The sequence below is a fragment of the Gordionus sp. m RMFG-2023 genome, chromosome 3 (assembly GCF_954871325.1).
Source record: "Gordionus sp. m RMFG-2023 chromosome 3, tfGorSpeb1-WG-v2, whole genome shotgun sequence".
Lineage (NCBI taxonomy): Eukaryota > Metazoa > Nematomorpha > Gordioida > Chordodea > Parachordodidae > Gordionus > Gordionus sp. m RMFG-2023.
In genome coordinates, this window is record NC_088777.1 from 29,037,930 (window position 1) to 29,182,108 (window position 144,179).

At 26.4% G+C, this 144,179-nt stretch overlaps 4 protein-coding genes and 3 long non-coding RNA genes across 11 annotated transcripts in view; 4 read left to right on the plus strand and 3 right to left on the minus strand.

Moving 5' to 3' along the window:
* Nucleotides 1-5,833: 5,833 nt before the first annotated feature.
* LOC135926224 (uncharacterized protein CG5902-like) lies at nt 5,834-48,019 on the plus strand. The gene is made up of 6 exons (XM_065462015.1): nt 5,834-5,877; nt 5,922-6,267; nt 27,228-27,338; nt 35,000-35,114; nt 36,163-36,253; nt 47,098-48,019. The coding sequence occupies exons 2-6, from the start codon at nt 5,945-5,947 to the stop codon at nt 47,451-47,453; spliced, it is 996 nt and encodes a 331-aa protein (XP_065318087.1). The 5' UTR covers nt 5,834-5,877; nt 5,922-5,944; the 3' UTR covers nt 47,454-48,019.
* Nucleotides 42,485-84,493, minus strand: LOC135926223 (ERO1-like protein alpha). Of its 3 annotated transcripts, XR_010571809.1 has the most exons (16): nt 84,296-84,493; nt 84,116-84,238; nt 83,989-84,072; nt 83,872-83,949; nt 83,755-83,831; nt 83,639-83,712; nt 83,473-83,596; nt 83,361-83,413; nt 83,227-83,319; nt 74,407-74,558; nt 74,068-74,144; nt 73,743-73,812; nt 63,390-63,476; nt 60,787-60,908; nt 59,812-60,011; nt 50,920-51,054 (listed from the first exon to the last, which is right to left on the minus strand). XR_010571809.1 is itself a non-coding variant. In XM_065462014.1 (15 exons), exons 1-15 carry the CDS (start codon nt 84,437-84,439, stop codon nt 42,603-42,605), a joined length of 1,392 nt encoding a protein of 463 aa, XP_065318086.1. In that variant the 5' UTR covers nt 84,440-84,493; the 3' UTR covers nt 42,485-42,602. The 3 variants fall into 3 exon arrangements, 2 of the variants coding, with proteins under 2 accessions (XP_065318086.1, XP_065318085.1); XM_065462014.1 differs by lacking the exons at nt 50,920-51,054; nt 59,812-60,011 and adding an exon at nt 42,485-42,636; XM_065462013.1 differs by lacking the exon at nt 59,812-60,011 and having other exon boundaries at nt 49,834-51,054.
* Nucleotides 84,494-85,459: 966 nt separating this feature from the next.
* On the minus strand, nt 85,460-86,099 carry LOC135927633 (uncharacterized). Its single transcript, XR_010572130.1, has 3 exons — nt 86,014-86,099; nt 85,898-85,967; nt 85,460-85,517 (listed from the first exon to the last, which is right to left on the minus strand). It is a non-coding gene; the product is annotated as an uncharacterized LOC135927633 (long non-coding RNA).
* Nucleotides 86,100-94,143: 8,044 nt separating this feature from the next.
* LOC135926860 (uncharacterized) lies at nt 94,144-94,923 on the plus strand. The gene has a single exon (XM_065462794.1). It carries the CDS (start codon nt 94,144-94,146, stop codon nt 94,921-94,923), a length of 780 nt encoding a protein of 259 aa, XP_065318866.1.
* Nucleotides 94,924-95,679: 756 nt separating this feature from the next.
* Nucleotides 95,680-102,558, minus strand: LOC135927186 (uncharacterized). Of its 3 annotated transcripts, none has more exons than XR_010571981.1 (4): nt 102,509-102,558; nt 102,261-102,445; nt 96,226-96,303; nt 95,680-95,748 (listed from the first exon to the last, which is right to left on the minus strand). It is a non-coding gene; the product is annotated as an uncharacterized LOC135927186 (long non-coding RNA). The 3 variants fall into 3 exon arrangements; XR_010571980.1 differs by lacking the exon at nt 95,680-95,748 and adding an exon at nt 96,019-96,135; XR_010571982.1 differs by lacking the exon at nt 95,680-95,748 and adding an exon at nt 96,019-96,180.
* LOC135927268 (uncharacterized) lies at nt 97,115-97,863 on the plus strand. Its single transcript, XR_010572024.1, has 3 exons — nt 97,115-97,160; nt 97,203-97,318; nt 97,362-97,863. It is a non-coding gene; the product is annotated as an uncharacterized LOC135927268 (long non-coding RNA).
* A 15,634-nt stretch (nt 102,559-118,192) lies between the features above and the next one.
* Nucleotides 118,193-144,179, plus strand: part of LOC135926862 (chorion peroxidase-like) — a 26,115-nt gene continuing 128 nt past the window's right edge. The window contains exons 1-8 of the mRNA XM_065462795.1: nt 118,193-118,249; nt 120,601-120,775; nt 121,718-121,885; nt 126,776-126,946; nt 132,099-132,248; nt 141,859-141,960; nt 142,176-142,295; nt 143,803-143,900. Of these exons, the coding sequence (XP_065318867.1) occupies nt 118,193-118,249; nt 120,601-120,775; nt 121,718-121,885; nt 126,776-126,946; nt 132,099-132,248; nt 141,859-141,960; nt 142,176-142,295; nt 143,803-143,900 (1,041 nt within the window). The remainder of the gene's footprint in view (nt 118,250-120,600; nt 120,776-121,717; nt 121,886-126,775; nt 126,947-132,098; nt 132,249-141,858; nt 141,961-142,175; nt 142,296-143,802; nt 143,901-144,179) is intronic.

The window sequence follows — 144,179 nt, forward strand, 5'->3', positions numbered from 1 at the left end:
TTTTTTTTAGCATTGCATTTAATGGGCATGTCTGGATCTTAACATTTTATTTTTAACTTTGTACAATATTAAGAGAAAAATATCTACTAGATTACCAAATTTAGTTTTAAGATTTTTAAATTCTTTTTAACGGAATATTTTTAAATAAAAAATCTTTAAAAATTGGATATTTCAAGATCGTTGTTCAAATTTATTTAATCATTGAATCCTCAACTGCAAATAAGCGGTTGATTTCTCATGCCATTAAACTGCCTTCAAAAAATTATTCATATTCGAAAATCCTCTATCATTCCAAATATATTTTACCTTTGGTAATAATAGGCATAACCAACAATACATAAACCTTATCGATAGTGTTGCGTAATCGGCTAATTTTAGCCGACTACAAAACGGCTTAGCCGAGATTTTAGGTGGAAAAATCGGCTAAGTCTAATTAGGTAAAGAATAAAAATCGGCAGCCTAATTAGGCTAAGCCTAAAAATCGGCTAAACCTAATTAAGCTAAGCCTAAAAATCGGCTAAGCCTAAAAATCGGCTAAGCCTAAAAATTGGCTAAGCCTAAAAATGGGCTAAGCTTAAAAATTGGCTAAAATAAATTTGTCAAAATTCTGCATCGATGCTTAGCATTAATTATTATTTATTTTAGTAAAATAATTTATTTCATTTATATTTAATGTAAATATTTTATTATTATCAACAAATAAACATGATATGATTTAATATTTTTTATTTATATTATTATATTTTGATGAAAATAAATTTATTTATTTGATGTTTTTTTAATAAAAAAAATAATATGCTGCTATATTGCAAAAATGTAATATTCTTTTTAATATAATTTATTAGTGATTTTCACAATCTTTGTAAATACATCTTTTATTGAGGAATTATATTGTAAATTTTATTAGATAAATAAACAATCTTTTAGGTAAAATCTTTTATCATATTTTAAAATTATCTATTTATTATTAAATGAGGTGGATTTTATGAAACTTTTTTGATGTTATTTTATATGATCTTTTTATGGATAATATTTCAATGTGACAATTGTCATAATCGTTCTTTTATAAGTTTTTTGAATTTTTTTGAAGAAAGTATGTTAAATTAAGTATTAATAACATGTATAAATATAAATTTAGTGAAGATGTACCAATGAAAAGTGACAATTGTCATAATCGTTATTTTTAAAGTTTTTTGACGAAAATATGTTAAAATAAGTATTAAAAACATGTTTAAATAAAAATTTAGTGGATGTACCAATGAAAAGTGACAATTGTCATAATCGTTTATTTTAAAGTTTTTTGAATTTTTTTGACGAAAATATGTTAAAATAAGTATTAATAACATGTGTAAATATAAATTTAGTGAAGATGTATCAATGAAAAGTGACATTTGTCATAATCGTTATTTTTAAAGTTTTTTGAATTTTTTTGACGAAAATATGTTAAAATAAGTATTAATAACATGTGTAAATATAAATTTAGTGAAGATGTATCAATGAAAAGTGACATTTGTCATAATCGTTATTTTTAAAGTTTTTTGAATTTTTTTGAAGAAAATATGTTAAAATAAATATTAAAAACATGTTTAAATAAAAATTTAGTGAAGATGTACCATAGAAATGTTTGTCATAATCGTTTATTTTAAAGTTTTTTAAATTTATTTGACGAAAATATGTTAAAATAAGTATTAATAACATGTGTAAATATAAATTTAGTGAAGATGTACCGTAGAAAAGTGACAATTGTTATAATCGTTATTTTTAAAGTTTTTTGAATTTTATTGACAAATATATTTTAAAATAAGTATTGATTACATGTTTAAATAAAAATTTAGTGAAGATGTACTCTAGATAAGCGACAATTGTCAATCGTTATTTTTAAAGTTTTTTGATTTTTTTTGACGAAAATAGTTAACTTGCATCGATATTGATTTTAAAATAGTAAAAAAAGTTTACTCAAATTTTAAACAAGATTGTCTGGTGAAAATTGGCAAAAAAATAATAATTTCTAACTTAGGATTAGATATTATGATATAAATTTTGCATATTAATTTCTGACCCGATGAACGGATGTAATAAAATGCCAATTTGCTCCTGTTTTTGGGGAAGAATCTATTATTACCATATGTTTTTTCTATGGCATATACTCAGGCAATTTTAATTTTACAATCTATATTTTTACCCATTTACATCAAAGAAATTTTAAAAATAACGATTATGACAATTGTCACTTTTAATTGGTACATCTTCATTAAATTTTTATTTAAACATGTTATTATTACTCATTTTAACATATTTTCGTCAACAAAAATCAAAAAACTTTTAAAATAATGATTATGACAATTGCCGCTTATCTAGAGTACATCTTCACTAAATTTTTATTTAAACATGTTATCAATACTTATTTTAAAATATTTTCCTCAAAAAAATTCAAAAAACTTTAAGAATAACGATTATGACAATTGTCACTTTTCATTGGTACATCTTCACTAAATTTATATTTACACATGTTATCTGTTGAATATATGACTAATTTACATGTCATATTATATTTATATTTTTTTAAGATTTTTATTCAAAATACCTTTTAAAAATTGTCTTTTCTATTTTAATATGTTAAAGAGTTTAAAATTGTCTTATCTTATTTAACATACTAAAAACCTTATTTTTGTATCATTTTATTTTGTGAATAGTTACAAAAACTAATTACTGAAAATGTATATAAAGTGTAATATATTTTTGTAAAAAACAGAGATATATAAATTTTTCAATAAAAGTTTGTTTTACTCGTACCTTGTTTGCAATGCCTTCCATAAAATAATATTATCAATACTTATTTTAACATATTTTCTTCAAAAAAATTCAAAAAACTTATAAAATAACGATTATGACAATTGTCACTTTTCTATGGTACATCTTAACTAAATTTTTATTTAAACATGTTTTTAATACTTATTTTAACATATTTTCTTCAAAAAAAATCAAAAAACTTTAAAAATAACGATTATGACAAATGTCACTTTTCATTGGTATCTTCACTAAATTTATATTTACACATGTTATTAATACTTATAACATATTTTCTTCAAAAAAATTCAAAAAACTTTAAAAATAACTATTATGACAATTGTCACTTTTCATTGTCTTCACTAAATTTATATTTACACATGTTATTAATACTTATTTTAACATATTTTCGTCAAAAAAATTCAAAAAACTTTAAAAATAACGATTATGACAATGTCAATTTTCTATGGTACATCTTCACTAAATTTTATTTAAACATGTTATCAATACTTATTTTAACATATTTTCTTCAAAAAAATTCAAAAAACTTATAAAATAACGATTATGACAATTGTCACTTTTCTATGGTACATCTTCACTAAATTTTTATTTAAACATGTTTTTAATACTTATTTTAACATATTTTCTTCAATTAAATTCAAAAAACTTATAAAATAACGATTATGACAATTGTCACTTTTCATTGTCTTCACTAAATTTATATTTACACATGATATTAATACTTATTTTAACATATTTTCGTCAAAAAATTCAAAAAACTTTAAAAATAACGATTATGACAATGTCAATTTTCTATGGTACATCTTCACTAAATTTTTATTTAAACATCTTATTAATACTTATTTTAACATATTTTCTTCAAAAAAATTCAAAAAACTTATAAAATAACGATTATGTCCTTAAAAAGATCATATAAAATCATCAAAAAAGTTTCATAAAATCCACCTCATTTAATAAAAAATAGATAATTTAAAAAAAAATGATATAAAAATTATAAAAGATTTCACCTAAAAGATTGTTTATTTATCTAATAAAATTTACAATATAATTCCTCAATAAAAGATGTATTTACAAAGAAGATTGTGAAAATCACTAATAAATTATATTAAAAGGAATATTACATTTTTACAATATAGCAGCATATTATTTTTTTTATTAAAATAACATCAAATAAATAAATTTATTTTCATTTCAAAATATAATAATATAAATAAAAAATATTAAATCATATCATGTTTATTTGTTGATAATAATAAAATATTTACATTAAATATAAATAAAATAAATTATTTTACTAAAATAAATAAATAATAATTAATACTAAGCATCGATGCAGAATTTTGACTAATTTAATTTTAGCAGATTTATATAGGCTTAGTTAGACGATTTTTAGGCTTAGCCGATTTTTAGGCTTAACCTAATTAGGCTTAGCCGATTTTTAGGCTTAGCCTTATTAGGCTTAGGCGTAGTTTTTAGCCGATTACGCAACACTACTTATCGATAGAAAAAATACGAATGAAAGTTGATTTATTTTTTCAAGTTTTGTAAAATTGGTTTTGATCTTACTTTTTACATAATCAATTTCCTCACATCAAATTTCTCGTTCTAAATGATATTTTTAAAAGCAATTTCAATTAATTAGACTTTAAATTAATTAACTCTTCTAAAGTAGAAGAAATTTTTTATTATAAAAAAAGAAGAGATCAAAAAATAATATAAAAACCTTTTATTTATATTAAAAAAAAGCATTTTTTATTTACTTCCCTAGCGCATATTTTTTTTGAACGTTACCGTATGATTTTCTCTTTATTTATTGAAAAAATAAGCTATTTTATATTTGGCTCCCTAAATTTTATATTTTTTTAAAAAATTACACCAAAAATATATCGTATGAGCAATATTTTTCTATTCTTTATAAAAAATAAGCAATATTAAATTTTCTTCCATCTATATTTTTTTAACGTAGTAAATAATATTTATTTTTTTAACGCAGTAAAAATAATAGTAAATTTTTAACGTAGTAAATATAATAGTAAATTTTTTACATGGTAAAAAAATAGTAATTTAATGTAAAAATAATATATATTTTTTTAACGTTATGAAAATTATATTCTTTATTTTAAACTAAGTCAGATTAGTATTAAAATTTTTTTATATAGAGTAAAGATTATATTATTTTATATTTAAGAATTTTTAAGAAATATTTTAAGGGAAGCAATGCTTCCCTTGCTTCAATGTCTTTATCATTGAATCACCACCTGTTAATGTTAAAATATCCATATAAGTATTTTTTTTACCTGTTCACCAATAGAAAACTAATGGTAAACTAGCCTGATAGCAAATAGGGATTTTCATATTATATACATTCAAAGTGCTATTTTATTCAAAGTTAATATATTAATTTCTTCTACATTTTTGTTAAATAAAAATTATTTTTTTTGAATATTTTTTTTTACCTATTCAACAATAGAAAACTATGGTACTAGCCTGATAGAAAATAGGGACTTTCATATCATATACATTCAAAATGATAGTTTATTCAAAGTAAATATATTAATTTCTTCTAAATTTTTGTTAAATAATTTATTTTAGAATATTTTTTTTAATGATAAAATAATCACAATTATTACAATCTTATGTGGCATCATCTTATATAAAAAATTGTCAATTAAATACGTAAATTTATTTATATATTTTTTTATAAATTTATACTATAACATATTTTATTTGGAAAATAAAGCTTATTATATTTTGCTTTTAAAGTTTTAAACAGCATTTTGTTTTTAGATACTAAAAAATAAGATACAGCATCTTAAAACTTATTAAAATTTTTGCTAAGTATCTACTATCTTAGAATAAAAATTTTAAAAAGTATCTGCATCTGTATCTGGAGATTTTCCGAAAATACGTACAAACTTTGTGTGACAAAAGGAAAATTTTTCAATACAAGGCTAGTTAGTTTTTACCCCTAGTGGACCTATAAAAATAAAACAAAATTTCTTCACAAATGTATAGGCTAAATTAAATTATTGATAAAGATACTGATTGCCAATTTTTTATAATTGCCAAGTAACGATTAATTTTTAAGAAAAACAATTGTTAATATGATTTAGTTTGGAATAATTTATTAGTATAAATGAATCATAGCAGTAATAAATCTCATAATCATGTATGTCCCAGTTGTTGTGGCAATGATGGAATTATTAAAAAGCAGAAAATAAATAATTTTTCACCAGCGAATCAAAATAGCAATAATTTAACTATAAATGGCAATAATTGGATGAATGGTTATAGTGAAGGTTGCCCAAAAATTATGAACATGTCTAATCATCTCTCTATAATGCCTAATGGGCAAAATATTGTCCATATCAATATGTGCTTTTATTGTTTTGATGTTCTAAAAGCTCATCTAAATGGCAATGACATTCCTAAGTCTCCCAATTTACCACGTGATAACTAGTAAGTTCTTTGTCATAATATTCTTTGTATCAATATTTTTTTACATTTCAAAATATATAATCAAATTTAATTTATAATGCATTGATATATTTTTAAGTTTTCACTGAATTTTACATATACATTAACTAAATTTCAACTTTTGATGTGATATTGATTTAAGGATAAGACAATTATTTTTTATTTATTGATAATCACATCTTATTTAGAATAATAATTCTATTTATCTCTATAATATTATTTTCTTACTTAAAATCTGATAAATTAAATATCTGCACCACATTAGATAAAGTGATGTATGAAGCCTTAATTAAGATGATCTTGTACAGATATATTAATTTACCTTTAGAACTTTTAATATAGGTAACCTTTATTATAATTTCTTATTCCTCACACCATTGTATAACATATTTCAAATCACTTTTCCTTTTATTTACTAATTAAACTGCCTTCATACTTTTTTTCTATATTTATACTTTAAACTCATGTTCTTTATATTTTCAAAATAACAAGTTATTATTGTAAAAAATGAACATTAATTTATAATTTGATAATATTTTATCAATGATTTTTAAACTTAATATCTCATAAATAAATAAATCCTCATATCATTGTATAACATATTTCAAATCACTTTTCTGGACTTTTCCTTTTATTTATTAATTAGATTGTTATTATACTTTTTTTTTAATATTTACTTTTTACTTTAAACCCATATTCTTTATATTTTCAAAATAAGACAAGCTATTATTTGAAAAAATGAACCCTTAATTTCATAATTTGAATATTTCATCAATGATTTTTTAAACTCAATATCTCATAAAAATGAATGTCATAATTGATTATTTCATCAATGATTTTTTAAACTCAATATCTAATAAAATGTCATAATTGATGAAATATTTTCATATTAAGTGCAATCATCACACAATTTTAGATCAACAAATGTTAAAAATAACTGTCTGGGCTAGGCTTAAAAAAGAATAAAAATTCAGGCTGGATTGAAAATATATAAAATCCCAAGCTTAAAAATATGAGATAAAAAATAAAATATGAACTAAGCCTGAAAATTTAACCGATGCAATTCTCTGATTTATTTTTTTTAAATTAATGTTCCAATATTAGTAATGTTCTAATACTAAAATTACTTTTGAAAAGTTACAAGCTACATCTTAAATAATGAAACTAATTCCATGCTTTATATTTTCCAATACAATATAATTTATCACACTAATTAAGATAAATATTGTTAAAAGTTACTTATTACATTTATATAAGGTAACTACTTAAAGTATTAGTTATATTTAAAAACTAGGGTTGATTAATAAAAATCAATTATATTCATGATTAAAGATCTGCCTGGTCATTTTGGCTTGTTAAGAATTTTTAAACAAGTTGCTTTACCTGGCCTGTTAAATTTTTTTTTTTAAAACTACCTGGCACAATTATAGTTTTTAGAAAAATTTGCCCTGGTCATTTTTGTAAATTTTCTGGCCAACACATTTATAATGTCTATATCTAATTTTTTTTTCCAATATTAATTAATGCTCTTGATCTCCTCTATGGTTATTTCTATCTTTCTCCAACCATTTTATAAATCAATTATATTTGATATAAATGTGTATCTGTAATTTGGTCATATATCATAAATAATTTGTATAATTTTTTATAAATTTCCTATATTATTTTTATTCTAGTTATACACCATTAAAATCAAATAAATGAGCATTTATTTGGTATTAAAATTTTGATCTATTTTAATACCTGAGCTGGCCTATTAAAATTTACGAAAAATCAGATTTCAAGGCCCTACCTAATTTTTTATCTATAAATTACCCAGCCTGGTCCAATTTTTTGCCTAGCCCATCCATTATTAATTTTGTGCCTGATCAGTGAGCTGGGCTTTGCAAATCTTTTATCATGATTTAAATCACCCAGGTTTTTATAAAAAATAAGTAATTTAAATCAATATTTTAATGCAATTTTATTAAAATCAAATACTAAATTACGTGATTTATTTTAATATTCATTATTTAGATTTTTGACATAATATATAAAATGATTGTTAATTCTAATCTCAATATGGTGAGAAATCATTTATATTTTTTATTATTTAAACTAATATCAAATTGTAAAATTAAAAAATAACTCTCAAATCATAATAGATTATCAATCACGTAAGTATTATCTATCAGAGATCTGCAAAGCCTCTTGGCCTGTTAAGAATTTTTTCACAAGTTGCCTAACACGAATTTTTTTTATTGAGTCCAGTCTTGCAGATCTCTATCATCTATGTCCACTACTTTGATATTTGAATTTAATTTTTAAAAGAAACTATTTCCCCTACAATTTTTAAGTTTATTTGGAATGCATTTCAAAAGATAAAAATATACTCTTTCTAATGAAGTTGACGATCATATTTCTTGTTAGATTGGATGATAAACATGAATCTAGGAAAATAATTCCCTGGAAAAACACCCCAGGAAAATAATTCCCCGTTTTTTAAGATCCTATAAAATATTAAATTATTTTTAGAAAATTAACAAAATAGGAATATAAATCTCCAAATAAAATTGTTAGACAAAATTATGAATAAAAACTCGTGATTAATATTAAACCTAGCCAAATTTTTAAATTATTAATTAACCTAACCAATATAATGTAAAATGTTATGGCCTTATCCCAACAAAACAATATTTATAAAATAAGCCAATTGGATACCTAGTCTCTATGATATTAGCCAAATATTATTATAAGCTAAGGTAATGAAAATGACCCAGATTTTTATTTTGGCCCGTATTTATAAATTCATACCATTTTTTGACCCGGATCTGCACTACTTTTATTAAATCAAAATGTTTTTAAATTCAAATTTCCTTGAAGATTTAAGGAATAATTAAACGAAAAGTTAAATAAATCAAGTTCACCTTTACACATTTTCATCAACTTTTAGGTATTTACTGAAAATCAAATTTTTATTTCAAGAAAATATTTATTATAAAAAAATATTTATTTTTACTCAAATTATTATTCATCATGAAGTTTTTAGAAATATATTAAAATTTTAAATATCAGTTGGAGATAAGAGGCTTTTCACAATTGCCTTCATAAATAGATAACCAATTTTTCAATTGATATAATTTTGTTATGCTATATATGAAGTCTTTTTCTGATAATTATTAGAATAATATAAAATATATTGTGTTCTATGTAACAAATTTGATATTTATCATTAGTTGGCAAAAATAATAGCATGACTTTTACAAACTCTTGAATAGTGCCCTTTTTGTTTTTAATTAATGATGGGCTATTAAATGATATAATATATATATATATATATATATATAAATTCGGTGGCGAAATAGGAAATTTGCAATTCAACCTGGTCTCCTCTATTTGATAAAAATTTACTGAAGTTAATGCCTTATAAGAATTTAACTGGCTAATACAAAATCAATACAAAACTTGCTAAATTATATTTTTACTGATTAATTTAAATTAAATATTACTGCCATAAGTAATGATAAAACTGACCATTTTAGTCAAAAAACATCTATTCAGCACTGAGTATATATTTCAAATCTTACAATTATTGTTTTGCTTATGAATTTTTTTTTAAAATTTACTGAAAAGAAATAATTATATTTTATTAAAATGATATATGAAACAATTCTAGATCATGTTCTCTAATTAAAGAAAGAAAATTAGATAAGTCCCTTCTCTCTTCTAAAAAATCAATACATAAATTTTTCAAAATATTTTGTTTTGCACTATAGCTACCATTTTTTGGGGGAGTGTTGATCCCAATACTCCATTGGGCTATTTTGCTCATGTCGACGGCTATTTCCATCCTTATCTTTTCGATTAGTCCCCATATCTTAGGTTTTTGTGACCTAAGGTATGCTGAAATTGATTATTCTACCCTTCACATACATTATTTATTTGATTTTCCCCAGCAAATGTTTCAGGTGGAACAATGGCTCTACTTGCCTTTGTCCCATTTCTTAACCCATTCATATAATTTTTATCAAAATATTACAATAGTTCTCAGTTTTCATCCGATACAATTACTACATCCCTCTATTAACATCATGTACAGGTAAAAATGTTAATTCGTCGACATTGCTGCAAATGAACATAATGATGGATCATTACGATATATTGTTATTTTGATTCTTGAATCTTCCTATGGTAGATTGAGTTGGATGATAGAAACATCCTTGGATAATGATATCTCTAAATAGATTTTCATTGTAATATTTCAAAATAACTGGACATTTTTCAGCATTATACAATGTACATTTGTATCTTTTAAAATTTATCGTAGTTTTATGATAATTGTAGGAATAGCCTTCATGAAAAATTTTGTGCTTATTTAACGGAAGAATAAACATAAAAAATTAATTTATTATATCAAAAATATTTAAAATGGTAAAAGTAATAAAATAACAAAATGAAAATGATTTCATTTATACAAACAATAAACCACCCAAATATTTAAATTTATTCTTGAACATAACTTTCCTTTCAACGTTATAAATATGAATAATATCAAGGAGCAACGGGGATTATATATCGGAGTTGGAAATTTTTCAAATATAAGTTTATATTTTAAGATTATAGTCACCCTGTGTTTTCTACAATTTAACAAAATATCGACTAAAAATAATTTTCAATATTTTTGATAATGTAAATGAATTAAATATATTTAAAATTATAATATTTATAAAAGTATATTTTTTGGTAGCGTTTAATTATTTGAAAGATAGTTGTTGGATTAAGGTCTTCTACCATTTTTAAAATAAGCCCTTGTAATCAGTGATTTGGATCAATACTTTTTTGGAAATTTATAGTCAGATACAATTTTTAAAATCAATAGTATTAATCCATTTTGTTATATTTGTTAGGGATTCAGTAAGATATAAACGTACAGAACAGAATAGTGTTCTAATATTCATATTTAATGTTATATATCCTTTTAACCTTAGTAGCTTGTGTTGGAAATACACCCCCCCCCCTCTCCCTCCCTTCATGGTAAAATAATGTGGTAAAATTATTTGTTTTCTTAACATATATTGATATCTAGATGAAAAGTGGATTATGAAAATAACCTCCATACTAGGAAAAAATTTGCTTTCACATTTTTTTAAAAAAATTTTAAATTTGAAAACCTCTTCTATAATTTTCATCTATTTCTATAAAAATCTATTATGTTTTCTTTCTAAGATGTCACAAATCTATACTTTTTATGCTATCTACTAAATTATAAAGTATCAAAGCTACCAACCGATTTATCAATTCTCATATTTTAAGAGTGCCCTATTTAATCGCTTAGAATTAAAACAGAAATGTTTAAAAAAATCCTTAAACATAGAGAATAAATACTCAACGTTCAGAAAATGATTATTTGATGGTATCACTTCAATTCGGCGCGGAAAATTCGGCGCAGCGTCAATTCAGCGCGTCGACAATTCAACGCGTATCTAATACAGCTGCAATTTATTATAAATTTATTAGTATTAAAAAAAGGATGATTAAATAGAAGTCATTTTGAATATTAGTCCCATTAATTATTTCTTTACATTTTTTTTTACAAAAATCTCAATTTTATTTACTAAGATTTATTGGTGGACAAATTTATCACATTATATACATATTATTTTGGCTAAAATCTTAATCGACAGTTTTTAAAAATTGACCCAAATCGGTCGTTAAACATTTTAATTTGAATATAAAGAGAGGTCTACTTTTATCTGAGATTTTTATAATTCATCTAGTATCAAATTTTTATCTAGAATAATCTCCATATAAATATTTTTTATCCATTTAAATCACCTGTAGTATTTATTAAATAGGTTTTTAACCTTTTTAAAGTTGAAAAAGGCCTTTCATTAGTGCAGGTACTAATTGGTAATGTAGCTAAAATAGTTAATAATATTTTGATATTGTCAGGGAATCTAAAGTGTAATTACACATGGAAAGGGCCTGCAGAGCATTTTTTGTCTCAAAGGATACTCTATTCTGTCAAGATTTACGAAAATCGCACATTACAAAAACTTATCATACGAGCCTTCTAAATCATCATGTAAAACTCTGAGATTTTCCTAATATCCTAACGTGGTAACCAACAGTTTAGACTCGACCGGCAAAAGAAAATAAAATCTTTTTAAAATAAAATTATGACTAATAAATCTTTCCTTTAATTTAAATAAAATGTACCAATAAGAGGAATAAAAATGTTTATTTTATGAGAATCCTCAATCTTAGTTGCATCAATATTTGAGTATTTGGATTGTCTAGAAACTACTCTAGTTAAATTTCAATCCCAAACATATTATAGCAATCTCTTTTATTTTCTCTTATATTTCATGAAATTTTTCATCCACATTCTCTGATATTTGTTAATATTTTAACAATATCCTTTGCTCTATTCATAACCTCCCTTAAATCCAAATCAATTTTTTATAGCATTTTGCTAAAATCATATGTATAATTAAATAAAAAATAAACAACATTGAATGGATATAAAAAATTGTGGCTTAATAATAGCCTGCAAAAGATTCTCAGCATCTGTTGATTTTTTTTTCTTGCTTGATATATAAAAATCTAGTGCTGCAAATACAACATTATATAGTTCAATAAAGAGTTTCACGGACTCTTGTCTTTCAATGAATCTAGTCGGACAAAATCTTTTTAGTTTATTTTTTAAATTAATGTCATGATAAGCCACTTATATTTTTTTATCCATGATAATTGGAATGTCAAATTTCTCATATTTAATGACACTGAAAATTTATAATTTTATTTATAATTTTATTTTTAATTAGTATTTATAATTTTAATACCTATAATATAAATAAATATATAAAATTGCGCATTAATTCGTCGGGCCGATTTGGGCATATTTTTAAAAACGGTCGATTAAGATTTTAAATAAATAATATGTAACATTAGAGATAGAGGTCCAAACCTTTCCTTTTCTTTATTTGTTTCATTCTTCGATGCGCAAAATCTTTAGGGTTACATAATATTGGCTACTAATCAACATACCTTATAATATCGTAAATTGGTCCACCAAAGAAATCGGTATAAATATTAGTTGTTAATTTTTTTTTTGATATTTTTAAATTTTTTATTGATATCACACATTTAGTAAATAAAATTGAGATTTTTGTAAAAAAAATATAAAGAAATAATTATAAGGACTAACATTCAAAATGACTTATATTTAATCATCCTTTTTTTTATACTAATAAATTTATAATAAATTGCAGCTGTATTAGATACGCGCCGAATTGTCATTAAACCATTTTTGATAATTTAAAAAAAATTGGTATTTTTTTTTCCTGTGGATTTATTCTTCGTTATATTTAATTTAAAATCTTAAAAATGGGGAATTTGGAAAAATTTTCGATGGGAATTTTTTTCTGGGGAATCATCTACCAGGGGATATTTTTTCCTTTTTTTAATCGGGGAATAATTTTCCGCTTACCTAGAATTTCAACTAAACCTTAATCTATAGATTTAGGCGATGGAACTATCTGTGGTTCCTCATCTAACATATTTAGTGCTTTATAAATTTGTAAACCAATTCTCAAGCTACCGGCTTCACACTAAACATAAATAAAACGTAATTATGCTTTCAAAGCAACAAGCTACAAATTTTGGAAGGATACAAAATCATCTCTCCAGACAGTTTAGGTCTAATAGAGCCGTTAGCTATTTTAATGAAAATAAAAAGGGATTTTTGAAAATAATTATAAACATAATTTTTTAATATTTATTTTAGAGTCCTAGAAAATCAATTTTTTGGCCCGAGTCCATCTGAAGCCAGGTGATAAAAAAAATCTTTAGACCCAGTCCCGACGCGATCCGTTCCGAAATTATTATAAATGAATTAGTAAATAAAACTCAAAATATTCAGCATTCTGATAATTTAAAGAGAATAACGTTTATAGAGAAATATCCTTTAAATCAGGGATGTGAACCCTTCGATAAAAAAATAGGGTTCGGGTATAGGAATAAAATTTGAAAAGGACCCTGGTCGAGGGTTCGGGTCCGGGTTCAGGGAACATAAAAATAATGACTCAAAATAAGATTTTTTTCATTCATTTATTATTATACTTCAATATGTACATATTCATAATTTACAAATGAAAAATTTAAAAATGAAATAATTTATATTTTAATGATTCAATCGCACAATCATAATATCTTTTAAAATATCATCCCTGAGATTTCAACGTAAAGTAGACAATATATATTTCAAAGATGAAAATTCACGTTCTACCCTTACCTAAAATAGAAAGTTATCTTTATAAAATTATTGTACTTGCGTCGCCGGTACAGCCATGAAGATTCTAGACAAGATATATAATTCTGGATATGAAGAATTTTCAAGAATTTTAAAATATTTGTATCCTTATTTATTCTCTTAACTTCTGAGAACTTTACTATTATAGATGCAAAAGGCATTTTTTGATCCTCCTTTCTATCTGATGATAATTTGATTTTTTTTCTCTATCTAAAAGTAAAATTTCAAGATCATCAATGTTGCTATCATTATTATTATTATCACTACAACTAGGTATTGTCGTAGTCTCCAATATATTGTAAATAATGGAGTTTTGCGTATGCCATAAATCCTTAAGATGGTCTTTAGCCATTTGTTTTTGCTCAATACTCAATAAAACTTGATATCGAGGGTCTAAATATATAGTAACGTATACAACACTATTTTGCAAATATTGTTGCTCTCGAATTTTCATGTTTTCTAATATTTCATATAAAAAGGCTGTAAATTTTTCTAAATCTGATCGGCATCAAATCCATATGCCATAAAAATCAAATAAGCATAATTGTTCTGATTGTAATCTTAATATTGTTATTTTTAAAGGAACTAATACACTAGTAAGGCCCTTTATTTGGCACCAATCATCTTCCGACAAAATGACTTTACATGCTCCTATAATAAAATAATTACAGAAATATTTCAAACTTAATAATCGTTCTAGCATCATACAAATTGAGGACAAACGTGTTGTGCATTATCATTTAAATTAAAATATTATTACACAATTCACTTTAAAAATAATCAACGTTTTTCTACATAGCATAAAAAATACATAATAAAATATTATTGCCTACACTAATGATATCAATCTCTAAATAAAATGGAAGTTCAGGAAAAAAATTGAAAGAAAAACGGGAAAATAAAATAAATGATTCCACAAAAAACTTTAATAAAATTTAAAAAAAAATTATATATTTTTTAAAAAAATATTTTTATTTTTAAAATTTTTTATGACACCTAGAACCCTTGGACCCTTCACTTTTAAAAAGGGTTCGGGTTCAGTCAAAATACGAGGGTTCAGGAGGGTCCGGGTCCGTTCGGGTTCACATCCCTGCTTATATAAGTGACCTTCAGTCCGAATTATTTTTATAAAATGTCAGCCCGGGTTTTATATTTTTAGACCCGGGTATTATTTTTTTTAAAAAGAAATTTCGGCTCTGCCCTACTATAAAAAAAATTTTTTTACAGCCTGGATTTAAAGAAAATAATTTTGGGGGCTTTATAAGATATACCAATTCGGTATTTTACGTTAGTTTTTCAGTTAATATGATAATTTAATTTAGTATCTTAAAATTATCCAAATAAAGATTATTTTTCATTTAACACAAAAGAAAAGGAGTACTCTTTTCATTTTTTGCATAATGTGTTTTATTTTATAATGTTTGTATATTGAATTAAAAATAAAAATTATAATTAGTCTCTAAATCAATATATATCTTATTTACCATTACAGTAAAGTATAGACAAATTAAAATAATGTGGTTGCTATATAACTTTATTTTTAATAATTTATAAAATTTAGTAATCTGTATAAAAAATAACTTTTATTATTTGCATTTTTTTAATGTAACCTTGCCTAAAAATAATAATTATAAAGTAGTCTCCTAAATTTATAACTATTTTAATCACCTTTTTTAATGTAACCTTGCCTAAAAATAATAATTATAAAGTAGTCTCCTAAATTTATAACTATTTTAATCACCTAGTATAGTCGAGTATAGAAATAGTATTTTTTAAATATTTTACTTTTCTTTTATAAACTAGTTATTTTAACGAGAGATGGCTTTGAAATGGAAATATCAGAAATGAATGAATGTGATGTATTTATTATTCAATTTTAAATATATTATTATTATATATTATAATATCTGAGTTTCAAAATTTTCGGCTTGGTCCGGGTTTATAAAAAAATTTTCAATGTTGAAATTTTTTGGACCCTACCGCCCTGGAATATTTCAAAACATTTTATACGGCTCAACTATACCCGGACCGGGCTTGCAGATCTCTGATATAGGTTATAGATATTTCCAAAATATTGACGACATCTTTAATCAAATTTATCGCATTTTTCCCCAAAAATTATATTTATACAGCGGCGTAGATACGGGGAGGGGGGGGGGTTGAACCCCCCAGATCATTTTTTAAAATTATATGTTCAAAAGACTCAAAAGTGACTTATCAAATAAATACCATGAATATTTATATTTTTCTGGTGTTGATGTTTGTGGAAGGATATTATATTACTATTGAAATTATTCTGGATAGTATTATTATAAAGTAATTGAGAATAATCTACTAAATTATAATAACATATTATTGATGCATTTAAAAAATATATTTATCATATATTATCGAAGATATGGTTCCCCCAGAGAAAAAAAAATTTGGATCATACCTTCAAAAAATACTTTAATTCTAAAAATTTTGCTCATGGATGATACAAAGGTTTAGACATTATTCGTGAAATCTAGGCTTGAGCAATATTTTTTTGGCTAAAATATCGCGTTTAACAACACGAATTAAAATGATCAATAATTCTAGCACTTAAAAATAAATATAATTTTTAAGATAAACTCAACCGAAGGCCGGGCAAAATGGCAAAGGGGGGTCTGGGGGACAAAGCCCCAAGCTTTTAAATATATGGACCCCCTCTAAGGAAAATTCCTAGCTACGCCACTGTATTTATAGGATTTCAATAAATAAAATTTGACTTCTTTAAATTTTCTCTGGATTATTTCAATGCTGAAAATTTTTAACAAGTGAGAAACTTATTCAATTGTGTTTGCGCCCTCCTTTTTATTTAATAATTGAGACATTGAACCAATTCATAATTGACAAAATTTTTAGATAAATTTCAATATATTTCCAATTTTCTTGAGAGTATCTTTAGTTTTTCTGCCAACTGAAATCTCATTAAAGAATTTAGCATATAGACCATATGGAAATTTATTTTGATTTGAAAAATATTAAATTTATAAAGTAACGAAAACGAACCGCTCTGTTATATATTATATAAATGATAGAATTAGAATTTCGCTTGTAGATTAGATTTTTATAGGAATGAAATAATAGTGTCAAATTTAAATTTATTGGATAATATAAGAATAAAATTACTTACTCTGAGATTTTACCATAATTTAATTTAAGTGCTTTAAATCTGGATTATACTCAACAAGAAGCTTAAGGATTTTATTTACTTATATAATCTATTATGTTTTATTTTTATATAAGGTTTGAAACGAAATATCAAGAAACAAACTATTATGTCTTATAGTGCGCACAAATTGAACGTTTCAACGCAGCGTTTCAAAACGCAAATAAAAAAAATGTAAACATAAATTGAACCGTTAATTTTTATTTTTTTTAATATCAAACGTCTATATTTAAAACAAAAAAAAATGCTCTCCAATTTAAACGACGTTGAAACGTTCAATTTGTGCGCACTATTACACTATCACTTTGATAGCAATAAGATTGAAAAAAAATGTATTTAACCAAAAAACAATTAGTTAAGTAAACCAGGGTTGCCAGACCTCTAGCGTTTGACTTAATTTCCCATATTTTACTTTAGTTTACGCTAAAACACGCCGTCCATTGATTTACGCTTTCTTCCGATTTTTTACACTTTCTCCCAATTTTCCTAAAAAGAATTTTCCCGATTTTTAAATTTTTTTTAAAAATAAATTAAAAATAACCAGAAACTTATGCTATCATTTTTTAAATTTAATGATACCTATAAAAAGGCATCTTGTTTTTGTTTATTTTTTATCCATATTATGAGAAAGGAAAATATAAATATAAATTACAGTGTAAAGATAGTTTTACATCCCAAAGAATTTAAATCGCAATAAAATAACTGGAATTCCATTTATTCATGGGTCAGAGAAGACAAAAAATAAAGCCTTGATGCAATTTGTATAATATGCAATGCAAAATTTAATATAAGCCACGGAGGAGTCCATGATGTTAAACATTCAACAAGGCAAACTCATTCAATTTAAAAAATAAGGAACCATCATAATATCCAACCATACTTCAAAAACAATTATTTATGTGATGATAATACTGTAATGGCCCAAAGGACATTCATCTAATAAAACATTCGCTTAGTTATTTATCTACAGATTGCGCTACAAATTTATTGCCTATGCTCTTTCCTGATTCAAAAATTGCCAAAAGCATAAAATCTAGAAGAACAAAAGCTTCAAAAATAGTGTTAAATATCCTAGGTCCTTAAATTAAAAAACACATCTTAGAGGTTTTGAAGGAAAATCGTCCATTTTCTCTATTAACTGATTTATCAAATAATGGAAATGCTAAGACATTCCCAATAATGTTGCGCTATTTTAATAAAGAAAGAGGTGTTTCAAACTTCTAAAAAAAATTATCGGTTCGGAGAAATCGAAGGATATTGCGTCTTTGCTTATGCAGAGCCTTGAAAATTGTTACCTTTCACTATCAAATATAACATCTTTTTATGCCGATAACGCAAGTGTGAATTTCGGGAAAAGGCAAAGTGTAATGACGGAATTATTAGTTTTGAATGAAAATATTATCCCCATTGGTTGCCTGTGCCTTACAATTCACAATGTAGGAAGAAAAGGGCATGCTTCATTATCAATAGGCATAGAGATAATTTTTATGAATGCCGAATTTAGCATATCCTCAAACAGGGTATCTATTTTAAAAATATGGATTCTCAAGATATTGAATAGTCCGAAATTCTAAGAATTGCCAACAAGATGCCTATCATTATACCGGCTCTTGGAAGACTTAATAAAAATTATTTAGCTCTTAAATTTTATTTTTAATCCCCCCAAAATTCTAATTCATATTGAAATATATTGGCCGAGGCTTATTTAGGCCTGGTTTTAATATAGGGACGACCTTAACCCTTTCGGTCGCGGTAGTGCAAATATAAAACCACCTTTTAACCTTTATATCTTCTAAAGGAGTTGATCATATAAAATGAAACCACCACGAATATATATTAAAAGATATTCTTTTTCATATGTTTGTGGAGGAGTTATTTTTTAATTTTTTTTTTCGCGCCTTTATTTCAAAATACGTTTTTTACGGTGATTTTTCTTAAAATTCGAATTTTAATTATAAGTAAGTATATTTATCAAATATTCTTAAATATATATATTCCTCACTATTTTATCTATCTTTCTAATATTTATTTTTGCTCAAATAAATAATATTTATATTATTTTGATCTTTTTAATGTGGTATATTAAACTAACCACTGCCACTTAACAACAATATTTTTAATATTTATTTTTTAAATAATTGATAAATTTTGCCAACTCATTTCGCAATAATTTTAGCTTGTTATATATATGGATGATTATATGCACATTCCATCTGAAGGTTCTTCGTTAGACAACTCATCCACTGATTCCGAAGATGATTATGAATCGGATACACGTTAACAAATTGATAGTGAAGATTATGAATCGGATACACCTTATCAAATTGAAATTGATGACAATGACAATTCTGAACAAGATGCGTATGATCAATCTGCTACAAACCATAATAATCCTATCTGGTCCAAGAAATATTCTTCACAACCAGCATTAGAATTTGATAAAATATCAGGTCCAATATCATCTTTAAACGGACCCATTGTATCCATCAGATATATATAAGAAATTTATTAATGATTCTCTAATAAATACAATTACATTCAATACCAATTTATATGCCCAACAAAAAAATATTAAATATCAACCAACTATTCCTACAGAAATAAGAAAATTTTTATGTCTTCATATACTCTTTGGAATTAAAACTATGGTAAATTACAAAGATTATTGGAGTTCTAAACCAGAATTCCATGACAATTTTGTTTCATCCATAATGAAAGTAAAACGTTTTATTTGGCTTATGGCCCACATCCATATAAATGACAATATCTTAGAACCATCGAGAAATGATGAAAATTATGATAAATTATACTAAATAAGACCATTCATTGATAATATCCGTTCCTCTTGCTTGAAATATTTTCTTCCCTCGGAATATCAAGCAATTGACGAAGGAGTGATTAGGTTTAAAGGCCGTATAGGATTTAGGCAATACATGCCTAAGAAACCCACGAAACGCGGTTTCAAGGTAATGTGTAAATTTTGTCATTATTTATTTCGGCTAAACTATATTTTTAGGTTTGGATGAGATGCGATAATTCAGGTTATATGAATGATTTTAATATCTATGTTGGGAAAAATAAAGAGGTTGAAAGTAATCTTGGTTATAATGTTGTAACAAAGTTTTGTGAAGGACTTCAAAATCATAAAATATTTTTCGATAATTATTTTACGAGTTATACTCTAATGGCCGATTTAAAAAAGAAAGGTATATATGCTACCGGAACACAAAACAAAAATAAGAGATACTTGCTACCGGAACACAAAACAAAAATAAGAGATACTTGCCCATAAAGAATATGGAAACAAAATTAAAAAGAGGTGAGTTTGACTGGAGAAGTGACAAAAATAATATAAGTATAATTAAATGTCGAGATAATCGTGACGTATTTATAATGTCCAATTATATTGATCCGAGATCAGTAGATACTGTGAAGAGAAAAAATAAAAAAGGGGAAGTATTTGACGTAAAATGTATAATAATGATAAAGATGTATAATAAATATATGGGGTCTGTTGACCATTTCGACCATTTAAAGTCTTTATATGAAATTTCGCGGGCGAAAATGGTGGCTGCCAATATTCTTTTGGCTGATAGATGCGGCGATTATCAATTCATTCATAATATACAATATTCTTACAGATAATAAACTCTCATCGAAAGAATTCCGAAGACAAATAATTGCTAGCGAATTGGCATACTGTAAAAATGTTAATAGGGATGATAATATTCATAATGATAATAATTATATATCAATGCAAAGAAAAAATAATAAATTTTATATCCTTCCAGAAATTAGACTAAAAAACTCAGCTCATCAACCTCAGGCAGGAACCTCACGAAGGTGTACCTTCTGTAGTACAAAGTTAACTCCCAGAAGAACAAGGTGGTCGTGCAAATCATGCAACGTACCACTATGTCTAAATAAAAATAGAAACTGTTTCGAAAGTTTCCATAAGGTGTCAATGATATGAATTTAAAACCACCAGGGAGAGCCGCCATTTTGAATTTAAAAAACTTTTTTTGTGTGTTTTATATTATATTATACTAGAATCAATAAAAAAATTACTAAATATCGTGTTGCATCATACTAATTTTATGAGGGAACCTAAAGGGTTTAAGCAACGTGGTTATAAAAGTGCAATCCATAAATTCAATTGCAGTGGAGATGTTTTCATTAATAAATAAATTAGTTACATCTTAGCTCAAGTTATCATTATGGCTCAGTTGTAAGACAAAATATTGTAAAATGTAATGATCATGATGAAATCTCATTAATAAAAATTGAGTTAATGAATTCATTTAAACAATCATTTCGTATTTAGAAAAAAAATATGAATTTACAAATAATAAATGGGTTAATCTAAGTATTTTCGATAATAATATCAAATTCGAGGAAGTTGAATTAATAATAATAATTTTAATATAAAAGATATCTAATTAGATGAAATATTTCAGGAATTCGTTTTAAATACATTTATAGAACAAAATAATATATCGAATTTATCTTATGAAAACAAATGAGTTCTCTTTTAAAAGAACATTGCGGCAAATTTTGAAAAAATATGCATTATATTCTCGCTACCATATTTATAAACGTTGATTTAAAGCGCATATTTAGTTTAATGAAAAATTTCTGGTGGAAAGATCGTAATCGGTTATTCTTTTCAGATTTGGAAGCGGAATTAATGATCAAACATAGTTTACTTGTAAAGATTTTAAGGAATTTGTAACAAAAAATAAAAATTTAAATCTTCTGAAAATATGAACAAAAAATATGTATACTGATTTTTTAAATAATATTTATTCATTTTATATTAAAAAACTAATATACGATCTTCCTTTATTTTACTGTTGCGTATTAGATAAGAAAAATCGCCTGAAAAAAATTAATATTTTTATAAAATATTATTTTTTGAAATATTGTTAAATTTTCCCGCTTTTTATTTGAATGAATCTAGCAACCCTGGTAATAACCTTACTAGCTCACCTATTCTACTGGGTAAATCTTTGATTAAACATGCCATATCTTATCAATTTTTTTGAATCAAAATTCAAAATTATTCTATAAACCAAAAAATATATAATTTTTATTTATAATAAATACATATATTTAAGAATGTAAAATTAATATAGTATATATTTAATAATATTAAATTAAACATTTAAATTAATATTATGAGATAAGGCCCTTAGGTAATCCAACATGGACGTCTTGAATAGTAATCTTCCACAATTTTGTGCACCCTTTGGGCTCTCGCGTTGTTATTTTTTGTGAGCAGCGCCAATAATCCCAAAGAATATTTCTCAAATTTTTAGCAATTAGATTATCTTCGTCTTTGAGACCTAAAAATGAAACAAGATTTTTTTATAATATATGATTTCATACTCTATAAATTTTCATATAGTTGGATGATGAAAACTTTAGGTTCTACATTTTTAAAATAGGTTCGTGAATTAATAGCTTATATATGAGTTATATTTATTAATATATATTATGTATGCAAGAGTGTGTAACTAATTTGTAATAAATGACTGAATTGGTCAATTATATGCAGAATTTATGGAATATTTATACTTTACATAAGCAGTCTCAAATAACCATTCTTTTTGTATTTTGCGGGCCAGCCCTTAAAATGGTTCGCTTTTAAAAAATAGCGAAATTTTTAGGGATGATCCAATGTTTATTTTATAAAAGATTCCTCATCTTTAATTAGAATTTTTATTTATTTTCGCACTTATTTGCACTGCAAATAAAATAAACCTAATTTTTAGAGATGTACTGATATTTTTTATCTAATCGGGCCGATTATATCTACTATTGTCCGATATAATTAAATTTGCCGATACGATTCGATAAAATGGCTTATTAATTTGTAAAAAAATTTCTATTGTATTTATTACCAATACAGCGCATTACAGAAGAAATTAATGGAGAAAATGAGAATCACTTAAAAAGGAACTTGCTAATCATGATGAGCGGTATACAGGCGTTCAGACTATGAAGGATGCGATGTATAAAAATCACAATACATTTTTCTTATATTTATAATGGAAAAATTAACTTACTATCTAAAATTTTGCCCCACTTTAAAACAATATTCAATCAATAAAAATTACTTTTAGAATGCATTAACAGAAACTTTAGTGAGGTAATTAATTCAGTCAGTTTTTATAAAAAATTTAATTTATTTATATATTATTTAGTATAAAAAATCAAAATATGAACATGAAAGGAATTCCATCAATACCAGCAACCAATTCAACTTATTTAGTTTGGGGATCTTATGCTGATGATGTTAAAGTAAATGAAGAGTCTAATTTAATTAACAATACCATCAAAATTGCCCGCATTTTATTGAAAATGATCTCAAGAACCAATATTTAAAGAATATGATAATACCCCAGCAGATCCTTTAAAATATTTGGCTGTGAACTGCCATAAATATCCCACTCTTTCTAAACTTGCTCATCAATATCTAGCAACACCTGTCATAAATATATCATCAGAATCTGTTATTAGTAAAGCTGGTGATATTGGTCGCCTCTCGGACAAACTAGAAATTTTAGATCTTCGATATATTAATTAAATATTTATTTAAATTTTTTAAATATATTTGTTCCTGACCACATCTGGCCCATTGGTAAATCTTTTATTTGGGATTATATGTGTCTCATCCTTCCCCTACAAAAGCCTCAGCAATTTCATATTCGCGCCATTTGCAACTTCTTCCAAACCGACATTTTACTCCTATCACCTTTAGTTTAAAAAATTTAACTCACAAAATTAAATAACAAACACGAACCTAGGAAATTATTATTCCGGCAGACCATACAAATAAACATTTTTAAATTTAACTATTGTACCGTTTTAGGAACCCAATCATGTTTTTCTCTAAATTATTTTGGTTCAAAAATTATTTATTATTTCTTTATATATAGCGTTATATAATGCTTTTTAGTTTTATTTAATTATACTTTCATATATTAGAGACAAATTAATAAATAGTATATTGACGGAAAAAAAGTTACTATATAAATAAATGAATATAATGTTATTATTATTATATAAATAAATGATTTATTAATAAAAATATTTTCTTTACTTTTGCACATTTAAAAATTAAGTATGCATAAAGAGCACAATTAGATTATATCGGTTCGGTAATAGGCAGAATACATTTAATATAGGATCGAATCGGCCTCCAAAAAGTGGTATCGATACACTCCTACTAATTTTGCTGTGTATGTTAAAATTCACGGAGTTGAGGAGTTAATTGGTAGTGAATTCTAAAGAGAAAAGCGACATATTCTTGAACCCTTGATCGAATACTAGGAGACCTGGATCGGAAAAATGTTAACGAAGGAGAGGATGTGACTTTTTTTTTAGCATTTTCTTATAGAATTGATACAATTCTACGCTTTGCATGCTCTGAATACTAACAATGCAGTGGAAGGTTGGCATCTTAGTTTCTCTTCATATAAAATTATCATTATTCAACTCAGTAATAATTATCCAACTATTTGAAAATTTAGAATTGTGAATATGAAATTATATTATGTTATGTTATTAACTTTAAAAAAAACCTTGTTACATCTTTAGCTCTCAAAGATGAAGATAGTCTAAATTAAAGATCTGCAAAGTTAGGACCGAGTCCGGCCCGGCTCGAACGGGCTTCGGGCTGGGCTCGGGCTTAATTTTATATAAAATAACCGGATTTGGGCCGGGCCTTGTAAAAAAAATTCGGGTCGGACCTTAGAAATTTTTTTAAATATATCTAAATTTATCAATTTTATATTGAATATTTTATGTAAAATAAAAATATTTGATTTTATTTATTGAAACTAAACGACATATAACATATGTCTTTTATTTTAAGTAATTATAAATATTAATTTCTATATTTAAATAAATTCGGGCCTAACCAGGTCGGTAAATTTTTTTAAAAAAAGTTCGGGCCGGGCTTGAAAAATTAGGCCCCGATGCAGATCACTAGTCTAAATAGCTATAAATTGGAGTAATATTTGGGACTATTGGCTCCGCTCAAAAAACGAATGAGTTGAAGGGTCTGAAGGGTGTACAGGATTGTAGAATACTATTCAAGGCCCATGTTAGTTCACCTAAGGGCCTTTCATAATATTAATCTTAATGTATAATTTAATCTTATGCTATATTATTTTAATTCTTATTATATACAATGTTCATATGCAATTTTTATGAATACAAATTATATTTTTTTGATTTATGGAATAATTTTATTTGATTACAATTCTTTAAAATAAAATATGGCCTGTTTAATCAATAATTAACCATATAGAATGGGTAAGCTGGTAAGGCTATTAACTTAGTATTTTTTTATTTTTCTAAATTTTTTCATCTTATTGCTTTGTAAGAAAATGTTGTTCTTGGTTAAATTTTTCATAAAATATAATACATTACTAAACTTATATTTATAACGCATTATAGAATATATATTATTAAATTTTAGCTATAATAATATGATAGTAACTACAAAATTAGTTTATTTTAAAAATCAAAGAAAAATAAGGACGAGTAAGGCTAAGAAAGCTCTTTGGAAAGGAGACCGCCGTTGAGCTAATATAGTTAGCTTTGAAGTTATACTAGAAGATCGGCGACGAGCTTTGCAGTTGTGAGATCCTAAATCTTTGAAGTAATATAAGGCAAGTTTATCAAAGGAAGTTAAAGTAGCGGATATAATTGAAATGACAACATGATCTGAAATTTCCAGATATTTTGCGATTTTGAGCTGTTCTTTTTGTTCAAGTAAGTATTAGTTTGGTTGGATGGGGTTGATGGTTCTATGCAGGAATAGTTCCTGTTGGCCCTTTTTCCATGGGAGCAGGAAGGTTCCATCAAAGGGCTTTTCACCGGATCTAAAAATTCCTGATATTCGAGTATGCCGGGTTATGGCTGAGGATGCGGCCTTTACACGATCTCCAGTGCAAACTGTGCCTTCCTTTGCTGTCTGTAAGTTCTGAAACTAGAGTATGTGAGGGAAGGTTATCGTATAATTAAAGCGGATTTCAATATCTTGGGTATGCTCATTTTTGGTGAATTGTAGTTGAAGATTAGTAGAAGAAATACCTTCAAAATTGAGTGTCCGGATCCATTAATTAAAAAATGATGAGGGATCGGTCGTTTGGTAGAGTGCTTGATAAAAGAGATTCAACGCAGCGAGCTACAACTGTCTATCCCAATCGTTCTGTCTATTGGATAGATAGGATCAACGAAACACATCTTCCCTAACAAATAAAAAATCTCTAATTGAATAGATTATCTAGCATCTCTATAAATGTTTAAATATATATTAATCTTAATTAATCAAAAATATTATATTAAAACAAAATGCACAACATAGTATGCAATTTAATTCTGGTTATATTATCTTTAATTACCTAAAATAAATGATTTTCTATTTTACATAATTTTGAACAGCCCTATCTTTGTGACTTGGAAAATAGGACGCGATAAAAAGCTTAGAGGTTGTATGGGAACATTCACTGCCATCGATTTACATTATGGTCTCAGGGAATATTCCTACACTAGGTAATAAAAAACTTTATAATTTTCACGGGAGAGAGTGAGTGGGATGCTAGGCAAAATATATGTTGTATCAAATAAATTTACTAATAGGAGTTACAAATCCTATATTGCATTTTCCCCTTGCTTACATATGTGCATAGTGAAAATATGGTATACAGTGTTGTGATGATTTAATGAAACATATTGACAATTAAATTAAAACTCATCCATATAAAATTATTTTCTTTGCAAAAATAATTAAAATAACAAAAGGAGTAATAAAAGAATTTTCAATAATTCTTTGTCTATATTTTAATTATTTTTGCAAATAATTTTATATGGATGGGTTTTAATTTAATCGTCATTATGTTTCATTAAATCATCACAACACTATATTTAAATTTAAAACAAAAAAAAAGATAAACAAAGTTTTTTTTTAAAGATATAAGAAACTAAATAAGGCTAATAAGAAAACCCGAAATGCTAAATACGGTGTTTTGCGGATTTAATTCAAAACATTTCCATATTTTTTTATTCGTTTGTAAATAAAATTATTTAACTTGTAAAAATGGATAAGAATATATATTATGTTATTTTAACAATTTTTTGCAGTCAAATAATTTTATTTTCAAATAAATTATAAAATATGGAAAATTTTTCCATCAAATCTAGTCAACACTGCATATTTTAATTTTTTATAGTAAAAAATATGTTTATTAATTTTTGTTTTTCGTATTTTATAATTTAATCCACTTGAATCTTATTTTCCAATTAAAAATGCCAATATTTGCTCTTTATTATCTAATAATAGCAATAATTTTTTTTTTTTCTTTTTTTTTCTTTTTAGCTTTCACCTTTTCTGGTGGTAAGCTTCTTCAACATCTCTCTCCACTTTATGTTATTCGTACAATCTCTTTTATCTATTTTATACTTCTTTATATTGGCTCTAACTTTATGGCCCCATTGAAGTTTTGGCCTTCCTCTTTTACGTTTGCCCATCACTTCCAATCTTTCAACTTTATTTCCTATGTAGTTCATAGGCCTTCTCATTGTGTGCCCATACCACCTAAGTCTGTTTACCATTAACTTAGTCTTAATGGGCACTACCTTTAAACTATTTAGTATTCTTGTACTGCGCACCTTATCCTTTCTTGTTACCCCAGCAATCATCCTCAGCATTCTCATCTCCATAGTTTGTAGACTTCTCTCGTCTGATTCTTTGGTTGGCCATGTTTCCGAACTATATAGAATAGTTGGTTGTACTATGGAACTGTAAATTATTCCCTTTAATTTGTGTGGGATTCTTTTGTCAAATAGCACTCCAGATAAAGATCTCCACTTTAACCACCCTTGATTAATCTTATTCTTTATCTCTTTTTCTATTGTGCCGTTTGTTTGTATAGTGGAGCCCAAATATTTGCAGCTTTCAATTGCGGATATCTGCCAATCATTTATATCAATACTCTCCGTTTCATCTCCTCCTATCACCATATACTCCGTCTTTTCTCTATTTACTTTTAATCCGTGCGTTTCTAGGATATTTATCCAATTCACTAACCTTTCTTTCATTTCATCCTTGGATTCGGCAAGTATTACAATATCATCTGCAAATATCATATTCCACGGGACTGTTTGAGGTATAGACTGTGCTAATACATCTATTACTGTAATGAAGAGAAGTGGGCTGAGAGCCGACCCTTGATGAACTCCTTCGGCTATTGTGAAGCCTGCTGAAGTACCTGTTGTGCTACGGACCATTGTTGTATGTCCCATATACATATCCTCTATTATTCTTATATATTTTTCGGGAACTTTTTTGTGGCGTAGCGCCCACCAGATAAGTTTTCTTGGGATTCTATCGAAGGCCTTTTCTAGATCGAGAAAGACCATGTGTAGCTTTTTGTTCTTTTCCCTGTATTTTTCACTCATTTGCCTAATTGCATGGATAGCATCGGTTGTTGATCTTCCAGGCATAAAGCCAAACTGTGTCTCTCCTATTTCGATTATATCTCTTAATCTTTTTTCTATTATTTTTTCGTATAGTTTTAGACAGTGTGACATTAGTTTTATGCCCCTGTAATTTTGACAATTGTGTGGATCCCCTTTATTTTTGAAGATAGGAACTAGATAGCTCTGCCTCCATTTTTGGGGGACCTCTTCATTTCCAAGTATTTTATTGTACAGATTTGTGAGGAGATGTATTCCATCATCTCCTAGTGCTTTAAGGCTTTCTATTGGAATATCGTCTGGACCCCTAGCTTTGTTGTTTTTCATATGCTTGAGGCATGTGATTATTTCTTGTTCTGTTATAGGTTGTACAAGGTTTTGACAAGGGGAGTGTTCGTCGAGATGCAATATGTGGGAATTAAAGTTGAGAAGCTCCTGAAAATATTCTTTCCATCTATTCATTATTTCTTTTTCCTTTATTATCAATTTCCCATCTTTATTTTTGATTACTTTCGGAGCTCCGTTTATATCCCTAGAGTTCTTTTCTCGCTGTTTGGCTAATCTGTATATTTTATTTTGCCCTTCTTTGGTATGTAGATCTTCGTACATGTCATCGTATGCCATAGATTTTGCCCTAGCCACCGCCTTTGTAGCTAATCTCTTGGATTTTTTGTATCTTGACTTGTCATCTGCATTTTTGGATTTGTACCATATTTTATAAAGGGCTTTTTTCTCCTGTATAGTGGTTTGTACCTCTTGATTCCACCACCATAGTTCTTTGTGTGATTTGTTGCCTCCTCTTGTCAAGCCTAGCGTCGATTTTGCAGTGTCTATTAATCTGGATGAAAGGTCTGTCCATATTTTTTTCACTGACTTGTGAGCAATTTATTGTTTCAATGTTTGCATTGATTGCAAAGGCATCTGTCATTGTTTTTAATTTGCCCCATTTGATGCATGGTTCCAGTTTTATCTTATTTTGAGTGGATTTATTTGAGATTTGTAAATCCATGATTAGTAGCTTGTGTTGCGCGGCGATATCTTCTCCTGGGATGACTTTGCAGTCTATTACATCTTTTAATCTTCTGCGAGAGATAAGCATGTAATCTATCTGTGTTTTCCTAGTACCACTTTCATATGTTATTAAATGACTGTCTTTTTTCCTATAGTAGGTGTTGGTTAAGGCAAGGTCGAAGGCTTGCGCAAATTTCAGTACGTGCTCTCCTTCATCATTTCTTTCTCCGTATCCAAAACCACCATGATGCCTTTTGTAGCTATCTCTTGCTTTCCCAACATGCGCATTTAAGTCACCACCAATTATGACTAGGTCATCCTTAGGGATTTCCATTACAGCTTCATCAAGGATAGCTCTAAAGTCATCTTTCTCTTCTTCCTTGCAACCCGTTTGAGGAGCATATACTGATAGGATGTGTATTATTGATTAACCAATGCAGAGTTTTATCTTCATTAGTCTATCAGAGATCCTGTTGACTTCTACTACTGAAGAGGTTAGGTCTTGGCTGAGGATGATGCCGACACCGTTCCTATTGCTAACAAGTCCATTATAGTACAATTTATACCCATCTCCAATCATCAAAGTTTTCTGTCCTTTCCATTTTCATCTCTTGTATGCACGCTATATCAACTTTTCTCCTGTTCAACATTGATGCCAATTCTCTCGTCTTACCTTTAAGCGTCCCAATATTCAAACTTGCCAGTCTTGTCTTCTTTGCTTTGACCTTTACTTTATTTTTACAGGATGGAGGTCTACATCCTGCGCGTCGCATGGAGGGAACGCCCTAGCTTTCATATTCATATTTTCATTTGTGTCCTTCATTTTGTTTATTGGACAGGTATCCTTAGCACCCGGCTGTCCAGGCCTGTCGGTGACCGGGGTGTCATCTCTAAGCTCCGAAATTCATCATACCATATGTCTTTACACATCAGTCATCGAAGAAAAACTTGAAAGTTAGAAAACTTGAAAGTTAGAAAACTTGAAAGTTTTTATGGTTCTTACCAGGATTGAACCCGCGTCCTTGTTCATGCAATAATTATTTAAGTAAAAATCTTCAATCTTTATTAACAGTTTAAAAAAACTAAAAAAATTGGAACAAATGCTATCTTTTTCCAAGATAACAAATGAAAGTCAAAGATATATCAACGTACAAAGCCCACTACAACGGTCAGCAAATTTAAACGCGAAATATTTTTAGAAATTAATGGAAATTTAAAGTGACTCTATTCAGAAAAGGAAGTTAAAAAAAGGATTTTTCAAAAATTGAAATAATGGATTTATTAATGCCGATAATACTTTAATCATCAAGTTATAAAAATTTATCCCCCAATGCTCAAATAAATAAAAGAACAATAAAGAAATATATTAAAAATTTTGGTTGATTTAAAAAAAAAGAGCCAGATAAGAAGCAATATCAACAGACCAGTATAAGTGCCAAGGCGTTTACCAGATCAACATGTAAATTTATTCCAGCTTTGTCTAAGAAATATAATATTTTTTGGGAATATTTAGATTTTTTAAAACAATACACCTGAAGAATATTTATTCCTGGTTATAGGTTTGATCTTAAACTATTGTATTGGTTTAAATCAGTGTCGAACAGGCTTAACGCTTCAGTTCAATTTTGGTTTTTAATTTAAAAATTCAAAGCGGGTTAATTTCATTTCGGGAATTTTTAACAATATATCAGTACATTCAATATAGAAATTTTCGCACAAATCTTATCATCATCACTAAGTAATACCTGTAATATATAAGGATTATACTGTTTATATTTAAATAAATGGCAATTCTATAAAATAAATTTTTTTAATATAAATCCAAAATAAATAATTTACTAAGCTTTTAATTAACCTTGTATCTTGGGTCCAGGTATATGGCAGAGGAGAATTTCATTTTTTATAAACCTTTCTTTTCTGTTCTTAAGACAAGAATATAGTGATTGAGAAAAATGGTTTGAATTTTTTTCTAGTTCAACAGCATCTTAACCATTCTGCATAAAAATCTGTCAGTGTTAATTGTTCTGATTGGAATCGTTTTGTTGCGATTTTTAGTTTTTAAAATCTCAACAATCGTTATTATCTCTTTCCAATCTTCAGTCAATAAATAATCAGATTGATCTGAAAAGAAATCTTCGATATTGGGTTTTAGTGAAATCAGCCTTTCAAACATATCATGGGTTGAATGCCATCGGTGGCAATCTAACACAGGCTTAGGGAGTTTCATTTTGATAAATGGGATGTCTTTTATTGCATCTTGAAGTGCAAGCTGAAGTGTATGAGCTGCACAACTTGCACTATAAATCGGATAGGATAAAGTAGTTGATAAGAAAGTATTCTGTATATCATCGATATCATATTTATATATATTCACTTCCATATTTTCATCATTAGCTGATTCCCTCCTTATATCATAATCAATTTCAGGCTGCAAGAGCTTTATTTTTATAAAATCTACACCATTATCAGAAATAATTGTGTATATTTGTTCAATATTAATAAATTTTTGTAAAGTTCTCCTCTCTTTCAGCTCTACAATTCCAAGAGTTCTCAAAATTATAATAGACTCTTTCATTATTCTATTAATAGTTTAGGATAAATTTTCTTTGTTAATAACTAAATTGAACTCAGATAAAATGGATTTCTGATTATTTGAAATTCAGAATCTTCAATAATTGATAGAGGCCTACCTTTTACAGTAACAAGTTATATGATAGAACAAACATCAAATCATTAGATGTTAAATTTATATTTTTTTTTTGGAAAAAGGTTTCTATATTAATTTTGAGTTTTTTTGCAAATAACACTTCTTGATATATTTTTTTTCATTCAAATAATTTAGATATTCATTGTTGTGATTTCTTTCCAGATGTCTTTCTAAATTTGACAAATGATTATCAGACATTTTTATTATTTGCAATATGAGCATACGATTTATTTTCTATTGTATCAAGAGTAAAATGCTTTTCAAATATGATTTCATCTTTGATCTTAAATCTATACAATAAAATGATGAATAGAGGAATATTTATTAAACTTTAAATTTTTAAATAGCAATGATTTCATAGAATTAAAAAACAGATATATAAATATAATTTTATTTATAATATGCACCATATGGTAAAAATTAATCTGAACAAAATAAATGAATAGCATATAAAAATTATAAAATGATTTTAATAAGTTTGTAAAACTGCCCTACTCTTTGTTTAACAATTTTTAAGTTAGATTTTGAGAATTCTTTAAATTAACAATATCCAATATAATAATTTTTCCTTTAATAATCTTTCAGAATAAGTTATAAATTAAAAATAAATGGCGCAAATGAATTTAATTTTAAAATTTATTAACACTCCAATAGAATCTTTGATAATAAATTTAAAACATTTTATAAATGGCTTAAATGAATTAAGTTGTTTGAAATTTATTAACACTTCACTTAATTAGAAATTTGAAAATATTATAAAATCTCAACTAAATTATTAATATTTGTATTTACAATTATATAAATATGATTATAAACAATACACTGAACCCGGGTTCTCGAGTTAAATTCATTCGAAAATTTTTTAAACGGAATTCAGGTTCGGGGTTCAAATTTTTTTCCAAAACCCGGGTTTTTCTCCGGGTTCGGTTCGAATCCCTGTATATCGGTTCCCTTTTAAAATATTTTTAGAAGGGTTGGTTTGGAATTTTAAAATCGTTTTTCGGTTTCGCCTTTAGTTTATCCTTGTTTAAATAGTATTTTCCCTATATTTTATAGCTATTGGTTTATTTTATATTGGGATATAATGGTTTTACATACATCATAAAGAAGAATAAAAATCATTATTTTTATGATTATAAAAACTTTTGATTCTGTTTATAATATACTTCATCATTTTCATAAAGGATTTAAGTTGGATAATTGTCCTTGTTCGTTAAAAAAGTTTCCAATTCATATTTAAGTTTTAATTTTTCATATCTTTGACTCCTACTGCAATATCATGAATAATTAAGTGATATGAATGTATTTCTATATATATATATACTAAACATATACGAAAAAATCGAGTTATTAAATCTTTCTATTGTTTGTTCCCAACACAATTAATTACATGACACCCTTGCCAATTTACATCAAAAAAATTGTAAAAGTTTAAAACGACCAAAATTTTTTGTCCCTTTCGCATTTGGAAAAAATGATTTTTTCCGAGCCATTTTTTGGGCTCGCGCTCTAAGTTAAGTCAATATTTTTGGCTCGCGCTCCAAGGTTGAGCTGATTTTTTTTAGCTCGAGCATAGGCTGTTCCGATATTTCGACTTGCGCTCCACAGCTGAACCAATTTTTCCATTAATAGGCTAAGCCGTTTGAAGTCGGCTTGAAAAGAGTGATATTGCATAACTAGTTTCACATCCCGTCTATTCGCAAAATTAAAATTCCACTCCCGGCAAAATTTTATTAACATCTCATAATTTTTACTTAAAATTAGCTAATTCTCTAAAAATTCTTTGATTCTAATCACCCTTTCAATATGAATTGCATGTAATTTAAAAGCAAATATTAATATGGAAAAGACATAACCTATTCAAGTTTTTGCTATAGGGTTCATTGAATTTTTAATTAGGATCAATAATTATGATGTTAATTTTTGATTCCTTATTTCATATAACTTAGATAGATTTAAAAGAAAGAATGAATGAATGAAAGAAATAAAAATAAAATATTTTAAACGAATATTTTTAAAGTGCATTTAGAGATACGAGATTCAATCCCATAAGCAAAGACGAATTGAATAGGCTGCATTGTTCCGTGTCTCTCCTCACGCATTTCGAACCCGTCAATCATTTCCTCGATTGGGAGGTTTGTTTATAAAACATTTAAAAATATCTATATTATCACTTATGTTATATTACAGCCAAGCATTTTTTTAAAAGACTTAGCATAGCAAAACTATTCTATATTTGAATTTTCTTTAAAAATTTGATTCAATTTTCCTAACTAACCCATGTAGTACATAATATTGACTTTTTAGGAAAATTGTTGACGGGACATTATTCTATTAATTAGAAAAGTAAAACTAATTAAAAAAATTGTTGAGGGCTATTCGTATCGAAATAGATGGAATAGATTTTGTTTAAATATAATCTTTTATCAAAAAGAAAATTTAATAAACACTTCACTATAATATACAAGCTGCAAAGTACTAAATAAATATTGGGTAATTTGAATACGAATAATGATATTAGTGATCTGCATCGGGCCTAATTTATCAAGCCCGAGCCCGAAATTTATTTTTAAAAGTTTTGCCCGGACCGGCCCGAACCCGAAATTTTTTTAAAAATGTTTTTCCGGCCCGGCCAGAACCCGATTTTTTTTTGAAAAATATACCGGTCTGGCCCGAATTTATTTAAATTAGAAATTAATTTTTATAATTACTTAAAATAAACGATATATGTTATATTGCGTTTAGTTTATATTAAATAAAATCAAATATTTTTATTTTACATAAAAAATTCTACATAAAATTGATCAAATTAGATATATTTAAAAAAAATTTTAAGGCCCGACCCAACCCAGCTCGTTTTTTAAAGAATATTAGGCCCCGCTCGAAGCCCGTTCTGGCTAGGCCTACTTTTGCAGATCTCTAAATGATATAGCTGAATATTTCTATAATCATTTTTCTTACTTTTAACGTTTACTATTAGGGCTTTTCTAAAGTAATATACTGGTTTCGTTCCAAGTTCAACTTCTCAAAAAAAAACTGATTTAAAAACTTTCACGTGACTACTAAACCCATCTCATCCATACAAACATATCGTTATATAAACCCATTCTTTATAAGTCAGTAAGTCACTAAACTTTGCATATTTTGAATTCCTATTATGGAAAACATAATGTTTTATTATAGATCGGTATCCACGGTATAAGGATAGAATTTTACAATGAAAAGGGAAGCAAAAAGACAGCCACTTATTTATCCGAAGTTCCTTACGAACAAGGTCTATTTTTATATTTTAATTTTTCTTCTTTCGTTAATTTCTTGTTATGGTGCTATGTATCGTATTTTAAGAGATATCACCAGGGTTGTGCAGTATCGTGAATACTTATACTTTTTATATTTTGTATTTATTTGAATAATTTGAAGAGTATTTAGTATTTGGATTAAATACTATAAATTAAAAAGTATCTTATATTTATTAAGATTAGAGATAAATACTATTACATTATAAATTAAATTATAAATATGTAAAACACAATTTATTTATTATAATGTTAATTTTGTGATCTGAGTTAGAGAATATAATCAACTTAACTGGTTCATCCTATATCATTAAAATGAACAACGTTCATACTGAAAATGAAACTGAAGAAATAATTTTGAAGAAGATGATATAGAACTGAAAGAGGCTCCACATTTCTAAATGTCATTTAACTGTAATATACCGAAAGTCTTTAGAAATATCTTCCAATTATAATAAAAGCGCAATGAATTATATGAATAGTTTCATTTGTTTGCTCTATTATATTAATATTCTGTGTCTGATACTAAAAAATACTTTGCAAATCTTTTACGATATTTTTATTTATATAATTTTAAAAAAATGGTCAATAAAATATCCAGTTATTAATGGTACTATAAAAATATAAGTTAATATATTTGTATTTTATTACTATTTTTGAAATTTATTTGTTATATTTTAAAATAAATTTTGTATTTATATTTAAATATTTTTTTTCCCAAGATGTATTCGTATTTATATTCGAATACTTTTTAAGAAAATTTTCCCAACCATGGATATCATATATAATATTACCATAGGAAATGTATTTGATTAGATACCATAGGAAATGTATTTGATTAGAGTAATAATAAAATTATTAAAACATCAAATATATTCTAAAATAAACTTACTTTTAGTCGAATGTTAATCTAATTAATATTCATTCAAAATTCAAAGTATATGTTAATAATATTATTATTCTATTTTATAATTTATTTTAAGAATATTATGTCCATAGTACTTCTTCAGATGAGGATGATTTAACCCTTCCCTGGACCCAATTTTAAACATATTTTACACCAATAAAGAAAATTAAAGGTACAAAGTCTACACTTTGTAAATGTAAATTAGCAGTTCAAACTTAAAAAAGGGTATTATAAAATAAACATTAAAAGAAGTATTCTTTCATAATATTTTGAAAAGTTTAATCATGAAATTTAAATATATGCAATTAAATTATACTATAGTATTGGGCTGGGAACCAACATTAAAAACCCAAGATTAATAAAATATTGGTATTGGTTCAAAATATTATATTGGGTTTTTAAACAATATCTTCTATTTCTCGTTTTAGTATTGCTATTGGTTTAACTTCAAATTGTTAATAAATTTAAAGAATAAAATAGTGATTTAAAAAAAATTTGTTTAAATAAATATGTATTTTTAAATATATATATATATATATCAGAGACCTGCAGAGGTACTATTTGCACGGCCCGGCCCGGTTTTAAATTTTTTAGGCCCGGCCCTTATATTTAAAAAAAAATTTTTTACGGCTCGGCCCAGCCCGGATTTAAAAATTTAAGGCCCGGCCCGGATATTTTTTTAAAAAAATTTCAGGCCCGGCTCGGAATTTTTTAAAATTATATTCGACCTGGTATATACAAAAATTCACCTATGAGGTATTTTACCATATTTTTCAGCGAGTATTAACGCTTATTATTTAAAAAATACATGTAAAAAGCTAATATTTTGAGAATATTATATTGAATTTATAAAAATTATAAAACTGTTATTTATAAAAATGGATATTTTGAGTATATACTATATTTTATATTGCATTTATAAAAATAAAACTAATATTCATAAAAATGGTAATAATATTTGTCATATACTATATTTTATATTACATTTAAAAAAAATAAAACTAATATTTAATTTATAAAAATGGAAAATATTTTGAGAATATAATATATTGTATTTAAGTTACTATTTAATTTATAAAATAAAAATAAATCGCTATTTAAAAAAATGCATGTATAATAAATAGTATTTTGAAAATATAATCTAATTGCACAATATTAATATATTTTTTTTATAATATAAATTTTTAACAAAAGAAGATAATTATATTATATAATATTGTAAAGAAAAATGTTGGATTAAAAACTTTCATGACTCAAGGTAAATATAATAAATGCAATAAATATTTGACAGTTTGCAAAGTAAAAAACCAGCATGATTGACGAAACCCTATACTCAAGAAAGATATTAAAAATTCACAAATTATCATGAAGAAAGAGAAGCATATCTACCTTTTCAGGTTGAAGATTACTTCTTCTTTCTTCAAGAATTCTCCCAGTAGTGGAAAAACTCCGCTCACAGCTTGCACTTAAAGCAGGAATTGCCAATTTTGCTAAAATTGGAAATTCGCTTTGATGAGCCGCCCACCACTCTAACAAATTATCCACCTTAAATGTTTTATCTATTATTTATGTAATTATAATATTCATCATCGGGTATTGACATATTACCAGAATTACCATAGCCCCATTTGTCATAAAACGATTCAGTTTGTTTAACAACAGTCATAATTTGACTGGTCGATGGTATTTCATTTACTTCCTGAGCCTCTTGTAATTTAATATAATCTTTTATATAGTTTTCCGTCATTTTGCGATCTGTCCCTGACTACATACGTAATTGCTTGAATTTGGGACAGAGAAAAAGAGAAATAAAATGATACTTGTGTAAAACAAATTTTTCAATTAAAAAATGCTTTATATTAAGTAAAATCAATTTTATTTCTCCTTTTCGCTTTGAAAGGTATTACAAACTTTAAGAAGTGATATTCCTTTATTTGATTGTTTTGGTAAAATAAATTCTAAAAATTTAGATATGAATTATAAAAAAATATATTAATAATACTTGAATATTGGGGCTTATTTAAGATATTCCTTTATTTGATTGTTTTGGTAAAATATGTTGTAAAAATTTAGATATGAATTATAAAAAAATATATTAATACTTTGAATAAATTTGCAGGAAATTAATAATTAGATCGATCTGTGGGTTGTTAGGTAGTGTTAACTATCACCCAATATTATATTAATCATAACTATAATATAATATAATCTTATAACCATTAACTCATAATGTAAAAATTTTTATAAAAAATATTAAGGCCCGGCCCGGTTTTAACAATCTTAGGCCCGGCCCGTATATATTAAAAAAAAATTTTTAGGCCCGGCCCGGGTATATTTAAAAAATTTAAAAAACGGCTCGGCCCTGGCCGGGTTTAGGGCAGGGCCTGCAGGTCTCTGATATCTTTTGATCGCTAATTTTTATATTTATTTTTTAAGATTATTTTTTACGTATTTTTTTTCTGATATATCTTTTGATCGCTAATTTTTAATATTATTTTTAAATATTTTTTAAGATTATTTTTTACGTATTTTTTTCTGATATATCTTTTGATCGCTAATTTTTAATATTCTTTTTAAATATTTTTTAAGATTATTTTTTACGTATCTTTTTCTCTCTTTTGATCGCTAATTGAGTTTTTTTAAAGTAAATAGGTAAAAATATGTTTTGTAAACATGTTAAATTAATATTTCAGTTAAAGTGTACTATAGAAAAGTGACAATTGTCACAATCGATATTTTTGAGTTTTTTTAAAGTAAATAGGTAAAAATATGTTTTGTAAACATGTTAAATAAATATTTCAGTGAAAGTGTACTATGGAAAAGTGACAATTGTCATAATCGTTATTTTTGAACTTTTTTGAGTTTTTTTAAAGTAAATAGGTAAAATATGTTTTGTAAACATGCTAAATTAATATTTCAGTGAAAGTGTACTATAGAAAAGTGACAATTGTCACAATCGATATTTTTGAACATTTTTGAGTTTTTTTAAAGTAAATAGGTAAAAATATGTTTGGTAAACATGTTAAATAAATATTTCAGTGAAAGTGTACTATGGAAAAGTGACAATTGTCATAATCGTTATTTTTGAAATTTTTTGAGTTTTTTTAAAGTAAATAGGTAAAAATATATATTGTAAACAAGTTAAATTAAAATTTCAGTGAAGATGTACCATAGAAAAGTGACAATTGTCATAATCGTTATTTTTGAACTTTTCTGAATTTTTTTAAAATAAATAGCTAAAAATATATATTGTAAACAAGTTAAATTAAAATTTCAGTGAAGATGTACCATAGGAAAGTGACAATTGTCATAATCGTTATTTTTGAACTTTTCTGAATTTTTTTAAAATAAATAGCTAAAGATATATATTGTAAACAAGTTAAATTAAAATTTCAGTGAAGATGTAACATAGAAAAGTGTCAATTGTCATAATCGATATTTTTGAACTTTTTTGAGTTTTTTTAAAGTAAATAGGTAAAAATATGTTTTGTAAACATGTTAAATTAATATTTCAGCTAAAGTGTACTATAGAAAAGTGACAATTGTCATAATCGATATTTTTGAACTTTTTGAGTTTTTTTAAATTAAATAGGTAAAAATATATATTGTAAACAAGTTAAATTAAAATTTCAGTGAAGATGTACCATAGAAAAGTGACAATTGTCATAATCGTTATTTTTGAACTATTCTGAATTTTTTTAAAATAAATAGCTAAAAATATATATTGTAAACAAGTTAAATTAAAATTTCAGTGAAGATGTAACATAGATAAGTGACAATTGTCATAATCGTTATTTTTGAACTTTTTTTAAAATAAATAGCGAAAATTATAACTCTAGATATAAAAATTTCGGTTATATTTATTATGATTGTGTTAATGACTAAAATAATAAAATATTCTACTATTATAATTAAACTTTACTTTTCACAGCAATCAGAAAGTTTTTAGCATAATGTATAATAGCTCGCAGATGTATAATTAAGGCATTTTTTAAATTAATTTACTTTTTCTAAATATGTTTACTCGGAAATATTAAATTTTTCAAATAAATAAAAATATAAATATAATTGAACGAACGTTAAATTCTACCCCCCCCCCCCACCCCCGTTTATACGCTAGAAAATAAATTACTAATTCATTTTACTGCTAAATTTTTTGTCAAAATACATTTTTATGCCATATTCTTAACAGAAATCTGGTAGCAAGCCTTCCCTATAAGATCTTGCAAGATTTTATCTCTTGACAATATAAAAAACAACATTTTTATTATTTTTTATTTTCACAATATAAATATAAAACAATCATTTTTTATTTTCAACAATATAAATATAAAATAATCATATTTTATTTTCACAAAATAAATATAAAACAATTATTTATTTTGGCATGTATTATTTGTAGAATGACAATGAGAATTGCAAGACACATTAGACGCCTTGCATTTACATCTATTTGTCATGCAATTTTGTTTACATTGACAACGTTTATAAACTTGCCCAGATCAGTGTCTACATGACAGGATTTTCATTGGATGCAAACCCCCTTTAAAAACCTTTGCCTACCCTTGTAAAAAATTTACCCAGCTTCGGTGGCGGTGTCTATCTATTATTATTTTCATCTTTTTATATACTCTTTTCAGATAATTTATCTAGGATACTTTAAATTAATATATCTCTACTAACAACTATCGATATTTTGTGAATATAAAGAATTCATTTTTTAGATAATAAATTCAATTAAAACTTCCATTATTTACAATGAATTAATTATTATGGCATTATGAGCTTGCTGAAATATCTAAACCTTTTAAATAGCAGAAAGTTTTATTTGGAAAACAATGTGTATGATTGTTTGCAATATATAGATTTGGTCGATGAATTGTATTATAATAATTTTATAATAAAAGTATTAATTTTTACAGCAATAAATTTTGTCCTATTTCATCTCAAAATTTAATAGATAACCCGCAAAAAGTTTATCCTACCCACATTAACGCAGCCTACCCCCTTTCCCCTCAAAAAATAGGATGCAAACTGTTCCTACCCCTCCCGCTCATGTAGACGCTGACCCAGATCATATTGAAGATATGCCAACCATTGTTCTAAAGGTATAATGATTAGGTGGTACATCTCCAATGTTAATGAAATTATTTTTTGCTAGGTCAAATTGTGACCTAGCAAAATGACCTGATAAATATCCGCGACTAGTTCCTAATTTATAAAATCCTTCTGTGGATTTATCCGTAATTACTGCCAACAACATATTGTGATTCAGTCTCCCTTGATCGACAGATGGAATTGGCAATAATACGGAATCACCTATTTCTCCAGGTTTTAGTTTTTTATCCCTAGCCCTTTTCATTCTTTTAGCTTGTACAATTAGACCATCTTTCGAAATTTGCCTAATTTTGTTGATCGCATTAATATGTTCTTGAATAGTATCGTCTTCGGTAGCTATAAATAATATTTGAATAATTTTTAAAAAAAATATGATTATGTAAAAAATTAGATGGCGAAAATTGAAATGTGATGTATTATTCTAAAGAAATATATTTTTATCAAATAGAAGAAAAATTTTAAATATTCATCATATAAAATAATTTTTCATTATGATAAAAATATATACCAGGGTCTCTATAAGAATATGGCGTAAAAATGTTTTTAACATAAAATATTTTAGCATATAAACGGGGGGGGGGAGTAAAAATCCCCACCCATTTGGTAAATATTATTTAAAAATTATAAACTATTTACCCCTATGAAAAAACTAAAAATGTGTATATGATGTCATAAAAATAATAAGAAAATATTAAAAATAACGACCTTAAAATATTTGTGAGAAATTTTTAAAAAAGGAGTATAAACCTATTAAAATTTAAAATATAAACTGGCCAAAGGCCTTCAAAGAGGGAGTCTAACATTATTCTATTAAATTATGTAAAAAAATTACCCAAAGGTTTTCAACCTCTAGCAAAAATCTTAGATACACTTGTAGTGTTTTACATATAATCTTAGTTATTGTTTAAAATATTCCAATAAACTTGTAATTTTAGATAGTTCATTAAAGTGAACAAATATCTAAAATATATTTATTTATAGATTTTTAATAAATATGTCAAAGATATTATAGTTAGTTGATATACAAAATAACCTATATTTAGTAAACATATTTTGAAAAAGTAAATTAATTTAAAATTAATTATACATATGCGAGCTATTATTCATTATGTTAAAAACCTTTCTGATTGCTGTGAAGAGTAAAGTTTAATTATAATAGTGGAATTTTTTATTATTTTAGTCATTAATACAATCATAATAAATCTCACCGAAATTTTTATATCTAGAGTTTTTATAAAATTGGTGGGCTACTTCATATCTCTCCACTTTATTTTATTCATGTTATCTCATTATCTAATTTATACTTCTTCATATTGGCTCTAACTTTATGGCCCCATTGAAGTTTTGGTCTTTCTCTTTTACGTTTGCCCATCACTTCCAAACTCTCAACCTTATTTCCTATATAGTTCATAGACTTTCTCATTGTGTGCCCATACCACCTAAGTCTGTTTATCATTATCTTAGTCTTAATGGGCACTACTTTAAACTTTCTAGTATTCTTGTACTTCGCACCTTATCCTTTCTTGTTACCCCAGCAATCATCCTCAGCATTCTCATCTCCATAGTTTGTAGACTTCTCTCGTCTGATTCATTGGTTGGCCATGTTTCCGAAGTTAGTTGTACTATGGAACTGTAAATTTTTCCCTAAAGGAGCACACCAGATAAAGATCTCCACTTTAACCCCCCTTTATTAATTTTACTCTTTATCTCTTTCTCTATTGTGCCGTTTGTTTGTATAGTGGAGCCCAAATATTTGCAGCTTTCAATTGCCGATATCTGTCATTTATTCATATCTATGCTCTCTGTTTCATCTACTCTTATCACCATATACTACTTTTAGTTCGTGCTTTTCTAGGATAATTATCCAACTCTCTAATCTTTCTTTCATTTCATCCTTGGATTCGGCAAGTATCACAATATCATATTCCTTGGACTGTTTGAAGTATAAACCGTGATAATACATCTATTACTGTTATGAAGAGAAGTGGGCTGAGAGCTGACCCTTGATGAATTCCCTCGGCTATTGTAAACAGGGTTGCCAGGTCAAAATTTTCAAATGCGGGAGAAATTTGGTATTTTGCGGGAAGAATATAAAAATTGCTGGAGAAATATGAAAATTTGTTAATAAATTAATTAATCCGCTTATTATTTTTTATAATTAGTTTATATAAATACAAATTCGGTAACTATTTTTCAAAATAAAATAACATCTTGATTTATTAAAATATATTAATTTATAAAAAATAACCAACGATCCTTTTTAAATATAAAAGAATGTAAACAAGATAAAATTTTATAAAAAAACAAACGATTTTAATTTTACAATGTAAAAAATATATTTTATGCGAAGGTCCCGCAAAACATCCGCAATTGGAAATCTACCATGTGTGTATAACATTATAGGGATAGGCGCTTAATTATCACGTATCACGTTTAAATACATAATAAGATAATATTGTACTCATTTCAATGATAATTATTTTATTTATTATTGTTCAATCACATTATTATAATCAGTGCAGGAGAGTGAATCTATATCCATATATTCTCCAAAAATAAGAAATAATACAGATGCAACTACGGTTGCAGCAATTGTAATCACTTATCTTGTAGTACAACATTCACAGAGCTACTTATCATTACAATGTAGGTAGAATCTTTCCCCATAATATTTAACGACTCCAAGATAAATGAAAACTTTACCTGTAGAACAAAAATGAGCAAGGATAGCTTTTGGACGAATTAAAATTATATGGCTGGAATCCCGTTGTATTCTACAATTTACATAGGCTTCAATATCTCTTATATCAACACCTTTCTCCTATAATTTTTCAATACTTTGCATATTTTTTTAATAGTGTTAATTAGAGAACTGCACGGGCTGTCCGTAGCCCGACCCGATCCGGCCCGAGCCCGAGGCTCGGGTCGGGTTCGGTCATCAAAAAAAAATTTCTCGGGTTCGGGCTCGGGTCGGGTTGTAAAAGCTGTCCGACCCGAAAACCCGACCCGAAAATAAATATAATAATATTAATATCTTAAATAGTTAGTATAATTTATAATATTAATTATAAAATCATATTATTTAATATTTATCACATTTTAGGATTAAAATGTCAATCATATTAACATGTCATGTCATTATTAATTATTATTTTATAAACCTAACAACCGGATACCAAACTATTTTATTACTAAATTATGTTTCTCGTAAATTACAAGATAAGACATATTTTATGTAAGTTTTATTTATTATTTAACTAGCCTATACATTGTCTTTTTTAACATTTGTTTTAACCCTTCACTACAAAAGTAGAAAAAACTCCCTTAACTACAAAGGTGGGGTCTATTTTACCCCAAATTTTGATTAGATATATCTCAAAACATATTAAAAATTGAGATCTAAAATTTTGAGTATATATTTAAAAAATATTGGAGATAATAAATACAAAATCTTAGATTAATATTTACTTCCAAAAAAAAGTTAGACAAATTTTCCTAAAATTACTGAAATAAAATTTTCTTTTTCAGTACTTCCTTTAATTATTTTATTATCACTAAATAAAATTCAAATTTTATTAAATCAATGTTGAATAATGATAATTACATAAATTTTATAAAAATATCATATATCAAAAAAAATATTAATCATCAAATATGTAAAATTATTAAAAAATAATAATGTAAATATATATCTTAATATTGTTATTGAATATTTTTTTCTTAAGAAACTACAGAGGTGATAGATACGTTTTTGGACTTCTCTCTATGGGAGGCTGACAATGCGTATTCTGATGCTAGCGCCGAAGTTGACGAGCTAAAAAAATATCTAGATCCGAAATTATGTGTTGATGACGATAATATTTTAAAATGGTGGAAAACAAACCATTATGAGTTTCCAAATTTAAGTATTTTAGCTCTTAAATTCCTGGCTATCCCTGCTTCGTCGGCTAGCAGTGAAAGGGCGTTTTCAGCTGCTGGTAGGGCCTTTGAGGAGAGAAGGACTCGTTTAAAGCCAGATAAACTGGACGCCTCTTTATTTATATATCATAATTATTCACTTTGTGATAATTTTGATAATGATATTGATGAGGTCAATATATAATATAATATGTTCATTATATTTTTTATATATTTATTAACTTTTACATCATATCTATATTCGCATAAATGATGCTTATTATATAATCGTTATAATTTTTAAATTCGCTTGTATATTAATCGTTTTATAATATTTTTTACAAATTTTAAAAATGCAACTTAATATATATCTTGAATAGATTATGGTTGTCAAATAAACTTTTATTTAAGGTGGCTGAACTGAATAAAACACATAAATTTTTTTTTAGTTATTATAATATTAAAACTTAAATTGCAAAATTTTATTCGGGTCGGGCTCGGGTCGGGTTGGATTAAAAAATGTGTGCTCGGGTCGGGCTCGGACAAAAAAAATTTAAAATTCGGGCTCGGGTTGCGAAAAAATTACTTTGCAGTTCTCTAGTGTTAATACCACAATTCATAAAGATTTAAGTCAGCAAAAATAAATTATATACCATATTACATCACTACAAATTGTTTGATTTAATCAAGACATCTAACCTGAACCGAGTTCAAATCCGCCGGATTTTATTTACTAATTATTTTCACAAACCATAAACTTATTCAATACAGACGTGTGCTTGATTTCATTTGATAAAAAATTATTTTACAATGATAATTTATGTCTAAAAATAATAAATACCTTCCGATGATACAAAAAAACTAGAAATTTAGTATAATTAATGTCATATATATTTTTAGGTTGGGACAAACTTCAAACTATCGATTCCTTACTTAGAAAAGGTGGATACAAGTCTCCTATAACTAATGACTTTCGAGAAAGCATCAAATTAACTAGATACAAGAGTCAAAAAGCTTCGGCCAGTTACCAAGAATATACAAATCTGACTGCTATGAACTCCCTTGGTACGAACCACGTAAATAATTTGAATCACCGTTTCGTGCCTAACGTTCCCAACTCTCTTAATAATCATATGGCCCCCAATCACATATCTTCGCATCATCACAATCACATTAATTATAATAAAAATTGTCCTCATAATAATTTTATTCATAACACAAATTCGGCCAATTCCAATAGGTATAAAAGGTTGTGATAAACACTCAATAATTATATTTTTCAAAAAAACTTAATTTTCATAATCATCAAGTGAAAAATACCTGTATTCTAAAAAATAACTGTCCAAGAATGTTATATTTGTGTCGGCTTCGTATTAAGATTTGCTGGTTATTTTCTCATATTTTTCCTCTTGTTGTTTTTTTAACTACAAAAAATTTATTAAACAAATTTTAAAAAAAAATTCCATTTTTTTACCGAAAATTATTTTTTGTATATAAAATATATTATATATAATTGAATGAAATATACAAAGTTTTTTCAACGAAATCACGTTCTTTAAGGCATTTTAATTTATAAGTCTCCATTTTAAGTTCATTAGTTTCCTCTTCTTTTGTGACAATTTTAAATGTTAAGGAGACACTATTTAAATTAAATGGGGTAATTCAGTTAAAATTATATTTTTATTTTTTTTAAAATCAAATTATAGTTTCAAGTTATGAATGGATCTAATTTTATTTTCAAAATATTTTTAATCGCATATTGTAAAACAGATTATGAATGAATGAAATGCCTGAATTAATCATGTAAAAATCGCTTTTTTTGATAAATTGTTTTTTTAAAATTTCTTACTATCATTTTGTTTTGTACTGATGAATCATAAATAAGATTCATTTCGCGTTGCTTACCTTATATATAATATATATGACAAGTTTTGCCCTTTATAAACATTATTTTCTTATCGATATCTCTAATAAGAATTTTATGATGCTACTATTTATTAGGCTTATTTAAAAACGAGCCAAATGTAATTCCAATTGCAACGAATACAAATAGTAACTTATTTGTTTGTTCGCAAACGTGTAACTAGGAATTTTCTACAGAGGGGGGGGGGGTAAATTTTTGCTTTTGGAGCATTAAAAATTTATTAGAACCAATCATATTTGAAAATATGAACATATATAATACGGTTAAAAAATATTATAGCTATATAAACCGGTATGTAAATCACAATTAAATATTAAATTAAACAATTTATAATGATCTAAAAAGTTAGTCAAAATATCGTCATAAATGAAAATTTAATCATCTTTGCTCAAAAATTTTTATTACGTTTTATGTTGGGGATTAGATCTCGATGAGTAAAACTAGTCTATTCAATCAATTTTAAGATGCCATATATTTGATATAGGTTTTTATTCTCTGTAATGAGGAAAAAATCTTCTCATTGGCATAATATACAGTAATTTTAATATATTTGGAAAACTTATAAAATATATTTTAAGTATGCAATGCAAGCCACTGGAGGATTATCTACAAAAATTAATCTTTCATACCATTTAAATTCTGAAATTAATTGGCCTTCATGTACATTTTTATTATCTGAATAAAATCTAGCTAAATATTTTTTTAATATCAAAATGATATATCCTTAGATTAGAGCAAGTTATGAGATATGGTATTTGTAAATTGGATAGAGCCAATTGATGAATCATAAATCGTTCATTGATTTGAGTCAAAATTAAATCTTTACAATGATCCTTTGTTTGTCGGTAAGTCGAGCTTGTAAAATCTAAAATCACTATTTTGCTTTCACCTAAACAAACATATAAATCTCGATAAATTCCTAGTCAATATTATCTCTGGGCGCGCTCATAACTTCAGTCAAATCCATTTTTTTGAAAAATATTGCATAAAATTACCGTGTAATAAATAATATATTCCAATGAAAAAAATTGGCAGTTGTATTAAATCTAATGTATCAGCTTCATGGGTTTCCGGTGAATCTAATATTTCTCCAAGGTCATAAAAATAGGCGCTTTTAGATCTAAAAAATGTAACGCTTAATATCGAGGGTTCTATCCTGAAGTGCAAGTTTTTGCAGTTCCTTATTTTCTGTAGCACAAGAAGTCTCAGAAATAATTATATTCAGCAAATTCTGTCTAATTGGATATCTGAACATTTCATACACTCTAAAAATTTTCTAATCATAATTATTAATAGAGAGTAATTAAATAGTTTTTTGACTGAAAAAATGTAAAATAAACTTTAAATTTTCGCGAGATAAAAGGAAAGTAAGAAATAAATATTAAAATATTTGCTAATATTTAGAATAGAATATAACCTATTTGAAATAGTATACTTTGCAATTCACAATTAATGAAACCCTTTTATATTTTGATAAAAAAATATGATATGGGAGGGTCGGGGGATCTTCGCTGGCTACGCGCCTGTTAGTTCTGATACGAATTATTTAATAGAATATTTAAATAATTATTTTTTGGTAAAATTTAATAATTTTACATTTCTACTGATAACCTTTAATCTAGCAGGTGATATGGTTTTGTAACTAATTTATTGTTAAAAAATCGCATGAATTTATATTAAAGATCTGCTAAGTTAGGGCCTAATATTTTTGGAAAAAATTCGGGGATTAAATTTTTAAATATAATATCCAATTTTGTAAAATAAATTGATATATTTAAAATTTTTTTATAAGAAGCAAGGCGTTTTATTTTTAAAATAAATTAAATTTTTATATATTTAAATAAATTCGGCGAGCGGCAAATAATCTTCATTTCGGACTGGAACTGGGCCTTTCGTAATAAATAAATAAAAATTCATTTAAGATCGGGCCGGACCCTATGCAAATCACTAGTTGGCATTATAAAATAATATACATTTTAATTTTATTAATAATTACAAGTTCTTTATTAGATTAGTATAAATATTTTTGTTTAAAATTAGATGCGCGATAAAAAAAATTCTATTATTATTTTATTTAAAAAACAATTTATTCGAATGAAAACAAATAGTCAATTAAACTTAAAAATAATGCACTATATGATTCGTAAGAATATGTGAATTTTTGAAAATTTAATGAATTTTTTATATGCTGTAAAACGTTTTCCATAGGTCGGTGGGGTAAAAATAAAACATTAATTTTTAAGTATGTATAGATTTTTTGGCTAACATCACATATGTACATGATATACATATTTAAATACAAAAATTTATAAGTGGAAAGATATGGCATAGGAAAATAATAATAGTCGCGAACAGAATAATGATATTTAATAAATTAATTTTTTGTATAATTTGGTAGAATTAAATATTTTGATACCCGATGTAAATACAACCAAAAAAGGTCTGATAATGTATAAATAATTATGATTTTTTCGAAATATCTTTGTAAAATTTAACCATATAAAAGATAACATTTTAATTTAGAAAGAAATGAATATTATTTATAAGATGTGTTAAGTTAAAAGTATTTTAAAATCCAAGATTTCTATTCCATTTAAAAGTCGGATGAAGAATATAAGTAAAAAAGTATATTAATTTTTATAGTGGTTTTCTTCAAAATATTTTATAGATCGCCAAAATATATTAATTTATTTCTTAAATAAATATTTCAAATTATACTAATTCAATGGGGAAGAGAACTTATTTTTGTAACGAATAGGAAAAAATGAGCCTTTTATAATTCTTTCTGCATAAGGTTATTGGAGTTGGTAGTAGGGTTTAAGAAAGAGTGAATAGATGATTTCTTATTAACCAATTTGTATTTAGCACTTTGGATTTGACTTGTATTCAAATTCCTGTAAAACGTCGACAACTCCTGAATACTATTGGATAATCTAAAAAAAACATTACAGTATAAATTTTTAAGAAATACACATAATATAAAGATAATTAAAGTTTCAATTAAAACAATGAACTCTCAAAGCCCACCTATAAAATTATGCAAGGCTAGGCGGTAACATCAATAAAATATTCGAGAAACATTGATTTTATATGTTGGATTCAATAACATTGAATCTAGATCTGCATAATCCATTATTTTCGACCCGTGGCCTGAGATAAAAAATGTAGGTTTAAGCCAACCTGACTTTTCCAGTACTGACAATAACTGATTCCATAAAACCGGTGGCAACAGGCCACCTTTTTAAAAAATTTCTGACCATGGAGTGGTCTAATCCGGTTTCGATCAATTATACTAAATAGATATCATTTTTCATTTATTAAAATAATGAAAATTTAAACTATTTAATTATATTAAATGTTGAACCGATTTTTTATATTTTTTTGTTCTCGCCATTTTTTAAAACTAAATTATGAAACATAAAAATCACTAAAGACAGACAGTGGCGTAGTGAAGGGGGATTTAATTTTTTTTAAAATACGGTTTCAATTTAGAAATAAAATAAAATTTCTGCAAAAGTGAAAGCATCATCATTTTTTAGTGTTTTGGTGGACGAAACGTAGGATGGGTAACATAGAGTAATCATCCATAGCAATTGATATGGGATTAGGTGATTTCAAAATGGAGGAACTTTTTGTTCAATTTAGCCTTACATGACACTAAATCAGAGACGATAGCCAAAAATATTATAGCATCCCTTCAAGACCTACATTTAAATTTGAATCTAATGAGAGACTAAGGATATGGAGCTCCCTCGATTAGTGGTTATGTTAAAGGGGTGCCGTCAAGAATTATAGTTTACCAGCACAGCTATCTATGTTCACTGTAGAAAATTTTACGTAAAAATATTATAATTTAATTGGAATTTATTAAGTTAATAGAAATCTTTATATAATTCTAATCTATTTTTCAAAATTAAGAAACAATATAGTCGGTTTACATTTTCACACCACCAAAGAAGAGGGAGCTTTTTATACAAATATTTGATAACCTTGATTCAAATAATCAAAGCAACTAAAAAGATTTTGTCCAACTAGATTTATTGAAAGACAACAGTCAGTGAGACTTTTCATCGAATTGTATGAAGTTTGCAGCGGTCGAATCTTACATATCAGGCAAGGAAAAAGATTCCGGAGATGCTGAAAATCTTTTGTAAGCTATATTACGAAGCCACGATTTTTAATATCAATCAATGCTATTTTTTATAAAATTATACATTGATTTTAGCAAAATGCTATAAAAAATTGATTTGGATTTAAGGGAGGTTATGAATAGGGCAAAGGATATTGTTGAAATATTAACAAATATCATAATGTGAATGAAAAAATTCATTAAATATACGAGAAAATAAAGGACGGCTAATATGTTAGGGATTGAAATTTTTAAACCTAGTTTCTACAATTCAATCGCTTAAATATTGATGTATCTATGACTGAGGATTTTTTATAAAATTAATATTTTTATTCCCCTTATTGCAATTTTATTTCAATTAAAGGAAAGATTTATTAGTCATTATATTTTAAAAAGCTTTTATTTTCTTTTACCAGTTGAGTCTGAATTGTTGATTACACTTGAAACGCGAGAAGATATTATGAAAATCGAAGAGTTTTGCACTGATGATTTATCAGGATCGTATAAGTTACTTTGTGATGTCGAATTTTGGCATAAAAATCTTGCCAGAATGAGTAATATTTGAGATCAAAAAATGCTTTGCAGGCCCTTTCCATGGGTAATTGCACTAAAGATTCCCTGTCTCATATCAAAACATTGTTTTTTATTTTATACCTTACCGATTAGTACCTGCTTTAATGAAAGATCTTTTTAACTTTGAAAAGGTTAAAAATCTGAAAACCGTTTAAATGGATTAGCCAAATCTTAGAGAAAAATAGACCACTCTTTATAAATTTAAATCATAAAATTGCATTATGATTATAATATGTTCACAAAATTTTATATGCAAAACCTAATTATAATAAATTCTTAGTCATAATATATAAATATTTTTTATATATTATACTATTTTAATAAAAGTATTGCATTTACAATAAGAATTATTTATATTATATAATTGTTAAATTATATTTTTTTAAATACCGTTATTTGCAAAAAAAATTACTTATATTTTATTGTAATTATATTTTTTTAAAATACAGTTATTTACAATAAATTTTTAAATTTATATTGAACATTAAACATTGATAAATTTTCAGAATAATGCTTTCAGTCGCTTATTAATGATAATTTGGCCAAAATTTTGTTACTAATATTTTCTTCATTTATGCCGGCTACTATAGTGGTTAGACACTAATAAAACATAAAATATTGGCAAATTTTAGAATTAGTATTTGCATTTTCAGCCAACAACAAAGATGATATAAAGATAACTACTGAAAAATTAATACGACCAAATTTTTTTTAACAAACCCACCACCTCCATGGATAAATCCTGGCTACGCCACTGATAGACAATATCGTTTTATTAACAAATATAAAAGTGTTGAAATACAATTTCCATCTAAAAGATATATTTTCTTTCTCTTAAAAGAGGTAAAATGTTTGAGTATAAAGTTTTAAAGGATGAGGATTTTCAACTTGTGTATCGATTGTATACTGATTAACAGAGCAGAAAGTTATTTTTTACCAGAAGCACAACTTTCACTGGGCTTGTCACAATATTCATTTAGTAGGCATAGGATGAGGAAAAGTTTTAAAAATATAAGAATTAAAATCATACCCCAAAAGCTCATTTCAAAAGTATCATTCTTTATGGAATAAACAAAATAATTAAAAAATTTCCCAATAGATAAGATGGAATTCATATTATGAGTCCATGGTTCCTAAATAAAATATCAAGCGAAAAACTTGATATTGATAATTTATTTGATAATAGGACTTATACGCTATAATTCCCAGGAACGTAAATTTATAAAAGAATATAGCCAGATATTAATATAATCGTTATTTTTCGAAATGAATAAATTTTAGGTTATGCAGCATTTGGCAAAACCTTGAAGGTGGGTTCGCAACTCCAACTATATCTAGACTCACTTCAAAGTATATGATTTTGCAAATTTAGAGTTTCGCCAACCTGGTCTCTTATACGACATTGATAAAATGTTTATAATTTTTGAATAACTTTATTGCAGTTTTATCTGTTTATAATAATATAATTTCTGCTATTATCCATTCAAATTAAATTGGGAACAGGCGCGTACGCAGGAATTTGGTCTTGGGAGGTGGGGGGGGGGATAATAAAATATTTTAAGAAATATTATTGAAAATCAAGCATAAACTTATTAGGACTAATAACTATTTCTAATACACAATTTTTAATTAATGTGAATAAAAAAAAATATATGTAAAAATCACTTAAATGACTCAAAATAGAAATTTGAATTTTATAAGCCTTTAAAATTTATATATAAAGTATAAAAAATTTAAATGTTAGAAATATAAATTATTACACAAAAAGTTTCTTAGGAATAATTGTATTTTTGTATGTTATATGTTTACAATATAAAATCCAATCTTCGTTGTGATTGAGCTAATTTTCCAATTATCTCATCCTTGCTTGTCGCCAAATGCCTATGAATTAAAAGATCCAAATCATTCAATCTACTTTCAGAAGTTGTACTTCTTAGGTATGTTTTTCAGAGTTTATTTAAATATACCCGGGCCGGGCCCGTAATATTTTTAAAAAAACACCCGGGCTGGGCCTGATTTTTTTTAAAAAAATATCTGGGCGGGCTGTATATTTTAAAACAGCCTATATTTGAAATCGTTATTATTAGCTATAAAAATCAAAAATAAATATAATTTATTTTAAAAAAATCCGGGTCGGGCCTGAAAATTTTATTTTAAAAAAAACCGATCCGGGCTTGAAAATTTTTTTTAAAAAAAGCCGGGCCGGGCCTGAAAATCTTTTTAAAAAAACCCGGGTCGTGCCCTGCAAATGGTATCTCTGCAGGGCTCTATTATTCTTCTTAAAAAAAGAGAATGTTCTCTCATTAGTTTACTAATGGGAAGAGTTGATAATATATATAAACCCTTTTAATACATTGGGAATATAATCTAAAATGTGTTTGAAATAATGCAGAGCATAGCATTTTTTGGACTATATCAACCATAGTTAATCTTATAAACATAGTTATTCAGTTAATAAGGCATCATAAGATACTTTAACATCTTCATGATAAAAATCCAACAAATATATTTTTTTTCTATCACCATCTGAAAAAGGTTGGGAAGGCTTTTATGGAAGTAATATTTGCAGATTGGTAAGTGCTGCATTGAATTAAAAACCATTCATTTATTTGGGTTATAAATGTATCTGTATCTAAGATATACTCTTCTACTGATCCTATATTAATGTTTTAACTATGAGCTTGCCTTGCTGCAAGTCGAGGGAGACAAATATTAAACACATATAGCTCTGCTTTTGACTTAACAATAACATATAAAATATGAAATTTTTTATCAACATTAGCCCTAATTTCCTTGAATTATAATAAAATTCTCTAAGCTATTCTCATCTTCTTAATCAAGTCAATGTCATGTTTTTGAAAAGTAATACATAAAATAGTTGTATAATTAAATAACACATTCTAATGAGAAAAAAATTTGGAATAAGCATTGAACCAAATTTTCTTGCTTCTGAGGAAATATTTCTTTCAGGCCATTGTGATATTTCAGTAATAGCAAATAATCGGCTCTTCTAACTTCATAAAAGCTGTTACTGCTTGATGGCGGAGACTCTATCTCGTTGGATCTTTCTCCCTGTTGGGCAATTTCAGAATAATTATTATTTGACTAGAAATTTGAAAATGGTAGATAAATATTACGCCACTAAAAATTTGAAAATAATAAGTAAATATTATGCCGGAAAACTTGAAATCGAAATTAATTGATAAAATAACTTATGAATGTGATAATAAATGTAATAAATATATATTTAATATGAGATATAGGAATAAATATTAACAAATATAAATTAATATAAACAATAATTATTTGAAAAATATATCCGGCATTTGCATTTTTTGGCTTGGGAGAAGGGGGGGGGGGGTATTTGTCCCCCTGCCCCCCTCCCCCCGCTCCGTACGCGCCTGATTGGGAATGAATAAGGAGGATAAAAATAAAGAATTGAAAAGTAGGTAAATTAATATTATAAGAAAACAAATTCCAAAAATACGTACAATTACACAGAAAATATCGTTCAATGATATAGAAGATATGGATTCAATCAAATTGATAATATATTGGATAAATTTTTTTAAACAAACAATAAATATATTATTTAATTATAACGATTTAAAAAAATATTTTTATAAAATACAATGCCCATCTTCCCTCAAGTGCTCCTATTGAGCACTTGTTTAAACAGGTTTTAGGCGAGAGGCGTGGTTGCTTGCCATATTCAAATTTAGAAAACTACAACGCTTGTATATAACAATAATTTCACGTTTTCTCATGTAGGAGGTAAGTAGAGTCGACTGTGAAATGACTGTACCGTGTTCAAACATAAGTTTAATAACACATCAGTCCCCTTAGGATTAAACTGATAATATGTTGGAACACTTACAATAAATTTTTCAAAATAACAAATTCGAATATAATTTATTTATAAATTAATAGTGAATTCTATTTTTAATATGTGCATAATGCCAAAATTGGAAATCTATCTACAAATTGGAATTGATCTAGGCATTTTTACTTTAATATTTCATTTAGATAAAATATTATTGTTAGCTTTGATTAATAAAACTCAGTTTCCATCACTGAGAATTTCCGTTTAAACATATTTTTAGCCATATTAATAAATATTTCAACTGATGTGCTTAGATAATGTTATACTTTATGAATAATTAATTATATTAAAATAACCCTGAAATATAGTAATATCATGATACTCATTTTTAAAATTTATATCATTATTCACTTGGGGGTGTTGAAGAAATATAATAAATGATTGAAAAGGGATTATTGTAAAGCCGGCTATCAAAAATTTACTTAATGAAGTAATAACAAATATTAAAATTCTTCAAGAATAACAAATATAAAAGGTAACCTAAAATTTATAATTTGGAATAATATAATATTTTGTTAAAATTTAGAAGGAATGGGAAATTACCATATAAAACTACAAATACCGTTTGTGGGTAAAAATTATGAATTTGGTACGAAACAGCGAAAAATTGGGAATCTCGCTTATATTAACTTCAAATTTATTTTAAAATTTTTTAAAAGATACAAGCGAGATTCCCAATTTTTTGCTGTTTCGTTTTTCGTTATATTGTGCTCTTACCAAAATTATAATAATTTAGTTATACTTTATTATAATTTAATTCTTGAACATCTCAATAAAGGAAAACCTTTTGAAGAATAATTTAGCAATGGTTTCAAGGTTGCTTATGATAAATTCTTGAACATTATAATATGCAATAATAATCACAATACTTGATTCCAGGCTTAAAATAGAATATTTTAAATCAATATCTGTTCATTATAATATTGATATATCCAAACGAACGGATAAATTTAAAGAGATTTATAAAAGTTATACAGAAAGAAAGTTGTATTTTTAAAAGCTGGATAATGATAACTGTGAAATAAATAAGGATTTAATTCAACAAAACAATAGACCAGACATTGTTTTTAAATAATATTCAACAGTTTGAAATTGCTTTTTATCTGAGTGAGCCAGAAGCAAAAAGTGATATTAACCCATTAATGTGGTGGAAGCAATGCATGTCGGATTCCCATAATCTCGAAAATGGCTCTGGATTACCTTTCCATAAAAGGCATATCAATGCTTATGAAAAGCTCTTCTCAGTTGGTACTAATTTGCTGTCAAAAATCGAATGTCTTATAAAGAAGAAACAGTAAAAAAAACTTTTTAGCTTAAAAATTAAATTATATGCATTTAATTTCACTAATAACTTGATCATATCTTCTTAATCATAATTGATTTTCTGTATAAAATTAAATATGCAATAAAAAATTCTGTCAAAATATTTATGTAGGAATTATTTTATAATAACTTAGAAAAAAAGTTATTAGAATAATTCGAATCGAATACAAATTGTAAAATATATTATTCTAGATTTTTACTCACTCTAATCCCGTACTCTAAACTCTTTACCAAATATTATCCACTTTATAGATATTTTATTTTACCATATTCCATAATACAAGGTCTCAGACCTGTGAAAATTAGACGACCACTCTGGGCCGCCAAATGCCATATCTTATGCAAATTGCAATTTAACATTTTACATAAAGGTTATTTATTCAAAATTATCTATATTTTATTATAATATAATACATATATAATGTTGTAAACAAACGCGCTAAATTTAAAAGGTCCACGAGTAGGTTTTTTGAAACCCGGTGAACAAACAGCCTTGTATTTTAGACGAATTTTGGTGAACGTATTCATTCTTTTTTATGTTCATTCTAATTAAAAAAGTTAACACTTAAATTTTAGATAAAACTTATTTTTTAAAAATTTCAACTAATAGATCAACTGTTTCTTGCAAATATTTTACAGCAGGCAAATATACACAGCATATATTAAACTCGAATAGGTTTAAATAAGGTTTTCACAAAATGAAATAATAAAAAATAAACTTCTATCATATTTAAAGAATCGGTAGAAAAACTAGAATTGAGGAACCTTCAAGACAAATTGTATTCTAAAAAAATTTTCTTCCCCAATGAATTGGTGGACAATTTTGAGAGAATTGTTTATAAAAAAAAGGAATGTTTTAAATACTAAAATAAAATCCTTATTTATTAAATATAACATTGTAAATCCATCTTCAGCTCTTGTCAAACGAGTTTTTAACGTAGAAAATTCCGTTTTAACTAAGAATCTATATTCCTTATCAAGCGAAAATGTTGAAAAACGATCATTAAGAGAAATGTTTAATATATTAAAATTTACATTTTAAATCATATTTTATCATTGTTTTATATTTTTATACACTATTTTCTATATCGTATTCAAAATAAAAGTATGACAAAGTAAGGTATTATTTAGCATTTATTTATATTAAATTTTAAATGGATTTTTTTTAAAATATAATATTTATAAGTTTGAATAAACGAGTTTACGAATTTGAACGGGTTCTGTTTTTGTAAATGAACGTTAACACCTAAATGAATTTTTGGTAATGAATAACGAAGCAAATTAATTCCTTATTTAAAATGTAAAGCATTACAAATATTATCTATTTCAAATGGTTGTATTTACAACTTTTTTTTACATATTCTTTTATAAACTCGTATTTTGATAAGATAATTGTGCATTAATTTCAAAAGAGCTGATTGATTATATTTAAAATTAGATGATTATTTTTTGAATTTTTATGTTTTACTAGGAATAGAGAAAAAGAATATCATTGAAAATTATAGCGGCGATAATCTTAAACTTAAAATAAATGTTTGCTACTTGTAAATATATAAAATAAGTAAAATTTCAATAATTTTATTTTACAATCGTTTCATTTTCTTAAATTTTAAACAAATTCAAAATTAGTTATTTTATGATTAAAGCTTAAGTATATTTGGTGATGGTACTGCTAATGTATAACAAATTTCTAAATAACAACCTAATTTGATAAATACCGACCAAAATTTATTAAAATGTAATAAGACCTCCTTATTATTAAATATATATTAATGGAATCACGTGGTCGAGTCTGGTCTCCTATATATCACCCCCCCCCCACTCCAAGGATGGAACCACCAAGTTAGATATAGTAAAAAAACACGATCTTTGCTAGGATACGACCTCAGAACCATCGGATTGGCAAGTGAGGTTCTTGCCGACTAGGCCATAGACGTTTTCCAAAAATTACGATTTTTCAAAATAAATAAATTTGACAGTACCTATCCAAATGAAAATAAATAAAATATAAATTTAATAAAGGGCGCCGGATTCATTTTTGCCACGAGCCAATATAAGTATTGGCCCTTTTGAAATTCACAAAACATCCCCGCCTCCTATACTTTACCCATATTTTCATCTATCATAACCTCTAATTCTCTCCCTTTATCTTAATTTATCTCCTTATCAGATTAAAATTGGATTACCACAATATTTTTCATTGTACGCATCACCCTGATTATAACGACTTATTTTACTATAAGAACTCAACAAAATAATTTTTCTAAAAATATATATCTTAAACGTCATGACATGACTAATTATTATTGAGCTATAAACGATTTTTTGATCCAGAACATGTCATAATATACATTTTTGGCTAAAAAGGGAGCATTTTTAAAAAAATAATATCAAATATGTTAAGGGGAGATATTTTTTCAGGGTTTAACACTTTGTATAGGATGCTAGAACATCTATCTACAAACAACCTTGTTGAAATTTAAAGTTTAATAATGTTTAGTTAGCTATTTATATACTGAGATAGGAATTAAAACAGTCTTATCTACACTTTCTTGCAGTTTTCAAAAAGGTTATAATATATAATAAAATTCTAAAAAATAGATTTGTCAATGTATGAATATCTAATATTTTTTGCCTAAATATCTTATAGCTTAAGCTAGAGAGCATGGTAATTTTAAAAATCGTTCTCCTGAAAAATAGGCCCAAGTGAACATAAACCCTATAATAATCAGGTATCCATAGTAATAAATTAAAAACCTTCCAAAGGCATTGAGTAGAGCAACAATTTCGATTCTTTTCAATCTCATATTCTTCTTATGCTTGGGATTCGAAAATTTTGAATCGAATAATACCTTGAAAGCGGTACCTAGTCCTTGAGTCTATTACACAACAAAAAATATTTGTGTTATTTTTTTTAAAAATTTATGCGAAATATTAATATTTTTAAATATAGTTAGACCTGTGTGCCGAAGAAACTATCAGCGGCCGGTGCAATTTTCAAAAATCTAATCGACGGCCGCCGGCACACCGATTTTTAGCCGCCGTCAACAAAAGCAGCGTAAATCGGCGCAGTTATGAATTTTTATAACATAAATTATTTTAATTGCTTATAATAATTAAAAAAAATAAATATACATTATTCTACAGATATCGATCGACATATTTTTTAATCTTTATTTAATAGAAAACTCATTATAAATCCAAAATCGATTTCGTAATTTTATAATTATCATGTATAAAAATTATTTTATTTAAATTTTCGGGACATAATGATGATCTTTTTGAATTTAACGTCAATCCAGCGGTAGAAAAAACTCTTTCACTGACTGTGCCAGTCGCCGGTATACAAAAAATTATTTTGGCGAGCCTGGAAAGATTGGGAAGTTCACTCTTCTTTCCTCTCCAAAAATTTAGAACATCATATCTTGTGAATGTCGTTTTCCAAGAAGAATATGGCATTCTTGTTCTAAGTCACCTAACGTGGAATCATAATTTGTATTTTGTTGAATGTTTATTTGCCAATTTTGTCAAATAACTTGAATTTAAATTCCACTTGATCCTCAATAGCGATATTTACTACCTAAATATCATCGTTCTCTATAAATTTAAAATGTTTTATTATAAATTCTGAAGCTGAGCAATTTTGCTCTATTATATACTTTGACACAATTGTCAATTTTTAATCTTGGATCTAAAAGAGATGCCAATACCTAGATAATTTTTTAAATAAAAAATAAATTAAATAAATAAGTATACTTATATATTATAACTTGCTGATCACTAACCCAAAATCGTAACGCAAGTTTTTTTTAGCATATTTTCTTTGAGTGAAATGATTTCAGAACTATCACTATCATTTACTATGTGTTTCAATTTCACTTCTAAAAATTAACGCCAAGTTTAAAGTAAACCCTTTTTGTACTGAAAGAAATTTGACAGTTTCTTTAATTTTGAAAGATATGCTAATAGTTCTTCTACCAGACCACAGTTTGAGAAAGTGTTTCCCAATTCTTTTCAAAACATTATTAATTCAATTCTTATTTAATCCAATATACAGCTGATTAAAAATAATTCTTTTTCTTAAAATAGTCGGATCAATATTTTTTTATTTTCAAATAAATAAAATTGAAAACGTAAAACACGACAAAAAAATAAACGCGTTCACGTTCAAAGTTCGTCAAAATTAACAGGATTTTTCTTCAAGAACTTTTTGAAAGCGTTCGTTTACAACATTGGGAAAAACTTTTTTGTTTCTATCGTATTCTATTGTGTGGATATTGATAGAATTTCTCAAGAATACAATTTATAAGTACGTTCTGTAGCTATATTTTCTGTGCAATTGTGGGATATAAGAATGCTTTAGACATTTAATTCTTTTGTTAGCTAACTATCAAAACTCATCATATATGCCTATTATGATATGAATTCTTTGATTTCATTAAAAATCTAATTATTTCTATCTGCATATATGATATTATAAAATTTATGGTTATAAGCTTCTTGCAATTTTGTTTTAATTTGATTCAAATCCTAGGAAATATGGTATCATTTTTTGAATTCCAGAACTTATAACTTTATATCATCGAAAATTTTTGTTGGTCACATATGTGAAATTCATGAATAATGTAATTTATATAAAACTCAATGTTTTACATTTTGAAGCAGCCAGTCCCTTTAACGTGCCTCCAAGGTTATCAACATGCACCTTTTGGATCTAGCTGAAAAATGCTATTCTGCAACCATATCGATTTTTTTTTAGAAAAACACATATAAGTTAAAACTATGTTGGGAGGAAAAAATAAAATAAATATTTTTTAGAAAAAAATACAGCACCTTTAAATATATTATTGTTTATTTTATAAAATAATAAAAAAAAAATCTAAAAAAGTGTAGTCTTCCATTCTTTTTATAAATAAATATTAAAATACAAAAGTAAAAAAATACTAGTGAATTTTATCATTCAAATAAAATTCCCTTCTCAAGATTTTCAATTTTTTAAAATATCTCCTAAAGTATATTTATATATTAGTATATCAAGTAATTTAAAATTATAAAAATCAAGTTGGTAAAATTTTGGACTTTAAAAGGTAACTATCTCTTACATCGCTTTAAATTTGGATTTTAATAAAATTTTCTTCACATATAAAAATCGTACCAAGTTCCATTCGTTTTAAGAATGGTATAAAGAAACATTGATTGATTTCACATGAAATTACCTAAATGTAAATACCTTTTTTAACTTGGTAAAATTGAGTATCACAAAAGTAATTTCAAGGAACAAATAAATTGGATAGGATTTTTAGGGTGGTTTAGGTGAAATAATTGCTTATTTAAAGGAAAGATTATGATTTCCTATTTACTTGCAGTTTGCCCCAAAGACGACACTTGTCACAAGAAACGCAATCCATGATTCGTGATATATTGAGGAAATGAGATCTTATATCTTCCTATTTATATCAAATAATCATAGAGAAATAAAATTTATGCAGAATTAATTTCAATTATCCCCATTCACCGCTTCCTAGTTTAATTCTAAATAACTTAAATTAATAACATTATAAGTTTAATGTGTCAAAGTCGACAGGTATTAAAATGGTGGTAGTAAATCTAATTAATACAAATAGAATAAGCTAATTTGTGGTAGTGGATATTCTATAAAAAATTTCCAATACAAAAATTTTATTCAACCCCCACGAGCATTCGCGGGATTCATATAGACTCCAGAGTTTAAGAAAACGTTATTACTGAATAATAGAAGTGGGAACTAAAAAATAAATCATTTTGTCTAGACTATATTTTTTTAGTTTTTCATATGTTTACTTGTTACAAGTTATTTTAAGATTAATATAATAAAAAATATTTAGTAAAATTTGATAAGAAAATGACATTTTTCTTGTTTTATTATTGGTTTTCTTATTTTTATTTTAATATTGGCCTTTTTTTAAATGCATTTTTATATTATTATTTTTTTTTGCTTTTTCTTTGAAGAAAATCAATTTTGATCAGTCCAAATTTTTTAAAAATGCTATACTTTAATATAAATGGACATTTTAGACTAGAACTGTTTTATTGTGTTAGCAATTATAAAAATAAAAATTAATATTAATTTTACTTAAAGTTATTTTATGGAAAATACTATTTTTAATGAATTATTAATTTTTTTGATTAAGTTTCTGAAATTGTTATAAATGGATAAGTTTCATTATATATCATATAAAACAGATGAATTAAAAAATATAAATTTTACAAATATCATGACGAAAAATAAAGTAATGACTGAGATATAGCAGTTAACAGTTAAGTTATTGTTGTCAAATTGCTTTTGAGCCCATTTTAAAAAACGGCTAATTCTATATATTGTCCACAAAAAAAACTATGCAAGCCTGAAGATTTTGATCGTAGATGGTGCAAAAGTTTGGACATCTATTAGCGAAATCTAGAGGTTTATATTTTTTGGAAATATTAAGTTAGCCGTTTTTAAAAATCGACGTAAACCGAGCTGTTTAATAAAACAATACAGTTTAAAATATGCAGAGCCGTGGCTACGAGGAGCAGGCCCCATCAAAAATAATTTTTTCCCCCGAACCTGGCCCTCGAAAAAAATTTTGATTCCAAAATTTAAAAAAAATATATTAAATTTTAATTCACCATTAAAAATTAAATCTATATGAAAATACTTCTTTATAAAAATATTTATACAAATTAATAAACAAGTTGTGAAAACCTAAGAATAATAAAGAAAGAAAGAAAGACGAATTAAATATTAAATCATTGAATGTAATAAGCCAGGCATATGATGTGCAAACGTCATGTCTGGCCAAAATGAAGGAGTACAAACCCTGCTTCAAGAAAAATTAATAAACTTATATACATTGCTATACAACCATAAGTTGCATCTTGTGGTTCAAAATTGGTAAAATAATATTTTTATTAATTTTTTAATTTATTTAATGCATTGCATAACTTTTTTAGGCGTTTTAAAGTATCCTGTAAAATATACAGGCCATAGAGACTTTTAGATCATAGATGGACAGGTCATATAGAAACATCTCGTATCAATTATAAGAATTTTGAAGTTATTGGTGAAGTATTATTTTATTTTTCTAATAGAACACTTAACTCAGAGGACTCATGATTCAGTCGAAGCCTCTGATCTTTTATCATTAATATAAATTACAATTATATTGGCCATTTTAATTTATGAGGTATTAATAACAATAGATCCACTAAATAAGTATCTACAGTCTAAGTACTAATATAGTGGATGCTAAAAATTGTATTGATTTGAGATTAATATATTAAAAAATAAAAGACGTGATAATTCTTTTGATTTGATAAGAATTAAGGCTGAGAAACTAATATCAAAATTAATTCTCATCCCTCAAGAATAATCAAGGGTACGTAAAGCGCCTACAAATCTTCAAGATTTTTTAATCGATACCAAATTGCAATTTTATTGTGAAAAGGATTCCCAGATGGAGTTCTTTAAAATAGAATTATAAAATTATTGATTACCTTGTAGAACACAAGAAAAATTTTTATTTCATTAATAAATGATTTCTTTTAATCATCATAAAAAAAACTTTAAAAAATTAAATACAAATATGAACAATATTGAATTAAAAAAATATTTAAAAAAAACAATTAAAAAGAACTAAAAAGAAAAATATTAAAAAAGATACATATCACGAAGAGTGAAACTGGACCGGTAAAATCCTTCATTGGGGCCCCCAGAGATCTGCCTCACTTTTCCCCCATGGTCTTAATGAAATCGAGGCCCTCACTTCCGAACATGCCTAAGGTATTGGTAACGATTCACTGTGTTGGTAAGGCCAGCATATTTGCTTTTTTTGAAGGATTTCTGCCTTTTCGATGGCAGAAAATAGGAGGTTGGACTTTGATGCAAAATCGACACAAGTATAGTAGGGTAATTCCATACCAAATCGATAACTTTTCGGCCCGACCTTTACATAAAATTTTGTATGTTGAGAGAATATCATTTGAAAGCATCGAATCCAAGATTTTAGCTTCCTAGTACTCATAGTTCCAGAGATATCAATGGTCAAAAGTGCCAAAAATGACCTTTTTTCGAAAAATACGATTTTTTGAAATTGAGATAAGTTAAATAATAATGATCTTAAAAATATAAGTTATATGTCATTTTGTAACTTATTAAAGGCCTTTTATTAAATATTAAGGATTTTTTTGAAATAATATTGTTGCGGTTTTTATTTACGTTATAAATTTTAAACATAAAAATTCCAGTTTCGCTTTCCAAATTTTTTTGAATTTAATATATTCTTATTCTCTAACCTTATATCTATTCATAAAAAAAATTTAAACTTGGGACAGCCATGGGATTTTTAGTTTCCTTTAAAAAATAACGTATTTTGTTATAATTATTATTTTTTTTAAACTTTTTTCACTTTTAAACATAAATAATAAGATTTTCCAGCATTACTATCAAGAAAAAATATTATATAGATCGTTTGATAGGCTTACTTATTATTAGAGATCTGCAAAGTAGGGCCAGGCCCGGACGGGCTTAATTATATTTAAAATAATCGAGTTCGGGCCGGGCCTAATATTTTGAAAAAAAATTCGGGCCGGGTCGGGTCGGACCTTGGAAACTTCTTTAAATATATATAAATTTATCAATTTTATATTGAATTTTTTATGTAAAATAAAAATATTTGATTTTATTTATTGAAACTAAACGACATATATGTCTTTTATTTTGAGTAATTATAAAAATTAATTCCTATATAAATTCAGGCCGGGCCGGGTCGATAACTGTTTTTAAAAAATTTCGGGTTCGGGTCGGCAAAACTTTTTTTGAAAAAAATTTCGGGCCGGGCTTGAAAAATTAGGCCCGATGAAGATCACTACTTATTATTATTGCTATATTGATAACTTGTAAAAATTAGTTTTTATAATAAATGATTAAATTACGTAAAAAGATAGTTAAGATTCCGATATCTCATACAAATAAATATAATTATTAATTGTTGAAAGATAAAAGCTAGTTTCATATACCTGCCTTAATATTAATTAATTTTTATTTTACAAATATTTTGATATTAATTATTTTTCTTCTTAAAATTATTTATAATTTATAAATATAAATGCGTAAATCCTTTTAAAGAATCTAAACACTTTAATTATAAAAAGAACCTGCGTAAAGTCATGACGTGGATGACACAATATCCAAACATTGAGGCGGAACATTATATTTGTAATCAATGCCGTAAAAAGTTACACAAAAAAATATCGAAAATATAAATTCTGATAGTGAATATGTAAATAACAGCACAGCATCAACATCAATAGATAAAATCAATATAACTTTAAATGAAATAGGAATATCTCATATTAAGAAGAAAAAAAACTAACCAAAAAAATTATCCAAAAAAAAGGCAGCAAAAATAACAAAAGCGATTACAATTATAATAATTAACAATCCAGATTCGGATACGAAAGATAATAATGATATACTCAATAACATGAAATTACAATATCCCAATTTATCTAAAAATAAAAAATATCAATTGCTGACCATTCTGCCTCCTAATTGGAGCGCAAATAAAATAAAAACGACATTCAACATATCATATGGCATATAATTCCAAAATCATTTTAGAAGAAAAGGGGATTCTTTCAACTCCAAATCGAAAGCCTGCAAAATATCTCAATCAAAAAACAGTTGATATTGTTAAAAAAAAAAATTTGCAGTGATGAAGTTAGTAGGGTATTACCAGGAAAAAAAGATTGCATATCTATCATTGAAAAGGGGGAACGAGTGAACGCTCAAAAAAGGTTAGTTCTTAATAATTTGAAAGAATTATATAATCATTTTAAGGCGAGAATTTAAACTTAACAATTAGATTTTCGAAATTTGCTAGCTTAAGACCAAAAAATTGTATATTAGCAGGGGCTAGCGGAACACATAGTGTATGCTTTTGTAGCATATACCAGAATATTAAACTTATGATTTTAGGCTGTGAATTAGCAACATTGACTAAAAATGGTGAGGATATATTAACTTATAGAGATGTTATAGGCAGAATGATTTGCAATCCCCCGTTACCCACCTGTTATTTTGGTGACTGCAATGAATGTCAATATATCCACGTGAAGATCCTTTGATTGAGGATCTGATAATCGATGAGATTAGAGGATATGTAACATGTGCATATGAAAACGATTGGTGGTTAGGATTTGTACAAGAAGTGAATGTAATTAGAGATGAAGTAAAAATTAATTTTCTTCACCCTAAAAGACCAGCAAATTCTTTTGTTTATCCAGCTGCACAAAATATCCCAACGGCTACTGGGCGTACATATAATTTATCGCAAAACGAAATTTTCATGGCGTCAAAAAAAACTAAATTTAATTAATTTTCTTCACCCTAAAAGACCAGCAAATTCTTTTGTTTATCCAGCTGCACAAAATATCCCAACGGCTACTGGGCGTACATATAATTTATCGCAAAACGAAATTTTCATGGCGTCAAAAAAAACTAAATTTAATGAAAAACCGAAAATAGGTTATCTCTTTCATGAATTTTAATTTATCTATATTATATTTTTAAAATTTATATAATAATTTTTCGAAAATTAAAATTTTTTATAAAAAAAATGATTATAACACTAAATAATCTCATTTCGTGATATTAATGCTAGAAAATCTTATTATTTATGTTTAAAAGTGAAAAAAAATAAAAAAATAATTATAACAAAACACGTTATTTTATAAAGGAGCGCCATCTATTTTTGAAAAAAATATTTATTTTTTGATTTTTTAAATCGTAATAACTAAAAAACCCATGGCTGTCCCAAGTTTAAATTTTTTTTATGAATAGATATAAGGTTATAGAATAAGAAAATATTAAATTCAAAAAAATTTGGAAAGCGAAACACCTGGAATTTTTATGTATAAAATTTATAACGTAAATAAAAACCGCAACAATATTATTTTAAAAAAATCCTTAATATTTAATAAAAGGCCTTTAATAGAGTTAAAAAATGACATATAACTTATATTTTTAAAATCATTATTTTTTAACTTCTCTCAGTTTCAAAAAATCGTATTTTTCGAAAAAAGGTCATTTTTGACACTTTTGACCATTGATATCTCTGGAACTATGAGTACTAGGAAGCTAAAATTTTGGATTCGATGCTTTCAAATGATATTCTTTCAGCATACAAAATTTTATCGAAATTAAAAAAGTCGGGCCGAAAAGTTATCGATTTGGTATGGAATTACCCAGTACCTAGTCAGTGGGAGACCGTTAGTTCAGGGAATGAGGGATATATCATAGGAGTGTATGGCGTTTTCATTTGAAAGGCTTATTGGTTCAGTGTGAATGGGATATTAACTGTTTTGAGAGCATCTAGGAGAATGTTGTTGATGGATTTATGTCGGGGTTGTCATCCGCAGGAGAACTTGCAGTGTAAAGGGATGATGGGCTGGTCACAATCGATGCAAATGGAGGGTACTACATCATTATAACCATAGCGAAGGGCTATGGATATAAGTAGCTATTCACAAGTTATGAGGAGGCCAAGATTGGAACTGGGGATGGCTTCCAACCATTCATAGCCTGAGTTTGCATTTAGTATTATGTTATTGGGATATTCCCCAAAAGATCTGTTAGAAATGAGGTAATCAGCAATCAAAGGAGCATCCAGATCTTTGAATGCTGGATGCAGGACGACAGAGGGTGAACAGGCTGTTGATATCCCAAAAGGTAAGGGTCTGGTATAGGTGGTATATAAGAGTTACATTGATAATTTGAGCAGCAAGAAAAGGCTGAAAGAGAACGTTGTAGCGGGAATCGGATACCAATACTACCTAACTTGCTGGAAGGCTGGCCTGAAGCCAAGATGAGTCGAAAAATTTTATGTGCAATATATTTTCGAGGAAATCCTTGTTTGGATATCATGAGAAACTAGCAAAACACTGCATTTGAAGATCGGTGAGGATCTCAGAGCGAAGAGGATTTTTGGTATATTAAAGTAATTTTTGATTTAAAAAAAGAAATGATGAGAAGGGAGATAATTAAATAATGTGTTTAATTTAGACAACTTTTTAAGAGATTTGTTTAAAAAAGTTTCGATGGCCTTTTCCACCCCCTATAGGTGATCCAAGATGTGTCATCTCATCTCTGTTAATGACATGGTATGTGGTGCCTAAAGGAATGGATGTAGGATTTAGGAAGTAAATCTCACATTCAAGGAAATTGAGTTATAGTCCTGCAATATGTGAGAGATCCTCGATAATGGGTGGGATGGAAGGATTGCGGAAAGGTTGCCTGCAACAATGCCTTCATCGAGATACCAGGAATATAAGGTAAAGGTGGATTCGGATTAAATTTCCTGGATTATTTTGTGGATCCCAATGCAAAAGAGAGCAGGGACTAAGGGGTCTCCATCTGTTATTATTGTATTTTAGAAATGTAGGGCTTGAATAGCTGTGGAGAATATATGATGAGTATTCAGGATATTTGTTGCAAAACAAAGAAACGAAGTGTTGACGTTTTATTGTATTGAAGGCAATCAAGTTTTAAAGCAACGTCATCAGGAATACTATTTGCGATAGTTATATGGGGAAGATGAGCAGAAATTTCTGCACCGAACGCCAAGCCCTAAATGGGTGACGACAAGTATGAGTAAAGAGATTCCTTGATTCGTGAATCAATGATATTAGAAACCTCTATTCGGAAGAAAGACCCTACTGTGATTGGGCGAATACATCCGTCTAAGAGCTATTAGATATGCACCAAAAAGGATAGGAATGATGAGTGCTGGAAAAGGCCCATTGAGTATTATATTTAATAACCTGGTAAGATTCTGTAAAAAGCTTTACATGGAACGTTGGGTTTCTTAATATATTGTATGAATATAGAATGCCATCAAGATCTCCAGAAGAATCTTTTTTAAAAGATCTAACAGCCTTAAGTGCCTCGTCAATGTTAATTTCAGGAGTAATGATTGTTTTGGTTTGAATAAAAAATTCTGGGTCACATATGGGGTGTTTTTGTAACAAAGCTTCTGGGGTGGATTCCTTATTGAGAGCTAAGAAGTCTTCATATGTCAAGGTTATTTATTTTATTTCAAACTATTTTGGCCCTCGGGCAATAGGGAGTGAAGTAGATTGGTAAGTGTGGTGTGTGGAGGCTGGTATGATATCTGGATTGAAGAGGGATATTGAAGTTTTAATATATTTGCATAATAATATATTTCTATTATTAGGTATTTTAAGGGAATTGGTAAGTTTAGTAGATTTTTCCAATTTGAAAGGTTTTCCGAATTGTTTCCAGTTAAATGGATTAATTTGTTGAAGGATAGCGAAGGAATTACGTGGCCCCTGTGGAATATGAGATATAGTGGGATAATTGGATAGTGATAAAAATTCACTGGCCATGATTGTAGGTTAGGTATGTTGAGTTGGCAATGAGGAAGGAGGGTTTATTAGATTTAATAGACTGAATGGAGGAGAATCTATAGGTGTTATGCTTGGTAGCCCTGAACCTCAGCATCGAGAGGATGAATGTCGATGAATTTGAAACTTCCTGGCTTTGGTTATATTTGTGGATTTATCGCATATGAGGCAAATTTCATATATTAGAATCACCAAATAATTCCTTAACAATTTAATTATAAATATAACTATGCCTTGTTGTGCATACACTTCGACATGATATTATTTATTGGATATATTTATGTCTTTGGTGTCTTAAAAAATTTATTTGTGTCCATTAAAACCAAGGAAGGTGAAATTTAAAGACATTGTGGGCATCTTTTTGAAGGTTTAAGATTATAATTAATAATTTATAAAAGTTATATATCACTGGTTAGGTAATTACTATGATTCAAAATTTGATTTTCCATAATTGGTAACAAATCATTAAATAAAAATAAACACAAATATTTTGTTTGTAATAGTGGTTTATGATGAAAAGTAGATTAGAATTTTTTGATAATTCTGTTGAGAAATTAAATTTAAAAAATATTTCAAATGTCATTAAAATTTTAAGCTTAATTATAAATTAGAAGAGTTAGTAAATTTTATAACTTGAAGGACTGCATTTTGATAGGAAAAGCCAGGGAATGGTGGTATAACAAGAACGCCTTTTTTAAGTTGAAAAATAAAATTAAAAATTTCAAATGTCATTAAAATTTTAAGCTTAACTATAAATTAGAGAGTTAGTTAATTTTATAACATGAAGAAGTGCATTTTAGATAGGAAAAGCTAAGAAATGGTGGTACATTATAATAAGAACATCTGTTTTAGGGATACAAGATGATTATAATCTTCTATTATGTTTTAATATATCGTCCCCCTCTTGACCCTGATTTGTATCAGATAAAATGACCCCATTAGAATCATTATCAAGCTTATATGGAAACGTCACATCATGAAATGAAAATAGCAAAAGAATTATTAGCTGTAGAAGTTAAAGAAACATAATTTTGAAAATATCGTAAGTATTAGGTATAAAAAAAATATCATCTTGCATTTAAAGAATTGTATAAATGCTAATCAGCTGCCATCATCATGTATCAACGGCTTTTTGTGAGGCCTCATTCTTTACACTAAAGAGAGTTCTATCGAGTATTAGAGAATCGATGAAAGATCGACGTAAACAAAATTTAGTATAACTTAAAGAAAAATAATATAGAATTTAGATTTTAATTCATTTATGTTAAGATTTAAAAATAAAATAAGTCATTTACAAATTCAAAAATAACAAAAAATTTCTGACTGCCTAACTATTAGTTTTATTTCAAAAAAATATTGGCCTCCCTAAGTAGAGTTGGCCTCCCCCAGCTAAAAATTCCTGTCTACGGCCCTGAAAATATGTTGTCATATTGACCCCATGAATACTCGTATATATTTTTTTAACGAATATCAAATATTTTAAATTAATATTCAACAGATTTACAGGTTTCTGATTTCCAACCACGCACTTTTATTTTAATAAGGCTATTCGGTAGATCGACCTGTCAAGTACATTGACCAAAAGTATATTTGAATGGCTAAACTGTTATTTTTGTGTATACTCACGTTGAAAACTTCGATTTAGCCTACTTATGAAAAGTTAAATAAAGATTTTAACCAACACATAAGCCTCGAGATTTGGTCAAAAGAAGTCAAATTTCTGCCATCTATATGAAAAATCTTGATGCTGTAGTGTCTTTTTGCATAAAATCCTGAGGGTTTAGTTGAAGTAATAATCATAAAAAGAACCAAAATCGATTAAAAATTTTGACTACGGGAAAATTATCTATAACTTATCATTTAAAATAAAATATATAAATAAATTAAATGATAATAACTCCGTTATCCCGAAAAAAAGCCTAGCAAAGCAAATAAACATTATTTATAGAATAAATTCATCAAAATATAATATAATTATACATTCATTCATAAACATATTTCTTGTATAATTATATTATAATAGGCTATATTTGGCCGGCCAAATATCGGTCAATTGATCGAAATATATTTTATTGGCCAAATATTTAACCCTGATACATATTTACTTTTTAATAATAAGCTTCTATAAAATAATCAGAAGTAATTAATCTCGACGCTTACGGGGTTTAGAAGTGGTCACCTTTCAAAGTAAAAAATAGTTTACCGAGGAAATCTAGTATTTGCGTAGGGAATAAGAAAAATAATAATGGAGCATTATGAATATAGCTAACTTTTAATTGTAAACTCTCCGATTTGTTTCCCTGAAACATTGTGTGCTCATCGAAATGGCAAGGAAAGGCTCTTCATGAATTAATAATGTAAAATTAAATTGATAATTAATTACATAAGTTATGGCGCATCTTGATATTTAAAATATATCTTATATTAATACTAATAATATTAAACAATATTCGTAAAATATAATTTCACGATATCTTACTAACTAGTCTTAATTATAAATAACAGAAGCTTATTAAATTTAAAGGTAATTTGATTAAAATACTAAATAATTATATTCCATATATCATCAATTAGTTTATAATTCGTAAAAAAAACTTGATGGCACGCAATAACTTTTTCATAGTTTGATTAACCATGTCATCGTCGACTGCATTGCCCGTGAAATAATTTTCCTTATCAGTATATTCAAACAAATTATTCTTTTAAATGATATAATTTCAAAACGTTTATACAATGAATTTACGATTCATTCATTTAATAAAATTTTAATTAAAAAAAATGAAAAGGAAACAAGATTCTTTTTTTAAAAAATAAGTATATTATTTAAAAAATGCTCGTCAATAAGAATTGTTAGGAAAATTCAGGCTGCCCCTATTACTATTGCTAAAATTTAAAAAAAAATTCCTTAAAATCGATCGATTTAAAAATTCTTACGTGTTGCAAATTTTGAGCTATTTTAGCTAAAGCCCTCATCTCCAATAAGTAAGTGAAATATAAATTTCGTAATCGCCTGCTTCCTTCGCCACGCGTTAGATTCAAATCAAATCGCTTTGTAAATTCCATGGGATTATGTTCAAAACTACCGTCTTAAAATTATGTTAATTATAAATGATTATTGGTTTTAGCGTATGTTTTTTATTGCATTATAAGTATATATAATTTACTGTTTTTAGGAAAAAAATCTTTAAAAAGGGAATTTTTATAGCTTAATTTCTTTGATTAACTCAACTTTGAATATTTCCGATAATTGATCAATACTAAAAGAAAAGGCTTTATAAATTGCTAGACTCGTAGGTTAATGTTTTTAATTTTACTGCATCTGATTTTGAATTATTCTACTACATATTCATATTTTTTTAAAACATAATTCTTATGCATAACGCTTAAAATAGTGATTCCTTGAAAAACGTTAAATCGGGATTTATTCTATAACGTTTATATTTTAATGATCAATAATAACTAAAAGCTTAATAAAATTTTTTAGTTCATAGCGTATTTATTTATAATTAAGATATAAAAAATGGGAGCAATATGTAGGAATGGAAAAAAGTTACAAATCTTTTTGAAAATGTAACAAAGAGCTCTGTAACCTCTGCATTTGTTTAACTTTGAGTAACATTAACTTTTGCTTTGGTAACTTTATAAATTTTCGTCTTTTTCAAAGATATTAATAAACTTGTTTATATTTATAATGCTTTATTTTCGCGAAATTCTGATTTTTGTCCCAGTCAAGATTTGTTTTCCATTCAAACCCAGCAAAAATTTATAAAATTATGTCATTTTTAAATTTATATTTATAAAATCATACTATTTTACGACCACTCTGGCTCAGTTTTTAGGCCTTTTAGACTTGCAGTTCTTCTGATTTAAAAAATGAAATGAATAAAAAATTAAAATTTCGAAACATTGATGATGAAATTTGAATTTCATTGTTATTAATAAAACATACAAAGCTTGAAAACAGAAAGAGATGTAATAGAATACCTTCAAGGCATAATAAAAAGATAAAATGTCATTAGTAATTCCCGACACTAATTTATCCCGTAATACTGTATTATACATCTCTTTGAATTCACACGTCTATGCTTTTATCTTTAATTTATTTATATATTCTATAAGTTTTTCTCCTCTTTCTTGTTCCGTTTAAAAAAAATAATATCTCTCCAGCATAAAATTCGTTTTCTTCGCATAATAATTTTTTAATATAATTATATCATCATATGATATTTCCTCTAATGTCTTTGGCAAACACAACGTAAATAATTTAAACCTCAAGTCCAATATTTGCTAATAAAAATGACATTTTGTCTTCTATTTTGGCGATTTTAAAAATGAATTCCATCTTTGATAAATAAACTTTCATCTCACACTCCTTTATATTAAATTTCTCCATTTGAAACTGCGCCATGTCGTAATTATATAATATTTTATTTCAATAATATCTTTATCTGTTTTTTATGTCCATTTTAATAAAATACATTTATTTATTTATTTTTTAATACATTAATTTAATTGAATACAATATATCATTTTATCTTTTTATTACGCCAAAATTATTGGCACAAGAGAATGTTTGGTGGCCAAATATTAACGAAGATATCGAATTACACGGTAGAAATTGTGAATTATGTCAGACAAATAATCCTGGAAATAAAACAATTATAGGGAAATGGGCCTCCCCAAATAAACCATGTGGAAGAATTCATTTAGATTTTGTCGGACCCATTAACGGATATATATATATATATATCTAGTAATTAGTTTTAGTAAATGGCCTAAATACAAAAACTATCGACTAATAATTTTACTGAAGTAAGAAAATTATTGTTAAGACTTTTTGCTATTTTTGGTTACCCCAATATGATTGTTACGGATAATGGCCCCCCCTTTCAAAGTAGAGAATTCAGTTTATTTTGCAAACAATTATCAATTAGAAATGTATATAGTGCGCCGTACCACCCTAGAACCAACGGAGAAGCAGAGCGGCTAGTACAAACTTTTAAAAAAATTTTAAAAAAACATGATTATGATAAAATACAAGATTTTTTATTTAATTATCGAAATAAGCCACAAATAACCACTAAACAATCACCAAGTTCAATGATGCTTAAATTTCAACCCATAGGACCTTTACAATTAATAAAACCAATTTATCCACACACATCCATCATAACTCAGCTACCTGGTTTTTTAATATAAATGAGAAAATATATGCAAAAGATTTTAAGAAAGATATTTGGATACCAGGTATCATCGTTAAAAGAACAGGTCCAATGACGTTTTTAGCTGAGACCAGATTAGGGTTATGGAGAAAATATATTAATCAGTTAAAACATAGGTTCAATGATTCCGATATTAAAAATAGAGAGGAAGGAAGAGAAAGAGAACCGATACAAATAACACCTTGAATGAATGAAAGTGATCCTATACAAAACTCTATAGAAAAAGACATTGAGCCGATACAAGACTTGATGACAAAAGATATTGATCCGATACAAGACTCAATAACCAAAGATGCCATCATAAATGATAAGAGTGACATCGACATGACTGATCAAACCGTGTTAGAGAACGAAAGTACAAGTAGCCGTTATCCAATACGAATCAGAAAATAATTTATACCGTTCCAAATGGAGAGCCAAAAAAAAGAGGGAGAGGATAGATGTAATAGAATACCTTCAAGGCATAATAAAAAGATAAAATGATATATTGTATTCAATTAAATTAATGTATTAAAAAATAAATAAATAAATGTATTTTATATAAAAAGACATAAAAAACAGATATAGACATTATTGAAATAAAATAAAAGATTATATAATTACGACAAATTTGACCTCTGCAATATATTTTTTTTAGTATATCATGAATATGTAGCTAAACTTTCATCGCGAACCCATTATAACAATTTTTTCACCACAAATATATTGAGAAGGTCATTAATGTGAGAGCATTGCAGCAAAATAATGAATATATCACGAATGCATTAATTAATGGAAAAACATTAAATTTAATAATAATTTACCGGAATATCCCCTCATTCATAGTAAGCGTGAATTATACAAAATAGGCTAAATTTTGTATTCTCCACCGCGATTAACGCGTTCTTTCTTTGTGTAAGCGCGAAATGTTTTAAAATTCATTATTTGCTATTAAGTAGTAAGGCCGTGTCTTGGTTCGTTTTGTTTATAAACAGTTGTCTGCTTAGCTGTCTATATAACTTCCTCTAAAAGCTAGACCTTCGGTAATTTTATTCACGCCAGAAAATGGCGGCAGCGCAGCGTGCATAATTTTTAGAATGCCATATAATTATATTCATATATTAAATTTTTACTATTTAAATTTGAATATTAACATAAATTGTATTCTATTGGCATATAATAAAATAGTTTATATCATTTACAACACAAACATTAATACATATTAATTTTTTTGTGGACTTACCGTTTTAAACCACCTTAGTTAGTTTATTGCCAGCTCTAATTGAAGATTTTTTGAGTATCTGTAATGTATAAACTTAATATATAACTGATTTATTAAATTAATTATATAAAACTTATTTTGGAAGTTCAAATTTGTTTCATTTAAGCTCTAATTATTTAAATGCTTTTTCAATATCTTTTTAATGTATAAAATAAATATAAAATTTAATAGGGCGAAATTATGTTTTGAATCTGCTTAGATTTAATGCCATTTGACTCTATAAATAAAGAAATAACTGATTTTCTAAAGGTTTAAAATTTAAATAAAATGATTATTAAAAAATAAATTATCTAAAAAAATAAAAATATGATATTTGATTCCTTGTCAGAATTGCCTGAATAGAACAACCATTAGTCGGGGTGCACTAGATGATATTCCTCTATAAAGGTGCATTTAAAATCTGATTGATTCTGGATCAAAATCCTCTTACATCACTTTTGATATATGGACTGATCATTTCATAGAAATTATATCACGTTTAATCTTCGTCATTTAAATGAAAATTTTGACTTAAAAATATTTTACCCTTACAACTATTACAACTAGAAAGGTGACGAAAGAGCATACTGGTGAAGCCATATTATCTGAGATCGATAGTATAGAAAAGAAATTACATTTAAAAAAACAATATAATATAGATGGTAACTGATGCTGGAAAAGAAGAGTTAGATTAGAAAATTATGAGCATTATTTATGCTTAGGGCATGGACTTAATAATTTAGCTACTGTTGATGGCATAAAATATTTGCCAGAATTAATATTCTGATTAAAAAAAATTAGAGAAATCATTTCAGCCCTCAGATATCGAGTAGCTGATTTGGAATGTGAAATTGAGGATAAACATCGTAAATGTTTGCAATCAATTTAGACTGACCATATTTTGGATATTGATGATTCTGATCAATACCTTGATGAGCATTTTATATCTCTGGTGAGGCTGATAATATATTGCATTGCATCAACAGGTCTAATTAATAAGAAAAGCTTTAAAATTAAATTGCCTTACCCGTTGGCACAGCATATTAACTTTCTAGAAAGTATCCGTAGTATTAACAAGATTCCTATAAATAATGTTCTAAATAAAATAATATAACTTTTTAATAACGAATGGATATGAACTTTACACATTATTAAATCCATTCAGAGAATCGATGGAATTTCTTTCCTCTCTAAAGGGACAAAAATAAATTTAGGATTATTATTTCGCTATGAAATAGAAACATATATATAAATCAATAAATCAGTGCTCAGATATCATTTGCCTAAAAGAAAATATGCAAAAAAGCTTGACCGTAAGTTTCAAATTACCGAACTTTAATTTTATATTATATTTTTGTAAAATTATATTTTAAACATTAGATATTAGCGACACTACTTGATCCGAGATTTCAAAATCTTAAAAATCAGAATATTTAAATTCGAATTCTATGACATCATATTGCAATTTTTAATTCGACATATAAACTTTTAGAGTATGATAGAAATGTACAATGGAAGATTCAAGTTGAAAATAATGAGCAAACATCCAGTCCATTTATGGATAAAATAGCTATAAATAATCCTTTCTAGGCAACGATTATAATAACATCAGCAATATAGAGCAAGAATGCCATATTTTGCTCAGCCAAAATGAGAAGAGGATGCACTAACTTATGGCGACAGGAACTTCCTAGGTTTGCTAATTTAACTAGGAAGATTCTTTGTATACATTCAACCATTACCCCAATCCATCGCTGGATTAATACTCAATGCAAAAAAGACTTATTTATGTATAAAGTATCTTGATAAAATGCTATTTATTCATGACTATTATAATTTTACTATCTGATTAATTTATTATATTATATGTTTCGCTTACATTATAAATTTATATTTTAACTTGTTTTAATAAAAATTAATAGAATATTACTAATATATGTTGTTTATGTGACTCTGATCTGAGTAAAAATAGTACTTCTGAAAATGAGAAAATACATAAATTTAAATAGGAGTGAGATAGAAAATAATTTAAAAAATGAAATGAATTAAATTATAAAAATAGAACTAAGAGCAAAATAAATTATAAAAAAATATAATACCTTGAATTATAAATTAAATTCATTAAAAAAAATTTTAAATAAATAGCACGCTGCGGCCGCCGCTAATTGATTAGGCGGCGGCGAAATCGGCTCGCCGAACGCCGATAAAAAATTTAAAAAAACCGCTGCCGTCAAATGGGGTTGGTACATAGGTAAACCATAAAAAGAAAGGAACTAATATTTAAATATTATAGGCTCAAAGTATATATATACACAACATTAAATAAAAATATGATTATCATTTGACCATATATCGTTATGATATTTAAAATATAATATTTGGCGACGAATAAAGTATATGGGTTATGGGTCAAGTAAAATATTATATAGAATTTTATAGAAATTATACATAAAAAATGTTTACAAATTTTAGAAATAATGGGTGACGTCACAAAGATATCAATAAACGAATTTCAAAAACTTTTTTAGATGATAATTTGGACTCAATATATATTAAATGTTGAGAATATCCCCAAACAGGCGCGCTTTAAATATTGCTTAGTAATTCTTAAAAAAACTGAAGAAAAGGATTCAAATATATCCTATGTGTCATATTCAATTAGTGTTGTTAAACGACTCTATTTAACCGATTTTTAAAACGCTAACTCAAAATTTTAACCAAGAGTAAAATACCCAAGCTTGTAAATTTTGCCCACAATGATAGAAAGGTCTGGAAATCGGTGAAATTACGAAGCTTAGGCAATAATATTTTGGCAAAAATTTTGATTTAACTGTTTTTAAAAATCGGCTAAATCGAGCCGTTTAACAATCCTATATTCAGTTGTCCATCTTTTATATATAATAATATAATAAAACAAAATTCACTTAATTATTCGTATAAATTGGTTTTTTAATAAAAAAATTGATTTTTTATGACATTTAGTTCTAATATAGATGTTAATAAATAATTATAAATATCGAATCGGATTTGTAGTAATCAGTTCAGATCGGCAAAAAATTTAATTTGTGGATCGGCACAACCTTATGCATCAACCTATTCGGTAAATATTTTAGAAATTATTAATCAATCAGTTTTTCAAAGTCAATAAACAGAAACCAGTTATGCCAATAGATTTTAATAATTCAAATCAATTAGGTCTAAATATATTAAGGTTTCTTTTTTTCCCCCAATTCAAAATATATTTGAATCTTATAATTCTACAATCTTTATAAATACTATTTGTTCTTTTCAGTCAGTTTATTTAATTGTTATAGAAGTTAATTTAAATCTCATTAAATTTTAAATCTAGTCTATATTTTTAAAATTTTGATATGAATCTGAATCTCATAAAGATGCAGCCCATGAAGTTTGCCAAACTTTTAAAAGCACTAATTCTAAAGCTTAGACCAATATGTAAGAATATATTTGACAGCAATTATTGCAAAATAATAAAATTTAAAAATTAGAATCAAGATTTAAGATAGAACTAAAAATATAGAAGCACTAATAGCAATTATTAAAAAATAATAATTAACATAATATATAAAAAAATTACTATTATTGTAAAAAATCAACTTTTATCAATATATATGAGACTCGTTGTCTCTGACTTTGTCTTTGATACTTTTATAATTTAGTATTTGTAATGGTCAGGTATTTTTAGAAAATGTGATACGAAAATAAGGATTGATTATGATGAATGAAAAGATTACAATAGATGATTTTTTACCCTCTGGCACTAAAGTTGAGTGATTGTTTATCAATTCACTTTACATATGGAATAAGAAAAGGTCAATTGTTGATCCTAAATACATCTCCCATTCTAATATTTTTATATATAAATTATATTTAAAAATATTTACATGTTTAAAATATTAAATGTGCTTATAATATTGTTTATTCCTATATTTCAAGAACTTTCTTATAAATTTCAGAACTGATTTTATAAAAATAAAAAATTAAGGGGAAAGTTTTATAAATTATAAAGAGGCTTTTGACAACTTCTTATCTTATCTTATCTAGCACGTTGGTCATGGACCTGCCCAAAATGAGCGAACGTGAATTACTATAGAGGCCCTATCCTCCATAATAATTATGCCGATTTTTTCCTCAAGGATACCAACAAACCTTGTAACCCAGATATAATTATTAAGAGGAGTGGAACTCACCCAATCCAATAATAATAATAGCGTAGGGAATAAGATTATGAGCATATTTAAAAGGAAAAAATAGTAGTACTGTATCATCCAATACAAATTATTAGTCATTAGTTAATTATCTAAAATTATTTTTTTATAGTTAGTCTTAATTTTTATTATGATTATTAAATTTTATTTAGTTTATTTACGATTTATTCCCAATTATTTAGTTAGAAGATATAATTATATTATTTTTTATAATTATTTAGTTAAAAATATCTATCTATTTAATCTATTAGACCTAAATCTCATAATGTAATGTAATCTATTAGAATTTATCTTACAATGTGCACTAATTTAATCTGCCTTCATTTACTATAGCCCTATTCAAATAACTTCAACTCTTAGATATATATCAAAGCAATATATGAAATTGTATTTTTAAGTAATAAAATAAAATAACTTTACTTACTCAACTTTACTTGTTATATATCAAAGTATTAAAAATATAAATAAAACTCAAACCATCTTGGCCTCTTAAGAAAAATTTCCATTTAACAAAAAAAATTTATTCTGTATAGACTGGAATAACCTTTGAAATTTTGTGGATATGGATATTTATATCAAGTCAAGTGACTCCCTCATTTCTAGCACCATTGAGAAAGCAAAAATTTCAAATATTTTGTATACGGATATAGTTTGATGAATGAAATATCAATAAAAGATGGTAAGTATTTAAAATATTGAAGATTTAATGCTGGTATGTTTAGAAAATCCTTTATCAGGTTGAGATGCAACTTTATAATATTTTGTATAAATAAGGTCATCAACACATGTAATTCAAACCAATTAAAAAAATGCAAATATGATAATCAAATATATCTTTAGAAATTATTAAAATATCTATTAAATTTGAATATTATATTATAAAAATATATTAGTTTCAATGTTTGGACTTATAAATTGCAAATTTATGAATAATTTATAAAGTGAATCAAGAGGAATTTTTTAGCAAGCCCTTGTTCAATATTTGGCAGCCGAGCCCTGGTTATAAGTTAAAATAAAACCAATTTATTTAAGCTAATATTGAGATATATGATTAATTTTAAATTACCCGAAAAATAAAATCTTGAACACAGATGAATTGTAATGCTAGAGTGTAGGCCAGATAATGCCATATAAAATGCTCTCTTCTCCAAGCATAAATCTTTTTCAGTTTTATATAAATGCATAAATTTAAATGAATACCTTTCATATTATTTTGAGATATACCATATCCTTTCCTTTTGGTTTTTTTATAACTAAGAAAGGAATAATATACAATAAAAAAATTAAAACATAATTTTATCCATTAATAAACTTGTTAAAGCAATTTTCTTCATAGATGGCCTTCCATATTTTATGAGCTGGATAACCAGAAAAGGCTGTATATTGTTCTGGATTCAATAATAGATCAACATATTTACAATCTTTAGATGTACTATCTGTTTATAAACTAATTAATTAAAACATTTATATATACAAACCATCTAATTCACAGAAATTTTGTGATGTTGAATCATGTTGATGCCAATTTTCAAAAGCTTCCTGATCTGAATGGCTATTTAATTAAATACATATAAAAATATATTAATTAATTTACCTAATAGTTAGATCAACAGAGTTTAATAATTGAGTATCATTAGAAGTTGTATTTATATATGAGCAATTTGAAACACCCTAAAAAATTATAAATACACAGGTAAATTCATATTTTTACATTAATTGTTTTGTTATGATTATCACTGAATTCATTATAATTATTTTCTGTATCTCTTAAAGCAGCAGGTATAGAATCCTGAGTAAAATAGAATTATATACATAAAAATAGATAAACTTTATCACACGCTTTGATAAAACAATATTGAGATGAGCATAATTTATTATCCGGCCAAAAGGGGCATTTTTTATCTAAATTTATCTTTAATTAATCATTGACATTAAAGAATAATAAAAAAATATACTTTAAAAAACTTAAAATATGGTTTCACTAATAATTGTGATAAAATAGGATATATCTCATAGTTATTATGAAAATCTAAAATTTTCAGATCACAGTTTATATCATCATTGTTTATATGGTAAACCTGTTTTGTTTTACATTTAAAAAAAATATAAATTAAAAAAAAATCATTAGCTAATACATCTGATAAGCACTCATGTAATTTGTATAAAATTATCTGTTCTTCATTGTAATTGCAATTAATATATGTTATAGTGAAGAAAATTTTAAATATACAAAATGTTATATTATATAGAGTAAAATAAAATTTTTTAGAGATAAACATTATTCATAATCACGAATCGTTTAGTATCGAGAAAAAAAGTGTCGAATTCGGTACTAAACAGCGAAAAGAATAGCGAAAAATAAAAAAATGTTCCCATTATGTATAACTCCAATAAAAAGTCCTAAAATAATATTATATCTATTATTAATATATTTAGAATATATTAAATATGTTAATTTTTTCCAAATAAATTAGGTTATTATCATGGTATTTATATATTGTCAATTTATAAATACTAATTTTTTGTATATGACATTAATAATGTATGGCCATTATATGAACTCTATCTTCTTTAAATATTATCAATAAAATACTAATATTTTATTTATTTAGTGTGGTTTTAATTAAATATAATGTTTAATATTAATTTTTTGTATATGACATTAATAATGTTTGGCCATTACATAATCTCTACCTCTAAATATTATCAATAAAATACTAATATTTTGTATATTTATTGTATTTTTTATTAAATATAATGTTTAATATTAATTTTTTTGAATATATTATAAAAATGATTTATACAAAATAACTTAAATACCAATAAATATGTTATTAATTTTTTCACAATTGTTATTGCCTTTCCTAATATAATATGAATCATTTTTAAATCCTAAATATGATTTTTATATATTTTCTATTTATAAATACTGATTTTTTGTAAATTTAATTTAAAAGCATGGCAAACAATATATATTTCTTTCTTATAAAAATTTATTCATAGTAAATAAAGGGTTTTTTTAAATTATTTATATTTTAAATAATAACTTTTACATTCAATTTTAAGTATACACTGCATAGACAGATTGATCATTTATATTTGCACTGAATAATATATAATATTATAATAACACAATCATAATACAATATGCATTCATAAAATATTAACAGTGTATCTATTGGAAAATGACAATCATTTAAAATAGATTTATTAATTATGTTTATTTAAAGGGTTGAAAAAAAGGAATATTATATTCATATAATAATAATCTTCAATAGCTGCTTTCATATAATAATAATCTTCAATAGCTGCTTTTCCTGCTGATTTATTATCATTTGCAAGCTGAATTATTTGCCACTAAGAAATTTAATTTAATATTAGTAAATAAAGGGTTTTTTTAAATTATTTATATTTTAAATAATAACTTTTACATTCAATTTTAAGTATACACTGCATAGGATAGATCATTTATATTTGCACTGAATAATATATAATATTATAATAACACAATCATAATACAATATGCATTCATAAAATATGAACAGTGTTGGAAAATGACAATCATCTAAAATAGATTTATTAATTATGTTTATTTAAAGGGTTGATAAAAAAGGAATATTATATTCATATATTAATAATCTTCAATAGCTGCCTTTCCTGCTGATTTATTATCATCAAGCTGAATTATTTGCCACTAAGAAATTTAATTTAATATAATAAAAAAAAAAAATCTATACCTTAAGCAGAAGTAAGCATGACCTCTGTATCTTCTTTTTGCATTTTAGGTTGGCTGAATTAAATTTGGGCCTAAAATCATCTAAATTTCTAAAATCAATTGCTAAAAAATTTATACTTTCATGAGTATCTCTTATGAGAAAGTTGCTTGTAAACTGAATTGAATTTGTTCCTAAATTATTAAATTTAGTTACTGTATCACATTAAATTATTAATATTTCATTAAAACTAATTATATACTTTTCTCATATCAAAAATTTTCGCCATATTGGGAACATTTTGGGGAACATTTTTAAAAATGTTCCCTAATTTTCGATGTTTCGGTCTTCGCTATATCGTGCCCAGGCCGTTTATTCGATTTGGTTCATCAATATCTTGAGATAATATTTTTTTATTTTTCCAAAATATCTGCCAATCATAATGACTTTATTTTAGCAATAAATCTATATATATAATCACCGTAATCAAAAATGAACGTTTTTGTATATCGTTAATGTTAATTTTTATTTTTCTCATCAACTTTCCTATCTTCTTAATGTTAATTTTTATTTTTCTCATCAACTTTCCTATCTTCTTAATGTTAAATAAATCGATGGAGACTACTAATGTTAAATTTTAAGAAAATTTTTTGTATATAACGGGATTCGAACCCATGACTTAACGTTTTAAAGGCAAGCGTTTTTCCCGCTAAGCCACCTTCTATATTAAATATTGTAATATTATCTTTCTTATATACGTTATTATTTTGCTGTTATTTTTTATTTTTATTGGCTTATTAATCTTTATTTTTATTGGTTTATTAAGGTCTTATTTCATAGGTTAAAATTTATTTTCTTTCTATTTTATTGGTTTAAATTTATTTTCTTTGTTTTATTAATTAATAATCAACCATTTTTAATTAACGATTTTTAAGAAGATCACAACCTTTTTTATATTTTTAAGAAGATAAAAATATTTCTTATTTAATATTATATAAATATATATTATCATGGAAAATATAAACATTTATACAAACCAACATGTTGTTCAAATTCTTTAGTAACAAGTGAAATCCAACTACCTTTTATATTAAAACGTCATCAATTTCCTAAATCAGTGTCAACCCATCGATCATGTAGGATTATATTACCTGTTTTCTAATTCAGTGTCAACCCATCGATCATGTAGGTTTATATTACCTCTTTTATATCATGCAAAACTTAATATCGGGTTAAGCAAATGTACCTCTCAAAAAATACTAAAGTTATGATTGTACCTACAAAATATGCTCAAATAATTAACGTAAGTATTTATTAAAATATCAATTAACCATTTTTAAATTTTTAAGAAAATAAATTATTTCTTTAACTTAAAACATAATTTATATTTATTTATGTTCTTCTCACAGTATCTCATGTCCATATTTTTATATGAACGGGGTAAATATTAAACTTTTTTTAAAAACTAATTTGTCATTTTTAAAAATTTGATAATTTATTTTTTTTTTCCCTGACAATAATTTCAATAAATTTGAGGGTTGATTAATTATTTTTTTAAATAATTGAGATGTCTACATGATCGAAGGTTTGACACTGACTTTTATTAATAGTAATAACAAAAGATGGGAGAATAGGAAATTGACGACGTTTTAATTTAAAAGGTTGGATTTTACTTGATGCTAACAGATGTCACATATTAATGGTGAGAGAAAAGTTTTGTTATGACTTTTAATGTTCAATTGGCTAAATATAATTTAAATTTATTTGTTAAATTTAAAATGTAACATGTTCTAAGGAGTAGTGAATTTGATTGGCATACTGTGGCATAGTTACATAGTTTAATTATTTGAGTATTTTAATTCCATGAAATAAATAGGTATATAGAGTCCATTTGACTTTAAATAATAATGTGTGAAATATTATAATTAAAATAATTTAGTTTTCTAAAGATAAATCTTATACTTGAGAGGGTAAGATTGATGGGAATCATAAATTTTTCCACTATTATATGTTTTTTTTTATATATTTATTTTTTGAATGGTTAAATAAAATATATATTTATTTTTTTAGTTGATATTTTAATAATTACCTGGGTTAGTTTTTTGAGCATTTTAATTTCAATAAATTTGAGGGTTGAATAATTATTTTTTTAAATAATTGAGATGTCTACATCAATGACATTAATACTATAGACTGCCGATTAATATATTTGAAGTGGCAAAAATTGAAGTGACTGATGGCCATTTTGTGTTTGTATCTTTTACGAAAGAACCATATGATAATTTCATAAATTTCAGGTATATTTTTATTATGTTAATATTTATAATATATATATATATTTTAATTAAACACCAATTTATTATTTACCTTATATATTATAGTATATATGAATCAAATAAAGGTCACTACTGAATATTTTACTTGAAATATTTCTGCTCTTTAATAACATTTGCAATTTATTATTTAATAATGAATATCTTTTATAAGAATTCAATTTAATATTTTTAATTACTAAAAGATTTAAAATGGTAGTATATTGCTGAGGAAGCAAAATTTCCTTTCATAAGTATGATATCTCAAATTAATTATTCTATTGTAAAAATTATTTATGGCAGATTTCCTATGAAAGATAAAATATTATTACAAAAGTGGACCCATGCTGTGAAGAGAGAGAACTTCAATGTAACAAAATATAGTAAATTATGTTCAAAGCATTTTACACCAGATTCATTTATTTTATCTGTTACAAATCATGTTCAATTAAGAGAAGTAGCAATACCATCAATTTTTAATTTTCCAAAGCATCTTCTAAAAGTAACAAAATAATGAATAATAAATTATAACATGCAGGTTTCCTGGAAGCCAGATTAATTCAAAAATATATGTTTATTTTTTTTATAGAAAAATCAAGCCAAGAGGATCAAAAAATTAGCCATGCCTATTGTAAGCCTTGAAATATCAAGCATTTTAAGCCCTGTATATGAATATCCTATAATTAGCAAGACTATTGAGACTGAACATAATTATTTTGAAAGTTTTGACACAATAAAAAAGAGGTCTATTATTAAAAATAGATTTACAAGAAAGATATAAAAAAATTAAATTTGACAAAAAAAAAATTAATGAGAAAAAATAGAGAAATATTATGTTTAAAGTCTGTAATTAAATCATTGAAAGATAAAGACTTGATACATGGTGAAGGGCATGATGCTGTCGAAGGATTATTTACAGGTCTCCCTCTTACATTTGTAAAAACTCAACTTGCCAGTGGTGGAGTCAAAAATCCAAAGAAAATTAAATATGAAACAAATTTCAAACAATTTGCTTCTACTATATATTTTTACTCTCCAAAGGCTTATTGTTTTTTAAAGAGCCATTTTTGTATGCCATCTGAATCTAAGAAACTGGAGTTGCAATACAAAGATAGATGAAATAACCAAAAGACATGCTGTTAAAAAAATAGAATGTCTAATATTGTCAAAAATATTAGGCACAAATATCCTTAGTGACCTGCAAGATCATATGTTTGATCAAGAGGCAGGGTTAAGTCATTATCAAATTATAATAAGACTAATAATAAAAAAGTATATATAATATTTACTTGATTTTAATAAAAATTTATTTTCAGATACCTGCACATAAGAATGCATCATTTTGGTAATAAAGTAAATCAAAAATTACAATTAAATATCAGGCAAAAACTAAACAAGGTTGTACTTTTTCAAGGGCAATAAACCAAGTAATATAAAAATATGTTATTTAACTTAAATATTTATAGGTGAAGAACAAATTATCTGAAAATTTCTAATGACTTTATTGGTTATAATAAATTAATTTTATTAGACATAAATATAACACATATATATTATTTGTATTTATTATTGATTTATAAGATTAATATTTTCTTTTCGCGATACATATTAATTATAATAATACAATTATTTTATTTGATGTAAATATAACATAATATATATTATTTGTATTTTTCATGATATATATTTACATTATTGATTTTTATACTTTAGTGAATTAAATTTAAATAAAGAAATATATTTAGAAATGGATAGTTTATATTTATTAAGGAATAACATAATTATAAGCAAAAATAAAATGAAATAAGTTAATTTAAAAAGGTCAAATTTATTATTCTAAATTATATGTTGTATATTTTCATTTCATTTAACAGCGTATATATATAAAAAAAATATAAATTGAATATAAAAAAGTTAATCGAATATATTAAACAAAAAATACGATCAATTTAACAAAAATAAAAGATAAGGCATTCAAATATTTAAATTTTATTTAAATTAAAGTTAAAGTTAATCATCTTTAACATTCTCTTCTACAAAGTACTAAGTTTCTTCTCGGTTAGGGCATAAGTCTCAAATGTTCTCGTTGGCTTGATTCTATCACGTAGGTTTGATAAAATCGTTTATTAGAGTTGCGTGAGTCCACACGTTTTCGTTGGCTTGATTCTATCGTAGGCTTGATAAAATCGTTTAACATTATCGTTGGCTTGTCCCAATCGTTGGTTTGTTCAAATCGTTTTTGCACGTTGGTTTGTATGATCGTAAGCTTGATATCCTTTATTGTAAGTTGTCCTGTCCTTATGAATCGTGAATCAGTCATGTAGCTTGCTTGTAGTACTCAGTGGTATTTAATATCAATTGTTTAGAATCAGTAAGTTCAGAATAATGAGAAATAATAGTTCATCAAATTGGATATAAGAATAAATGAAGAATATCAATAAGATTGTTAACTTTTCACTACAAATGTGGGGTAAATACGACCCCACAACTTTTATAATAATTGTAATACAAACCTAGAAGATATTCCGACCTGCTTTTTTCAGTAGTTTAATATTTTGTAACAAGGAATACAACTTCCAAATTTCATGATTATTGATTTGATAGTTTTTGAGATATATGCTATTTGTTGAGATTGGGGTAAAATATACCCCACCTATGTAATTGTTGTAGTTTTGTATTATTATGATATATATTTGTACATATATATTATAAAATGTCAATCAAAAAGAATATATTTTATTTATTAGTTATTTTATCGAGAATTGATATTCAAACACTTGGTATTTTTTTGTTTACTTTTTTACTTTTGACTTTTGATAAATATATTATACGAGATAAATTTTAAGGTTCATGTTTTATGGAAATAAAAAGAAAAACTTTTATGAGATGAAAATTATTTTAATTTGATGTTAATAATTTTATTCAGTCGAGGATTTTATAAAATGAATAATATGGAATTGATTTTTTGTAGTGAAACAAAAAATTATATTATTATGTGATATCATTATGAGATTTGATTGTGAAAATTGAAATATATTTTGAATAAAGAAATTCTTGGATCTTATTATTTTGTAGTTAAAATAGTAATGACGTAATTTTTTTTTAAAATCCATTTTTTTTTTATTACTAATTATATTTATGTATGTAAGGTTAATAAATAAAATTGAAAAAAATATAATTATATCTATTTTTTGATTGATATATATGACTTTAAATTTGAAAATTTTATATTATTTATTTTTTCGGTGGAGTAAAAAATCATAAATTTGGTATCGTCCCACTAGGAACGCCTTTATTTAACAGCAATAAATGGTGTCATATAAAGTTATTTTATTTTTTTATTCAACACGCTTGTTTTTTTTTCTTTAAAAACATATATTAAAAAAAAGTTGTTTATTATTTTTTTTAATAAATTTTTTTTTACGTATTTTAATAAATTTTTTTACGTATTTTTTTTATCTAATGGAAAAAATAGTAATTTTAAAATTGATACTTATTTAATATATTTTTATTTAATAGAAATTAAGATATAATTTAGAACTAAAAGATTTTTCTACTTTAAAAAAGTTTGTGAGTAATTATGAGAAGAATACCTTATCAAATTATTATATTTTTTTCTACTTTAAAACAGTTTGTGAGTAATTATGAGAAGAATACCTTTTCAAATTATTATATTTAAAACATTTATATTCCAATTGTTAAAATTTTTTATAGATGTTGAGGAATTTAACAATATTCCCAAACAATAGGGTCAATTAATGGGATTAATTGAATGTCTTATTTTATCATGAATTAGGTTTTTATTATAATCTTTTGATACTATTAAAAATGTAATATTTCATTATATAAATTAACCTTCATGCAATTTTGTCATATAATGTTAATAAAGTAAAACAACCTATATATCCTGGTACACCAGACTTCTTATGCTTTTCATATTTATATAGATGCATGGCCTAAGCTTAATGTTCTAAGATTTATAAATACAATTTTTTATTCTAATCGTAAGGTGAATGTAATATCAAAATTTACTAAATAATATTTATTCAGTTTGATATTTTATATATAAAAGTAAAATATTTTTGTTAGCTTATTAAGACATGGTGACAGATTTCTTAATCAAATCCCAAATATGCTATTATTTTTTTACATAACATAAAAATAAATTGGCTGAAAGATACTAAAATAAATTGCAAGGGACTTGTGAAAAACATGAACATCAATGTCTACAGCTTATTCTTATGTCATTGAAAATTTAGGAAAGGCTTCAAATTTTGATCTCTTCAATAAATTGTTTCAAATAATTCTTAATATTATAACTTTGCTAATTATGTTACTCCTAATATTTCTATTTATAGGATTTTCACAATCTGTTTTATACTTTGTTTAAATCATTCAAACCTAAAAATTTACTTTATTTTAATATTTATTATATTGTGTATTCTTATAATATTTTTAATGGTGATCAGGCATTGCAAAAAACTATTCTATGAATCCTCCTATGAATATATCTTAAACAATATAATTTAACATAAAGAATTATTTTTATTGTTTTTTTTGTCGAAAATATTGAATGTTTGTTATTTATAACTAGGGGTGGGACCAATACCAATATAATATTGGTTTACAATACCAATACCAATATAAACCAATATATATTTAAATATTGGTATTGCTTTTACAACCAATACCAATACCAATTACCTAAATATATTGGTTTTGATATATTGTTTAAATACAATTTTAACCAATACCAATACCAATATTAAAAATAACATAATTATTTGGGTTTATCGTGGATAATTATATCGTGGTATTTTTTTACTTTCATTTCAAAAACTGATTACATCTGTTATTTCTTCCAAATACTATTGTGATATCAATATTTCTGTTATTTATAATTATAGTTTATTTTTATTATGGAAGTAAATTTTTTACATGATATCTATCAATTTTATCTATTTATTTAGGATATTATAATCAATGAAGACCAAATAGAGTTAATAAATATAGATGCTGTTGGTACTTATAATAATAGAGATAATGAACAAGAAGAATTATCAATATCTAATAAAAGACGAAATTCAGCAAAAATCTGACTACTTGTGATAATAAAAAAAGGCAATTTGTAATAAATGTAAAAAAAAATATCACTCCCAATTTTGGAACCTCAGGATTATGGACACATCTTAAAAATATCCACCCAACATTATATAAGAAATGTGAGCAAATAAATATTGGCAGTAAAAAAATTAAGACAATAAAATCATTTTTCCTTAAAATAATAAAGCTAATTAAATAATTTAATTATAAACTTTTTCATTCAAAATAATTTAGCCTTTTCAATAGGGATATCACTTTTAAAAATTTAATAGCATATTGTAACCCTTCACTAACATTAGTTTCTAGAAAAACACTAAAAATATAAATTATGAAACATCATCATAGTTCTTTTATCAGTTTAAAATCTGTACTTTCTAACATTACATCTAAATTTTCCTTAACAATGGACATTTGGTCCTCTCCAAATAAAATACCCTTTATGGGCATAACAATTCATTATATTGATAATGATTTTAAATTAAATAATCATTTGTTAGATTTTTTTACTTTTAAATCAGCACATAATTCTATTAATATTTTTAATTCTGGATTAAAAGTAAAATTTGAAATTGATTTTTTTTGCATTACATTAGACAATGCAAGTAATAATTTAGCATTTCTAAAAATTTTAAAACAAAAAGATAATTTTGATAATTTGTGCAAATGCTTTTGCCATATTATACATTTGGCTATGGCTGCATTGGAACCCTTAAATACAACTTTAAAAAAAATAAGAAATTTTTAAAAAATTTTTAAACTTTCTATATCTAAATTTAATAAACTCGAAAAAATATATCTTGAAAAAAATCCACACTTAAAATTTCCTCACCTACACGTTAAAATTCAACATACCAAATGCTTGAAAGAACAATATTGCTCAAACTCTATTTGACAACATATACCAATCATTTACAAAATACCAATCAAGAAAATTATATTAGTGACTTAGCATGGAATAATATAGAAATATACCGAGAATTTCTGGAACCATTTAATTTTGCTACAGAAATGGCCTCATGTGCTAATACTCCATCAATTTCAACAATTATTCCTTTATATTCCAGTATTTTTGAGCATGTGAAGAGTTATAATAATAATCCTAATGCTATTTTAAAGACAGCTTCTTTAGCTGCCTTAACAAAACTTAATAAATACTATAATTTTAATAAACACCTCTTTATTATTTCAACAATGATTGACCCAAGATTTATACTATCAAGTCATTTATTAAAGCATAATAATATGGAAACTCTTATTGAATATCTTAATGAATACAATATTTATAAAATAAATAATAACAATTCAGCGGAACTTACAAATGAAGCACAAAATAACAAAGAATTGTCCTTTTATGACAAAATTTATCAGGTGAAACCTCATAATAATAACAACTTAGAAATAAGTAAATACATAGATGAAGCCACAATTTCCAATGATACAAATCCATTAGATTGGTGGAAATTAAATAAAAATAGATATCCAGTATTATCAAAAATTGCCAGAGATTATCTAGCAATTCCGGCCACCTCATCTAGCTCTGAAAGGACTTTTTTAGAAGGACTGTATGTTATAACAGACCAACGTTGTTCACTAGATGAGCATTCTATACAAGCTTGCCTGTGCCTAAAATGTTGAATGCGCATGCAAGATTCTTCTTAAATACATAAAATTATTTCCTCTTATATTAAAATTATATCATTCTTTTGCATTATATTTTGTATAAATAGACAGTTATGTTATATTTTTAGTTTACTTATTTTGCTATGTTCTTTGTGATAAATAAAATGGTTCAAAATCAATACGTTTATTATTGTTGATACAAAAAATACATGATTAAATCAAAATTTTTTATATTCACATCACCTAATAAATTCCTAGTTTAAAAAAAGAATTTGAATTCAGTAAAATTTTGAGAGTTGGTTCTTAACCCTGATTTTATGGTATCATTATTTTTTTTTCCCCATGTTTATTTAAAATTAGAAATTAAGGGTTTTATAATCACTATTTCTATTTTTTTAATTAGTAATTTGAATTTAAACCAATACCAATATAAACCAATACCAATACAAGAAATATAAAATATTGTTTAAACCAATACCAATATTTTACACCCAATACCAATACAATATTTTGTTAATATCGGGTTTTTACTATTGGTTCCCAGCCCTATTTATAACACAAGAATCTATTTTATATTTTTTATTCTATATTTTAGAAATATATTGAAAATATATATAGAAATAAAATTTGTAAGAATACAATAATATATTAAAATTCTATATATAAATAATTAAAATTATGTATTATAAAATACAATAATATATTATAATTGTAAATATATATACAGAAATAAAATTTGATATATTAGAATACAATATAAATTATAAATTGCTTTTTATTAGGTTTTTGAAATCTTGATTGTATTGTTTTCTGGAAGCTCTATTAGATTGTATTTGGTTCCTATATATAAATTTAATATAAACATTCTAAATATATAATTATTTGTTTTATTTATGGTTTCCTAAAAAAATTTTGAAAGATTTTGAAGAGAATATCCAGTGTAGTCTAAAGTTTTGGTTGCTATAATTTTTGTAAAGGAAAAATGTTTACTATTTGGTAGCTTAATTTGAGTGTCTAATATATTTTTTGAAATATTTTGAGATGAAGAGAATTCTAATGCTATTTTTATTTTATATTTAATAAAAATTAAAACACAAAATATACTAGCTGGAATAGTTTTTGACTGAGGGCCTAAATTTTTTGGTACATTTTGAAAATGATATTGGGAATATAAGTTTGTTGCTATTTTTTTGTTGAGTAAAATGTTTACTCTCTGAACTTGAGTGCCTAACATATTTTTTGAAATAATTTGAGATGAAGATAATTTGACTGCTAATGTATTTTAATAAACAATAAACATTTAATTTTTAGTGATACCATATAGTTGAGTGTTTTCTGTATTGGAATGTGGTAGGTTAATCGTTTCAGTCATATTTTGATTAGCTTGGGAAAAATCTTTTTTTAAAATACATGTATATTGTAATATCATTTTCAAAAATTGCTAACTGTGAAATATTTTATAATTTTTAAATAATACTCTTTTTTCGCATTTTTTTAGGCCTTTTGTGTATTGATCCTCGTTTGTATTTTATGGGCATTTTAATATTTTTCATTATATTCTTATCCCATAAAATAATGAATTTTTATCTGAAATTAATCCTTTTTGAGAAGAATAATGAGCTGATGATTATTCTTCTCATAATTACTCACAACCTGTTTTAAAGTAGAAAAATCTTTTAGTTCTAAATAATATCTTAATTCCTATTAAATAAAAATATATTAAATAAGCATCAATTTTAAAATTACCATTTTTTTCCATTAGATAAAAAAAATCGTAAAAAAATTTATTAAAAAAAATACGTAAAAAAAAATTTATTAAAAAAAATAATAAACAACTTTTTTTTAACCCTTCACTACAATACCCCACGGCTTTTATAATCTTGGTAATAAAAAAACCTGAAGATATTTTGACCTAGTTTTTATAGTAGTTTAATATTTTCTTATAAAGAATATATCTACCAAATTTCAAGATAATTGATTTGATATTTTTTAAAATATTTGCAATTTGTTGAGCTTGGGGTAGTATAGGTCCCACCTTTGTACTTAAGTAATTTTTTTTTTCACAATTTTTTTTTATTGATAAATATTATTGTATATTACAAACTAATATATGAAAAAAAAATTCTATTTGTAAATTTTTCATTGTTATATTGTTACTCAAAATTTTAAAATTTTATACTATTTTTTTTTCTTGTGGAGCAAAATACTATAAAATTAGCATATGGAAAATTTAATATCATCAAGTGCTGGAAGTATTTTCTATTTAATATTTGATATTTATAAAATTTATATAGGTGAAGTAGATTTTGAGTCAGATGATGATTATTTGTATAACAGCAATCACAACTCGGAGACAGAGGAGGACAATATAGATATTATGTGTGTGAAGATAGCTATAAATATTGTCACAGTAAAATATGCTAGTCTTTAATAAATTATATAAAAATATGAAGGTAAAGATGGAAAAACTAAATGTAATATGGAATGCCCTACACAAAAAAGGACAAGTTCCCATAATATAATATTATGTTTGCCAGGGGTTAAATCTCATGCAAAAAATGCAAAATCACCATAGAAAGCCTCAAATTGTTCATTTCACCTAATATTACAGATTTAGTTTTAAAATATACAAATCAAAAGATTGAGTCCATTGAAAAAGATGACTCTGTTTATCATGCCAAAATGGATGAAAATGAATTGAATGCTTTAGTTGGTTTACTAATGATAGCCGGAGTTTATAAATCCAGTCATCAAAATATAAGAGATTTATGGAATAAGGAAGGATTTGGTGTTTATTTAGATATACTATGAATATAAATAGATTCCAATTTCTATTGAAAGTGCTTAGATTTGATGATATGAATACAAGAAATACAAGGAAAGCACTTGATCATATTAGAGAAATTTTTGATATTTTTAATGATAATTGCAATAATTCTTATTCTGCTGGACAATATGTTACTGATGAAATGCTTCCTGCATTCAAAGGAAAATGTCCATTTAGGCAATATATGCCAAATAAACCATCAAAATATGGTCTGAAAATATATGCTCTAGTTGATTCTAGAACTTTTTATACATTAAAAACAGAATTATATACTGGCAATCAGCCAGATGGTCCATATAAATTGTCAAACAAGCCATTTGATGTAGTTGAAAGACTAATTCAACCAATTTCAAAAAGTAATAGAAATATTACAATGGACAATTGGTTTACTAGCTATGAATTAGCTAATTATTTATCTTCACATTCCCTAAAAATAGTAGGGACTATTAAAAAAAAATAAAAAGCAGTTACCTGCATTATTTTTTAATAAAAAAAGAGAAATATATTCAAGTTTATTTGGATTCAAAGAAAATACTATTGTTTCATATATACCAAAAAGGTATAAGAATGTAGTGTTGCTTTCAACACTACATTATGATAATAAAATTGATGTAACAACTGGTGAATTGTTAAAACCAGAAATTATAACTATGATTTAACCAAAGCAGGAGTTGATGTAGTGGATCAACTTTGCTCAATATATTCCATATCTAGGAGATCAAATAGATGGCCACTTACCATTTTTTATACTATGATAAATATTTCAATAATAAATGCCCTAATAGTTTATAAAGCCAATAATTTGTTGAATATAAAAAGGTCTAAATTTATAAAATTATTAGCTATGGAACTGATAACTCCTTTTATGACCAGTAGATATGAGAACCCTCGTACTATTACGTAACAACATAGGGGACGTTCTCAGCATAATTGATGAAAAACATATTCCAATAAATAAAAAGGGAAGATGTTATGAGTGTCCAAGGGTGAAAGATAAAAAAAACAACAATAATTTGCTTAAATTGTTCAAAATTTATTTGTAAAGATCATATGCCCACAATTTGCCTCGAATGTTATCTCAAAATTTTACATGATATTTGATGATTAATATTTTTTTTGATATATGATATTTTTTTATAAAATTTATGTAATTATCATTATTCAACATTGATTTAATAAAATATTTAATAAAATTTGCATTTTTTGAATTTTATATAGTGATAATACCATAATTAAAGAAAGTACTCAAAAAGAAAATTTTATTTCAGTAACTTTAGGAAAATTTGTCTAACTTTTTTTTGGAAGTAAATATTAATCTAAGATTTTGTATTTATTATCTCCAATATTTTTTAAATATATACTCAAAATTTTAGATCTCAATTTTTAATATGTTCTGAGATATAGCTAATCAAAATTTGGGGTATAATAGACCCCACCTTTGTAGTTAAGGGAGTTTTTTCCACCTTTGTAGTGAAGGGTTAATATTTGTTTGTAAAACAAGCGTGTTGAATAAAAAAATAAAATAACTTTATATTACACCATTTATTGCTGTTAAATAAAGGCGTTCCCCACTAGCTCGTATTTTTTTTTTAATTAGGTGTTTTGCTTAATATTGATTCCCAAAATTTCTAAGTAAGTTATTTTTAAAATTTTTTAAATATAATTATATTTAAATATATGTAAGTTTTTTTTAATATTGATTTACAAAAATATTGTTATTTAATTCAAGTAACTATGAAGATTCATGAAGTTAGAGAGAAATCACAACAAATATCATTTGAATTATTCTAGTGACATTATTATATGCTGGCAATCAGCCTGAAGAATCATATAAATTGAGAAATAAGCCTTTTGATGTGGTTGAAAGGTTAATTCAGCCCATTTCTAAGAGTAATAGGAATGTCACTACAGATAACTGGTTTACCAGTTATGAACTTGCTATACATTTATTAAATTTCCATTCATTAACAATAGTAGGAACTTTAAGAAAAAATAAAAAGCAGTTTCCAACATCATTTAATTTTAAAAAGAAAGATACTTGTTCAAGTTTATTTGCCAGCTAAGATAATATGACATTAGTATCATATGTACCAAAAAAGTATAAGCATGATGATTTCTACCCTTCACTATGATAACAATATTGATACGTCAACTGGGGATTTAAAAAAACCAGAAATTATCACATTTTACAATCTCACCAAGGGATGTTGTGGATCAGCTATGTTCAAATTATTCAATATCCAGAATAACAAATAGATGGCCTATGGCAATTTTTTATAATTTGTTGAATATATCTTGCATAAATTCTTTAATAATTTATAAGTCCAATAATTTAAAGGATATTAATAGATCAAAGTTTATAATATTAGTACAAAAACCCACATGTTAATAAACTGCTAAGGGATAATATTGGGAATATGCTTAATATAGAAGAATTAAAACCTATATCAACCAAACAAAAAGGAAGGTGCTCCTCTTGTCCAAGGGTTAGGGACAAGAAATCCTCATTTATTTGTTCAAATTGTTCATAATTTATATGCAAAGATCATATGTATGTAACATGTCGTGAATGTTTTTAAAAAAGATGCATGAACTTTAATATCAAATATTTTTTTTATTATCTGATGTTTTATTATAAAATTTATTTAATTATTACTATAAAATATTGAATTAATAAAATATATAATCAAATTTGCTTCCTTTCATTTATTTTTGGTCATATCTTATGATTAAGGAAAGTTCCAAAAAAAGATATTTTTTTTTGAGCAACTTTAGTAAAAATACCATAACTTTATTTAGAAGTAAATGGAAATCTATAAATTTTGTATTTATTATCTTTAATATTTTTACAATAAGTGTGTAAAATTTTAGGTCTTAAATTTATTATTTTCTGAGATATAGCTATTTAAAATTTGGGGTAAAATAGACCCCACCTATGTAACTGCGGGAGTTTTTTCCACCTATGTAGTGAAGAGTTAAATAATATTTTCAATGTTTTAATTTTTGCGTTTTATTATAAGCGTTTTAATATTTTTTGCGTTTTGGTATAAGCGTTTTAGTATAAACTATTATTTTTAATTTATATTTATTAATTTAAATCCATGAGGTTAAAATATGCAAATAAGATATTATGCACACTTCCCTCTCTTAAAGAACTTTTAAATTTAAAACCCTTATTCTTCATATAATAATTTTTCTTCAAATAACTTTAAAAAAATAAATTAAGTCTTAAATTTTTAGAAATCAATGCCCTCTTCACTTTTATGAAGATTTTTTTTAAATTCAATTGTTTAGTTTTGCTATAGCCCTCTGTTCTCATAATACTTTTAGGTTTTATAGTCTTTACAACTTTATGTTATCTAGATCCTTTATCATTTTTTTTATTAATTATAAAAGTTTTTTTAATTTTATAATTTACTTCAATATTTGTATGATCAACTTCTTTAATTACTAATATTTCTTTAAATTTAATTATGTAATTAATATCTTTTAATTTAAATGTTTTAATCACATTTTGAGATAGACTCGAAATTATAGTTTTATCTTTCTTTTTAATATTAGTATGATAAATTTGTTCATCCAGATTTACTACGTCAATTATTTGAAAATTTTTAGTGGTGAATATCATACTTTTTTCCATCTCTACTTGAAAAATGTCCAATTTTTTAATACCTTTACATAATAGTTTATATATATAATATTTATAACAAAACTATAGCTTTTAACAATAAAAAAAAATTGTTTTCAAAGGGGAAATACAGTGGAAAATTTGTATTTAATCTCTTTATATATATTATGTCATTGTTATTATATATGTAATATAACATGATGTAAAGGCAAAATATAAACGGACACAACAGTACAAATATTAGCAAAGCTAAATAATCTTTCAACGGGGGCTGAGGAGGGTATTTATCCATTCAAAAGCATCTTGTATATTAGAATCAGGTTCGAATAATCCTAATTCTTCTAGGTCGATTGGTTCTTCATCATTTAAATTATTTATTTTCCTAATTATATTATTACAAGAATTTTTATTATCATAATTATTCCTAGTGTTTTCATCGTTCCCTCTCTCAATTGAATATGCCTTTTAACTAATGGAATAAATGAATCTGGTGTAAAATGCCTTGAAAATAATTAAATTTGAGTCATCTCTCTTCAAAGCATGGGTCTACATTACCATTTTCTTAAAATATATTAAATTTTATAAAAGATTTCAGATCAAATTAAATTTTATAAAAGATTTCAGATCAAATTATATTTAAATCAAATATTATTGATTATTATAATTTAGTGAATTAAATTTAAATAAAGAAATATATTTAGAAATGGATAGTTTATATTTATTAAGGAATAACATAATTATAAGCAAAAATAAAACATAAAAGACATAAGACATAAATTATAAAAATACAAAAGAAATCTAGAATTGATTTCTATAAAAAAAATATTCATGTATTTTTAATTAATCTGGCTTCTAGGAAACCTGCATGTTATAATTTATTATTCATTATTTTGTTACTTTTAGAAGATGCTTTGGAAAATTAAAAATTGATGGTATTGCTACTTCTCTTAATTGAACATGATTTGTAACAGATGGAATAAATGAATCTGGTGTAAAATGCTTTGAACATAATTTACTATATTTTGTTACATTGAAGTTCTCTCTCTTCACAGCATGGGTCCACTTTTGTAATAATATTTTATCTATCATAGGAAATATGCCATAAATAATTTTTACAATAGAATAATTATTTTGAGATATCATACTTATGAAAGGAAATTTTGCTTCCTCAGCAATATACTACCATTTTAAATCTTTTAGTAATTAAAAAATATTAAATTGAATTCTTATAAAAGATATTCATTATTAAATAATAAATTTCAAATGTTAATAAAGAGCAGAAATATTTCAAGTAAAATATTCAGTAGTGACCTTTATTTGATTCATATATACTATAATATATAAGGTAAATAATAAATTGGTGTTTAATTAGAATATATATATTATAAATATAAACATAATAAAAATATACCTGAAATTTATGAAATTATCATTCCTTCGTAAAGGATACAAACACAAAATGGCCACCAGTCACTTCAATTTTTGCCATTTCAAATTTGATTTTAGCATTACGATCGGCAGTCTATAATATTAATGTCATTGGTCTACATGGTCGAAGGTTTGAAACTGACTTTTATTAATAGTAATAACAAAAGATGGGAGAATAGGAAATTAACGACGTTTTAATTTAAAAGGTTGGATTTTACTTGGTGCTAAATTGGTATTCCAGAGATCACATATTACTGGTGAGAGAAAAGTTTTGTTATGACTTTTAATGTTCAATTGGTTAAATATAATTTAAATTTATTTGTTAAATTTAAAATGTAATATGTACTAAGGAGTAGGTATTTGAGTATTTTAATTCCATTAAATAAATAGGTATATAGAGTCCATTTGACTTTAAATAATAATGTGTGAAATATTATTATTTAAATAATTTAGTTTATCTCTAAAGATAAATCTTATACTTGAGAATATAAGATTGATGGGAATCATAAATTTTTCCACTATTATATGTTTTTTTTATATAATTATTTTTTGATTGGTTAAATAAAATATATCTTTATTATTTTTAGTTGATATTTTAATAATTATTTGGAGTAGTTATTTGAGCATTTTAATTCTAAAAAATTTGAAGGTTAATTAAGATTCAAAAAAAATTTTCCTGTAATAGTTCATGATTTTTTTATTCCCGTCATTCTTGGTGGGTTATCAACTAGTTAATAATAATACAATTAGTCCACTCCTCACCCCGGCCCTAATAACATTATTAACTCCCATTAAAAATTTTATCCCATTCCCCCCAATTTACATTCATGGTTAATTTTTTTTGACCAGGAACCCAAGTCTAAGTCGTAAAAATCGGCTCAACCCTGAACCAGGGTAGAAAAATCGACCATGACCCACATTGAGCTTGTTGAGCCGACCTGGGTTGGCTTTTGGGTCGGCCTACTGGGTTGGGTTAATGGGTCGACTTGCTGGGTTGGACTACTGTATCGACTTGCTGGGTTGGGTTAATGGGTCGACTTGTTGGGTAGGTCTGCTAGGTTGGCCTAACTGGGTCGGCCTGCTGGATTGGTTTTGTGGGTTAGCTTTCTGGGTCGGCCTGCTAGATTGGCTTGCTGGGTCGACTAGCTGGGTTGGACTGTTGGGTTGACTTGCTATCAGTGGCGTTTCTAGGGGGGGGGCGCGGGGGCTCGCGCCCCTGAAATATTTGAATAGCCCCCTGAAGCAAAAATTTTTTTTTTGATGGCTCCTTAATATCCCCTTGAACTAAAAATAAATTTTTTTGATTGCCCACTGAATGATTTCTTTTATAATTTTATTGTGTAATATATAGATTTAATTTTTTAATCTAAAAATTAATAAGTCTATCTAAATTATTCTTAAATGAATACTATTTTAATTATTAGATTAGATCAATACTTATAAGTTATATTTTCACTATGTCAGCTTGCAATCAAATTCTGTGTTAAAAATAGAATATTAATATTACTCACTAAATATTAATTTAGCATTAACAGTTGAAGCTTTACTGACTATTATTTAAATTATTATATAACCCTATTAATTGAAAATTATCAAATTTAATATTTTAATTAGCCGAGTTCAAAATCACTAATCAATTATATTATTGATATTTAAATTTAATTACCATGCCTCTTCTTAAAATTATTTTCAAGGTCCAAATCGAAATAAGTATAAGAGATTTATTTATAAAAAGTAAGTAAACATATAGTTTATAATCCTCTATTAGATATAATTGATTACAGAAGATTAGGTTAAATACCACATTTACAGACGTATATGACAGTTATATAATATATTACAGTTAATATTTTAATAAATTTTACTAATAAATGCTTTTAATAATAAATATAAGTAACAATTTGCTTACAAATATTTAACGCCATCTATATATTTAAAATATAATTAAAATTAAACGTATTATTATTCATCTCACAAGATATCTTATCTTCTCTTTTTTACTTGTTTTTAGGAAGCTATTTTTTTCTTCTTCGGAATATAGATTTGAGTTAAATTTTTAATACGAATATATTTTTAATATTATTACAAACTACTATTATTTTAAGATATAATATAACAACTAGAGATGGTGCGACAATAATATATAAAATCTTAATTGCTTTCATGATATCACTCTGGTTCTTATTTTGTAGTTACAAAATGTTTCATTTCTAATATGGCATCCCTGCCTTGTAAATAACTTAAGGCTTCAATACATTTGCATAATTTCTTTTATAGATTTTTTGTGTTTTTGCTTTATCAATTTATCTAGCATAATAAATTCTGATATAAGTTAATATAGTGCTATGACTGCAAATTACCCAGCATCTATTTTTATGTGGCTTGGTAATTTAAGATTATTATTACAGCTGCTGAGAGCATATGATTGCATATTTTATAAGCAATAATGGTCAACTGTGTAGTTGTTTATATATCATTAAAAATGGAAGATAATCTTTTAGATATTTAACTCACAATTTTTTTCTCAATTACTTATCTAGCTTCCATCATGTCATTTAAGAGCAAGCTCTAACCACTATATAGTTTTATGATTTGGATTGGTCGTTTATATTCTCTAAGAATTGTTGATTTGGTTAGGCCAATAAATTTTTCCTTATTAGTCCATTCTATAAAACATTGTATAAAAATGGTAACAGAGTGTTTTAGTTTCTTGACCTTTTGTCAATGTAAGTTGTTAATTTATAATATGTCGTTTTTAAAAACCATTAACAATTTAGGCATATGTATGAATTAATTAACCTTTTTTATCACTTGTTATTCTTTAGACGCAAATTTTTTATATAAGCAATCGAAAATATTTTAGTTTGTAATAAATAGATTTTGTATTAAAAAATAATATTTTTAGAAATGTCATATTGTTTTTAGAAATTTCATATTGTTTTAATTATTTATGTTGAGCCCCCTGAGATTGTAAAGGCTAGCGACGCCCCTGCTTGCTATGTCGGCTTGCTGGGTCAGTTTGCTGGATAGTGATACTAAAAAATACTCAAAACTTTTGATTCTACTAATAAATTTGTACTGCCACAATATTTTACACCACGAGGAAAAATAAATTATGAAATTTTTTTTAAAATTTATATTAAGTCTAGTTAAAAGCTTTGATACTATAAATTTGTTCTAAAACATTTGAGTTCATAAAGAAATTTCGAGTGCTAATATTTTTTAACCCCCGCATACAATACAATCAGGCATTCCATTTTTAAAGTTTAATATATTTTTATTATAAAATATATAGTTAAGAAAGATTTATTCGACGCACAGATCATGTGATTTCTTACTGCGTATGAACGTTAAATATGGCTATATATTCGCCATTTTTCTTATTCTTTTCTAATTCAATCGCGTATTGATTTATAAAATTGGCTACCTCATTCGAATCCAAAATATGTCCTACTTGCCGGAAACTTATACATTTAACAAATGAAGGTGATTTTTATGTTCATGGAGCAATTTCGAATAGGTGTCCTCATTCTAGACTTGCTCCTCTCTCTCATATGGCTTACTCACTTCCCAACTCATTCTTGGAACCACCTTCAAACCGTGCCTCTAATACCACTTTCTCAGACAATTTTCTCAATACTACATATAAGTTAAAATTCTTCTACTTCGGCTACAATACTTTTAAAATACCTGACAAATCAGTCCAGAAATCCATAACTCAACAAATAAAGGACGCCAGTTTAAATATCCTTAGCCATCTTCAAGATACCCAAATCTATTCACATCCAAAAAACAAAACAAAAAAAGTAACTCCACTCCAGCAAAAAACTTCATTGATCTCGAAGAAAATCGATAGTATTAACATCAAAGGGGCTCTCAAACTCATTTCGACTAATGATACCCTTGCTGATTTCTCAGAAGAAACCTTAAGCAAGCTACGCTCAAAACATCCGACTTCGACTCTTAACCCAATAATTACACAGCTTTACACGCATTGTGCAGCAGACTTCACACCAGAAGAAGTAAGGAAAGCAATCCTATCATTTCATCGTGACTCAGCGCATGGACTTGACGGAATTAGATCAATCTCATAGGCGTAGCCAGAGGGGGGACAAGGGGAAATTCCCCCCCCCCTTCAGAAATTTATCACTTTTTGTAAATATCATTTTTAGCTAATAAAAAATACCCCCCTTAGTCCTCTCCCCACTCCCTGACCCTCAAATATGTATGCATATATCTTAAATAATAATTTAAAAGAAAGAATGTAAAAGTTGATATTTTTTTATAAAACTATTCATCATAATTTATAGATTTTTGGGAAAATAAATTTATAAATATATAAAATGAACCAAAAATATTTTTTAATAAATGGAATATAAGCCAAAGATAAGTCTAAGACAGAAGTGAAATGTATTATAATTATTAATAATAGATCCATAAAGTTACTAAATAATATAATATATCAAATATAATTTTTTATAAAGTGTGTAATTTTAATTTATTAATCTTAATAAAAGTAAAATAAAATTTTAAAACTATTGATAAAATTAAATCATGTATTAAAAAAATATTTAAGCACAATACAAGCAGTGGAATATTATATGTCGTAGATTTACAGTATATCTAATTATCAAATGACAATCAAGTAATTTTAACCAATATAGCGAATAATCTATTTTACAGATAACTATAAAATATTGATAAGGACATCAGAAAATATTTTTTAAAGACATTGTAGGATAAATAATATGAAAATTAAATTTAAATATCATTTTTATTAAAAAAAATAGATGGCGTTAAATAATTGAATTCAAATTGTTGCTATATTTAATATCAAGAGCATTGATTAGTAAAATTTGTTAAATTATTAACTGTAATATATTCTCTAACTGTCAAATATGTCTGTAAAAGTGGAATTTTACCTAGAATTTTATAACTAATTCTATATAATAGAGTAAAATCAACTATATGTCTACTTACTTTTTATAAATAAATTACTTATAATTGTTTGGAATAAATTATTACCATGCTTTTATATTAAGGTATATACAATACAAGTAATTTATTATATTTTTATTTTATATAAACTAATAAAAATATTTTTCATATAAACTAATAAAAATATATTTCATATTTGTTCCAGGCTTATTTTTTTTTATTAAAATTTGTAAAAATATTTATGACTATATATAGACTAAAGTAACCCGGCCGAAGGCCCGCCCAAAAGGGTGTCTGGGGGCGAAGCCCCCAGTAATTTTTTAATTCCCCCCCCTCCTTATGAAAATCCTAGCTACGCCTATGATCAATCTTCTTACAGGACATAACCACTCCCATGATTTGTGCTAATGTTTCAATTCTCTCCAAAATTACCAACTTATGCAATAAAATTTTAAAAGGAGATGTGCCAAGCTTTATAACCCCTTGCTCTTTGGAGCCAGACTCATCGCACTCCAAAACCCCAACAAGGACATCCGTCCCATCTCCATTGGTTCAACTTATCGAAGATTGGTAGCAATATTAATTTCCTCAAGAATCAAACACGAAGCATCACACATCCTCAGCCCTTTTCAATTGGGTGTTGGCGTACCTGGTGGATGTGAAGCAGCAGTAGACTTAACAAGAATTCATCTTGAAAATAACCTAACTAACGAAGCTTTAGTGAAAATCGACTTTTCCAACGCATACAACACTCTTTCCCGCAACATCTTCTTACATTCCACTTGTTCCTATTTCCCCGCTTACACAAAATTTCTTTTCTCATGTTACCAATCTCCTACAATTCTACAATTCAACACGGAAAAAATACTTTCAGTTGAGGGTATTCAACAAGGAGACCCCCTTGGATCTTTTCTATTTAGTCTTGAAATCAATGACATTATTAAATCAATAAACGCTTCTTGTACTTTATCGCTTCGTGCCTGGTATATCGATGACGGAATCTTAAGTGGCTCCCACAGTGAAATTGACAAAGCAGTCAACATAATTCATGAAAAGGGAACTACCATTGGACTCTCTCTTAACCCGAGCAAATTCGAATTCATCCAATTGAATTCAAACGCTCCAAACTCATATAATTTCAAATTCACTGTTATTGATGAATTAACACACTAGGATCTCCCGTAGGAGGACATAAGGCAATTTGTGCCTTCCTTCATTCCACCCTTGAAATCATCCTTAAACTTGAGGACATCTTTACTCATCTTCCCTCACACAAGTCTTTTTTCTTACTAAAAAATTTCTTTTTCATACCAAGAATTCTTTATGCACTTCGCGCAACGCCCATATTTAAATATCCTTCTCCATTAAAAACATACGAAAACGGAATAAAAGACCTAACCGACAAAAAAAATAAATCTAAGATTCAACGAATCCGCTTGGGAGCAAGCTTCGCTCCCCCCAAAATCCGGTGAACTTGGCATTAGATCTCCTTATGATCTAGCAATAACCTCTTTCATATCTAGTAGTCTCTTGTCAAAGCAAATAACAAACGCCCATCATTCTAAAGAAGATCTTTCCTTAATTGAGGCCATAAACACTTGGAAAACTCGAATCAATGTTGATACTCATCCCCCCACAACCAATAGACAGAAGGACTTGGATGCTCCGGTAGTTGCTCGCTGCGTTGAAACTCTCTTATCTAGCATGCAATTAACTGACCGCATCCTATTCTCTTCCCTGTTCAATGGACTGGACACGAGTTTCTCGAGGCCATTTCTTCTATCAATCTTCAACTTCAACTTTCGAACAACGAACTTACCCACGCCATCGGTATTCGTCTAAATTGCTCAATCACCCACCCTCACATCTGTTCATGCTGTAACTCGGCCGTTGACACGAATGGAAGATATAGTTTACATTGTCGCTCCTGCAATGGTCGATTCATTCGACACAGGCAATGCAATTCAATCATCCAACACGCCTTGAAATCAGCACAAATCCCATCCACACTTGAACCTCAGGGTCTTTTCAGATCTGATGGTAAACGTCCAGACGGCATCACTCAAATTCCGTGGAGGAGAGAACAATTATTAGTATGGGACTTTTCTTGTATTGACCCCCTTGCCCCATCTAACCAGACACTCAACATCATAGACCAGAAGGAACAGCTTAAAACCTCGAAATACACAGAAATTACTAATGATCATTGTTTCATTCCAATTATTTCAACCACACTTGCCACCTTCGGCAAACTTGCCTTAGCTTTTTTAAAAATTTAGGATCTCAAATCAGCAAACAATCGGAAGAACCTCGAGAGGGTTTTTTTCTTCGACAAAGGCTAGCCATAGCAATCCTTAAAGCCAATTATATCAGCTTCAATGGGAGTCTAATAGCCAAACAGCCATCCTAAATCCTTTTTTTTCCTCTCATTATACCATCCCCGTTCTTCATTGGTGTTTTAAATTTTTTTTTATATTCATATTCCTTTTGTCGCATTTTAATATAGACTTTATTTATACGTTCATATATTCATTATTATATACATTTGATTTTTAATTCAAATTTATGTGATTTGATTTTGTAATTTTCATATATATTTTTTAATCTAGTTTTTTATATACATTACAATATGTGTTTTCTTAATAATTTATATACTATTTGTAATTGATATTTTTTATATTGAATTTTGAATTTCTTTTATATGAATTTATTGGATGTTTTATGAAATAAAATATTATTCTTATGTTAAAAAAAAATGTAAAAACATAAAAAAATGATATATTTATGTTTTTGGCCCAATAAAAGGTTCAAAATATTGGAAAGAAGTCCTAAAACAATTGGGGCTAGTATTAAATTCACACTGCTATTCTATTTCATTCCATAAGGAATTAAAATATAAAAAAGTTTTAAAAATTTCAAAAACTTTGTTATGAGACTAGTTAAAAGTTTTTTTTTTTAAAACCTCATCGGATAAGAATTTCGGCTAATCATCCTCAGCGTTATGTTATTAATATATAATTAATTTTTAATAAATAAAAAGAAAAATTGTGCAATGCTGACGGACGATTAGCAGAAATCCTTAGCCAATGCCTAATTAGTTCAGCTGATTTTAGGCAAATCTAATTACCAAAGTTTTTAGCCGATTATGCACTACAAGATCAGACCACAATAAAACACTTATAAAATTCGGAAATAAAAATTTAAATCATGGAAATTTCCTATTAAAAGTAATGAAAATAAGGATTAGTTAAGTGACACACTATAATGCTAACAGAAGCTCTTCGTTAGATTTTAAAAATAGAAAATAACAAAATTATTAAGGTATGTAATTTACTCTATTTTTAACTTTTTTCCCCAAATCTGCTCACAACTGATTATAATAATCTCGATTGTGTTTGTGAATATATTAAAACATTATAATTTAAGCAATTGAATTGTGAAAGAAAGTTTAGTATATTTAAAATAGGCTTAGGGCATATATGAAATACAACTTTTATTGATGTTCTTGAAAAGTAAATTGTTGATGCAAATTTAAATAAAAAAAATTTTCTATATTTGCGCTAAAGTTCTTAATTAATGAGATTTAAAGTTTTAAATTTTACCATTCTTTTAATTTATTTATTTAAATTCTATTTTGGAAACTATATTTGGAATATGTCTGATTTTATACAATCAATCTTATTAAAGGTGTAATATTTGTATTATTTAGATTTTGTAGTGCTATATATAATAATTTTAAATATGAAATCAATGATTTTTGCAATTTAATGTTGTTAAACGGCTAAGCCGAGTCGACTTACTGTGACTCGAGCTTAATTTCTAGTCGAAAAAACGATTTCGATCAGAATCGACTTTAAGGGCGATTTTATATACAAAAATAAAAATGTTATAAAATTATTTATAAAATTTATAATTATAGCTTTTAATATATATCAGACCTGTAGATGTACGATGCATTAAAAAATAAAATCATCTTCTTTTAAAAAATCTCTTAACCTAGTGTTAATAGTCGAGTTCTCCTGACTTCGACTCCGAGTTGAAGTCGCAATAAATCGACTCATTTATACGACTCGAGTTATGAACTTGAGTCGTGAACTCAAGTCGAGACTCGAATCATACTTGAGTCGAGACTCGAGTTATGAACTTGAGTCATGAACTCCACTCGCGATTCTAGTTTTGAATTTGAGTAGTAAACTCAACAGGTTAACTTAAATTTTATGAAACACGATAACATATATTAGTGTTGTTAATTGGGTGTAATACCTTAACCTGGCACTTGGCTCTAAAAATCGATTAATTGAGTAGTGAACTCAACAGGTTAACTTAAATTTTATGAAGCTCGATTACTTATATTAGTGTTGTTAATTGGGTGTAATAACTTAACCTGGCACTTGGCTCTAAAAATCGATTAATTGAGTAGTGAACTCAACAGGTTAACTTAAATTTTATGAAACTCGATTACTTATATTAGTGTTGTTAATTGGTTGGTTGTGTAATACCTTATGGCACTTGTCTCTAAAAATCGATTAAATGAGCTATGAGCATAAACCCTGAGCACAATAGGGGTTCAGACCCATATATTCTAAGTTATTTCTTATTGAACTTATTAAAGTATATAAATATATGGTAATTAGAGGTATCAATCGATGCAAACGCTACCTCTCGATAGGTGAAGCTATTACGGGGGGGGGGGGGGTCAGAATTAATTTTATGTATTAAATAAGTCTAGTTCTACCTTAATATGGTGTTTATGAGTACAACTTGCGTGGGGGGGGGGGTTAAAATAATATTTGATATAGTTACTCATATAACCGATAATTAAAGACCTTGCTTAATTATATTATCACCCCGTAAGATATCCTAATTAATATTTGTTTATTTTTAGTAAAATACTTTATTTTATTTATATTTAAATAATTTGTTTATACTATATTATGATGCTTCTATTATATTATGAAAATGGTTGTATTTATTTCTAGTTTTTTAATAAAAAAATGATATGCTGCTATTGTTTTGTAATGATGCTTACTACCAAAGGCAATACCGAGCAAATCGTGATTTTACAATTTTTATTGATACATATTGTTAAATACGAAAATTTATTAAAATGTAATAAGAATTTAACATATATTATAATGGAATCACATGGTCGAGTTCGGCCTCCTATATATCATCCCTCAAGGACGGAACTCCCAAGCATTAAGAAAAAAAATGATCATTGCTGGGATTCGATCCCATAACCATCGTATTGGTAAGCAACGCTCTTGCCGACTAGGCCATAGCGGTTTTCCAAAAATCATGATTTTTCAAATATATATTCTAAATATATTTGGTAGTGCCTATCCAAATGAAAAATAAACAAAATACAAATTTGATAGAATCATATATTTATTTACAGATTCTATGAACATTATATCTCAATATTGTTAGTAATCATTAAAACACTTACACTAAAGAATTTAAACTTAAAATGAGCCACCACCCACCCTTAAAGTAATTAAATTATACTGTAGTTCTCGGGTATGGGCTCTTTTTTTTGCCCCACTTCTTTTTAATAAGCCTATAGAGGTTTAAGCAACATTTTTCAAAATGTTGCGCCTACAAGTACGTGCGGCTTGCCCACAAACGTATGGAGGGCTCCTCATATTTTTATACACCCTAATAAATTAGTTCCAATTAGATGGAAATGAGGAAAACCTAGCGTAGCTCTGTTGAACCTTCGACGCTAGAAGGCAAAGCGCTATATATCAAGTATCATGTAAATTTGATAGGTAATACCTTAAGGTAGTAAGCATCATTAACCGCTATCTTTGTAATATTATTTTTGTTACAATTCATTAGTGATTTTCACGCTAAAAATTTTAGCAAAAAATATGTTTTGAACATTGATAAGAGTTTTAAATCTATTTTGTAAATAAATCTTTAGAGGAAATCTTTTGTGAACTTTATTAAAATAAACAATCTATTAGGTGAAATCTTTTAAAATTTTTTTTAATCATTTTAAAATTATCTATTTTTGTAAGCATATTAAGAGAAGGTTTTTTCTAAATAATTATTTTAAAAATTATCACCAATTTTATGTTATTTTATATGAACTTTTTAAGGGTAATATTTTATTGTGACAATTGTCATATTCGTTATTTTCTACCATTTTTGAAATTTTTTGGCACAAAAGGGTAAAAATAAAATTTATATTGTAAAGATGTTAAATTATAAATTCAAGAAGATGTTCCTTGGAAAATGACAATTATCTAATCGGTATTTTTTAACATATTAGATTTTTTTGACGCTAATGGGCAAAAATATAAATAAACTTATTTTTAACATGTTAAATTAAAATTTCAATTAAGATGTACCATCTAAAAGTAAAAATGGGCAAAAATAAGTATTGCTAACATGTTAAATTAAAAATTTAGTGAAGTTTAGATAAGTGACAATTGCCATAATCGTTATTTTAAAAGTTTTTTGACGCAAATGGGCAAGAAAAAGTTTTGCTAACATGTTAAATTAACATTTAGTGAAGATGTAGCAAAAATAAGTAAAAATTGTCATAATCATTATTTTTTATTTTTTGAATTTTTTTGACGTAAATGAGCAAAAATAAGTATTGCTAACATGTTGAATTAAAAATTTAATGAAGATGTACCAAAGATAAGTGACAATTGTCATAATCGTTATTTTTTAAAGTTTTTGAATTTTTTTGACGTAAATGGGCAAAAATAAGTATTGCTAACATGATAAATTAAAAATTTAATGAAGATGTACCAATAGATAAGTGATAATAAACATAATCCTTATTTTAAAGTTTTTTAGATGTACCAATAGATAAGTGATAATAAACATAATCCTTATTTTAAAGTTTTTTTTAGTTTTTTGACGTAAATGGGCAAAAACAGAGATTGCTAACATGTTAAATAAAACTTCAGTGGAATGCACCCTAGATAAGTGACAATTGTCATAATCATTTTTTTTAAAGTTATTAAAATTTTTTTAAACTCAAATGAGTAAAAATATAGATTATAAACATGTTAAATTTAAATTTCCTGAAGATGTATAGACAAGTTACAATTGTAATAATCGTTATTTTAAAAGTTATTTGAATTTGTTAGGCATAAATAGCAAAAATATAGATTGTAAACAATTTTTACCATATTTATGAAATTTAAAATCGAAACATTAAATTTATAGGATTTTGATTCTATCATATTGATAAATAATATTCATATGGTTTTTAAGATATTTTCATAAAAATCTTACTCTAAATTCAGACTCAGCACTAGTATACAAAAATTTTTGCTAACTGTGAATGAAGGGTTACGCACTTTAATATTTGTCTTGTAATCACTTTGATTATTAAATTTTGAGCAGGATAAAAGGGAAAACGATTATGAACATGAACATGAAAATTGCTATTTGATTTTTTGTTTCGCCAAATGGTACCAACACATTTCTCAAAAAAAAGAAGATTGTGATAATTGGCAATTTTCTGAATTATTCCAATAAAATTTTAAAAAATATCTTTTTTGGAATGATTTTTTAAAAAAATATTGGAAAACTTTAAAATTAACGATTATGAGAATTGTCACTTATCTAGGGTACATCTTTACTAAATTTTTAATTTAACATTTTAGCAATACTTATTTTTGCCCAAATCAAAAAATTTTGATAATGAAAATTGTCACTTGTCTTTCTTCATTAAATTTTAATTTAATATGTTTATAACTTATATTTTTATCCATTTGCGTCAAAAAAATTCACAAAAAAGTTTAATAACGATTATGATAATTATCACTTATCTATAATACACTTTCATTAAATTTTTAATTTAACATGTTATCAATACTTATTTTTGTCCATTTGCGTCAAAAAAATTCAAAAAGCTTTAAAATTAACAATTATGACATTTGTAACTTATCTATGATACATCTTCACTAAATTTTTAATTTAACATGTTAGCAATACTTATTTTTGCCCATTTGCGTCAAAAAAATTAAAAAAACTTAAAAAATGACGATAATGACAATTCTCTCTTTTAGATGGCACAAATTTTAAATTAACATGTTAAAAATAAATTTATTTATATTTATGCCCATTAGCGCCAAAAAAAATCTAATTTGTTTAAAAATACCGATTATGATAATTGTCATTTTTCCAAGGAAATAATTTTACATCTTTACAATATAAATTATATTTTTACACTTTTGTGTCAAAAAATTTCAAAAATGGTAAAAAATAACGAATATGACAATTGTCACATTAAAATTTTACATTTAAAAGTTCGTATAAAATAACATAAAAATGTTTATAAATATTTTTAAAATAATTATTTAGAAAAAACCACTTCTCTTAATATGCTTAAAAAAAATAGATAATTTTACAAAAACGGTTTTAAAAAAAATTATAAAAGATTTCAGCTAAAAGATTGTTTATTTATAATAATATTCACATAAGATTTCCTAATAAGGCTATGGTAAGAAAGAACCAAAGAACCAGCTATCTATTGCGGCACTTTAGAAGAGCTTTCTACTCTATTATTAATACAATTTGTGAGAAGCTTTGGAGGAGATAAGGACACCAACATCCAATTAGCATCTATCAAAATTATTCATGCTAATCTCAAATTAACAATAAAAATCTGGCTGAATTAGAGATGTATTTTGTCCCCGTTAGTATAAACTTCATTACTAATTATATTTTAAAAAAAGTAAAAGCCATAGGTATGGAAGAAATGGTGATGTAAGTAATTTTGACTTTTGCGGATGATTTGTGTCTAACGGGGATCTCTATGCTCAAACCTTAATACCTAGTTAACAAAATAATCATCAAAGCAAATGTTTTTGGGTTAAATCTAAACGCAAAGAAAACTAAAGTTAACCCCTGCCTTTACGTTAACCCATGAAATCTTAAGGATAGACGAGGAGGATATTGAACAGGTTAAATAATATCTGGAAGTTATCCTAGACAGAAAGGATATGGTGGTTAAATTAAAAAAGGTCAGATTTAAGTACCAATCATAAGATATCGTCTTCGCACCAATACTATGGAATAGAGACGTGGAATGTTACTATGTCCCATAATAAGAAGACGCAATCGTTTATTAACAAATTCCTGAGGTATATCACTGAAACCTTTTCCCATTCAATAAGTCCAACAGAGTACTATAAGCCAGATGAAATAACCTTACAGTATACATGTTGATAGTGGAAAATATAGTAAATGGGTCATGTCCTTAGACACGCCCCAAATAATCTAATCTATTAAGCGTTTAAGTCTGGGGACCCAATAAATAAGCAGCATTGTGATAACATGTATTTATATCTTTTTTTCTCATTTCAAACATATTTTTATTTTTCCCTCAGATTTATTGACCTTTTTTGACCTAGTCAAATACTCCTCCGGTCAATTGACTGAATTTGGCCTATCAATTGGCCGACTTGCCAATCTTGGTTAGGATATATTAAAAAAAGAAATGTATTGAAAATTTATATCCATACATCTCTCACCCGAAGGTTTAATTTACCAATTAACTACTTTAAATGACCAAAATCCCCAGACAGCTTTGACAATTTATAATATTAACCTTCTCCAGATATACCTCGACCTATAATCACTTTTTTTCAAAAAACTGGGGCACTCCTATGATTGTGTGTTCTGCTGTATTTCTCTTATCAAACCCACAATCTTGTTGAAGTGTTTAGACGGAGGCTATTTGAGATCCGTTGTTATTCTGGTGATAGATATGTCACCAGATCCTGACTTTGAACAGCTTCTAGCCATTCGTAACTATTATGATTATGGATAAATTGAAGGTTGCAATAAATACTCTTATACATAAGGCCCTATCTAGTGCTCCCATTCATCAACGATTGAATCTGTAGGACTTGATACCTTATACAACAAACGTCCAGATGGAATAAAACTCATTTCTTGGGTCAGAGACTACCTCATATTTGGACTATACCTGTATATATTTATTCGCTAAATCAAATCTATACAACTCTTAAATCACGGCCACCGAAACTTCGAATTGCCTCAAATATTCTTTTCTATAATTTTTTACTTTTTGTCACTTCGACTCTAGGTAACTTTGGCATTGAAGCCTCACTTTTCCTAAAACTTTAGGGAACAACTTTCTATGTCTTCGGTGACCACAAGGAAAATCTTTATCTCAGGCAGAGAATATATATGGAAATATGTAAATTCAAATGATAGATTTTTTTTTTAAAATATTTGTCATTATAATTTTTTATATATTGCTATTTTAAATAATTATTTAAAATTTTTATAACGTATGAACAGAATAAAGATAATACATATATAAATAAATGAAAATTTAATTTAATACTTAATCTACCATTCAACAAGTAATTTAAAGGAATGACTACTCATGATTTAAGTTTGGTATATGCTGTCCTTTCAGAGTTGAGCATATTGTCTCTAAATTGCAATTCAAAAATACTACAATGTACAAACCTCAAAGGGATCTCAAAGGAAATCAAGTTATTCATTCCTTTAAAGAGGTAAATTTAAATGTTTAGAATTGTTTACACTAATACATTTTATGTAGGTGAATATTTGCAGATCTCCTTTGATTTAGAAATTAAACTTTTATTTAAAAATATACAATTCAAAATATCCAAAACGAGTGAGATTTAAAATTGACCAATTTTTAATTTCTCTAGAAAGCATCATGCTGTTCCGTCTATTAGATAGCTTTAAAAACTTGAATAAAATTATTTTTTTTTATTTTTGAAGTTCTTTCCGAAATATTCTTTATTCAAAAAGAAAATTGGTCTAAGAATCTATGCGAGATTTGACGAGAAGCAAAACAAATAATATGCCAAAGAAGCAAATTAAATAAATAATATTTCTATGTATCTATTGAAAAATTTTAAAAATCCCTTAACTATATAGAAACCTTATCTTGCAGTACTGGAGTGTTAAAGGGATATTAATTTATGAATTGATTCTGGTAGATTATAGAGCGAATTTACGAGTAAATAATTTGTTAAAATTTATGTTCATAAGTATTAATAGACCTTCGATATCAAAGAGGATTCCAGATCCACATATCAAAATATAAAAAAGATCATTGCGGGGCATGATATCTTTACAAAAAATATAGTCCAAAGAGTCAAAAATTATAAAATTAAAAAAGAATAAAATCAAAAAAAAAATTAAAACAAATTTTTAAATATTATATCTTAAGGTATAAACCCGGCTGAAGGGCAGACACCCCCCCCCCCCCCAACGTTTATGCATTTTCTATTGAAAATTTCTGGCTATGCCTATGAATTAGTTAAAATAGGTGTTCAAATCTAAATCCGTCAGCTGGATGGAAAGAGTATCATAATAAAAATATTAAAAACTTAACTATAATTAAAATAGTCAATTAAAATAGCGCTATACACTAAGTCTCTGAGAAGATACTTTCCTCTAAGGTAACAATTGATAAACGATTCCCTCAGAAAATAAGGAATGAAATGACGTGAAAGAAAAGAGGAAAATATGGATTTTTTTAATCATGCCTCTCCTTTATCCATAATTTAAGTAGGGGAGACTGAGTTAGTCGAACCAATTTTTTATATTATTGGATACCTAAAACTATACTCTATAAAGGTGCCTTATAAAAAATCTAAAGAATATAATCATTTTTTTTTAAATTTTATTTTTTGTAAAAGTAAAAATTTTGTTCAACAAGCCCCAATAGCGGGGTAAGGCAAATCACTTCAAGGAGCTTCCTAAACCATTGGTTTTTTAGGCCATAATAAATTGAAATGCATTTTTATTTATTAATAATGATATGTATAGAATAATTTTATTGTCTTATTCTTCAAAATATCATAATACTTATAAATTGAAGTTAATTATATATAAAAATTGTAACTTAATTTTGGCTAATTTAATAAACATTTTGGACATAAAAAAATATGAATTTTAAGGAAAGATTAAGATTTTTTAGCATATCATAAATACCAATCATAAACAGCCATGAAATCGCCCTTTCAATATTTTAAAATTAAAATTCCGTCATGTAAAAATCTTTTGAAAATTTCATCAAATTGGTAATTAATTATTTCAAAATATTTTTTTGTCCATAGATGTATACTAATGAAAACTATATTAGGATAAAATTTTAACCTTCTGGTGTATTTTATTTTAAAATTAGATTAAGTAGTTTGTCAAGCCCTGGGGTTTACCTAACCCCAGTCTCCCCTATATACAATCACCCTATTTTCAAGAAAAATAATCATTCTTAGCTGTTGAAAGATTAATCTTTTTCTGTTCTTTTAAATTCCCCTCTCACTGGTTCTCTAATAATACATTTAATTTAGCTTGCCTAAAAATTACATAGTTCATTTGAGTTTAAAATTTGGAAGGTTAAGGTCGGTTAGCTAAGAAGTTTTGACAGATTTTTTTAACATTAATAATTATGTGTGCATATATATATGTCAACAATTAATGGTAAATTAAGGAACATTGAGAATGAACTATCGAAATGATATCAAGAGATTAAACATATCTACATTAATATTATATTTGTAACTCTAATATATAAAAACATTTAGTCCAAAAAATAAATAAAAAATTAATTGTTTATTATTTGTATTAATTGATTTTTAGTTGATTGAAAACTAAAAACAACACTTCAAATAATTTAGATTTTTATTTCAATTAATTCAAAAATTCTTAAAGTTTAAAACTTTTCAAATTTAAAAAAAAATATAAAAGGTTTAATATTTATTTTTGTTAATATTTTAGAGTCTTGAATAATTTTGATTTCCAAATAAATTACTTATAAATCGGACCCCAAATATCACTATAAAGAATATTTATGGAATTGTTCTTGACCATCGTAATATCACTACAGGTATGGTTGGTGTATTCTCAACCAAATCTTCAGCCCCTACCAATTTCACCCTTCTTTTCACCGCCTTTTGGCCAGATTCCTTTGGTAAATCCCTTCCTATCTATAGGGTTTTCCGAAAACCTTAATCCTCTGATAGGACACCCTGACTCTCTGTCTATAGGGCCGCCATTTTACGGTAATAAATATTTATACAATTTTTTATTAGTAATATATATTCCAGACAGTGGCGTAGCTACGGGGGTGGTTTTCAGGTTTGGACCCCTCCCAGAGCAAAATATTTTTTTTAGATTATACGTTCAAATGACTTAAAAGTGACTTTATATCAAATAAATACCATTAATATTTATATTTTTCTGGTTTTGATGTTTGTGGAAGGATATTATTTTACTATTGAAATTTTTCTGGATAGTATTATTATAAAGTCATTGAGAATAATCCACTAAATTATAATAACATATTATTGATGCATTTAAAAAAATATATTTATTATATATTACCGAAGATATGGTTATGATTTGTAAGATAAACCCGGCCGAAGGCCGGGCAAAAGGGCCAAAGGCCCGTATTAGGAGGTTTGGAAAGCGAATCCCCCCAGGCTTTTATATGTATGGACCCCCTCTAAGGAAAATTCCTAGCTACGTCACTGATTCCAGAGAAAAATCTATTAAGTATAAGTATGGATAATTTTTTTTTCAGTTTTCACGGGAATAATATATTTCCAAAATTGTCTATTCCAATTTATAATCATGTTATATTAAATTTAGATTATGAATATTTGAAACATAATTTTCTTTAATTATAATTAATTATTTATTGTTCTTTGAAACTGTATATAGTCTTTATATTATTGTGAATCGAAATTTTTTAAAAAGCATTAGGATATCAGCGTAAGCCTTGTATTTAGGACAAAAGATAAATTTAAGACAATCAATCCTAATATAAAATAATTACTCCTATCGGAAAAAATCTTTTGGACTTAATAAGAACAAGGGGATCTTTTTAAACTCTCTAAAATCAATGAAGATCGAAAAAGGACAATAAAATTCATTATTTATAATAAGATTTTAAATTATCCATATAAAATTAATTTTTTGATAAAAGTTTTTTTTTATTGAAGTCTTCGACAATTTTATCGATCAAGACAAATGTTCGGATATCGATCAAGGCTGTGCTTGCTTATCCGAATACCGCACATTCGATGGCACTTGCAACAATGTCAAACATTCCAAATTTGGGTCGACATTTCAACCTTTACTCAGAATCCTGTCCCCAAATTATGGAGATGGTTAGATTTCTTAATAAAAATATAACAGTTTTGGGGTTTTGATCTACTAGAGAATCTTTTCTTTCTAAGGACCCATAGACTCCATTTTAAGTCGATATTCATCCTTGCTCTGTATAGGTCATATGCAAAGCTCAGACTAATAAATGTTAGATGCCATAATATAAATGGATCGTTATTATACCACTTTAATTATGAAGTATCAACCTTAAAAAAAATGTAGCGCTTCTATATTTTTAAGTAAATATCAAGTTTACTATCAAATTTTTTTAAAAAAAATTTAAAATGTAATTTTGATTTATTTTAATCTTTAATTCAAAAAATACTTTTGGGCAAAGCTAAATCTATCGTTGTTAGGATCGTCAATGTTTGTTAGGTTTGAGTTTTTTTTTCATCTTTGAGTTTGTGTGGCTCGCTTCTGAGCCAGAATTAATAATAGATCAGAGGCGACCTCGTGATTTTATCATATAATATATTTTAATAAAAATAGATTTTATCGCTTTTTTAAAAATAATTGATCGTTGTTTACAAAATTAGGTTGTTGTTTATAAAATTGCTGTGTGCTAACTTGGTAGTGTTCAACATTAACATCATTTGCATATTTTTCTTAAACATGTAATCCCACTTCAAAGATAGGGGCCATTTGAAATCAAAATATTATTTTGCACAATAGAAATAAAAAATAATTTTATCATTTAATATTTACATTAATTTGTTTTTTTAAAATCCTTTTAAAATAAATATATTTTAAAATATTTTATATTCATTATCATTGTGTTTATTGATTTCGAAAAAAGTAAAAACCACACGACAAATTTTTTCCCAAAATTTTGATCAATGTAAATTTAATTTCAATTAGGACTTTAATCTTACATAAAATATCTAAGATATTCATAATAGACCTGTACGCCGACAACTATAGGCGGTGGTGTTTCTTTTTTAAGACGATCGGATTCGGATGGCTGCGGCAATGATTTAGACTTCGCCACAAAAATCGGAGGTGGCGCTGTAGCGTCAAATATTTTTCTAACTTAAATTTTATTAAAATTATAAATTCATTGGAAACACTTTTAAAATAAAACTTATGCTTCATTATGTTTATAAATAATTTAACTATTTTAATAAGTATTAATTATCATATATTATAAATATTATTTTATTTAGATTTATAGGACATATGATAATCTTTTCAGAGTAAGACCAGCTATGGAAAATACACGCTCGTTAGGTGTGCTCCTAGCTGGAACGCAAGCTAATATTGAAAGTTAAAATCCAATGCTCTTACCAAAAATCGAATACATCTTTTATCTCTAAAGGCGAAAATGATGAATAACACCCTTTTTCTAGACTAGTTAAATAATTTTAACTTTCCAGATTATTGTTATGATTAGATGAATGTTTGGTAATCAATGATTTAAGATAATCGAATTCTGAAGCAACGTCCGTCGTTTCATATTCGGTTAATTCATCTATGTAAGACAACAGAGAGGTAGCATGTTGACATAATTGCACGTAGTGATATTTATTTCCTTTAAATATTCATTTACTATAGATTGAAAAAGAGGATGCAAAAGTGCTCCTAACACCTATGTAAAAAAAAATAAAACAGAAAAATAATATAAAAAAATGAATTGTAGGTTAATGGGAATCTATGATCAAATTTAGTAAGCATATTTTGTTTCAGGGATGCTATAGGAGGACTATCATATACTTTTACGATTAAATGATTTTTAATTCCACTACGAAATATTAAATATAAATTTATAGTAAATCCTTTTTGGGCGGATAAAAATTCAACAGTTTTTAAGGTTTTAAGAAAATTTAAAAGTTCTTACCACAAGCCCCAATCAGAGTTAAATAATTTGAGATCCTGGTTCTTCACTCTATTTAATAGAATATTTATAGGATTTTTGTTATTGCCACTCACACTTTCCAGCGTCTCATATGATTTTTGATTTGCACTATCATCATCAAACCCAAAATGATTTTCATAAAAAGGATCATTATCACACAAATCTAAAATATCCGATGTAAATGATAATTCAAAACATTTCCCATTTTCGATATTGTTTATATTTTCAAAATCCGCTGTTTTGAATTAAGACAACTATAATTTCCCTCACTTTTTTAATGAGATTTTCTATTTTATTTACTTTTTTATTCCATCGACTGTCTTTAGATTATGTAATCCATGCCCCAAGTAATATTCTCCTAGACTAACACTGGTCCTGCATCCGTAACCATTTGAATTTTCTTGGACCCTAACTCAAATTTATTTTCATTTTTTTCTATCTCGGAAAGAATTCAGCGGTATGTTTTTTAGTGACATGATGTGTCGCCAATGTATAAAATACAATATTAAAATTAATCTATTTCGTGAAATGTAAAGGTAATATTTTGCCGTCTATTCGGTCCACATAAGTTATAGCACATAATTTTGGACTTATATTAATTTGCTGACATATGTATGCTTTCATTGATAAATACATATCATCTAATCCACTCCGGATACGTGTTGTTCTATGTGGTAAATCTTTTGTATCTAAAATAATGCCATATTTCTACATAATAAAAAGTTAAAACATAATTCCTTACCAGAATCTATTTTTTTTATCTTTTATTGGGTCAGTTGTATCTTTTACAATGGGTTTGAAAAATAATTTTAAATTTTGTAAGTAATTGTTTTATTTTATTTGATGTGCTGATATTTTTTGAAAAAGATTTGATTGGATAACTAATTAAAAAATTAAAAAATATTTTAAAAATAATCAAAAAATTTACTATGAAAATGAATAATTATTTTCATCATTACAAAAGACGTTATCTGAAGCAACATTGGTTCTCTTATTATTTGTATCAGTTTTTAATATTGAATCAAAATGTTTCCATACAAGAGAAGGTTTGGCTTGCAAGGATATACTGTATTTTGTTACAGGTATTGCAATGTTGCATTTATTATAATTGTTTTAGTCCTGCTATGTATATATGTTTTAATGGCAATAAAATAAAAACCATTAATTAAAATTTCCTTTTATGATAAAAAATAAATTTTATATGATGAGTTGTAGATTGAATTAAGAAAATATTGTAGATATCATTAAGAAAATATTACATTACTCCTTATATAATAATTAATGGTCTTATACAAAAGATTTGAAACATCAAAATTAAAAGTAAAATATATAATATTTCAATACCTTTTCTATAAATTACTAGCCTAATAAAAACATATCATCTTGTTACAAATCAAATGTTTTTATAGCAAATAATATTTATTAATTTTAAAAAATAAAATCGTATTTTTTAATAATTTTAAAAAACTCAATTAATATTGGCAGACGTGTACGCAGGAATTCGCTTTGAGGGGGGTGGGGGGGGGATAATTAAATATTTTTATAATTATTATTCTAGGAGTGTAAGAATATCTTAAGTTTTATTAATTTTTTAAGTTGCTATAAAATTTACAATTTCTAGTATACAAATTCAAATAATATTACAAAATATTAAATGTATTCATGGGCGTAGCCAGGATTTTCCTAGGGGAAGGGTAATTTTCTGAAGGCTTCACTCCCCAGTCTTACTTTTTTGTGGGCCACCCGCTTGCTCCGCTTTCGGCCTGGTTTCCTTTATATATATTTAGAAAATATTTTTATAGGATAGGAAGTTAATTTAATTTAAAAAAACTTATCCTTATTTAAAATGTAAGAAATTAGTTATACAAAAATAAGCTGTCTGGAACACTATATGAAAAATTAAATTATATATAGTATATTATTTGATAATTTTAAGCGCACATTAATAGTAGGAGAGACTGGGGCTTGGCAAACTACTTAGTCTCGTTTTAAAATTAATTAGACTAGAAGGTTTATGCAAACAAAAAATATTTTGAAATGATTAATTATTAAATTTTAATTTTTATTAAAATTCTTTATTAAATTAACCAAAATCAAGTTTCAATTTTATATATAAATTGCTTCAATTTAAAAATATTATGATAATAAAATTATTCTATACGTATCATTAAAAAATACATTTCAATTTAATAGTTTAAAAAATAAATGGTTTAGAAAACCCCTTGATGCCTAACTTCGCTGTTGAGGCTTGCTGAGCAAAATTTTCACCTTTACAAAAAATAAATTTCAAAAATATGATTATATTCTATAATATCTAAAAAAAACAGTAGTAATAGATGCTTTTGTAAAAATCGGTTCGACTAGCCCAATCTCCCCTAATTATATAAAATTGTAATTTATTCTTAAGCCTTGCCTTTGACTAATATTTCATTTCTTAAATAATCGTTAATCACTTTTTTATATATAAATGCTTTTTCCAAAAAATATAAGTGCTATTGTGATTGGATACCTGCAGAGGTACTATTTGAACAGCCTGGCCTGGATTTAAAAAAAATATATTATTATTTTAATTGTTTAGCTAATAATATATATCTAAAATATTTGATCTTAAAATTAAGGCCCTGTCCGGGTATTTAAAAAATTTTTTTTTAGGCCCGGATAGGTTATATTTAAAAAAATTAAAATACAGCTCTACTCGTGTATCCAGGCCGGGCCTAAAAGTCCTCTGATTATAATATTACCTTACATGACACGAGATTTTGATTAAAACAAACTTTAGTATTAATAATGATACCGTTATGGGCAATCTGATAGCGAATAACCAACATAAATCATTACTTATTTAATACTAAATTAGTAATTGTCTATTTTATATTGCCTATTTTATATTGCCTATTTTATATTGCCTATTTTATAATGCCTATTCTGTTTAATTATGCCGTAGTCTTTTGAGTCAAGTGGAAATTGAATATATAAAAATTTATGCCATTACATTTTACCAAAGCTTATAAATAAGCCTTATAACTTCTTAAATAAAAAGGCAAATCCAGTTTCCGGAGAAGCCAATCGGGGTCTCCATTGCCTAATGCCAGAAAAATAAGTCTTCTTATTCATGGACTGCCTGATATGTTAAATGAATTTCTGAGTATAATTGCCATGCAATGGGGTCAAATGGTTGATCATGAAATGAATTTCGTCCCGGCTACTAAAAGTTTTAATATCTTTTTATTTGTTTTGACTATATTTTTGTGGGGGTTTCCTCTATATATAATAATTGTATATTATGAACGATTAAATATCCAGTTTTATAAATATTTACATTTTCCCCTCTTATCTTTCATGAATAACGATCAATATATCACTTTGGCTACTTGAACAAATATAAATAAAAAAAATTCTTATTTTTTTAAAAAATCTCATTTTTTACTAATCTAAATTTTTTTTGATTTTACTTCAATTATCTTAATTTTTGGACTTTTGTAACTAAACATGATATTTTCCAAATTTTTAAAAGTAGTTCTTAATTTCATATAATAAATATTTACTTTATACCTTGTAGGCTTAATTTAATAAGCTTAGTTTATCTCAGGGACCTGCGGAGGTACCATTTGCACGGCTAGGTTTGGCCCTGATTTTTAAAACAAAATTTTTTTTTGGTCCGACCCGGATTTTCAAAAAAAATTTTTTTTGGGTTGACCTGGCCCGTGTTTTATATTTTTAGGCCTGGCCCGGATTTTTTAAAATATATTGTATTTATTTTTAATTTTTATTGATAATAATAATGGCGATTTAAAATAATGGGCCCGTCCCGGGTATATTTTAAAAACCGGGCCTGCAGGTCACTGGTTTATCTTAGGCAAGAATTTGCATACTTTGTCTTATTCTTGTTATAGTTCATGATATACTACTCTGCCTCAACAAAAGCCACCACTTTTGATTTCTGATAATACATCATTTTTCGAAATTAAAAAAATTCATTAGGTACTAAAATTATTTAAGTGAACTTTTATGAAACAGCATTAAACCACGGAAAATGACGTAAAAAGCAGGAAATATATGCAATTTTATAAACAACGTAAAATATAAGCAAAATAAACTAAGCAAAATTACAAAAAATAACGCAAAATAAAAAAAACATGTAAAATTATGGAAATTATGTAAAAGTCTCAAAATTATGCAAAACGTAGAAAAACACACAAAAAAAGGTGAAAATGACGCAAAAAATATGTAAAATTTTATAAAAGAGGCAAAATAACAGAAAATAAATAAAAACACATAAAAGCAAGCAAAATGGCAATAATTTCAGAAAAGCACCCAAAATGTTTAAAAAGTAAAATGTAAAATTAAGTGCAAAACACGCAAAATGACGTAAAATTTTAGGTAGCACGCGAAATGACGCTAAAAATAGGAAATTTTTTCGATTATTTTTAATCTTATTTAAATTTTTCAGTACTTTATTTTTAATTTTTTTATTTTCATTCAATTTTTTTATGTATTATTATTTGTCATTTTGCTTAGTTTAGTAATTATTTTTACATACTTATGCGTACTGCATTTTTAAGAAATTTTGCGCCATTTTGTGCTGTTTATTAATGCCCTTAGGAAATTAGTGGTACAATCGTTTATATAACTAACTTAAAAACATATATTTTTCTTTCGCCAAATTAGAATTATCAGGAATTTAAAAACAACCACCACATACATTAGGTCATATCTTTTTAAAACGCGTATATGTCTTCAGGGAATAGTATATTTAACCAGGATTTGATTCCATTTATCGAAATTTTAATTTAATTGTTTAATTGTCCAATCAAGTTTCTTCTTTTTTTCAATCAAGGCTTTTTTTGACCTATTAAAAAAAATGTTGTTGACCAAATAATTATTAAAATTTTTTGCCTTATAAAATAGATAACCCAATTTATGAATTCTACTATTATAAGGGGATTTTGAGAAAACATGGAGAGTCGAATTACACTCATTTGAGATTCCCCAAAAATTCTATATCTTGTTTAACTATTATTTCTAGAACCAATTGATATTCCCCGAAACTTCTAAGTCTTTTTTAACTATTATTTTAACTAGAACCCATTGATATTTTTTAAGAGTTTTTTTTCGATTTTCTTCGTAAGACTTTATAAAAATGTGTAGCTGTGCATTTGAACTTCTAATCTTAAAATCTAACCAATATATTTTTAGGTCGACAGCGGTTTTATTTGTTATTTCCCTTTTTTCTATTTATTGATTCATTTTATAAGGCTATCCACTAGTCATTAGAAACCAGAAGAATGAACAACTTAGGAGAAAGTAAATTTTTTTTATTATTTAAGCAATTAGCAATTTAGATCTGTTAGAATTACTTTTATCCATTTCGATTTAATATGTTCGTTTTTCAACTCCTCAGTCTCAATTTTATATCTTGCCATAATTCCGAAATGACTGCATGAGAAGAAATGTAAGTTTTTTATATAGTAAAAGTCTCTATAACATCTCATAGAAGATACTTTAGTCTTCACATAATTTCTAAGTGTTGTTAAAGAGTGCCGCTACATTATAACTCGGGAGCTGGAACTAGCTCCTTTTTGGGATATAAGGGGAGGGGGAAGCGGCGCTCCTCCGCTTCTTAATTTTATTGTAAAAAATAAAATAATCTTAATTTATTTATTTGTTGAATACCATAAAGATAATATGTATTAATTAAAATTTATAAAAATATTTAATTATATAAAATGTTGTCCTGAGTTTTTATTTACATATTTTTTTATTCAAGGCATATTTTAACTCTTATAAAATATAAAGACCATGGAATGCGATATGTTAATTAACAGATACAGTAGTTATTAAAATATATTAAAATAAATTTTCATTTCCATCGTATAAGAAATATTTCTCTCCTCTAAAAGAGGTGACATGTTTAAGAGTAAAAGTTTTGAAATGGATAAAGATTTTCAACAGATGATATCCTGAACCTGATTACAGAGCAGAAAGTTAAGATTTTCTACCAACAAAACATTCACGCTGTGCCTGCCACAATATCAATTTGCTACAGCTAATGCAGAGAAAGCTTTAGAAATTAGAATATTTAAAATTATAACCCAAAAGCTCACTTCAAAAGTGTCAGTCTTTATATAATAAATAAAATATGTTCACAAATCTGGTTGGTAATATAATAAAAAAAATTAGGAAAATATTTGATGTATCCAAAAGCTACAAGATGGAATTCATATTATGATTCGTGGTATTGTTAGATAAAATATTAAGCAAAAATTCCAAGATCTTGATAGATAACATTATTATATGATATATGCTTTAACTCTCTGGAACGTAATTTATTAAAGAATATAACCAAGTAAATATTAATATAATCGTTATTTTTCCAAAATGATTAAATTAATGGAGATTTGTCAAAACCTTGAAGATCCTTGAAGGTGAGCTTCATATGAATATGGTGTTTTTAACTGCAACTATTTCTTGGCTTACTTCAATATTAAATTATTTCGCAGATTTAGAATTTTGCTAATTTCTTGTAGAGTCCCTTATATGCGGCATTGCAAAATGTATATAATTTTATAAAAATAAATGATATATTTTTAACTTTATAGCAGATTTTGAATTGTTTAAATTTATGATAATATCATTGATGCTATTAAATAAATTAATTGATTTCATAAGAAAAGAAATTCCTAAAACACAAAAATATTTATAATTACAACGACCCTCCAATATTTAGAAAACTTTTGGATTCAATCAAATTGATTTATAAGGAAGATAATATTTTAAATTAATTTTTTTTTTTAAATAAAAAATACCTCAATAAATATATTTAATATATAAATGATTTAAATAATATTTATCAAAATACAATAACACCCATCTTCCATCTACTGCTACTGTTGAACGCTTTTTGTATCGCTAAACAAGCTTTAGGCGAGAGGCGTGATTGTTTGTCAGGTTCAAATGTATAAAATTTACTACTCTTAAAAACAAATATAAAATTATAATTTTTTTTAATGCTAATTAAAATATATAAATAAAAAATGATTTTTTTGTGTGATTTATATTTAAAAAATTAAAATCAAGGGAGAGGCTAAGAAGCGGCTCTTTTTTTCTAAAAGGAATCGGGAGCGTGCTCCTTTTAAAAACTCAATAGCGGAAACGGGAGCTAGCTACTTTTGAAATTGTAGGAGAAGGAGCTAGATCCTATTAAAAAGGAGCGTAAACAACTGTAATTTTTTAGGTGGTTATTTTTTTTATTGAGATCAGTGGCGTAGCTAGGAATTTTCCTTAGAGGGGGTCCATACATATATAAGACTGGGGGCTTCGCCCCCCAGACCCCCTTTAACGGGCCTTCGGCCTATAGCTCCGGCCTTCGGCCGGGTTTATCTTAAAAATCATAACAATATCTTCGATATTATATAATAAATATAGTTAATGCATCAATAATATATTATTATAATTTCGTAGATTATCTCAAATTATCATTCCACGAACATCAAAAATATAAATATTCATGGTATTTATTTGATATAAAGTAACTTTTAAGTCTTTTGAACGTATAATCTAAAAAAATATTTGCTCTGGGAGGGGTCCAAACCTGAAAACCACCCCCGTAGCTACGCCACTGATTGAGACAGATAGTACATCTTAGGCATAGCAAAGGGGGTGCTTTAAGATCCCCTCCCCTCTCACCCCGGTAAATTTTTAAGTTTTCTTTAATATATTTTAAGTCAATATAAATTATTCCCTTTCAAGAATTCTTTAACTTTAAACACTAATAATGAATTAATAGCAAAATTAAAGAATATTTGGATTGATTAGTTTTATATTAAAGTAGCTTGGATTGATTGGTTTTACGTTTTAACGGAATTCCGCTAGCCTGGGATTAAGTATGCGTTGCAATTCTATGGTTAGAGAGAATAATAACGAAATTAAATATAAACATACCTAATGTCATATTTATTTTAATTATTTCCGACACAATCGGTACATTTGAATTTAGAGCCCATCCGCCGCCAAAAATTGTCAATTTTTTCTCTCAGTAAGATTTTTTTTCCTCCGGCAACGAATATTAATTATGATATGTGTTCAAACTGCTTATCATGTTATTCTCTTGCATTTTTTTATAATTAATATATTTTATTTATAATATGTGTTAATCTAATATAGTATAATTTTTAATTATATATTAATTGAAAATGATGATTTCATAGAGAAAAGTATGGATTTTCATCCTTAAAAATAAAAATTTATCAAAATGTAATTTAGATTTAAAAATTCTTACATGTCTTCAAAACTTAAATTTAAAATAAGAATTATTTTAATCATATTACTTAATTATATAACATAAAAATATTAACTCAATTAAGAACCCGATGGGAGCAGATTGGCATGCTGCGGTGCAGATTCATCCAACACTCAATGCGCTCATATTGACGTTAAAGGAGATCCTTTCTATGGAGAGTTTGAAGTGGTCTGCATAGGATTTACTCGAAGCGAAATTTCGAATATTTCTTCAAGTTGCATCCTCATTATTTTATAAAATTTCTGATCCTAATCCTAATAAAATTTATGAATTTAGTATAAGATGTGGAACGATTTATATTTAAATTGGAAGGGTAATTCATTCAATTATCAACTCTTTGTCAGACTTGGTTAGCTAGAAGCATGGTTAGCAAGTCGGTTAATTGACGAGTCAATTAACCCTAATATATTTGACTGGTCAAATATTATCAAATAATTTTTGTGTATAGTGTTTGACAAAAACTTCATATTAGCCTAATTAATATGATCCCTAATTCTAGAAAGTATTAATAAAAGAATACTAATATTTCTAGTAGTTCAAATCTGATGAAAAACTAAATCAAAATAAAAACCAATTACTCAACTTACCAGAAAATATTTTTATAATTTCCAACATCTGATATTTCGATTTTTGTTGCAATATCAAACTTGGCCAATCTATAATAAAAAAGAAAACAATCTATTATTAAATGTTTTTTAAATAAGATAGTACCAATATTGCCAAAACTGCCTACTCAAGCAATTCGTTTCACATCAGTGAAAATCCTAATATTCATAGATTTAAAAGAATAGATTCAATTTATAACTTCTTTTTTTTAAAAATTGGTAATCTCTTTATTTAAAATATCGAATAAGAATAAAAAAATCTGTTTAAAAAAAATGGTCTAATTGATAAAAAATCAAACATAATAATATCTTATTATAAATGAATAAAATTGACCAACTTATTTTTAGTTTTTTTCTACTTTATTCTTTATTTTATTAAAAAGAGCCATTGTTATATTTGAACAAATCATTTTGCATTTTTTGCCATAAAACTCGTGGTTCATTAGTAAATGTCTTGATTTTGAGCATAAAAGTTTTATAAAATTAGTATATTAAGGGAGAAAAATGTCCTTTTGTTGATCATATAAATAGAGTGAATATGTAGTTCGATAATTTCAAATAATCTTTTATTTTCATTGTTCCGACTGTTAGCAAAGGATTAAAATTTTTATCTGATGGGAAAAAGGGGACATAGGTGAAATTCCAAATAAGAGATTCCTCTAACTACTACGGGATTGTTGACAATCCCAGGGGCGGACTGGCGACGCTACAGCCTCGTGGGTATTTTTTATAGCAGCCTCATTTATATGGGGGCTTCGCCCCCATACCCCCATTTTGCGGGCCTTCTGCCCGCTTTTGCCCGGTCTTCGACCGGATTCCCTTAAATGGCTTCTTTGATTTAAATGATTATTACTTCTTATTTTTTGAAAATAAGTTGAAACGTTTTACATTTTTAGTAAAAAAAAGAATAGTATAAAATTCATTGAAAATATAATTTTATATTAGATTTACAACGATATTCCACATTAAAACCAAAACATACATCACATGTTAAATATAAAAAAAATGTATACTCAATATATTAAATCAATTAATTATAAATATAAAATCATTGCAGTTATACAATATTACAGAGAATAAAATTGCGGCACTTATAAAATCCGGCACCGATCATATTGTAAATAATATTTACGTTAATAAATCTTTCATTAACTCTGAACCTTTGGGCAAATATACAGGAATATCTTCTAGTTCAATCTACGCTAATAGTTCTCGTTCAACTGATATCATTAAAAACGCTTCTAATTTTTCTTGGTCAATATTAGCTCTCAGCTTATTTTTATAATTTTTAATTTACTAAATGCTTTCTCGCAATTAACCTGCGTAAACGATAAAGTTAAAATGTATTTATATGCCAAAAATTAGTGAATGCACTCGTGTGCATATTTCATACACGCATATTAAACACTTGTTACATTTATTATCACACTCTGAGTTATTATCATATTGTAATATTCCATCTTCTTCATTTGACTCCTCACTTGTACATACGATATCATCGTCCGTTTCATTTAATTCTGCTACTAAATCTTTGAATACACTGGCAAATGAACATAATTCGTTACGTAATTTAACATTCAATATATATGCCAATTGTGCCAGTTTTTCCAAGGCCTTTTCAGAAATACCTTTACTATTTATTTCATCAAAATATCTTGGAGGCAAATATTGCACATCCAAAATAAGCTCTCAATTCGCAGAAAGCCGTTCCGACAAGCTGTTTATAATTTGATCAATTATAGGACGAAATACTTCGAACTTATAAAGGTCAATCGATTCTTGTGGACGTTCATCTTGGCATTTATCACTATATATTCTCTTCGCACGTCCTATTCAATTTTTGGCAGAGCATTCTGTACCCTGATACTCTCTGGGAGCTTTAAATATGAAAGTGTTTCATTTAAATTAGAAGCCATTTCATTGCTTTATTTTGAATCGATGATACAGAAGACTTAGCATCTTCTATCATTTACCATGCTGACAAAGTACCTAATTTTTTAGTTTTATTTCAAAATTTTCCAAATATATTATAGCTGTACCAAGAGTCTTAAATTTACATAAATTATCAAGTTTTTGTCTCAAATGATTTATTATCTATTACAAATCGTAGTGCATTTATCGATATTGGGAGCAAGCTCTCTTTACCATATATCTATCTAAGGATTTTTTCACGTGTCCATCACCTTATCTATTTTTTACAGCCTTCTCAACTTATTTTGGCCAGATGAATTATTCTATTTTACCCAAGCATCCATCTTTTTATCTGATTCACCGACCTATATTTTATTTGATTTCAATTAATTAAGAACAAGAAATTTTGGCTATATTATTTCTACAATAAATCAATGTATAAAATAAATATAATAAATTAATCAAAACTTAGCTTTCACTCTACTCAAACGGAAGCATTTTCACTTCATTTGAAAAAAAAACAAAAGAACTTGGTAATGATGTGTAGCGTCAAGCGACGTTATTGATATATTATGCATTAAAATGTAGTAAACGACATGACAATTCTCAAGGAATGTGATATTTAAATCATAGAGATATTATTAATAATAAATAAATGATAAGAGAAAATAATGTGAACATGTAATTTTTTTTTAATCGACCTCTATTTTGATATTTTCTTCTGATCGGCCTCAAAAATCGACATTTTCTCGCGGTCTCGTGGGCAAAATGCCCACCGGGCCCCTGGACAATCCATGTTTTAGAGAATCTTATGTTGATATATTGGTAGGTTCAAAAATGTGTAGGATGTTTTTTAGGCTCCGATATATTATTAGATTAATTGTTGAGATATGACGTTAGTGTTCACATTGATTACATATAGACAGTAAAGTCCACGCATCCCTTAGAAGTGACCAAAGTGTTGCAATCAATATAATTATATGCTTGGACAATCTCACATCGTATTCATAAACCTACTGCTACTCTCAATTGTTCATCTGATAAGAGATTACTAATGTTTTGACTGGGAAGGGCATCCAACTATTTGTGACCTCCTAGTCTATCGTCGGTATCCAATCTAAAACAATTAGTGAGACCACTCTTAGATAATGCTTTCGGATATATTTTAAAATTTGCAAATAAGTTTTAAAAGCATTAATAGTTGAGTAAACAGTTTGTGATATGTACCCCGAGAAATAAATGATATGATGAATTTTGGATAAAAAAAATTAAAGTTTGTTTTTAAATATACCTAATCTGCTAGCTATGTCATTGTTATTAATAAGGAATGACTTTAACCGATGTAAAAAATAATGATACATTTTTTAACTGAATACAATCGTGATGTGCTCTAATATTATCTGTAGTAGAAGTAGAAACGATTAAAAAACATATTCCAAATAAGTTGTAACTTTTTTTCAAAAAGAAATTAGTGGACTAATATTCATAAAATTGATATAAAATTTGACTATGGGAAAATTAGTTAGAACTTATATTTTAATTTATTCTAAATACGAACCAAAACATTATATAATAATATTGATACATTATAATAAAAATTTTGTACTTCTCTTGTCGATTTAAGGGGACGGCATAGCCTGCACTGCCGTACTTGCAAAGGAAGTATCCCTAGAAACTATCATTGCAATACATTATTCAACATACCCTTTTAGAACCTCTTGATCTTTTCAGATCTGGTAGAAAAGATGGCATACCCAAATTTCTTGGAAATGGGGCAATTATTAATTTGGGACTATTTCTGTATTATCCCTTAGTCCCCACCAATCCAAACTTAAAGATCTTGATCTTTTTTAAAAAAATTATAATTTTTTTTTCTTGAATATATATTATTCCTTCTTTTCTTATTTTATTTCTAACTTTTTGCGATTTCTTTACTATATTTGTATCTTTTCTCAATTCATTTTTCTTACTATATCTTTTTCCAATTTATTTTTCTTCTCATTTTTGATAATTCTTTTGTCTTTTTAAAAATAATTTATAAATTTCCCCTTATTTTTCTTCACCCCTCTGCTCCATTTTTTTAAACAATTCTTTACTCTTTTTTCATGATACATAACAATATTTTGACTTTTTATGATTTTTTCTCCTTATATTTTAATATTTTACTTACATTTCTAACCTTTTCAATCTCTTTAAGTAATTTTTAATCTATATTTTTTTAATCTTTTCTCATTTTTGGTAATTCTTTTTAGGAATTTTATTTAATTTTCACTAAATTTAGAATTTTTTACATATCAAATTATTTAATTACAATTACGATATATATGTAATAGTCAGAAACCAAAATTTATATTATTCATTAATAATTTTCCTTCTTCTATATTTTGGAATATAGGTCACCATATTTCTAAAATAATATATTTTCAGATATTCTTCTCTCTCCATGCTCTATAAAACGAATTAATTTTTTCTCGTTTATGGGATTTTGACTTCTGACAAAATCCTTCCATTTAAAAAACACATTTTCAATGGGATTAAGATAAGGAATGTAAGGTGGTAAATATTTCAGTGTATGCCTTCTTCTTTCTATCGATTCCCTAATTGAATATGACGAAATTGAACATTATCCATCACATAAATCATATTCATCATGTTACCTTCTTCAAAATGATTTAATATTTCATTTACTGCATTTGTGAGGGCATTATAGTATAATTCATTGTCTTTATCCCTTAAACATTTTTAATAGCCTTTTTATTTATTTGTGAATATCCATCGCTTCATTTATATTGAAACCCGCTCTCATAGATAAATATAAATATTTCTTTCATATAGGCTACATCTATAAACCAATTCGAGTATTCTTTGCGAATCATGATATTTGATTCGGTATTTTCTCTAACTGAACGTAGTGATACTCTTTTAAAGCTATCAGTATTTTTTGATATTTCCACATCATATCTTTCTTTAATCATTTAACATTTAGTTCCTTGCATGCACGTGATCCTCTTTTGGGCACATTTTTGAGATGGGGGTATTTAATATTTGTTACTGTCTTATAGCTTACCATAAAAAATGATGCTATATTTTTGATACTAAACGTCAATTATTAGAGCTTTTGTTTCACTGTTAATGTTTTTCCCCTTGTTTTTGCCATATCTTCATAATTTTATTTTTAAAACAAAAATATATTTCTTTTTTAAATATATATTCAACAAATGGAAGGAATGACAAAAAAACTAAAACCTTTAGATTATAACATTTAACTCATTTTACGTTTATTTATTCATAAATCAAAGAATATAGTTTTAATAATAATTACAAAAAAATTATTTACTTGCTCAAAAATATTGAATGCTTCTTGCATAAAAATAAGAATTTAAAAATGATTATATTTTATTACATATCGTTTGGTACTACAGTTCAAACTTATTTAATTTTAAAAAGGTACATTATAACCAGGGGCGGACTGGCGACGCTACAGCCTCGTGGGCATTTTTTATAGCGGCCTCATTTATATGGGGGCTTCGCCCCATACCCCCATTTTGCGGGCCTTCGACCCGCTTCTGCCCGGTCTTCGACCGGGTATCCTTAAATGGCTTCTTATTTTTTGAAAATAAGTTCAAACGTTTTTTTTAGTAAAAATGTATTCGATAGTCATATATTTTATTTAAAAAAAATGCACATCTAAAATCATATTCATTACCTATATAAAATAATATTCATCGAAAATATATATTTTATATTAGATTTACAACGATATTGCACTATAAAATTAAATCATACATCACATGTTTAATATATAAAAAATGGATACTCAATATATTAAATCAATTAATTATAAATATAAAATTATTGCAGTTATAAAATATTACAGATAATAAAATTGCTGCACTTTTATAAAATCAGGCACCGATCATATTGTAAATAATATTAATAAGATTCTAATAAAAGAATAAAGAAAATATTTAATTTTACGTTAATAAATCTCTCATTAACTTTGAACCTTTGCGCAAATATACAGGAATATCTTCTAGTTCAATCTATGCTAATAGTTCTCGTTCAACTTACATCATTAAAAACGCCTCTAATTTTTATTGGCTAATATTAGCTCTCAGCTTATTTTTATAATTTTTAATTTACTAAATGCTCTCGCAATTAACCTGCGTAAATGATAAAGTTAAAATGTATTCATTAGCCAAAAATAAATTAGTGTCACTTGTATGAATATTGTATTTTTTAAGAATTTCATATACGCATATTAAACACTTGGTACATTTATTATCACACTCTGATTTATTATCATATTGTAATATTCCATCTTCTTCATTTGACTCCTCACTTGTACACGCGATATTATCGTCCGTTTCTTTTAATTCTGCTACCAAATCTTTGAATACACTGGCAATTGAACATAATTCGTTATGAAATTTAACACTCAATATATATGCCAATTGTGCCAGTTTCCAAGGCCTTTTCAGAAATACCTCTACTATTTATTTCATCAAAATGTCTTGAATACAAATATTGCACATTCAAGATAAGCTCTCAATTCGCAGAAAGTAGTTCCGGATAGGACGAAATAGTTCGAACCTATAAAGGTCAATCGATTCTTGAGGACATTCATCTTGGCATTTGTCACTATATATTCTCTTCGCTCGTCTTATTCGATCTTTTTACAGAGCATTTTGTAGTCAGATACTCTTCGGGAGCTATAAATATGAAAATGTTTTATTTAAATTAGCAGCCATTTTATTGCTTTATTTTGAATCGATGATACAGAAGATTTAGCATCTTCTTTCATTTTACATGCGAACAAAGTACCTAATTTTTTAGTTTGAAGATATGGCAGTGGCCCCATTATTTTAAAAATTTCCAAATATATTATAGCTGTACTTCATAAATTTACATAAATTATCTAGTTTTTGTCTCGAATTATTTATTATCTATTATAAATTGAAGTGCCTTTATCGTTATTGGGAGCAAGCTCTCTTTACCATATATCCATCTAAGGGCTTTTTCACGTGCCCACCACCTTATCTCACCTATTTTTAGCAGCCTTCTCAACTTATTTTGGCCAGATGAATTATTCTGTTTTACCCAAGCATCCATCCTTTTATCTGATTCACCGACCTGGATTTTATTTGATTTCAATGAATTAAAAACAAGAAATGTTAGCTATATTATTTCTACAATTAATCAATGTATAAAATATAATATAATAAATTAATCAAAACTTAGCTTTCACTCTACTCAAACAGAAGCGTTTTCACTTCATTTGAAAAAAACAAAGATAAGAACGTGGTAATGATGTGTAGCGACAAGCGACGTTATTGATATATTATGCATAAAAATATGGTAAACGACATGACAATTTTCAAGGAATGTGATATTCATATCATAGAGATATCATTAAAAATAAATAAATGATAAGAGAAAATAATGTGAAAATAATAATTTTTTTCTAATCGGCCTCTATTTTGATATTTTCCTCTGATCGGCCTCAAAAATCGACATTTTCTCGCGGCCTCGTGGGCAAAATGCCCACCGGGTTTTATGGCCAGTCTGCCCTTGATATAACCAAACTATTAATTTAATTTAGCAATTCTAATTAAATAATTTGACATGCAAAAAATTCTAATGAAAAAAAAATTGTTTAAGTGAAAATTAAATATAATTCCTAAAAAAATGAAAAAAAAAATTAGAAAAGATCAAAAAAATAAAGATTAAAAATGACTTAAAGAGATTGAAATGGTTAGAAAGGTATGTAAAAGATTATAAGGAGAAATAATCTTAAAAAGTAAATATTGTTATGAATGATGAAAAAAAAAAGTAAAGTTAAAAAAAAATAAGGGAAATTTATAAATTATTTTTAAAAAGACAAAAGATTTATCAAAAATGAGAAGAAAAATAAATTGAGAAAAGATGTAGTAAGAAAAATAAATTAAAGAAATCGCTAAAAGTTTGAAATAAATAAGAAGGAATAATAAAAATTTTAGAAAAATAGACAAGAAAAAAAAATTAAAAAATAACGATTTTCCTTTTTTGAATGGAAATTTTCCTATCCTTTTGGAAATTTTCCTTTGACACTTTTCCTTTCCTTATGACACTTTTCCTTTTTTGATTGGCACTTTTCCTTTTTTGATTGACACTTTTCCTTTTTTGTTTGACACTTTTCCTTTTTTTGATTGAACCTTTTCTATTTTTGTTTGACACTTTTCCTTTTAGGATTGGACATTTTCCTAAACCTTTGAGACTTTTCCTTATTTTGATTGACACTTTTCCTTTCTTGATCGAACCTTTTCCTTTTTTGATTGAACCTTTTCCTTTTTTGATTGAACCTTTTCCTTTTTTGATTGAACCTTTTCCTTTTATGATTGACCCTTTTCCTTTTTTGAATGGGAAATTCTGTATGAATAATTTTTAATTATACAAAAAAAGAGGAGAATTTAAATAGAGGGAAACATTTCGGTCTCACCCCCCCCCCTTTCCTCTGGTTATGCCACTGCGTCTAATATCACTAGATTGAAAGTAAATATTTTTTCTTCAATGGCTATACCAAAAAAAAATTATAATAAATATATTTTGCTCAGAGGCTAGAAAGTATAACATTTTAACTCGAATTAAGGATTTATACATAAATTTTTGAAATTTTAAACGTAAATTCTTCTTTTGTATTTTATTTAAAGTTAAATACAGACACAAGGTATACTGTTGAAAATATTAAAAAGATAAAAATATAAATTCAAAAAAGTTTTGTATCTTGTGTTGAAAAGTGAGTATTCGCACTATTACCAAACCTTGTATCAGAAAAATATAGGGTGGGTGTGCATGGATTGGTTTTTCACCCTCCCGCATGCCCATGCCCGCTTATTCTACGGGCGAGTATGGGAATGGGGCAGGGGGTGGGCGGAAGATTTTAAAAATTGAACGGGTGAGCAGGAGAGTTAAATATTTTTAAAACAATGAATCAGTGAATTTAAATATTTTTGGAGGCGAAATGAGCAGAACAGTTTCTTTTTATTAAAAATTATTTTTTTAATTTCATTATTTTATAAGTTTAAATACAATTAAATAAAAATAGAAAGCTAAACCAACTAATAAAATAATTTTAGAACATTGGGTGGGCAGGTTGAATAAAATTTTTAGATAAATTGGCCGTTGGATCAATTTCTCTTTAAAACAATGGGCAGGCGGACGTCTGGGTTAAAACAATCACTTTACATTTACATATTTTTTTATATAGCTGCAGATATTTAGTCTTCTTAATTCATTAACATATTCTGTAACTCTTTTTCGATAAATTAGGAAGCAGAGAGCAATTTAATAAAGTTACATCCTACATAGATGGTTCAGTGATATATGGATCCGACGAAGCAAAAGCAAAATCTCTTAGATCATTTAAGAATGGTTTTTTATTTTTGATTTCATCTTTTTTAAAAACTTTTCTTTATGGTTTGCTTCGTTCTATTGAAAAGACACGAGATTTTAATGAAAACCCTATTTTAGAGTCAAAAAGATCTTTAAAATATATTATACCCTCATTTTTACCTAATCTATTCTTCCAAATGTTTTATTTGCTATATATCATTTATCAAGATTATATTTTACTATAAATATATAAGGGATGTTACTAATGACCCAAAGTCCAGTTCCAGGAGGTAAATCCATGCTTTTACTAGTAAAAGACGCCAAGCTATGCGATGGACAAGAGAAAAATGGCACAGGAATTTGTACAGCCGCTGGTTTCCATCTATAAATATTTATTATATTAAGCAGCTTTTACCACGGCGGGGGTAAGACATAGTACAGTCTTTAAAATCTTAGAAGGGTTGGAGGTAGAGTTAATTTTTTACTAATCTCATCCGTGATTGGCTTCAAATGCCTATCGAAAGGGCCAAACTATTTAATCTATCAGAATTTTATTTTGATATTTTAATCCTATTTTTATCAATATGTGATGAAATGGGAATCATTAATACTAATTAGAGGGGTAAGGGTTAAAAAAAATTAGGACGGTGGTAATAGAGGGCAAGAGTCAGAGAAGTGATAAAATCATCAGTTACTTTTAAGGGAGTGTAGAAGCCACGGATTTAACTTTTCGATAAATGACAATTCTGTAAATTGACATGAATTTTATATCTGTGTTTGATGTTATAAATAAAATTAATTTAACTCATTTTCGAAATGTATAACTATTGATTTAAAATTAAAATAGCGTCAATGAAGCATGGTAGTAACAATCAATATCTATTTCATTCGTTCAATTTTTAAGATAAAATACTGAATATCTAAAATATATAATTAAATGCATTATTAAACCCTGGTCTAATGGGTAAGATGTAGGCTTGGAAACACGAGTATGAACAAGGACGCAGGTTCAATCCTGATAAGAACCATAAAAACTTTCAAGTTTTTCTTCGATGACTGATGTGTAAAGACATATGGTATGATGAATTTCGGAGCTTAGAGATGACAAACGGTCACCGACAGGCGCCGGGTGCTAAGGATACCTGTCCAATAAACAAAATGAAGGAAACAAACGGAAATATGAATATGAAAGCTAGGGCGTTCCTTCCAAGCGACGCGCAGGGTGTAGACCTCCATCCTGTGAAAAGTAAAGATAAGGTCAAAGCAAAGAAGACAAGATTAGCAAGTTTGAATATTGGGACGCTTAAAGGTAAGACGAGAGAATTGGCATCAATGTTGAACAAGAGAAAAGTTGATATAGCGTGCATACAAGAGACGAAATGGAAAGGACAGAAGACTTTAATGATTGGAGATGGGTATAAATTGTACTATAATGGACTTGTTAGCAATAGGAACGGTGTCGGCATCATCCTCAGTCAAGATCTAACCTCCTCAGTTGTAGAAGTCAACAGGATCTCTGATAGACTAATGAAGATAAAATGCATTGGTCAATCAATACTACACATCCTTTCATTATATGCTCCTCAAACGGGTTGCAAGGAAGAAGAGAAAGATGATTTTAGAGCTATCCTCGATGAAGCTGTAATGAAAATCCCTAAGGATGACCTAGTCATAATTGGTGGTGACTTAAATGCGCATGTGGGGAAAGCAAGATATAGCTACAAAAGGCATCATGATGGTTTTGGATATGGAGAAAGAAATGATGAAGGAGAGCATATACTGAAATTTGCGCAAGCCTTCGACCTTGCCTTAACCAACACCTACTATAGGAAAAAGGATAGTCATTTAATAACATACGAAAGTGGTACATGGAAAACACAGATAGATTACATACTAATCTCTCGCAGAAGATTAAAAGATGTAATAGACTGCAAAGTCATCCCAGGAGAAGATATCGCCGCACAACACAAGCAGTCATGGTTTACACATCTCAAATAAATCCACTCAAAACAAGATAAAACTGGAACCATGCATCAAATGGTAAAAACAATGACAGATCCCTTTGCAATCAATGCAAACATTGAAACAATAAATTCCTCACAAGTCAGTGAAAAAATGTGGACAGACCTTTCATCCAGATTAATAGACAATGCCAAATCGACACTAGGCTTGACAAGAGGAGGCAACAAATCATACAAAGAACTATGGTGGTGGAATGAAGAGATACAAACCACTATACAGGAGAAAAAAGCCCTTTA

Coding starts and splice junctions, on each gene's coding strand:
- LOC135926224 (XM_065462015.1), top strand. CDS start 5,945: ATGAATCATAGCAGTAATAAATCTCATAATCATGTATGTCCCAGTTGT. Junction 6,268..27,227: donor AATTTACCACGTGATAACTA/GTAAGTTCTTTG, acceptor AATTTTGAACAG/CCCTATCTTTGTGACTTGGA. Junction 27,339..34,999: donor AGGGAATATTCCTACACTAG/GTAATAAAAAAC, acceptor ATATTTTTAAAG/TGCATTTAGAGATACGAGAT.
- LOC135926223 (XM_065462013.1), bottom strand. CDS start 84,439: ATGTTTATCTCTAAAAAATTTTATTTTACTCTATATAATATAACATTT. Junction 84,239..84,295: donor TACATGAGTGCTTATCAGAT/GTATTAGCTAAT, acceptor AAAACAAAACAG/GTTTACCATATAAACAATGA. Junction 83,832..83,871: donor ATCATAACAAAACAATTAAT/GTAAAAATATGA, acceptor ATAATTTTTTAG/GGTGTTTCAAATTGCTCATA.
- LOC135926860 (XM_065462794.1), top strand. CDS start 94,144: ATGCTTGAAAGAACAATATTGCTCAAACTCTATTTGACAACATATACC.